The sequence below is a fragment of the Festucalex cinctus genome, chromosome 1, assembly GCF_051991245.1.
Source record: "Festucalex cinctus isolate MCC-2025b chromosome 1, RoL_Fcin_1.0, whole genome shotgun sequence".
Classification (NCBI taxonomy): Eukaryota; Metazoa; Chordata; class Actinopteri; order Syngnathiformes; family Syngnathidae; genus Festucalex; species Festucalex cinctus.
In genome coordinates this window covers 35,696,088-35,797,874 of record NC_135411.1, presented here as the reverse complement: position 1 = coordinate 35,797,874, position 101,787 = coordinate 35,696,088, and the positions used below count along the sequence as shown (strand labels likewise).

Below are 101,787 nucleotides of genomic sequence, written 5' to 3'. Positions count from 1 at the left end.
ATCAATACTTTCTATCCAAAGATTTTTCAAATTGGGGGTAATGTTTGAGTAATACATATCTTGTTGCTTCATAGCTAGTAAAGATGATGGTATAGCTTTCACAATTTGCTTGTATTTTTTCTTAGTACATTGAATTTGTCACAAAAAAACATCATATTGTAGAATACTTCCTTCCATTTAAAAGATGGGCAGTCGCCCATATACCTCTAGAAAAAGTTTTTGCAACAACAACAAAAAGATCTTCTGTTTATGGTTATATAATGATTGTTCCATATTGGACTGTTGTGTGGTGTGAAATTATATTTAAAGACTAGTTTCCAGTATAATAGTACTTGCTGGTGGAAGTTAGAAACCTTCACCGGTAATTTATCCAACTCAAAATCACACTTTAAGAGAAAGTGAATTCCTCCCAATTTTTCAAAAATCAAGTTAGGTATGTTATGCCAAATAGAGCAAATATTGTTGAGCAACTAGTTCAACCATTTAAGTTTTAATACACCATTCATAGTATCAAAATCTATGGCGTTTCCTCCTCCCTCTTCGGAATTTTTTTTATCATATCATTTTTGCTTATATAATGACATTTATTTTTCCAAATGAAATTGAAGTTCATGGTATCAATTACTCGAATCAATTTGGGTGGAATAGACAGGGTATACGCTGGGTATATTAATCTTGAAAGACTATCCATCTTGGTCAACAATATTCTCCCAAAAATTGAGATATCTCTTTACAACCATCGATTCAAAACTAGTTTGCATTTGTTAATATTATCACAAATATTCTACTTTTCAGATATTTTTTTGTCCTTTGTTATAGTAATCCCCAAGTATTTCACTTCTGTCTTAACCGTAATGTTATATAATAGTTGCAGAGGTTGTTCTTTCAGGGCAAAAAGTTCACATTTATTTAAATTTAGTTGTAGACCAGAGGCTCTTGAAAAATAATCAATCGTACGCAGAGCAATAGGAATTTGGCCTTCATCTTTCAAAAACAGGGTGGTGTCATCCGCTAGTTGACTTATTGTTATTTGTCTGCCCATTATGTTGATTCCCATAATAGCACTACTTTTAATTAGAACAGATAACATCTCTGCAACCATTATAAACAAGAGGGGAGAACTACCACATCCCTAATACCTCTTTTTATATTGAATCTATTACATGTACCATGACTTAAGGAAACAGAACTATTTATGTCATTATACAACATACCAATGGCACTTATAAATTTTTCACCAAAACCAAAATGAGAAAGTGTTTGTAAAATAAAAGGATGTTCAACAGAATCAAATGCTTTATAAAAATCTAAGAAAAAAAATCCATCTGTTTCCATCAATTAGATCACTATAATCTATTAAGTCTAAAACCAGTCTAATGTTATTATGAATAAGTCTATCTTTAAGGAAACCTGATTGCGTTTCACTAATTAAATCATAATTGCGATTATTGAAACTGGACTACAACGGGGGTATAGGCTATGCCACGGAAGAGGCGGGACGTGGTTTTGCACATCAGTTTATTTCCGGTCCGCGTTGCGAACGCGCAACCCAGGGGCACAAAGTCAGAAGCACAAGTATTTTTGACGCAGCCCACACGTCGCAAACCGAACCGGAAACAAACTGTTGTGCAAAAAACAGTCCCGCCTCTTCCGTGGCATATACCCCAATGAGTCAAAATTTCAAAATGGTGAATAAAATTAACACTAGTTCCTGTGCGCAACGTGTATTCCCTTCTGGTACGAGAATGGATGTAAAATGCATGGATGGATAGTATTTGAAAGCTCACATTGTTCAATAACCAATAGTAATGGTCCGTGTTTGTGCATTGGTTAAGTTTATATTTCAAAGACAAAATATGTTTGCAACATGATCCCCTGTCTTGACACAGAAAACAGCCATACCAACCGGGTGAGAGTGGGAGAAGAAGTGGTGATGTTGCTTATGGAGCCATTTCTGGACGAAGGGAGAACTGTGACGACGAATAATTTCTTCACATCTCTGGCACTCACCGAACGACTCCTCCGACGGAAGACTACCCTCCTTGGAACAATAAATAAGGTTTGCCGGGAGCTGCCCCCATCAGCCAACCAGACTTCGGGCCGGCAGCAGTACAGCACTCAGGTGTTTTCTACATCTGATGCAACACTGACACTGTATGCCCCAAATTGTATGAAGACCGTGCGCATCCTTAGCAGCATGCATGGCATTGTGAAGACTGACGACGTTGGCAAGAAGAAGCCAAATACAGTGACAGACTACAATATGATGATGTCATGGACCATATGGTACGGGAATACACGGTGCGCGCAGGAACACGGCGCTGGTCTGTCGCTGTGTTTTACAACATGCTGGACATTGCAGCGCTGAATGCTCACATGCTGTATCAGGCATGCAATGGCGTGACGGAGAGACGGGTCTAATTTCTGGTGGACCTTGCATCTGAGTTGGCACACTCACATATGGGAGCCAAGAAGGCCAGCGTGGAGAACCGTCTTCAACAACAACCTGCAACGCCAGAACCTGGGAAGCGTGCCAAATGCCAGGTCAAAAGGGAGTGTGGCAGTAATCATGCCACTTTGCGCTGCGATGAATGCTACAGGTACACTTGTGGCAAGTGCAGAGAGAAGGCTTGGAAGTGTCAGGGCTGTGCAGTATAGACGGCATAGCATAATGTGGTACTATATGGTATTTGCAGTATAGAGCGCATTTGTGTTTGTGATTTCAAAGCTGATAATTCTTGTTTGAATTCTGTGCATCATCAATAAATCACAGGAAGAAATGACAAACTGTGTTGGCCTCTCACTTCAGTTTTACATTTGATATGGGTTCAATGTTATACTTGTTATATACAATGTTATACTAGGACCCACAAATAAATTGTGAGAAATATCTTATTTTTCCAAAAGTAAAATTGTAAAACAGCACACACTAGTGTGCAAATGCGCCATCCCCAATTATCAGGCAAGATTATACTTTACATTCACAATAAAGTCTACTCTTCTGAAAATAGTAAAATAAATATAGCACATGACTAGACTTTTATAAGTATCAGTTGAACACTAGTGTGTGCGACACTCGGGCACATTCCAGCATAATGGCTCAGTAGTGGTGGGATTTACATATGATAGGTGGCTGACTGATAGGACAACGACTTGTTAAAAAGTGCAGGGCCAAAAGGGCCTGATCTGGTATTTGAAGAGTGAAAGGCCAATCGGACCCTGCTTGGTACATTCCAGCATAATGTGCATGTAGCGGCTGCATTTACATATGATAGGTGGATGCTAATACATTAACGATTGAATTAATTCAAATGGACAGGTCCAAAAGACCCTGATCTGGGATTTGGACGGAAAAGCGATTTCGGACCTTGCTTGGAAGGGCGAGTGCTCTCGTGGTAGAGTGTGCACCCTGAGATTGGGAGGTTGTGGGTTCAATCATTGGCCTGATCATATTAAAAAAAAAAAAACTAAAATAAAATAAAATAAAAATGGGACCCATTTGCCTCCTCCTTTGGCCTGCTATGTGGATGTTGTCAGAAAGGGTGCACCGTCAGGAGAAAAAAAAAAAAAAAAGTGTTAAAATTGTATATTTAAAGGTCAATTTACCTGTGGCATTATTCTCCTTAAACAGGGCTGTATAGGGCACATATTGGGACCATTATGTGTATCCTTTGTAGGCAAATATGTTCATGTTTACATTATCTCACAAAAGTGAGTACACCGCTCACATTTCTGCAGATATTTAACTATATTTATATATATATGCAAAGGACAACGCTGAAGAAATGAATTTTGACACAATAGAAAGTAGTCAGTGTACAGATTCAACAGTGTAAATTTATTGTTCCCTCAAAATAACTCAAAATACAGAATCCCTGGCAAAAAAAAAAAAAAGCGAGTGAAAATGTCCAAATTGAGCAGTTAGTCATTTTTCCTCCCTTTTGTCACGTGACTCAGTGTTACAAGGTCTCAGGTGCGACTAGGGAGCAGATGTAAATTTGGAATTACAGTTTTTACAGATAGATGCTCTCATACAGGTCACTGAAAGCTTGACATGGAACCTCATGGCAAGGAACTCTCTGGGGAAAAAAAAGAAAAAAAGAACTGTCGCTATAGATAACATAGGATATGAGAAGATTTCCAACACCCATAAACTGAGCTGTAGCAAGACCTTCCAGTGGTTTAAAGAATATGATATACTGAACTCCTATAATAGAGGTGGCCTTAACTTTTTGGACTTTCAAACTCTAAGTGATACTTTCAAAATCAACTTAATTCTTAAAGAACCCATTTTCAATTTGGAATTTTATCCCAAATTGTATTTTTTCTAAACTTAAAAACTTTCTAGGCTTCAATTTTCTTTTGCTTTGCAACTGCAGCATCCCAAAAACTTCCCATTAGACTGTCTAATTTTCACAAATGGATGCTTCTTTCATGGTCATTGATTTATAAACAAAACTTCTCACCTCATAGATATTATTTATGCAACAATGCAGATATTGTCTAACGGAAATCCTTATTTTATCCCTCTTGGTTCTCTCATATTATTCTTTTGGTTGGTCAATTGTTTCATTTGAATGGCTTGTTTTTGACATAGCAGAAATTTATTTTGAAGTATGATATTGTGAATTCTGTTTCTGAATTTAATACCATTGTAAATGCAATTCCTGCTGGTGTTATTATGTTGTTTAGAGGTTTAGTTGGTTACAACTTCAGCCTAACTTTACCATCTACTGTTCCAACAAAAACTGAAATTGGTGCTATTTGTTTCTCCCATAAACTGAACAATAACTGCAATGTATGAAAATTGTTTTAGAAAGATGTTGCCTCTCCAATTACATCAATAACCTTGACTGGACCAAAATCTGGAATTTACCTTCCAAATACTTAATCAATAACAAAGTGAAAGAAGTGTCTTTTAAAATAATTCATAGATGTTATCTATGTAAAGTTTTTCTACAGCGGATGAAGAAAAAAATATGAACACTGGCTTCTCGTTTTGTGAAGATTCTCCAGAAGATATGTTTCGTTTGTTTTGGGATTGCCTGTTTTCTGGGAAATTTTGGAAAGATATTTAAAATTCTCTTTTCATTATTATAGAGCTGCAGCTTTCTCTTTGTTTTACAGTTTGGTTCAATAATTATCTATCTGGAAGTAAAGAAAAAAAAAGGCATTTTATCTCATCAATCTTGTTCTAAAATTGGCAAAATGGCATTTACACAATGTCGATATGTTAACCAGTCTTCTCCGGATACTCCGGTCTCTTCCCGCATTCCAAAGACATGCATGGCAGGTTAATTGGGCGCTCCAAATTGTCCCTAGGTGTGCGTGTGAGTGTGGATGGTTGTTCGTCTCTGTGTGCCCTGCGATTGGCTGGCAACCAGTCCAGGGTGTACCCCGCCAAAGCCAGCTGAGATAGGCTCCAGCACCCCCATGACCCTTGTGAGGAATAAGCGGTCAAGAAAATGGATGGATGGATGGATGGATGGATGGATGGATGGATGGATGGATGGATGGATGGATATGTTAAACAGAGACCTATATTTTTTTCGTGTTTGAAAATGAAGTCAAACAATATATTAAATCTATTGGACACACCACAAACAAGAAAGCAAGTAAAACTTTATATTTATACTGAACGGAAGTACTTTTTCCTTTTTTTTTAAATTGAACAAACAATAATAAAAAGTAAAGTATAACAGCCAGGGGGAGACAAATACATCGGAAAAAAACATATATATATATATAGTGTAGTAGTTTATTTTCCTGTGTATTTGTCTCCCCCTGGCTGTTATACTTTACTTTTTATTATTGTTTGTTCAATTTAAAAAAAAAAAAAGGAAAAAGTACTTCCGTTCAGTCCGACAAAACAAAACATTCCCACCCAAAACTCCTCATCGTCCCAAAGTTCCGTGGATGAATTATCTACCCTTCAATACATATAAAAATAATATACGCAACGTCTACTGTTTTAAAAAGCCTAAATTACACTAACATTAGGCAATACGTGTCCATAAAACAATTTTTGACTGACCTCCAGTTCGCCGCCCATTACGTTTTCCCTGATGCGCATGCGCTACCTCGAGAGGAGACCCGTCGAGGTCGAATTGTCGGATTTCTCCTGCATCTATTCAAGGCAGGCAAAATGCCGTCCGATTTTAATAAGGATGCATATCCAGAGCCTCCTCAGAAGACTCCTGTTGTGAATAAACAGACGGCTCTGCCAAACCCGGCTGTGATTTTGCAGAAAGTCTTCTATTACTCTGTGGACCTGCCTGTCACCACATTTAGAGGTAAACGAAGCTAACACACCTAGCTGGCTGCTAGCACAACACTCGGCTACTGCTGCCCGAAATTGACGCGAACTATGAACGTATTGTTTAAGAGAATCTACATTGTAAAATCTGTCATGAATTACAGTTTTGTTGCCGTTTAACTGCGGTGAGTGCCTTTTAATGTTTAGGTTGTGTTCTTAATCACCACGCCATTTTGTCGTACAGTATCCCACAATGTATATTGAAAAGCATTTTATATAGACATATTATATTACATATAAGAACAGTTTTTAAAACACTATGATTGTGGCTTTTATCAAAGTCACACACAAAACGGATCAGGTTTATTCCAAATAACAGAAAATTAGCGTGGGATTTTCACATAAAAGCATTTCTATTTTTCGTAATCCTGAGGGAATTCGAGAAAGAAACAAATGGGTTTCACCTTCAAAAATTTAAATTAATGTAGTAGGGGGGGGATCACCAACGACACGTATAGTATGCACGCCAAATACAGTAGTAATTAATTAATTTGTATTGCACCTAACCAGACCAAACAAGAAAAATATATATTTTTTTAAACTAACATTGAACAAAACAAAAAACAACAGATGGGCAGTAGTTTCCACCTTGCAATTATTTGTTTCGGTACCAAATTGCTACCACACAAAGTCATTGGATGGGATACACATGACACCCCTTGTTTTTAAACATTCTTTCAGGTGTTGTTAGCAGCATTCAGGCAAAAAACAAGCTGGTCTACTACCACCAGAAGTTCCGCCGCGTTCCCGACATGACCCAGTGCCAAGAGGGGGATTACCTGTGCTACTATGAGGCTGATATGCAGTTTAGGAGAGACATGTGAGATGATTTCTTGCGTTCAATCAAAATGGACATGAACTGCAAACTTCATTTGGTACACTCACACAAGCTGATTTAGATCCCATTACAACAGCGGTATTAAAAATTCTGCTTTTAATGCTTAATTCTGATTGGTACCGTTCAAGAAATGAACTGTTATTATTGTTGTAATACCTCAGCAAAGTGGATAAGGAGATTGTGAAGATAATGCAGGAGCGTATGGGGGCCTGCCATCAGAGAGAAGGCAACAGCTTCGAGCAGAACTGTGCTAAGGAGATAGAGCAGTTCAACGAGGTTTCTAAGAACTTCCAGTCACGCTGTAAGTTTCTCGTTTTAGGACTTCACTTTCACTAACATTTTTCCTCAACTCCATTCGATGTAGACTTTTTACCTTGAGAATCATTTCATGTGCATGTCTTGGCCCAGACGGGGACCTCGGAGCATATGCCAGTGCCAGGAAATGTCTGATGAAGCAAAAGGAGAGGATGATGGAAGCAGCCCAGACTCAGAATGCTTAACAGTCCTTTTGTCGATCATGTGTAATAGTTGTAAAATAAAGAGTTTAAATCAATGTTGTAGGGTTTCTTTTTACCATTAAGTACAGTATACAAAAACCATGCTAGTCTTTCTAGTTCAATAAATCATTTGGTACGGTAGTTAAATTTAAAAGGACACCATTACATGTACAGATACAGTATGTGAAGATGTTCCACCAGCCATTCTGGAAAGGCAATGATGAAAGTATTGTACAGATCTATCAAATGATAGAAGTTTGAATGTAAAATTTGGTGTTTAAAAATGTTGAATGGATGGAAGATATTTCAAGTGGTTTATTTGAGTGACTTAAGTACTTTAAGGTGATTTAGAATCACATTTTTGCAATTCAAAACACATTTATATTAGGTATAGTCCTTGCTGTCATAGCTTATGTTTCCAAACTACAGCCTAGGGGCCATTTATGGTCATCCCTATTTTAGCAGCCCTCGGCATACAAAAAAATATTTGAACCCAGCATACAAAACATATTCGACCTGGCCCACTTCTGTTGGGTTGAAAATGGGGAGTTGCTACACCCACATCCCCTAACAGTATGACACACCTGACAACTGCCACTAAGAAACTGGTTTTATATACTGTAGTGTAGAGCTTTTCTAGATCTGCAAAGTATCGTGTATTTACAACCAAAATAGTAACACAATTTGTCTATAGAGAAATAAAAGGTAATTCATTTTCAACGTTTTTTTTTCCATCCACTTCTGTGTCAAGGTCTACACTCATGATTATGACAATGAAATCACTGTTTATTAAAATATTGTCATCTTTGCTCCTTTTGGTTCTCAATTATGAAGAGGACCGGAACTATTCTTGTGGGATACAGGACTGTGAACCACGCCAAAATTATGACAAATATCAAACTATTTGCTTTATTACCTTTAACAGAAAGCTGTCATTTTTATTTCTCAAATTAACCCATTGTTTGACAGAATGTTCTTAAGTTTGGATGCTTGTATTTTATACTGTAGTACACTGATCACCCAATGATCAACATGGGACCCACAGATATCATGTAGACATCAAGGGCCATAAAAGTAAATCATAGGCTTACCACTCATCATACATTGCGATTTCATTGCAATATTTTGGATGTGATCATTTCAAAATGTGAAGACTTGCAGAGGTACATGAGCACAGCCTTCACATACTTGTATCATTAGAATATTAAAGTGAGTAAATTTGGCATTTTAGAAAACTCAAACAGATGCAAACACTGTATGTGAAAGAAATAACTTTTTTTTTTTTATTATTATACCCGAAGGCATGTGTTTTTGAATTGGGTGGCATTTTATCATATACTCTATTTATCTTTGACCTTGTTTAAAGTTGCCTAAAAACATCTTTACAATAGCCATCTCCTGCAAGCCTCTGGCCAATAACTTGCAGATTGGATTCGGGTGTGAATTTCTCACCCTATGTGGATGTGAAGAAAGTAGTGTGCAGTTTCATTTTTAGGCCACATGTGGCAGTAGTGATTCAAAAATCAATTTCCTGCACTTAAAAGCTCTCAATCTGAGTGACAGACTAAGCACAAAGATATGTTTTCCCAGAACTTTTATTTCAACAGCTCTGCTACACAAAAGCTTAGGTGGAGGCAGCCGCTGCCTGAACGGCCTGTCCTCTCTGCACCGACACTCTGGTGTGGGTCTTGGCCAGATGGTCAGTGAACTCCTGGGGGGAAAATATTAAATCAGTCAGAATGAAAATGTATTTATAACTTAAGAGTCAGCATTGAAAAGAGTGATCTTTTCGGACCTGGTAGGGAGACTTGGTGAAGACTGTCTCTTTCCAAAGGTCAGGAGTCAGGTAGCTGTAAGTCTTGGAGATGGCATCAAAGGTGGCCTTGGCTGTATGGGAGGGACAAGAATTCATTTCAAACGTGATTTTTAAAAGACGTTGCCCTGCAGCAGCTTAATAAGGAGAGTGTTGAGCGCCAGTAAGAGGACCAGAAGAGACCACAGTGAGTCATTCTGCCATGAAATAAATACACGCCCCTTTCTGTATCTCCAGTTAACGACAACCACACCATGGGCAGAGGTGAAGCTGAGCAGAGCAAGAAGAAAGCTGAGCTCCAAGAGAAGACACCTAACCCAAATACAAGTGTTAAGTTACAGTGGTATCTCAACTTATAAGTAAATCAACGTGTTTGAATTGATTTCAAATGGAAAATACCACTTTAAGATGTGTGGGTCACTGAACAAAATGAACTTTCAAGTCAAGGCACCACTGTACATGGAGTCTCACCGTTAACCCCAGCAACAAACGAGAATTCACTATAGTTAAAATTACCGAAGTTGCCGAGTGTGGCAGTGCAGCCCCTGGCAGATGTGTAACAGTCATCGATTCCGGCCATCATGAGCAGCTTCTTGGGCACGGGAGCCGACACGATTCCGGTACCACGGGGCGCTGGGATGAGACGCACCAGCACGGAGCCGCAACGGCCCGTCACCTTGCAGGGCACTGTGTGGGGTTTGCCGATTTTGTTACCCCAGTAGCCCCTCCTGACGGGCACGATGGACAGCTTGGCCAGGATGATGGCGCCTCGGATGGCGGTCGCCACCTCTTTAGAGCACTTGACTCCTAGGCCCACGTGGCCGTTGTAGTCGCCGATGGCAACAAAGGCCTGTTAAGACAACAAATGCTCACATTCACTCCACGGTGGAGATAAAAAATTTTTTTTAAAAACATCTCAAATGGGTGTGACGGGGTTCACCTTGAACCTGGTGCGCTGACCAGCCCTGGTCTGCTTCTGGACAGGCATGATCTTCAGCACCTCATCTTTGAGACCAGACCCCAAGAAGAAGTCGATGATTTCAGACTCCTGGAAAGTTACAAGAAAAGACGTAGTTTGCGATTGAAGCCTCCAAATAACAGCACAAGTCAATTGTCAAAACAGCTAATGCTGTCATTCTTATTGAAGAACAACACTTTGAGGTACTAAATGCACTGTATTCTACTGTAGGGATAGGCCAATAATCGGCCAGGCCGATAGTCAGCATTTTGACAAATATCGGTATTGGACATTATTAAATCCAAAATGACATGACAGCAAGAAACCAGCGAAATTAAAAGGAGCATGTAGATATTTAAGTTATCATTCACGACAACTCATTTTTCATCAGTGGGTCTCGAATGCAATACCCACAATGGACAATCAAATAACTATACAAAAGAAATAAATCATCTGAAGAGCTCAGGGGTCTCTAACGACTTCAAATCACCATTAAGAGAAGTTTTAAAACTAGTTAAAAATAAAATATAATGGTTGTAGTTTGCGGCGGCACGGTGGGCGAGTGGTTAGCACGTCCGCCTCCCAGTTCTGAGGACTCCGGTTCGAGTCCAGGCTCCGTCCTTCCTGGGTGGAGTTTGCATGTTCTCCCTGTGCCCGCGTGGGTCTTCTCCGGGTACTCCGGTCTCCTCCCACATTCCAAAGACATGCATGGCAGGTTAATTGGGCGCTCCAAATTGTCCCTAGGTGTGCGTGTGAGTGTGGATGGTTGTTCGTCTCTGTGTGCCCTGTGATTGGCTGGCAACCAGTCCAGGGTGTCCCCTGCCTACTGCCCAGAGTCAGCTGAGATAGGCGCCAGCAACCCCCGCGAACCTTGTGAGGAATAAGCGGTCAAGAAAATGGATGGATGGATGGTTGTAGTTTGCGGTGGTGTACAAGTAGACTACATCATATTTTGTCTTGTTTAATTCTGAGACGTCCAAAAGGCCTCGTAATGATTGAGTTCTACAAAAGGAGATTTCAAAATACAACCCTACCAAACAAAAAATTTGGCCACCATAAATACTTTACATATTTGTGCCATCACTGTTCGAATTGGCTAGTGTACCCCCCAATTAAATGATTGTATCCATGCCTGACTCTATGTTATGAAGCTACTAATTTCAATTTTAATTCATTTTCTGAAAGCTAATTAGCAAAGACAAAAAAATTTGCTCTTTATTTCATCAACTAAGATTACATAGAACCTACCTTGATAGGCAGAGAGTACAGATAGATCTCTTCCAGGGACTTGATCTTCATGTCCTTAACCAGGCGGCCCAGCTTGGTGACTGGCACCCACTACAAGGTAAATATTACATTAAAAACAACTTCTTCGTGTGTATCCATGTAAATAGACATATTTAAACATGTAGAATATGTTCCACTCACTTCCTTGTCCTCGGCCTTGCCTCCCCGGGCACCGCGTCCTCTTCCACGGCCTCTGCCGCGTCCACGGCCCCGACCGCGGCCACCAGGGCCAAAACCTCCGCGAAAACCTCCCCTACCACCGGCGTCGTCCGCCATTTGCTGTGGAATAAAACGCCATACATTACTCGATGCATAAAAATAAACGAGTACGGGGCTACTTTGAACTATTCGGCATTTTATTGAATAAAGGACACGAGTTCCGCCGCCATATTCAGGAATAACGATGACGTCTCAAAATGTATAAAACGCTCAAGAATATCTTCAGTTTTCCTAAGTAATATACGTTTCAGTTATATTCTAGTAGCCAGTAATAAGATTGAGAGTAGGATGTGTAAGATTTAGGGGGATTATGCGTTCAAATGTGTGCACTTCAGTGTACTTACGTGATCGTTAATACAGGAAGAAGGCCGGGCTGAGGGCCCACCAGCTTTTATTCAAATGAAACATCGCGATATTTGGAAAGAAGATCTCGTAACATACTGCCCCGTAGTGGCAACTTTTCGCTACAACAACCTTAAGAAGCACACAAAAGAACGAATTTTGTTTGTGTGTGTGTGTGTGTGTGTGTGTGTGTGTGTATATATATATATATATATATATATATATATATATATATATATATATATATATACACATATATATATATATATATATATTGGTTTGTTTTGTTTTAATTTTGCATATTTGATCCTCACTTGATTAGGATTTATATAACCAGCCATTTAAAATACACACTAAACAAACATAAAGGCAACAGTTATTCTTGCACCCATTTTTCATAGCTTAACTCAAAAATGTAAGGCTTTTTGTATATACAAAAGGCTCATTTGTCTTAAATAGCTTACAAATCAGCATGAGCGCTTCTCCTTTTCTGAGATAACCTATAATCACAGGTGTAATCTATCAAGATTTTGATGATAAAAGGCCACTCCAAGATGTGTGCAATTGGCATTCTGATTTCCATCCATCCAATTTCTTAACCGCTTGCTCCTCACAGGGGTACTGGAGGCATTCTGATTTACTTATCCAAAAATAACTAACTGAAAATAATATTTTGAATGTAAAAAGTGAAAAGAAAAAAAAAACAGTTCATATTGCCATCAGGGTGGCATGGTGGGCGAGTGGTTAGCACGTCTGCCTCCCAGTTCTGAGGACTCCGGTTCAAGTCCAGGCTCCGGCCTTCCTGGGTGGAGTTTGTATGTTCTACCCGTGCCCGCGTGGGTCTTCTCCGGGTACTCGGGTCTCCTCCCACATTCCAAAGACATGCATGGCAGGTTAATTGGCCGCTCCGAATTGTCCCTATGTGTGCTTGTGAGCGTGGATGGTTGTTTGTCTCTGTGTGCCTGCGATTGGCTGGCAACCAGTCCAGGGTGTCCCCTGCCTACTGCCCAGAGCCAGCTGGGATAGGCGCCAGCAGCCCCCGCGACCCTTGTGAGGAATAAGCGGTCAAGAAAATGGATGGATGGATGGATGGATGGAATATTGCTATCCCTAACTTTGAAAGCGATTAAACATGTTTTCATTTCTTGATTAAAAATAAACATTTCAGTGTCCAAACAAGACATATTATTGGAAACACACATTGTTTTTGTTTTGTTTTTTTGCATGTACCCGCCCCCCCAAAAAAACAAAAAACAAATCCAACTTCCATTAGTCCATAACCAATAAACAACAGTTGCATTAGTAATCCTTGTTTTATTTACAATATAAATATCTAAAAACAGCACAAAATGTTACAAATTCTCTCAATATAATGTGATGATAAACCTACCTGTATATTCCAACACACAACATCAATGAAATGAACACATTCTTCCCTCAGCTATGTGGATCTGGAGCTGCCCTCTCCCAAGTCCTCCTCCACCTTGTGCAGCTCATCCATCACCTGTAGACCTTCGCATATCAGCCCGATTTGCCTCTTCATGTGCGCCATGGTGTTCTGCATCCTCCTCATCTTCCTCTGCAGGGCGGCAGCGATGGCCCCGTGGTTTCTGCTCTTAGCCTGGTACTGCAACTTGAGCTGCATGTAGCAGTTGTGTTGAGCCCGCGTGCGGTGGGAGAGCACGGTACCACAGCCCATGTGGCACGGCTGGCGCCAATGCTCGCAGTGGCGCGCGTGGGTCTCCAGGTCGCGGCGGAGGAGCTGTGCCCGGCACCCAGGGTATGGGCAAGGGATGAGCTCAAACAAACAGTTCAAGCTGTGACAGTACTGCTCAGAGAGGGCGAATGTCGCTGTGCAGCCACGGATCTCGTTCTTACACTGTAAAAGACATCACATGATTAAATAATTTGATTTTTTTCCCCCAATAAATCCTTTCGTAGCATAATTACTAATTATAATATTTATAGTTGGTTGTCACCAATTTACATTGTTTTCTGATAATAAAACAATAATAAAAAAAAACCTAAATAAAATGCATTAAGGAAAATATTCGATATATTGGATTTTCTAAACTCATAATAACGATGCAGTTTGAGGATACGTGGTTTGGAGAATGAATGATAGAATGTAAAGACGTTTGTGAATTATGACCAATTCATTGCGGTTTGTGTGCGTGGGCCACCAGGGGGCAGTATAATACAGTCTCATTAAAGACAAACGAAGAAGGCTTTCACAACTACACGAAAAGCCTTTGACAACCCTGACAATAAGTCATTTTTTTACAGAGGATAAAGATACAGTTACGTAACACAGAACTATCACCAATAACAATAACTATACACGACACAAATAAGGATTACCTTCACAATTTTTCTTTGGCATTGTTTTAATTTTGTGATGTCCAAAGAGTTGAAGCATGGACTTCTTCACCATATGGTACTGAAAGTGCTTGTGTTAAGTTCAGTCAACCAACCTACACAATTGTTGTTTATATGTATTGAATGGTATAAAGGATTTCTTAAACTGCTTTATGTTATGGTATATAAACTTAATTTATCAAGCAAAATGGTAAGTTATTTTGTAACATCCATTGTAACACAATGGAGAAAATAAATATACTGTACATGAATCTAAATCTCATTTGAACAACTTTCTCCAATTCATTTATGAGTGAATAACAAAATCTGTGATATGCAGCATACTGTGTCTTCATAATGCCTACCTTTATCTTCATGCGTCCTATAGATTTGCCGAGTTTAAACATGACAAAGATCATGCATGCGTTAATCGGCTTTCGGCAGCATGGGCAAGTCTCCTGTCTAACAAGGACAAAGCAACAGTGACTCAACAGCTGCTTTCAAACATTTGCAAGTACTCCACATTAAGGTTGTACCTCTTGAGCCACTGTAAAATGCATTTCTTGCAGAAGATGTGGTGGCACGTAGCTCGAACCGGGCACCGCAGCACCCCCTGGCATATGGTGCAGATGACGTCGTAGTCTGGAGTGTCCACAAACTGCTCCACGTCATAGCCGCCGCTCTGCGATGACACGTCTGCATCCGTCTGGTGAGTGACAACACAACAGATTTTATATGGGGTGACATTTGTCTCCAAATTATTCACAATAATACATTCAGATTTTCACGTGTTTTTGTATTGTTTATTTGGAATTATTGCATTGAGAAACTGAATTTGAATAGAACAATTTGACATTGAAAAAAAAATACTGAAATTTGAAACCAAATTTAAGATTATTTAATTAGACCTTATGGTTTCCCATCCCTTATCGACATTAGAAATGTCAGCATAAAAGCTAGATGGCAACATTTATTTTTTTACAAAAAGTCACTTGACTGTGAAGTATCACTCACTGTTCTCCATTTTATTTTAAGACATGTACATTACACATGTAGAATATGACTCACATTGTTTGCTGGACGAATTATGCTCATCCTCACTTGATTACAAGTGCCTCTTAAACAAACAAAAGTAGAACACACAAACATGAGTGGCTATACGTATTCAGATAGAGAATTAAAGCTAAAATAAATCGAATTTATAAGAGAATGTTCATGATGCACTTTTTTTTCTCGGTGTACTCACCATATTGTTAGTTTCCACTGCGTTATGTTTCCATCACAGGAGAGCAACTTCACTCCACATCGACCCATGTCACGGCGTTGCGTTCACACCCGCGTTATCATGACAAAACACGCATACGTGAACATTCCTGACACAACATGAGGGAGAGGGACCGTGTGAGCCGATGCATACAAATGACAACAGTGCACAGTCAATGGGAGGAGCGTGGCATTCATTTTGCAGCGCGTCGTTTCCTTTCCCTGCTGTTCTAGCAATCAAGAAAATTGTATAAGAAAGGCGACCGTCATTTTGTAAGTTGAGGAAGGACCAAATTCCTCACCCGACTTTTAGTTATGTATTCACGACTCCGAGCAATTATCTCATAGGCTATAGTGGCAGCCATTTTCAGATGCTCTTTACCCATCCACGTGAAAATAAATAAATAAATAAGATGGACAACCTGAGATTGGTCTGGATTCTTAAAAGACATAGAAAAACAACATTATAATACACTATACAGGTGAGGATAATTATCACGCTTCTCTAGAGCTTGCTCATCATTGGAATCAGTTGTGTTGAAATAGGGATACATGGAAAACAGGCTAGATCAGGAGTGCCCAAGTCCAGTTCTCGATAGGGCTGTCCAGCCTGTTGTCCATGTTTCTCTCCACCAACACACCTGATTCATGATCAGGATCGTTATCAGGCTTCTGCATAGCTTGCTGATGAGTTGATCATTGGATTCTGCACAAATATTTTGCACCTGAATATTTTGAGATGTTTAATTTTATTACGTTGGATTTCGATGCTGAAAGAAGTCAGTCCTAGAAATTCAAATTAAAACTCAGATGTTAGATTTACTTCCATAACCTGCAACCACATAACAGTTAACGAAGTTCAGAAGCAAAGCAGAGAAAACCAAAGTAGCTTGCAAAAATGATGTAAAAAAACAAAACAAAACAAAACCCCAAAAAAATAAAAAATACATACATTGTCAACGTTACACATTAACAAAAAACTTAAAAAACATAACAGGAAAGTTCCATGGCAAAAATGAGAATCCAAAGAGGTCCATAAACTACTAATAAATCCTGATTCCTTCCTGGCAAACATTGCCTATCACCCAGGCATGAATCATTCCAAATTTAACTTTACAGAGCTATGGCTTCGTAAATTAATTTATGAATTTGAAATTTGACACGTTCCTTCTGCTGGGATGGCAAACGTTGCAGGGAAGGAACCAGGCTAATAAGGAACAGCTCATCCTTTGAGGGTATCGGGGCTGGAGCAGAGGAATCATGCCGCTTCAGATGATGAAATAGTTGCTGCTGTATCTTCATATCCTTCTCACACACTGCAGCGCTGCTACTATATCTCCACTTTCCTGTATGAAATGCAAACAGCATTTGTGATACAAGTTTGTAAAGCTGGTATATTTGTTAAAATCAAAGCACAACAAAGTATGGAATAGTTTTGTAGTCATGGAGAAAAATTTACCATTCTCTGAATTCTCTTTTTCTTGTGGTACTCCTGCCACTTCATCCTCCGCGGTCACATTTCCGTCACCCCACTGCTCCATATTACCACTCGCCTCTCTCTTGACCACGAAGGGATCAAGAAACGATAGGGCCTGGCTGTACATCCATTTGGTCTTCCCTTGCTCCTTCTTTCTTTGCTTTAGGTAAGTGTCTCTGAGGCCTTTCCATTTTCTGCGGCTTGTCTCCACTGACAGAAAAAAAAAGAAGTATGAACATCACAGGTAATCAAGTCAGACAATCAGTGTGTTGACATACATACCAGATAGGCCAACTTCCTTGCTCACCGTTATCCAGGCCAAATTTCTTTTCGCAATGTCCCTATACTCGCAGCAGGAGGTATCATAAAGTTCCGGGTGCTCGGAAACAGCGGCGATAATTTTACTCTCCATCGTAATCTCTCACAACTCCACCACGATTTTGGTTTTGGGCCAGGGACTGTTGTGTAGTGTCGCGCAACGCTTGAATATGACGTAGTTACCAACCGTCTGATGACGTATATTCCTTGCGACTCACCTATCAACATGCGGGTAGGATGTGTTTGCTGGAGCCAACGTGCGGGCTAACAAATCTTCAACTTCAGTAAGCGTAGTCGATAAAGTGTACCGGTTAAAGCTTGTGTCGCAAACATCATGGCGAATATTGACTTTCACTTCAAAACAAAGTAAGTTTGAGTCCCATTGTACGATTCGTTGACTCCAGTCGATGAGCCAAGCTAAGCTAATCGTTGCAACAACTCACTGTCTTCTACAAATTGTTATCATTTTACAGTTATGCTGTTTCTAGTAAGATCGAGCCTTTCTATAAAGGAGGAAAAGTACAGGTAAAGTGTCAAGTTGTTTATTCGAATATCAACATTTACTTAGGAGAATGATAAACATACACATTTCCATTCAAATTCAGTCAAAGCAGCAAATCATCCATCTCACGTTTTTATTTCTTTGACAGATCAGCAAAGATGAACAATACATCTTTTGCACGTGTGGTTCTCGTGTCAATGTTTTGGAGATCAGCACTGGGAAGATCGTCCACAGCATTGAGCATGTAAGGCAGCACATCCTAATAGTACCAGTGCAAGTGATCTTACATTTACCTTTATGATTTCTATCACATTTGTGCAGGATGATCAAGAGGACATCACATCGTTTGCGCTAAGCTGTGATGATGAGGTATGCTTGCGTGTTTTTTTTTTCTCTTCTTCGTAAATAGTAAACAAAAATGTGTTTTCCTGTGTAGAAGTGTTCACTATTAGTGTTTGTGTCCTTCCGCAGATGCTGGTAACAGCCAGCCGGGCGCTTCTGCTGAAGCAGTGGGACTGGAGGCTAGCGCAGTGTACGCGCTCCTGGAAGGCCATACACACTGTTCCGATAGCCAGCATGACTTTTGACTGCACCTCCACACTTTTGGCCACAGGTCAGCGTTAAGAATAAACATGTGGGCCCGGTTGTTCAGAACTCTATCTTTTCCGGCTGGTAACTTGCTGTTAAAGTTAACACACCTAAAGACTGTTGCTAACTTTTTACCAGTTTGGTTAACGCGTTCGTGGCTAATGCTGCTTTCATGATGCCAGAAAAAGTGAGTCTATTGAGGGCTTGACTTTGACATTGGTGATTATTCTGAAGAAGAGTTGTGCACACACTACCACTTAGCAGTTATACCCTGCCAAGTCTCATGCTGAATCAAAAGAGAAAGAATAAAAATATCTCTTTTTTTTTTTTAAAAAAAACAACTTGTAAAATGAACAGAGGGGCTTGCCCTACTTTCAGTGGGAGGTAATTCCAAAGAGAGGTTACCTGTGATTTTTGTTGTTGCTTTCACATCAATAATCAAACAGACAGCAACACTGTGAATGGTGTTTAATTATTGAAATAAATTCAAATGTAATATAATTATTAGTTTTTAATTAATTTTAATTTAAAACAGTTATTACAAATATTAATAATTACAATTAGACAAAAATACAAATCAGTCAAAACTACAAATATGTTAGACACAAAAAACATTTGACAAAAATATGAGAAACAAAATCATACAAAAGTATGCAATATTATATGCTATAAAAACATTGGCAAAAATACAAAAATATTCCGCAAAATATTCACTGAAAATACACAGTAGAAAAAAATATATAATGAACAAAAAATAAAAAATTATTTCACAAAAACTCATAAATTGCTTCATTGAATTACATTTTCTTCTTCAGCAGAAAAGTTCCAGCTGCTTCTTTTCTTTTTTTTTCCCCCTCTGACGAGTGCCAGGGGTTGTTTGGATAGTATTCATTTCTTTCGCAGACCTCGAAGTAAACAAAGAGGAATTGTGGGATATATTGGTGCTAACCGGTGTCATAAACGGCACGGTTAACTCTGACGGTGCCGTTAACAGCATGACTAACCATATTTTCAACAACGCATATTTAACGGTCTGTTAGTTCACAGCGGTTTAGGAATTCATCTGGCAGTTAGGGGTAAAAAAGTGGTTAAAATAACCGAGAATTGAACAACCGGGCCCTGTTATTTTTCTTGTTGCACTCATTTTACTCCTGTTTGAAAGGGACTGCGCGGTTTACAAATTGTCCTAATTTTGCATTTAGGTGGCTGTGACGGCACTATCAAGCTCTGGGATGTGGTGAAGCAATACTGCACACATAACCTTAAAGGCTCTTCTGGTGTTGTACAGTAAGTGTGAAGTACTGTTTTAGTAACTGGTTTACTGACCTTTCCATAAATGTATGCGATGCCTTCGTTTCATTAATGCTTTAACTCATCAACATCAATCATATGTGTGCAGCCTGGTCCAGTTCCACCCAGACATTGACCGTCTGCAGCTCTTCTCGTCCTCTCTGGATTGCGGCATCCGGCTTTGGGATCTGCACACCAGCCAGTGTGTGTGCGTGCTTCAGAGCCACTACAGTGCCGTCACTTCCCTCAGCTTCAGTCCTGATGGTGACACCATGATCAGGTACGAATCCTGAATGCGTAGAAATACACACTCAACTCACATGCATTGTCAGTCCTCTCACTCCATGACTTGGCTCATTAAATTGTTTTTTCAAAGCAGCTTCAGTGAACAGTTTTGTACAGTAGGAAAATTGTGACGAAAGTTAGATTAAAGCTGTGTCGAGATTAGTATTTGTTCATTTTTTTTTTTTAAGTATTTTTGAAAATTAATTTTATCCGGTAAGAAATACAGCACCCCACAAATGTTTGTGTTTACTAGATTTTCCAGTTAATTGTGAAAGTTACTTCTTTTCGAACTGTGTTTAAAATAATTATTTAGGTCAGCGTTTTCATGCTTGACCTATAAGGATGCTCCCGACCTGGGCTTGAAGACATTTTCCTGAACTGGACCTCTTTCACTTTTGATTGAAATGCCATCTTCTATATTTGTGCATTGTTTTGTAATGTCACTTGTGTGTGTGTGTGTGTGTGTGTGTGTGTGTGTGTGTGTGTGTGTGTGTGTGTGTATGTGTGTTGTCCACATTTTATTGTATGTAGTTCAGGGAGAGATAAAATCTGCACCGTGTGGGATCTGAAGAGCCGGACAGCTAAGAGAACTGTACCCGTCTATGAGGTAAGACTGTGGAAGCTATTGTATGTTATAAAATAAATAAATAAATAGATAAAACAAGACATATCAACATAATTAAATTTTCTCCATAGATTGCCCAGCCAGCCCTACAGTATATCTTGGTTTATCTTAAAATTACATATTATGCTGCAGCTTGATGACTTTAATGTGTGTTACCTTGGTGTGCAGGCTGTGGAGGGCATTGTGATTCTGCCTGTGAAAAAAGACCTCTCTCAAATAGGAGTCCAGAACAGAGACTTGCATTTCATCACAGCTGGCAGCAAAGGTTCATCTTTGACCCGGCCCTAAATGTCTTTACAGTATTTTCCTACCATTACATCAAAACTATTTGCAACTCGCCCATGCAGGGCTGCTGAGAGTATGGGAGGCAAGCACGGCCCGCTGTGTCTACAACCAGGTCCTCCCGTCCACACTCGGCCCTTCCTCAGAGGAGGACAAGGAGCCGGATGACAACCCCCGCGGCCTAACGTACTTGTTTCACCTGGCCACCTCCGCCAGGCTGGCCACGGTCACTGCGGAGCACAACATCGTGTTATACCAGCTGCCTGCTCTCAGCACACAGCAACAGGTGAGCCATGTATTACATGAATCTGGTTACTCAAGTTAATCAATTAGAGCAAAAAAAAAAAAAAAAAACACAAGAGGTGCACAAATTTTCCCTTTAAGACTATCATGTTGAGGGTATTAATCTAACGGGTTCAGTTTGTGTTTGCTTTCGAAAAGTTTGTTTTTCGTGGTCTACTAGTCGAGTCACAATAAGATCCCCAGTGATTTTAAATGATAACATGCAGAGGATATAAAAAGTTTTTTGTCAACAAATTTCCCCATGTTTGGGAGATTTCTTTTGTAGATCAATAGTACCAACGGGGAAATTTTTGTTTGTCTCAAAAGAAACACAGCACTGCTGATCACCAAATGACCTGCATTGTAGTATGGTGGCAGCATCATGTGTTTGGCCTGTCTGTCTGTCATCAAAACTTGGCCTTAGACAAGGTGGAGGGAATTCTGAACAGTTCAAAATACCAGTTAGTCTCTCTATTGAACATCTGAACTATATTTTGAGTTAATGATTTTAATTGGTGGCAGGTGTCTGCTGACTGCCATTTTACGTAAGTTTGAATGTTAATTCTGAACACTGTCACATCTCAGTAGTGAGAGTGTGTGCACACTTCTGCAATCACGTTGTTTCAGTTATCACTCTCTCTTAAGAAAAGAAAAAAAATCAGTTGAGTTGTACAGGTCATATTAATGGTCGAATTTTTTAAAAAATCATTTACCAGTATCATGGTTTCATTTTTTTTAATATCATAAAAACCTGGCTATTTATCAAGGCTGGCTGTGTAGACTTTTAACTCATTCACTCCCAGATATTTTCACAGAAGCAATCCCATTCGCTCCCGGCTGTTTTACTGAATTTTGACTGATTTTGGAAGGCCCACAGAATATTGTGTTCAATTGCTATAAAAGCATGGAACCTATGAAAAGAAAGATTAAAGTCTCTTCTTTCATCAGGAAAATAAAGTAAGCATTAGAAGAGAGCTAAGTTTCATCGGTTTTCACAAATCTTTTTAAAATTCTAAGTAATTAGCTTTTTTTCTAGCTGGCCCTGGTTGATCTCCTTTGCTCTGCTGGCACCTGCTGGCCGTTTGTGTAATAACTACCATTTCTGCAACCATTCTTTGCAGTTGAGAGGCTGCATCAAAGCCTTCTGTATGCTCTAGCATAAAAAAAACAAAAAACAAAAAACAAAAAAACATATAAATACGTCTTTGGGACACTTACAACATTAAAAAACAAACCGTATTTACACGTTATTGGGAGCAAATGAGTTAATATCCACTGCACACAAAATTGGAATGGTAGCTGGGGTACCATTCTGTTCCAAGTTATTCTTGGTGAATTTATTCTGTGCTTGTTTAGAGATTGTTGGGACTTAATCTTAAAAGCAAAAGTCATTGCCACTATCACCGACTGAAATGCTTGCTTGACTCTCGAAGCGACTACCTTTTGCATAACTGTATTGGTAACACAAATCATAACACAAGTGTGATACCTAGCAGGAAGACTTCCACTTCTCTTATATGGGTTTTTTCCTACAGTTTGTGGGTTACAGTGACGAGGTGCTGGACGTGAAATTTCTGGGCCAAAACGATAGCCACATTGTGGTGGCGACCAACAGCTGCCAGCTCAAAGTGTTTGAACTGCTCACCAACACCTGCCAGATCCTCTATGGGCACTCAGGTGAGCCGCCAACAGATGGCAGCATGTGTATGTACGGTACATTGAGATGCAGTAACCATGAGACACTGTACTGAACAGTACATTTTAGGTACATACATTCTATTCTAATTATATGCTGCAGAATTAAAAATAAATAAATAAAACTATACTAGGATTTTTTTTTAATAACAGTGATGCCAAGCTTAAAGGCAATGTAATAGTATGCCCTTTAAAGGGGAAGTCAACCTAAATTGTTTCTTTCCAATAATATTTTTTATACATCCCACAAGTTTAAACACAGCGTTCTGATTAATATTAGGTTTGCGGGATATTAATAATTGAGTAATAAAAGCCACCCGTTTTTATCCATCTCAGGAGGTGACCATTTTGCTACTTGTTGGCGACTGAATATGACATCAGTGTTGCTCAGGGCTCAGGTAACAACCGACCACAGCTCACCTATGTTATGAGTTTGGTCATGTGATGTCCACAAGCTGAGCTGTCATCGGTCGTTACTGTGATGTAATTTTTAGTCAACAGCAAGTTGAAAAATGGCTGCCCCCTGAGATGGATAAAAAAAAAAAAAGGGGGGTGGATATTTACAGTAGCTTAATTCATATTCCACAAACACACTATTAATCAAAATACAGTGTTTAGACCGGTGGGGCTGCATAGAACATATTATTGTAAATAATTTTTTTGGGCTTAACTTGCACTATTGTTCTGACTTAGTAAGACTATTCCGCCCAAAGGATATTGTAGTTAACGAGAACAAACGTAGTAACTCAAACTATAATAATAATAATATTAATAAAACTCTTAAATGTAATAAAATAAAGATGTAAGCTAAGTAACTGAAACTTTAAGGGGATATTTGACTCATTGAGCCATTTTCAGCAGGCACAAGTTCACATTTTGTCGATAATTAATGTGGTAACATTTTTTTTCATGTACAATTAATTCATTTAAAATGTTTTTTTCTACTTGCTGTCGACTGATGATGACATCATCTCTGCTGAGGAAGTAGGTAACGGCCAATCATGGCTCACCTGGATTCTGGGTTTGGTCAGTAAACTGAGCCATGGTTGGTCGTTAGCCACTTCCTCAGCACAGGTGATGTCATCATCAGTGGACACTACATCAAGTTTAAAAAAAATAATAATAATTAAGGTAATAATTGTACATAAAAAATAATGACGTTATCAAAATCATTCTGGACAATATATTAACTTTTCATTGCTGAAAATGGCTCAATGAGTCAAGTATCCCTTTAATTTTACATTACTAACAAAAACTGAAGTTAATGTTCTTTGTTTTCGTCTTTGTCAGTGAATTTCATACATGTGGGCAAAATTGTTGATAATTCCTCTGTATTTCCGTTGTCACAGAAATAAATAGCTTGAATATACTAAAACTAATAATACACAAATAATGAAAATTAACCAATACAAATCAGACATTTCTTTTGAATTGTGGTTCAACAGATATTATTTAAAAATGAATAAATAAAACATGAAACATGCCTGGACAAAAATGCTATCCCTAGAAGACTGAAAATAATCAGACAGTCTGCTTTTTTGAAAAGGATGACAGTTAGTTACAGTGCTGTTTGATGACATGGTGTGTACCATACATGGACTAGATGAAGTGAAGCAGAGAGTTGTCGCAGAGTTGATTTTAATTATTTTCAACTTGGGCAACTGTACCATATGGCTGTACGGAACAAGGGAGGTTGAACAGTCATTTGGAAATTGTAGTTTACTGGCTTTGTGTCTCTTAGAAGTGACATCATCGAGCAGTAGCTTTGTACCGGCTGCTGCCCAGCACTCACCCATCAATTGATGAGTTTGAAACCGTTTCTCTTCTCAACCTCTTCTTATTTTGAGTTGCGATTATGGTCATAAATGAATTCTTCTCAAGGCACCACTGTATTACATTGTTCAATCACCCTTTTTCTTTTTAAAGACAATAACGTGAACATTGAAGTGCAAGTGGAGTATCAATTTCCTGTTCCTGGCATTTAATAGTAAGGATAGTGTTGTAAGAGTGGAAACATGACGCAGCAAGGAAAATCTAACGAGGGCGAGAATATGTAACAAAGGCTTCACATGGTTTTCTTAGGTATGTCTGAAGATGTCACCTACGTGGGCTGGAACCAGGGTGTTTTCCCAGAAAGGGGACACGTTTACTAATTTATGCCATCTCGCTCGTAAGAATGAATGAAGACAATGCTGTGATGATTGATGTAGTGAATGAACAATTTGAAGGAATGTTATCCTTCTCTGTCACCTTTCCTCCCTTACAGATACTGTCCTGTCATTGGACGTGTTTAAAAAAGGCTTTGTCTTTGCAAGTTGTGCAAAGGTGAGCACGCGCCTGTGCCTGACACAATGGCACTTTTCCAGAAAGTCATGTCTTCAGTAGTAACAAGTCACTGTTATTATATGCGGTGTCTCCAATCCACAGGACAGATCGGTACGTGTGTGGCTTATGGACTCTGACAGCGGCCATGTCCGCTGCATGGCCTATGGCTCCAGCCACACCAACTCTGTGGGTTCCATTTCCTGTTCCAGGTAACAGCCCCATTACATATTGTGCTCCAAAATATTAGGCATGATGGCTAAATTAAAAGTTTGCGTTTCAAATGTGATCGGTATAAAGCAGATAGCTGAATGACTATTGTGTGGCCCCCAAACTTTTTTTTCTTTCTTTTTTTAAACACTTATGGCAGTTGTTCCTAACCTGGGTTAGATCGAACCCCAGGGGTTCGGTAAGTCAGTATCAGGGGTTGGGCAGAGGTCAAGACACACACCTGACTCAAATATTCGTGATGATACACCCCACTTGGCCATCATTGGCTGCAGGTCATGTGATGTCTTTATTATTACTCTCCCTCCATACTATGTTGAGGGGAAAAAATAAAGTGGTTGAATGAATATTACATGTATAATAAAATGTATGACTTTCCACAGGGCTCAATTCTGGGGTCTCTGCTGTTTTCGTTGTATTTGTTGCCCCTGGGTGCCATCTTAAGAGAAAAACGATTGTTTTTAAAGTGCTCAAATAGAGAGTTTAGTTGAGTGCTGGGAGTCAGCATGATTTGAAGTTGAGCAATTCTAGTCCAGCACAGCTAACTATCTAGCAAAACTAAAGTAACACTTTGTAAAGTTCAGATGGGAACTTCCACCGGTTCCTGTATCTTTAATGCCCGCTATAATAATAATAATAATAATAATAATAATAATAACTAGACTAAGCAATTTCTGAAGAAATTGCGTGGGATGCTGAAAGCCGAATGCTAATAGCTGAATGCTAAGCTGACTGCTAATAGCAGAATGCTATTGTTATCATTGAAATGCGAAATGTAATTGAGAGATGTCTTGCTGAACCAGAATGCATTAAATAAACGTATGTTAAATGAATAAAGAAAGATACATTGGCTGTAAATTACATATGAGAAATTATGAATGAATTATAAATGAAAAGACTGAAGTTTAAATTCAACCAGTCTGAGACTGGTATCGAACCCTCGCCCCCTGTTTAGTAATCAATGATCTACTGCACTGCCACTCTATCCACTCACCCACAGGAGATTTGTTGTCATCATTGAAGTGTGAAATGGAAGCAGCGAATGTGTCATAGAACGCATTCAAAAAAATGTATGTTAAATGAATAAAGAAAGATAAATTGGTTGTAAATTACAAATGAGAAATTATGGATGAATTATAAATGAAATGACGAAAGTTTTAGCTTTAACTAAACAAAAAAAGAAGTATGTCTTACAGTGTATCTATATTGAAAAATGACATATGATGCTGAATAATGGGGGCGACGTGTTCAATCACTTCAATGAAATTATAGAATGCATTATGCAATATGGATTAATTTTGAAGAAATAGTTTGTCAAATGGGGCGGCACGGTAGTCGAGTGGTTAGCACGTCCGCTTCCCAGTTCTGAGGTCTCCGGTTCGAGTCCAGGCTCGGACCTTCCTGGGTGGAGTTTGCATGTTCTCCCCGTGCCCGCGTGTGTCTTCTCCGGGTACTCCGGTCTCCTCCCACATTCCAAAGACATGCATGGCAGGTTAATTGGGCGCACGGAATTGTCCCTAGGTGTGCGTGTGAGTGTGGATGGTTGTTCGTCTCTGTGTGCCCTGCGATTGGTTGGCAACCAGTCCAGGGTGTCCCCCGCCTCCTGCCCAGAGCCAGCTGAGATAGGCCCCGGCAGCCCCCGCGACCCTTGTGAGGAATAAGCGGTCAAGAAAATGGATGGATGGATAGTTTGTCAAATGACATTTAACGAAATAGATGTTAACTTGTTGTATTATGACGAAACTGAGAAAAAAAAAAAAAGTTGCTCCATCCGAGGTTTGAACCAGCGAACCATTCGTAGGGCTGTCTTTGCTATTCACCTGGCTCCAGCGCTTAGCTCCGTGAGCCACCGGACCTGTGAGCAGCAGAGCGAATTGGCGTATTTGTAATTTAAAGTGTCACCTGACGCTGAAAGTCATCAGCGCTGATTTGGGACACGTGTTTGATCATGCCAGTATAACGCATTTCCTGGTATGATAGTCAGTTGGTATACTTAATATCCGTTTATGTAATTGCCACGAACATATGTGCAATGTACAGTCGGCAGTGGGCTTTGAACCTGCGACCTCCTGCTTACTGTACATGCACTCTCCCAACTGCGCCACTGAGCAACTTAGAATTTTTTTTTTGTCTTTCTTACTTTTGTGCGTGTCCCGCCTGCGGTGCGCACCTGGCTTCAGCTGTGCAGGTGGCGTTCGCGCCCCTTCTCTCAGTTTGTCGCCGCTTTCGCGACTGCTGTCTGCCCCTCCCGCGCGTCGGATGCTCTGTGTGCGTCTGCTGCGCAGGTGGCGTTTGCGCGCCTTCCCTCAGCTTATCGGCTATCGCTACTATTAACAACTGACTGTCTGTCTGTCCCGGCCCTCCGTCGGCTGCTCGGTGTGCGTCTGCTGCGCAGGTGGCGTTCGCGCGCCTTCCCTCAGCTTATCGCTACTATTAACAACTGACTGTCTGTCTGCCCCGGCCCTCCGTCGGCTGCTCGGTGTGCGTCTGCTGCGCAGGTGGCGTTCGCGTGCCTTCCCTCAGCTTATCACTACTATTGACAACTGGCTGTCTGCCCCCGCCCTCCGTCGGCTGCTCGGTGTGCGTCTGCTGTGCAGGTGGCGTTCGCGCCCCCTTCCCTCGGCTCATCGCTGCTTTACCGGCTTACTGTTTGCCCCGACCCACGCGTCGGCTGCTCGGTGTGGGTCTGCTGTGCAGGTGGCGCTCGCGCCCCCTTCAGCTTCCCGCTCATCGCTGTTTGGGCCTCTTTGTGTTCACAATGGAGGTCTCCCGTTGCTGCGTGGACTGTGGTATCCTCTTTGAGGCCTCCGATGTCCTGGACGATCGCTGCCCGAGGTGTCTTGTTTCTGACCGTAACGGGGATGGCCGGGCCTGCAGTCCTGGTGTCAGTGACCCCAGTCCACTGGGTCATCTGTCGTCCTCCCAACCGAGGCGCCGGAAACGTCTCGGTGTGTCCTCTGCTGTACATGCCCCCCCCAGGAAAAGGGCGGCGCAGCGACGACTCGCTTCGGAGGTTGGGCACCTTCAGGCTGAGCTGGCAGAGGTGAGATCTCTTCTGCAGGACCGTCACCCTCCCACACTTAAGCCGGGACCACCTGCCCTGCCCTTGCCGCGACCATCCACCCCCGCCCATGCCCGTGCTTCCTCCTGAGGAGGACGCCATTTCCTTGGCAGCTTCGGCTTCCTTTTTTCATGACGACGACCGTGACCCGGGGTCTGTGGTTTTGGGACCAAACTCTCCAGCGTCCGCTCAGAGTTCGTCCAGTGAGGCGGGGGATGGTTCTATACGGGCTGTCCTGCGCAATGCCTTGGACCTCCTGCATTTGGAGGTGCCTCCACAGGCTCAATCGGCGTCTGAGAGCGCTTTCTTCCGGCGCAGGCGCCCTTCCTCGGCCTTTTCTGTCCCCGCATCTGACGACTATCTGCGGGAACTACATGCTTGCTGGAAGGATCCTGGGGCTCTCTCCCGTCCTTCAGCTGATGGCTGTGATTTAGCATCTATGCACGGTGCTGCTAGTGTTGGCTTGGACCGGATGCCTGCTGTGGAGCCAGCTGTCGCATCCCTCATTGTGTCCCCGGAGGAGACCCTTCGGCCATCTGTGCGATGTCCTCGACCCCAATGTCGTGTGACTGACGACCTTCTCACACGGGCCTATGGCGCTGGTGCACGTGCTGGTCGCATTGGGAACTCTTTGGCTCACCTCATGCTTGCTCTCTCTACATCCCTGCAAGCGGACAGCGTGGAGGCTGCTCTGTCCTTCAGTGATGCAGCCCTCCAGGCTTTTGCCCTCATGACTAGGGAACACGGCCGACTCATGTCCTTCCTAGTGCAGGCGCGCCGCCAGGTGTGGCTAGCGCAGTCCCCCTTGTCGGAGGCCTCTAGGAGGGCCCTCCGTGGTGTTCCTGTGGAGCCGGGGGAGCTTTTTGGTTCTGCCGCTGTGGGTGCACTGGAAAGGACGGTTAAGGCTCATGAGACCAGGAAGCAGCTTTCCAGCCTCAATAGGGCCCTGCCTCCCCAACAGGGTAGGCCTGGGGCACGCTCTGCTTTTCATCGCTTTCCTCAGCCCCGGCCTGCCGAGGCTTATGGCACCTGGTGACCCCCGCAGAGGCCCGCCGGGGACTTTCGCTCCTCCGCCCGCTTGCCTTCAGGGCAACCACGGGCTGCAGGCCCCACCCACCGTCCCTCTCGGGCCCCTAGGGGCCGGAGGGCCAGGGACTGAGGTCTTGGGGCCGGCCGTCGGACGTTTTTCCCACCAGCAGCTCAGTTACTAGGCTGCTCGTGCCTCGGACCCATGGGTGGTCTCCATCTTGACCCACGGGTACGAGCTGCAGTTCCGACGCCGGCCTCCTGCTTCCTGTCGGGTCAGGGTGACTCTCATCGCCGACCCGGCAAAAGCCTCAGCTCTGGACCAGGAGCTGTCCGCCCTCCTGGCCAAGGACGCGATCGAGGCCGTGGACCCCCTGGCACAGCCTGAGGGCTTCTACTCGACGTACTTCCTTGTCCCAAAGAAGACCGGTGGATACCGACCGATACTGGACCTGAGGGGACTCAACAGACATCTCCAGTCCACATGCTAACCACGAACGACGTCTTGCAGTCGCTCGCCCAGGGGGAGTGGTTCACGTCTATAGACCTGAAGGACGCCTACTTCCACGTCCCCATCGCATCTCGACACCGTCGATTTCTCCGTTTTGCCTACAAAAGCCGTCACTGGCAATTCCGTGTGCTCCCTTTCGGGCTCTCCCTCGCTCCGCGGGTCTTCACTCGGTTTGTGAAGGCTGCTCTCGCGCCCCTGCAGTCTGTGGGCATGAAGGTGCTGCCGTACATCGACGACTGGCTCCTCTGCGCGCCGTAGCGGGCTCAGGTGATCCGGGACACCTCCGATCTCCTGACTCATGTGGCCCGGTTGGGTATCAGGGTCAACTTGCCCAAGTCCTCTCTGGTCCCCTCTCAGCGGACGGACTTCATTGGTGTGACGTTGGACACCACGGTTATGAGAGCCCATCCATCTCCTCACCGAGTCGACGATGTTCTTCGCCTCCTCGCGCTCTTTCGAGGGGGCAGGCTGTTGCCTTACGTCGCCTACTTGCGGCTTTTGGGCAAGCTGACGTCCATGACGGCTGTGGTCCCGTTGGGTCTGCTGACACTGCGCCCACTACAGAGGTGGCTGAACGGCTTCCACTTGGACGCCAAGTGGCACCGCCACCGGAGGCTCAGGGTGTCCCGTCGGCCTCCTCGCCCTGGCACCTTAGAGGGAGAGGGCTTTTCTATTGAGCGGCGTCCCGCTGGGTGTGGCCCCGGCCCGCCGCGAAACAGTCACCACGGATGCCAGCCTCACGGGCTGGGGTGCTGTCTGGCAGCACAGGACGGCTCAGGGAAGTTGGTCTGTGTGCGACAGGCTCGATCACATCAATGTGCTGGAGCTTCGGGCGGTGCACTTGGCACTCTTGCACTTGCACTTCTTGCCATACCTGAGCGGACGGCATGTTCTCATACGGTCGGACAACACCACAACCGTGTTTCACATAAACCATCAGGGCGGCGTCAGGTCCGCCCGTCTGTTGGAGACCTCCCAGCACCTTCTCAGGTGGGCTGCTCCCCGTCTGGCCAGTCTACCGGCCACCTATCTGCCGGGGGTTCTGAACCAGCTTGCGGACTCTCTCTCCCGTCGGGGTCCTCCTCCGGGAGAGTGGCGCCTCCACCCAGAGGTGGTGCGCATGATTTGGAGCAGCTTCGGCACGGCGGAGGTCGATCTCTTTGCCTCCGAGGACTCAACCCACTGCCCACTTTGGTTTTCCCTGAGCGAGGCCACCAGCCCTCTGAGTCTGGATGCACTGGCGCAGCCGTGGCCGGAGTGCCTTCTCTACGCCTTTCCGCCGCTCCCTCTGATATGGCTGACGCTTCAGAGAGTTCTTCAGGAGGGGCACACGCTGTTGCTGGTGGCCCCCTTCTGGCCGGCCCGGACGTGGTTCCCCCTGCTCCGTCAACTGTGGCGTCTCCCCGACAGGGAGGACCTGTTGTCTCAACAGGGAGGTCGGATTTGGCATCCCGACCCTCGGCGCCTTCGCTTGTGTGTTTGGCCACTGAGGGGCCCCAACCGCTGCTGACCGGCTGTCCAGAGTCTGTCACGCGGACCATTCTTAATGCGAGGGCACCGTCCACTCGGCTACAGTATGCCAACAGGTGGATGTTGTTTGTGGCGTGGTGCGGAGAACGCGGGGTGGACCCTGTTTCGTGTTCCATCCCCACCATCCTGGATTTCTTGCAGTCCCTCTTGGATAAGGGCAGGTCTCAGTCGACTCTGAAGGTGTATGTGGCAGCTATTTCTGCCCCGCATGTTGGTGCTGATGGCGGCTCCGTGGGGCGCCATGAGCTGGTGTCCTTGTTCCTCAGAGGGGCTCTGCGTCTTCGTCCCCGCCCGGCTCCTCGGGTTCCGGCGTGGGATCTGCAGTTGGTGCTGGACGGCCTGTGCAGGCCTCCCTTCGAGCCCCTGGCGGGGGCGGACCTTCTGTGGGTGTCGCGCAAGACTGCACTCTTGCTCGCCGTTGCCTCCGCCAAGCGCGTCGGCGACCTACACGCTTTATCGGTTACCCCTGAGTGCCTGCGATGGCACCCGGATGGCGCCGGCGTCACTCTGTGGCCGAACACTGCCTTCATTCCCAAGGTGTTGTCTGGCTCTCGTTCTAACCAGCCTCTACGGCTTAAACGTTATGTACCCACTCCTGCTGATGGCGGGGACAGGCCGGAGCTCTTGTGTCCGGTGAAAGCCTTGCAGTGTTACATTGACGCTACGGCGGGCATTCGTACGTCTGCCCAGCTTTTTGTTTGTTATGGTGGTCCTACCAAGGGCTCCGCTCTCTCCAAGCAGCGCTTGTCTCACTGGGTCGTGGATGCCATTCGCCATTCCTACCTGCTGTCGGGCCGCCCCCTGCCGTCAGGGGTGCGCTGTCACTCCACCAGGAGCGTTGCCACGTCTTGGGCTGCCCTGAGGGGTGTTTCCCTGGAGGATATCTGTGCTGCTGCCTCATGGGCGACGCCTTGCACCTTCTCCAGGTTTTATAGCGTGGATGTCGCCTCTCCCCATCCGCTTGGCGTGATCTTGGGTCCTGCTGGGGCTTCTCAGTGAGGTTCGTGTCTGAGATCCCTCGCGACTACGCCGGTATTAGTCATTCAGTGCTTAAAGCAGCGCCTTCTGGCGGTCGGGAGGGACGAAATAGAACGAAAGTTACAACTGTAACTACGGTTCTATGAGTCCCGGACGACCGCCAGGGCGTCATGTCGCTCGGAATCCTCGTGTTCACGCGAGAAGATTCCGTAGGAAACGAACCTTGGGTGACACCGGAACTTATACCCTTCTAGGGTCACCCAGGGGTCACAGGTGACTAATTTGGTATGCATTACTCGAACTGCGCATGCGCAAAAGGAACATTCAGTGCTTAAAGCACCGCCTTCTGGCGGTCGTCCAGGACTCATAGAACCGTAGATACAGTTGTAACTTTCGATTCAATGAAAAGGCCACGGCCCCTGTTCATTTTGTCCAAAAACAAGTATACCACAATTGTAATTTTGAGTTAAAAAAAATAAATAATCTGACGAGTTTCCAAAATTGTTCAGCCCTAGTGTAGACCCAAAAGGACATTTTTTTAAAAAAAATCTGTCATAAATTAATGTGTACCATGTGTGTGCAGGTTGAAAACATCCTTCTTCGTGTCTGGCAGTCAGGACTATACAGTAAAGGTGTGGGATCTCCCTGCAGACTTATCTACCACTGGCACAGACTTGCATCAGCTGGCTGCACGTGCCACAGAGAAGGCACACGATAAGGTATGCTGGCAACGATGAACAAGAAGAAAAAGGGAACGCGTGACAACAACCAGATCTTCAATTATGTTCAAATTATTTATTTAATTGTTGGGCATGTGTAATAGTAATACGTTGATGCACAACCACATTAAGTTAGAATTAGCATAATTTTTTAGCCTTGCAAATTATTTAGGATAATTGGCGTTCATGTAAACAACTATTATTTGGAGCAAGGAAGTTGGCATTAAAATTAATAAAGAAATCACACGGCGTACCATCACAGCAGTCACGTCGACTACTGAGCGCGCCAAATTCCCTGCAGGCCAATGCAATGTAGCGCGATCACCTGCAGCCAATGATGGCCAAGCGGCGCATATTGTCACGAATCATTTGAGTCCGTTGTGTGTCTTCACCTCCGATGAACCCCTGAGACGGACTCACTGAGACACTGGGGTTGTATTGAGCCCAGGTTAAGAACCACTGCTCTAAATTGTCCATAGGTTTGAATGCAATTGTGAAAGGTTGTTGGTTTATATATACGCCCTGTGATTGGCCACTGGTACAGGAGAAACAATAGACGTGAATTTAGAATGGTCTTAAGGTGGACTTTATATAAATTGAATTGATTGAAAAAGGATGGATGGATGGATTGAATAAGGAAGCCATGTCACTTTTCTTTAATTACTTGTCTTTTACTTCATTATTTATGTAAAACAGTACATTGGAAAAATCATCCATCCATACATTTTCTTGACCGCTTATTCCTCACAAGGGTCGCAGGGGGTGCTGGCGCCTATCTCAGCTGGTTCTGGGCTGTAGGCGGGGGACATCCTGGACTGGTTGCCAGCCAATCGCTGGGCACACAGAGACGAACAACCATCCACACTCATAAGCACACCTGGGGACAATTCGGAGCACCCAATTAACCTGCCATGCATGTCTTTGGCATGTGGGAGGAGACCGGAGTGCCCGGAGAAGACCCACGCGGGCACGGGGAGAACATGCAAACTCCACCCAAGAAGGCCGGAGCCCGGACTCGAACCGGAGTCCTCAGAACTGGGAGGCAGACGTGCTAACCACTCAACTACCGTGCCGCCCTGGAAAAATCATAAATAACAATAATTATATTAGTGTATTGCAAATATTTCATTTGGGTGTATTAATCATTACAGAAACAAAACAGCTGTTCTGTAAAATTTCTCTATAATTATTCGTGTTGTTCCGATACCGATACTGGTATCGGCAGAGGTGCCGATACTGCATAAAAACAGTGGTATCGGTATCGGTGACTACTCACAAGTAACATGCCGATAACATTAATTCCAACTCTAATATAGGATTTTGGATGCAGCATCTTGTGTCTTGCTCATGCACAACATTCACTCTTATATGACACGTTCACTGCATGCCGATCTAAGATATCCTATTGGCCCTTGAATGCTCTGAACCAATGGCAGGATAGCTTTTTCATGTTGAGGAAAAAAAAAACCTTAAGTATCGGTATGGTATCGGCCGATAGGGCAAAGCTGGGTTTCGGTATCGGGAGCCAAAAAACGGTATCGGAACAACAGTAATAATTATAGTGTATTTTTTTTTTTCCTTATGGTGCAGTAATTATACTTCTAAAAATCTGCCATTTGAACAGGGGTGTTTAGACAGAAGAAGAATATATATAGTACAGTAATAGGATTTAGGAGTAGTTTTGGGGGTTTGTTTGAAGCTGAGATAGCAATTTCAAGTCAAGTGCAGTCCTCAAACCTCTTCAGAACAGTGGATTTCTTTTTAAAGTGAAAGCATAATAGCTAATATGAAATATACAGTCACTGTAAAATCATTCGGAGGTTGAAAATAGATTGATTGCACCATTACAAGTCTTATATGTCAAATCGGAAAACTATTTGCTCCACCTAGCTTTGATCAGACATTGCATTGAGATGCCACCCGCCGACATTTCAGTTTTGTGAATGTGTGGAAAAATGGGCGTTGCATTCTCACCAGATTGATATTTGAAACGCCACAAGAATGAGTCAAAAGTGTTAATTCGGCTCTTGACACTCAACAAAGCGGCGTTATATGTCTCCTGTGGCTTAGCTTTTACCCTCCCCCCCCCACACATTTAGGAGGTTGAATTTAGGAATTAAATTTCTGTAAAATTCTTTTGTACGCTTCTCCTGCTACTGGTGGGTGTTAAAACACCTTCATAACATGGAATCTTGTTCGGTGACTTTGCAACGTTCATTCCTTCTCAGAAGTCTACAGTCAGTATTGAAAAGAAGAGGGACATTCTATACTGTAATTTGAATGTAACTGTCGGAACAATTGCATGAACAAAATTTTGACTTGAATTCTGCATCATATAGACCAGTGGCTCTTAAACTTGTTGGAGATTCGGAACCCCACCAGTTTCCTATGCACATTCACCAAACCATTCTTTATAGAAAAATAAAATGTTATTTTTTTTTATTTTTTTTTTATTTTTGTAACTCAAGACAAAGGTCTAGGGTTAACTAATGAATGAAATGAACAGGGAGCATAGCCTTTTGATTGAATCTGGCTCTCTTTTCCTTGAATACAGAACGTGTTGTGGTCTTGTATTCTCTCTCTCTCTCCATGCAGCATGTTTCTTGTCACGTGTCATCGTGACCTCCGCCGAACCGCTCGGACTAACTCTCCGCACACATTGGGCTCGATCGAACCCAGGTTAAGAACCACTGGACAAATCGATTATTATGCACCTTTTAGTCAGATCCTCATTTAGATTAAATGGTTTGTCTTTTGCGTCTATTCAATGTCTTGTGGCCATCTTCATGCTAACTACCAAAAAAAAAAGGGCAAGCCAAAAGTAGCTTTTCCTTATTTGCTGTAATTACACATCAGATGTGAAAAAAATACTCACGCCCTGTACTTCAGTTGTAGTTCAGGTACTTCTGTAAAAAGAAATAAATAAGACTGTGGTGAAAGCGTTTCAATTTGTTTACCATAGTTGAGTTAAAAAAAAAAAAGAAGAAGAAGAAAAGAAAACAAGTACAGACTCTGACATGTATTAAATAGCTATACTAAAAAGGGAAAATTATAATTTGCTTTTACACAGTGGACTTAAAGACCAAATGTGAAGTAATTTCATGAAATACCATATAGGGTCACAATAGAAGCATTGAAACACTGTCCAACAAATAAAGTATGAAAAAATAATTTATATGTTATATATTTGACGAAATAATCGCTTTTCCGAAGTTTGAGCTTGTCGGGCGACAAACCCGGAAGTGATACGTCACACCGGGAACAGCGATGGCAGCGCTCCATGCAGACGCTATAGAAAGCCACTCAAACGTCGATTCAGACAGCGATATCAGCGATAGGTTGAGCGAAAATGAGGAGAACCAAGTTTTTGAAGAGTTGGAGGAAGAGGAGGAGGTTGGCATTTTATACGTTGGACTTTACATGTACGAGCCAGATGCTAATCAGGATGCTGATAGTGCGCCCAGACGACCTGACATGGAATGGAGACAAGACTCGTCGAGATTACAAGATTGGTAAGATATATGTAGGCAGTGGTATTTTTTTTTATTTTTTTTTATTTGAAGATGCCAGCATTTGGACATAATTTTATATTTTTGTCTGACGTTTTTTTTTTTTAAATAAATAAATCGGACTTTATGTTCAAGCAGTTACTCAGTACTTGAGTATTCTTTTCAGCAATGTTTTTTTTTACTTGTACTTGAGAGATTTATCAATGACTATTTCTTACTTTTGTACATGATTCAGTCCACGTACTTGTATATTTTGAAACAAATGTTTTCATAAACAGAATTATTGACTGATTGGTATAGCAATACACTTGTTCAATAACATTTCTGTTCATGGTGTCATCGCTCAGTATTTTACTATTTATTTATTTATTTTAAATTTCAGGTGTACTTGTGGTAATTGCCAGCAAATGCCTACAGCTGTAGAATGTGTTTGCTGCCATGAAATTCAAAAAGTAGTGACTGTACGTCTACAAGGAGAGGAACACTTCAATCAGGTACTGGACTGCATCACTGATCATCCTGGATTCAATGCTGTGTGCCTGAACCCATATGGATTACAGGTAGCATGGATGACCTACAAGCAGCAGTACAGAGGCAAGGCATTTGATGGGCCACAGGATGCCAAGTATAGACATATTGCCGACAGACAATTTGTGCGCTGGTGCTGGAAGTTTCTTGGTCTGGACAACCGTGTTGTCCTTCCAGCATGTGCAGTGTCTTGTATCAGGGCACATTTTCCACCACCAGGAGAAGAGGAGTCAGCTTTATTCAAAGGGTTTCGTGTTTCACAGAGAAATGTTCCAGAACTGTGATTTGGACTAGTTACATCATAATAAAAATAAACAAATGAGGACAACTTAATACAAGGGATGTGATTCTTTATTTTCTGAGGAATCTCGTATGGTGCTCAGCAATAACATTTGATTTTTCCGGTCTGTTCACTGCTGCTGTAAGAAATTGTGGGTCGACGACCACATCACCGGTTCTGTACTTATTTGGAATGTCAATCAGTTTCATCACCTCTGAAAGGCAGTCATTCACATAGTCTGCAAAAAAAGAAAAAAAAAATTGGGATGATAAATATTTGGGCGACATACATACTTACACTAAGTAATGCATCTGCCTGGAATTGTTTTTGTTTCATAACTTACCATAAGTTGCATCCACCAATATCTTTCTCAGAGAATAGCCACCACTCTTATATTTGGGATAAACGATGCAGTAGGAGTGTATTCCTTCCTTCGCCACTTTCTGTGGTCTCCCAGCATTTTCATTATAATGCATAGCAGCGAGAATGATTCTGGAATTGAACAAAAATTGCCTTATTAACAAATTGTCACATTGTGATGAAATAGCTTTATATCTCAAAGTTCTACATTTCATCCTTATGTTCTACTAGTCATGGACAAATCACACTTGAAGAAGCACATTATATATATATATATATATATATATATATATATATATATATATTAGGGGTGTTAAAAAAATCGATTCGGCGATATATCGCGATACTACATCGCGCGATTCTCGAATCGATTCAATAATCGGCAGAATCGATTTTTTTTTTTTTTTTTTTTAGGATTCACACCTTGAGCATGGAAGAATGTTATATGAACGGCACATTAAGCCTTAATATTTTTATTTTAATGCTGTTCAAACATGAAACAGATTACAACCTCTATAAGACTGAAATTTCAGATAAATAATACATTTTCATATAAATCTTACACTCTACAAGCTTACTGATTAGTATTTTCTAAATATGAATGAAAAAAAATCGCAACAATCGACTTATAAATTCGTATCGGGATTAATCGGTATCGAATCGTGACCATTCGTATCGGGATTAATCGGTATCGAATCGAATCGTGACCTGTGAATCGTGATACGAATCGAATCGTCAGGTACTAGGCAATTCACACCCCTAATATATATATATATATATATATATATATATATATAGTTTTTTTTTTTTTTTTTTTTTCTCGATTCTTTGAGATGGCATTTTTGGTTGAACAGATGCAGTGGAAATTTAATAAATTCCCATTGCACTAGCTGTTATGTTTAAGCCATGAGCACCATCTAGAGGAGCCTCAAAGCAAGTGCTTCATTACGTTACTTTCCCCCCTCATCACTATAGTCTCCATTTCATACATATCAAAGTTTTCTTAAACGCACCTGCTTTTCATTCCGTTGTACGAAAAGTTGTACATCTTTGGGGCAAAGTGATTCACCACACTGTGAAAAGCTTCCACACCACCGGTCTGTCCGAGGTGAGACATCTTCATGACATCGTTGACAAACATGGTCTTTGTCAGGAGTTCCACCACTGCGACATTGACTTCGGTACCTTCAAATGAATTTCATTTCCTTAATTAGTTATAAATGTTAGTTGGCGTGTTACAGATGTTTGGTTGTTCTACAGATACAAGGTATGCCAATATTTCTATGTGTTGACCGTCCCTTTCCATGTCACTCTCCTCTTCACTATCTGTGTCAACCAGTGACATACAGGCTTTTTTCCTTTTGGGTTCTGTTTGGCCCAAGTTGCATTGTATACCAATGGACCGGTAATTTGCCCTCTTCTTGCATTTCTCACATGGAGGACAATACTTCAATGTCTGCATCACTGAACAAATTGAAAAGATAAACATGTTTTATAATCAACGTATGTATATGATTATCACTAATGGCAGTCATTGTTTCAGTGACCACCATTTCAATGTCTGTATCACGGCCATCCAACACATTTGAATCATGCAAGTACATAGTGACTAAAACAACTCCACCTAACTTACTTTTATCCACATTATGTGGTGGCATAACTTCATCATCTTCGCTGTTAGAACAGGATTCATCCTGCAATAACTGACCCTCGTAATCAGCCATTTCTTGTTCAGAGGCAGCTGCAGAGGTGATAGCCTCAGCTACGGCTCGCTTCCTTTCTCGGTTAGCTGCTGCTGCACGCTGGGCAGGTGGATTTTGAATCTGCTGCTGGTCTTGTGGAGGCAAGTGAATTGTTGGGACAGCAGTTGCATTGAGCAATAACCTGCAGAAACATAAGGAGACACTAAAAATATGCTTCGCTCATAAAACCTATAAAACCAACCAGCATTTAAATATATAATAAAAAAAAATACTATCACATTTCATCTAACCCTGCCTTACCAAATATTTAATTATTTAATGACTCATAAAATGCAGTACGATTGACATATGATTGGCAGTTTTTCAAAAGGACGTGTTATGTTCTTTCATCAACAAAGCAATGCTGCCAACCTATTGAAATTTACTTCCAGAACAATTTGTCTCACTGCCATTATTACTCATCGTTGATATGAAAAGCACCGAGACGTTAGCTTTCGGTTAACGTCGCTAGCTTCTACTGTTCATTCCACAACTGTTGGAAGCTCTGCTTTGTCAAAGTCATCAGTGATCTATCCAAAAATTCACGTGTTTTCAAAATAATTGTAATCACTTACTTTTTTGCAAATCCTTTATCATAAGCAGACTGGTTGAGGAAGCAGGCATCTTCGAAGTGTTTGTAACACAGAACACTCTTCGACGATGGCGTGAAATTCATTCGCTTCGCGCGAATGAAAGTTGACCATTTACGTGCCCTGTTATCTTTTGGCCACTCGTACAACTTTTCTTTAGCTTGAGAACAATACATCGCCACACATCGTCGAGTCATCTTACCGAGTAGCAATGCAAACAATGCAGTTCAATGGCCGACTTCTCTCGCAACTTCCTGGTGTGACGTCATTTCCGAAAATTTCCGAAGATTGTCGAAGAAAAGCATTTTCGTTGTCAAGGGCGTTGCTATGGGTTAAACTAAGAACCTGAAAGGGTTGCGTTAAAAAAAACAACGAAAATATGCTGACAATGGTTTAGCCATTGGTATTACTCAAAAACATGGTTGGCCAACCTTACTTCACATTTGGCCTTTAAGTATCGGTATGGTATCGGCCGATAGGGCAAAGCTGGGTTTCGGTATCGGGAGCCAAAAAACGGTATCGGAACAACAGTAATAATTATAGTGTATTTTTTTTTTCCTTATGGTGCAGTAATTATACTTCTAAAAATCTGCCATTTGAACAGGGGTGTTTAGACAGAAGAAGAATATATATAGTACAGTAATAGGATTTAGGAGTAGTTTTGGGGGTTTGTTTGAAGCTGAGATAGCAATTTCAAGTCAAGTGCAGTCCTCAAACCTCTTCAGAACAGTGGATTTCTTTTTAAAGTGAAAGCATAATAGCTAATATGAAATATACAGTCACTGTAAAATCATTCGGAGGTTGAAAATAGATTGATTGCACCATTACAAGTCTTATATGTCAAATCGGAAAACTATTTGCTCCACCTAGCTTTGATCAGACATTGCATTGAGATGCCACCCGCCGACATTTCAGTTTTGTGAATGTGTGGAAAAATGGGCGTTGCATTCTCACCAGATTGATATTTGAAACGCCACAAGAATGAGTCAAAAGTGTTAATTCGGCTCTTGACACTCAACAAAGCGGCGTTATATGTCTCCCCCCCCCCCCCCATCACATTTAGGAAGTTGAATTTAGGAATTAAATTTCTGTAAAATTCTTTTGTACGCTTCTCCTGCTACTGGTGGGTGTTAAAACACCTTCATAACATGGAATCTTGTTCGGTGACTTTGCAACGTTCATTCCTTCTCAGAAGTCTACAGTCAGTATTGAAAAGAAGAGGGACATTCTACACTGTAATTTGAATGTAACTGTCGGAACAATTGCATGAACAAAATTTTGACTTGAATTCTGCATCATATAGACCAGTGGCTCTTAAACTTGTTGGAGATTCGGAACCCCACCAGTTTCCTATGCACATTCACCAAACCATTCTTTATAGAAAAATAAAATGTGATTTTTTTATTTTTTATTTATTTATTTTTTTTTTTTGTAACTCAAGGCAAAGGTCTAGGGTTAACTAATGAATGAAATGAACAGGGAGCATAGCCTTTTGATTGAATCTGGCTCTCTTTTCCTTGAATACAGAACGTGTTGTGGTCTTGTATTCTCTCTCTCTCCATGCAGCATGTTTCTTGTCATGTGTCATCGTGACCTCCGCCGAACCGCCCGGACTAACTCTCCGCACACATTGGGCTCGATCGAACCCAGGTTAAGAACCACTGGACAAATCGATTATTATGCACCTTTTAGTCAGATCCTCATTTAGATTAAATGGTTTGTCTTTTGCGTCTATTCAATGTCTTGTGGCCATCTTCATGCTAACTACCAAAAAAAAAAGGGCAAGCCAAAAGTAGCTTTTCCTTATTTGCTGTAATTACACATCAGATGTGAAAAAAATACTCACGCCCTGTACTTCAGTTGTAGTTCAGGTACTTCTGTAAAAAGAAATAAATAAGACTGTGGTGAAAGCGTTTCAATTTGTTTACCATAGTTGAGTTAAAAAAAAAAAAGAAGAAGAAGAAAAGAAAACAAGTACAGACTCTGACATGTATTAAATAGCTATACTAAAAAGGGAAAATTATAATTTGCTTTTACACAGTGGACTTAAAAAGACTACACACCCCTATTCAAATGTCAGGTCAGTGGTTCTTATCCTGGGTTCCATCGAAACCCAGTGGTTCGATGAGCCAGTCTCAAGGGTTCAAGACCCACACCTGGCTCAATGATTTGTGATGATAGGCCCTGCTTGGCCATCATTGGCTGCAGGTGGGCACGCTATATTGCTTGAACTATATGTGCCGCAGGGATTTTGGTGCGCTCAGTGGTCGACTTGTGGCTGTTGTAATGGTACGTCGTGTGATTAATTTATTACCCTTAATACTATGTCGAGCAAAGAAAAAAAGTGGTCGGACCAATATGTGCAATATGAATTCACATGTATCACGGAATGCATGGTGTTCCACAGGGTTCATTTCTGGGGCCTCTGCCATTTTCATTGTATCTGCTGCCCGTGGGTTCCCTCTTTTTTTTGGGGGGGGGGGGGGGGAATCACATTTTAATCTTCATTAAGGAAGAGTTCAGTGAATGTGCATAGGAAGCCAGTGTGTTTCACTACCACCAACAAGGTTAAAAACTACTGTTATGCTTTGCAAACTATCTACGGGCTATGTCTTATGTTTGACTATAAAAATGTACAGAAAAGGCTACTAGAACAATTGAACTTCATGATTAATGCAGTTCCCGTTCCACCGTGATGCTTCAAAGTAAAATGTCAACACATAAAAGAAATACTGTACTAAAGTACAGAGAAATCTAATTAATTTGAATAAAGAAGTATTTGTACTTTGTTTCTTTCCACCATTGCTGCAAATAGATGATGATTTCCAGTTTTGACCTCCTCATAAGATGATTGTAAATCACAATCCCAAGTTGTGTTCATGGCCGTCTCGCTCCAGGATATCAACAGCGTGGCCGTTTCTCCCAACGACAAACTGCTGGCTACCGGCTCGCAGGACCGCACGGCCAAGCTGTGGTCACTAGCAGGGGACGCAGCCATAGACCTGCTGGGAGTGTTTCGCGGCCACCGGCGCGGCGTCTGGTCCGTGTGCTTCTCGCCCGTCGACCAGGTGCTGGCCACCTCCTCCGCTGACGGCACCGCAAAACTGTGGAGTCTGCAGGACTTCAACTGTCTTAAGGTGGGCCACGGGGCATCTGCACAAAAAAAAAAAAAATAAAAAGATAGAGTAGTGTGAAGTTTGAACTGATTGTTTTGGGTCGTAAAGTAAAACGTATGTTGCTTTAATTAGACGTTTGAGGGGCACGACACATCCGTGTTGAAGATCATCTTTGTGAGCCGAGGCACTCAGCTGCTCAGCAGGTAAATCCGACGACTTTGTCCAGTATGTCACAATATGTGAAAGTAACCAATTGCTGTGCCATCTTTTTACTTGCTTTAAACTTTTTTTCTTTCTTGCTTGTAATTCTTAACTAGTTAAAACAAGTTTTAACAACAATAATACTTTAAATGCAAATACATTTTGAAAAAAAAAAAATTGGGCCGTCATCCCTTAAAATGATAGTGATGTATATTCTGTATGTTTGTCCAAATTGTTCATTTCTTTTTTTCTATTATTTGGAATTTTTATTTATTTAGCTACCACCTTATTTATCTCAGTGGTAGAGTGGTCATCACCCATCCGCAAGGTTTTGGGTTCGATCCTCACCCCTGGTGTCCTTGAGCAAGACACGTAACTCCGATTTGCTCCCAGTGGACCTGGCAGCGCCTTGCATGGCAGCCGAATGCGTGAATGTGTATGCGGTTTTTAACCCTGTGAAGCGCTTTGTGACCTTCTGTCTGTGAAAGGCGTTGTATAAATGAAGGTTATTTCACGCATACGTGTTGATGATTCTCCAGAAGTAACACAACTGATCATGAAATTAAAATCCTTTTATTTCATCTGCGTAATTTTATTTTGAACTTTTAATTTTCAGGAATTGTCTTCTTTTTAACTCAAATTCAACATAAATATAGTATTGCCTTGAAAATAAATAACATACATTAAGAAAAAGAAATGAAAAATAATTAACTTGCGTTTGTTATATTCTGTAAAACTCTTGCAACATTTGCCAAAAATCTGAGCTCTTTTGAATAAGCTTCTTTTAAACAAAAAAGGCTGAAATAACTGAACACATGTTTTAGATTGTAGTTTCTTCAAAATAGCCAGCTTTTGCTCTGATGACTGCTTTACACACTCTTGGCATTTTTACCTCTGGGAACTCCTTCAGTACTGTTGGAAAACCATTTCAAGTGTCTACTCTTGAAGGTTATTGAAGGAATGCAAAGTGTGCAAAAAAAAAAATCAGAGCAAAGAGTGGGTATTAAAAAAAAATTGAATAGAAAATGTTTTCAATTATTTCACCTTCTTTAAATACCGGTACATAACTCCACGTGTTCATTTGTAGTTTTTCGATGCCTTCAGTGAGAATCTACAATGTAAATAGTCATGAAAATAAAGAAACTGAATTGCATGAGGTGTGTCCAAACTACTGAATGTAATTGTATTGAGTAATCGAGTGTAATACTGACAGCTGAAAATATAGATTAATATTGAAAAAAGTCCATGTCAAATAACATTTAATGAAATGGATGTTAATTGGTTGTATAATGACTATTTCTGAATTTTAAAAAAAAAGTGTTCCAAGCAAGGTTTGAATCCTAATGGCGTATTTGTATTGAAAAGTGTCATCTGATGCTAAAAGCTAACACGTCCATGTAGACTTAGACTTAATCATTTCAGTGAAATTATAATGCATTTCCTGATAAGATAGTCAGTTGGTATGCATGTATATCACTTAGCATTACGACCAGGGATATATTTGCAATGTACAATGTATATTTGTCGAAGGTGGGATTCGAACCTGCGACCTCCTGGTTACTGGACAATGCATTTTACCAACTGTGTCACAGAGCAGTATCAGAGAGCTGGTAATGATGATCAGTTGTATGTATGGAAGTGGGCGTGGAAAGTTCAATGTCAGGCCCATTGGAAATGAATCGGGGAAAAAGTTGGTATTTAACGTTAAATTGTGCAAATACTGCAAGTAATGTGGAATCAGACCATGTATGCCCCGGGAGGTGTGAATTTTTGAAGCAAGTTGAAATTTGAACAGTATAAATCGGGAGGGGAGTATTATGTGGGAGTTATTGCATGGCAAAAAAGTGTGGAGAATAAAAAGTGCCTGAAATAATAAGTGGGAAGGCTTTTCAGCATTCCCACAATTATATTCGGCCTTGTTATACTTATTGTGAGAACAAAAATAGCTTCAATCATTTTATTTTATTATTAATTATTATTATTATTATTATTAATTATTATTATTTATTTTATTTTATTTATTAGCATGTGGCTGTTGTTTTAATTTTGGGGTACACGTGTCTTGGGTAGGAAACACTATTAGGCCAACAAAATATAGTTCCAGGGAGAATTCAAAAGGCATGTCGATGTTGTGACAATATACTGTTTATGAGGGAAGGGGAGATTTATTTATTTATTTAAAGTTTGGACTTAAAGAAGGAATTGGAAATTCTCAATTTGTGTTCTAAGTTGAAATAGTTTCGGAAATCCTGTTCAGCTCACAGTTATAACAATTCCACTGATGCGCCCTCTGCAGCGGCTCAGACGGTTTGTTGAAGCTTTGGACCATCAAGACCAATGAGTGTGTAAAGACGCTAGATGCCCACCAGGACAAGGTGTGGGGGCTCCATGCCAACAAGAAAGATGACAAGATGGTGACCGGGTCAGCCGACTCCAACATCACCGTTTGGATGGTGAGGGCTGCATGGTGGATGAATCGATGGTTAGATAGAAATACAGTGTAAAATAAACTAATCCAAATACATATAATAATAATTATATGCCAATAATATTTGGTCAACCTACGTGACAATAGTACATAACTAACTTTAGCGTCAGTTAACAAGCTAATTTGCTAACAGGATGGATGGATGGAATTAACATAGTCGCAAACTAGCTAGCAATGTTTTATCTCACAAAACTGACAGGGCTGCAACTAATTATTTATATAACTGATTAATACGAAAGTTTTTTTATTTTATTAATTGATAAATAAGATTAAAAAAAAATATTTACATTTCCACACTTTTATTAAAAAACAGCATTGTTTCAAATTGACAATGTAGAAAATGAACAAACAAATCAATTAGGATTCAGTCACTGGTTTGGTCCATAACATGTCTGAATACTGTATAGGCAAAAATGTTACTCATTGTTTAACAACGTATAAGCAGATGTTGGAATTTGTCCACAAAAATCTGAGAATATTTACTGTTGAGGCACTAAAATTCAGAGGGTATGGATCATTTTAATTTCAACAAGATCTCTAAATGATTTATCGATTATCAAAATAATCGTCCATTAAAGGGATTCTTCACTTATTTAGCCAATTATAGCAATAAAAAGTTAATATTTTGTCTACAATTAATTTGATACTTTCATTATTTTTCACATACAAATAGTACCTTTAAAAGCACATTTTGAAACTTGCTGTCAACTGAAAATTACATCACAAGGGCTCAAGTCAATCACAGCTCACCTGTTTTCTAGGTTTGGTCATGTGACATTCACAAGCTGAGCTGTGATTGGTTACCTGAGCCCTTGTGATGTCATTTTCAGTCGACAGCAAGTTGCAAAATGTGTTTTCAAAGGTACTAATTGTACATGAAAAATAATGAAAATATCAAATTATAGGCAAAATATTAATGTTTGACTGCCAAAAATGGCTAAATAAGTAAAGTATCCCTTTAATTTAACTGATTTATTAATTTATTGTTGCACCTTGAGGCACCTAATTAGCTCAAGCTAGCTAACATGATGAATAGATTCGATAGATATGGAGGGATGGATGGTTAGATGGATAAATGTTTTTATTTTTTAAATTTCACAATAGTTCCTAACTCGCTTTACCATCAGCTAACTACCTTCCAAGGTAGCTTGTCACTCTAAGAATTTAACATCTCAAGTCAACATGTAGATTTCACAAAACTGTTTTAGCCTGAAGGACTAAACTCACAATTCCGACGAAGTGCCAACAATCAGATTTTTTTTGTTACTCTATTTTTTTTTAAAAACAATATATTTATTGGTTTTTAACAACAAAAACACATACAATTTGGTGCAGAAACAAAAGTCACAACAGGTGAAGGGCGTGGGACATATTTTCCAATGTGATGGTCTCACCTTAGGCGTGTTTGGGTAGGCGTGTATGTACATAAATCATCAATCTGCATATTTTAATGTCATGTGGTTCACACTCAGGCTACTCCACTGTCTGCTTACATTGCCTTCCTATTGGTAGATTACAATTACATGTGAGTCTGCATTCCGAACTGAAGACATCCTGTTCTAACCTATTTCCTCTGCTTACTCAATGATGTGAATTGGGGTTTGGTAATGTTTTTTTAAAGGCATTATTTGTACGTGAAAAAATAATGAAGTTATCAAATTAATTCTGGACAAAATATTAACATTTTATTGCTGAAAATTGCTCAATGAGTCAAGTATCCCTTTAAGAAGCTAATATGCCTGTTTTGCAAAGTGGGAGGAAGCTGTCTGTTGTGTCCAGAAAAAACCCACACAAGCACAGTTGAGAACATGCAAACTCCACAGTTTTGAAACCCAAACTTTAGAACTATGATGTAGATGAACAGAAGGACGTTTTATTTGACTCAAAAGTGTTTAGTTGTTAAAGCTTTAGTAAAAAAAAAAAAAAAAAAAAAAAAAAAAAAGGATTACTATTGAAATATGTATTTTATTTTTTTAGAAAGACACATGTTCCTTAATATTTTCAGGCAACAAAAATGAATTTATTATTTATAAAAATTTATAGATTGTTACATTTGCCTCACCTAACACTTCTCCACCATTAATATAAAATCAATGAGTGTGGCTTCTTGTGACAATGTGTAAAGAGGTCCACCAATATTTTACTTTTCCATGTACCCGGTAACTTCTCTTGTCATGAGACTTTCTCAACACAGAAAAATGTCGTCTTGTTTCTATTACCAGGATGTGACGGAAATGGAGCTGGCCGAGGAGCAGGTCAAGCAGGAGGATCAAATCATGAAGTAAGTCACCAGGCCTTTTGTCGAACAAAAATGCAAGCAACTTGGTTCCCTTTTTTTAGCAAACGACAGAAGCTACAAAATGTGAGTAAATTGATTGCTTCAAGCAAAGATTGACGTTTTCGGATTGACAGGTTATGCATGTCGGTTAAGCGGGACAATACCTCGGGCTGAGAACTAGACAGAATCCTGCATGCCAAGCAATGACACGCATGCATGCACTCAGTCAACATTTTGTAAGATGAAGCCTTTTTTTTTTTTTTTTAAATAACAAAGAGGACGTGAACGATCTCAACTCTGGGAGGAGACAGGATACCTGCATGCCAAGCAATCACATGCATGCATGCACTCAATCAACGTTTTGTAAGATGAAGCTTTTTTTTTTGCTTTTTTTTTTAAATAACAAAGAGGACGTGAACGATCTCAACTCTGGGAGGAGACAGGATACCTGCATGCCAAGCAATCACATGCATGCATGCACTCAATCAACGTTTTGTAAGATGAAGCTTTTTTTTTTTCTTTTTTTTTTTAAATAACAAAGAGGACGTGACCTATCTTAACCCTGAGGTAGAATTACTTCCTGGTCTTAGCGTTAACATTAATCTCTGAATCTAGTGGTTCTTAATCTCATTGGAAGTACTGAACTCCACCAGTTTCCTATGCGCACTCACCAAACCCTTCTTCATCGAAATATAAAATATTTATATTTTTTTTCCCCTCAAATTTAAGACATAGGTATAGGCTTTACTGGGTAACAAAATGAACAGGGAGAGTAGCTTTTGTCATCGAATCAAGCTCACTTCACTTTCAGCAAGTTCCCCATCGCCATCAAGTGTTCCTTTAGTTTTGCTTTTTCACTAGTTGTGCTGGACTAGAATTGCTCAACTTGGCATTGCTAATCGTGCAGTTAGGATGCTGACGCCCATCACTCAACTAAACTCTTTATTTATAGAGCACGGTAAAGCAGCCACGGCTATTTTCTTAAGATGGAACTCATGGGCAGAAGATACAAGGAAAACAGCAGACGCCCCAGAATTGAACCTTGTGGAACACCATGCCGTTATACACGTGAATTCATATTGCACATATTCGTCCGTCTGTGATGCAAAATGTAACCTTTGTATAACTCGTTTGTGTACCTTTTTAATAGTGAATCAAACCAGACACACAATAATGTATTCCAGTCTGTATGCTCAAGTACATTAGTGCAATTTGGAAGTTTGAAGCCGACTGCAGGTTTTAATGGACAAGAATGAACCCCCGCCCACCTTCAGAAGTCTTATTTGACCACTTGACTATCTATCTGTACTATGTGCAATGAGCAGATCATTTGTATCCAGAAATGTCTAAAAATCCATTTTTCCCTCGTCACCAGACCTTTGAAATGCTGTATGTATGTCACCATGTTGAATTGTCTGAACCTCTTTGCAAATATGGCAAACTTCAAGTTTACTTCAGGATAGGGCTGCTCAATTCTGAAGAAAATATTTATCACTATTATTTTGGTAATAATTGAAATCACGATTATTTTTTTGGGGACAAAACAAGCAAATGTTCCATAAAACATAAATATTAAGACAAATACAATTCTATGAAACATTGAAATTATGCAAGAAGCATTTTGTTTCATACAAAACAAAATATATTAGTTATTTTAAAGTTTTAAAAAGGTGCAAAATGCAAATGTATAAATTTAAACAATGAAAAATTAGTATTAATCATCTCTTTTGTCTGTTTGTTTTTCCGATTATGTTGATTTTGTAATTGTGGAGTGTAATAATTGAATTTTGATAAATTGCACAGCCCTACCTAAGGCATTTTCTTCCAGAACAATAACCCCCCCCCCCCCCACCCACCAAAAAACAAAAAAACAAAAATTTCTGTTTAATGGTGAGAAATCCACAGTTACAATAACAGAGGAAATAATCTGTCGTGCTCAGATTATGATCAGTTAATGTTATTTTCTGAAAAATCTAGTCGAAATGGTCTTTCTCTGTTTGTGTGAAGGCAGCAGGAGTTGTCCAACCTGCTCCATGAGAAGAAATACCTGAAAGCGCTTGGCCTCGCCATCTCGTTGGACCAGCCGCACACTGTACTGTCTGTAATTAAAGGTAGTTGACCTCTTAAAAGTTGTTTGCTTTGTATAAAAACTGGAATGCATTAGATTCACGGGCTTGAGACTGCAATCTTTTTTTCCGTATGCAGGGGTAAGAATTTCCACGTTGCGTTCAAGTTAGTGCTCGTGTGAAACAGTTACTTTTTTATACATTGAGGTTGACAATTGCGTCCTTTTCAATCTTCCACATTTTCTGCGTTGTTCTGCTTTGCACTTGCACACGGTTCCATTCAAACTACATTTAAGGGCTTTTGTCGGTTCACGTTCCCACATGCGTTGGTCACATTTGTAATTCAAATGGCAACCCTGTGAAATTGAGGAGAATAAGTCAATTAAAGGGGAAGTATAAAAAAAAAAAAAAATCTTGATCATATGTTCTATGCAGCCCCACTAGTCTAAATACGATATTGTGGTTATTGTAGCGTTAGTTGAATATGAGTTAAGCAGGAAGTCAATATCTGAAGGCGGCCATTTTGCCATTTGCTGTTGACTGAATGCTCATCTTCAGAAAACAGATGAGCTGTGATTGGTTGTTACCTGAGCCTTGAGCAACGGAGATGTCATCTTCAGTCCACAGCAAGAGGCAAAATGGCCGCCCCTTAAGATGGATAAAAAAAAAAAAAAGGCTGGATTTTGCTTCATAACTCGTATTCCACAAATGTAATATTAATCAGAATGTCAAGTTTAGACTAGTGAGGTCACATATAACACTATTGTCAAGAAATGTTTAAGGTTGACCTTAAAGACAGTTATTCATCAACATGCACAATGATGCTTTACCCCTGCAAAAAGGTGTGACCAAATCTTTTGCGTTGGTCGCTACCAGTGGTAAAAACCTGAAGTTACATCATTCTGTCCCGACACTAGAAAAACGACAAACAACCTATTTTCAATTAATCATTCACTCGCCAGCCTGTCATCTCTCATTGTCCATTTCTGGTTTCTTCACGAGGTGATACTGAAACAAGTTAAGTTGTTTGTTTTGGCCTTTGACAAAGTGAAACAAGAGCAAAGGGGAAGAGAGAGATATATTTAGGCTATATTTGTACTTCACATGTCAAAAAGCCATTTTATCTCAAATCTGAGGCGATGCTCTGGCTATATTTAATTTTTATTTGCCTTTTCTATGATCATGATGTCACAATCGCGTTAGAAAGAATCTGGTTCCACAGGTTTCCGCATAGTTCTGTGTCAGAACTTTAATGCCCTGCTTTAATGGCCTAACCTCATTTGCACGTTTCGTAACGTGGCATTGCGCAACTGCCGTGCAAATGTAAAAACATGCAAATGATCACACTAATAAGGAAGATGGCAATGGGAAATATGGAAAGATTTTTAATTGATGTAATTGACAATTTATCTCTGTTCCTTGTAGCAATCCGTCAAACGGAAGACAGTAGTGAGCTTCTGGAGAAGACAGTTTTGAAACTTCGAGTGGATCAGAAAGGTAACCGGAGATGAGTGCAAAATCACTCATGAGTTTACAGTGAAGCCGTTTAGCGCGGGGGATACCTTCCAGACACACCAGAGTTCAGTGGAAATCTGCAATTTAGAGTGATTATATTATTTGTAAATGTATATAGTTTTAACACTCCCATGGGCTTTAAACAGATTAATACTTTGAACTTTGTTTATCCAGGTAATGCAATTGAGACCAGATTCTCATATGAAATGCCAACTTGACAAACAAAGCAAAGTAAACTGAAATCAAAAAATAGACAAACTGTGTCGTGTCATGCAGTTACATAATATACTCGGGGGCATATTCACTAAGAATGCGCTGCGTCCAGTAATAGCTCGAAATATTGCAGCACAACTGCACCCGCAGTCTGCGCCCAGTTACCCACCTATTCACTAAGGATATTGCTCTAATCATATACCGGCGCAAACACGCCCACAAAACTGACAGCTTGGAGCAACGGATTTGCGTCAAGAACATGGTTGTTATAGTAACAGTTGCGAGAAAGATGACATTATCAGAAAACGAGGTTGGACCGAGACTAAGCGTTTACAGCGTCATTAAGCTGTACAGAGCAGAGAGGACGACAACGACGTCATTCATTCATAAAGTACAAATTATTGGTGCGATCGTTTAAAAAAAATATATTTTCAGAGGTTGGCGTGGGCGTACAGTATGCATCTGGCACGTAAAAATGATCGTAAAATGCCTCCCTGCCATTGCCGATCAGCCCGGGTTACGTTATGTGTCCTAAAACAAACAGAACGATTTCTCTCTCTCTCTCTCTCTCTCTCTCTCTCTCTCTCTCTCTCTCTCTCTCTCTCTCTCTCTCTCTCTCTCTCTCTCTCTCTCTCTCTCTCCCCTCCTCTCTGCGTGATCTGCCGTGGATGTGCTGCAAATGGCACGCAGTGCTGTCATGATCGAGGTTGGAGCAGTTAATACATGCTTTCCAAAAACGTTATTTGCGTCACGCAAACGCGGTGTGGCTATTTGCGCTGCCGTTAGTGAATTAGACGCTGCGTATCAATGAGTCTCATTTGCATTGGGGTTGGCATATTTTGCGTCAAATCTATGCAAATTACCTAATTTACATACTCGCAAATAACACCGGCGCACCGTGACACAATCTGTTCGGCAGAGCACGTAATGACGGATTTCCCCATCTGCGCGTTTAGTGAATTAGGCGCTCGCAGATTGTTCCATTTTTGCCGAACCTTTAGTGCCCCTCGGTTTCATCATAGCACATTGTGAATAAAAGGTTAAAAACAGGCTAAAAATATGTACTGCAAACATGAACAATAAATGTATCAACAGGCTTTCCGTGCATCCTTAAATTCTTAAAAGTTCTTGAATCATGAATATCTAAACAAGGCCTTAACTGGCATTAAAATGTCTTCAATCTTTCAAAAGTGAATGTAAATGGTTTCAACTCGCAAAATAAATTAACTTAAATTAAACAAATAAATAAAAATACAAATTATGACTGACTCTCATGGGAACGTTATACAATCACAACAGTGGAATCAGCAAAACCGACTCTTCAAAGTTGATGCGTGCCATTTGGGTCCTGTAGGAGCTTTTTACAACATGGTACATTCAAAACATTGTGAAGTTGTTCATTATATTAATTTTCAAATAGTCCTCAAAAGCTATAGTAACCCTGATCAAAGTATTTAAAGCAGGGGTCACCAACGGGCGTCCGTAGACTTCAGGTAGCCCTCACGGGCCACATGAGTTAGCCCTCAGGCCTATCTAAAAAATAGCTCACCACTGATGGGACACTGTGACTTTCAAGGAATATTGTCGAAGTGGTCATTTTGAACTGTCAACACTGGCAGGTAATTATATCAGCGCTGCCTATTGATGTGTTTCCTAATCGTGGTGTGAAATCATTAACGTGATCACATCAGTATCTTCTCATAAACGAATGCCATTAATTACTACGTAATAATAACATATACAAGTCATTTGAGCAAATTTATTTCAGACGTGTGTACTATCAAACTAGTAGCCTTTCGCTTTAATCCGTAACCAAGAAGTAGCTCTCGGTTTTGAAGAGGTCAGTGACCCCTGATCACAACTCTCTCTTGTATTTATCCAAATAAGAGGCAAAGCCTAGCACAAATGAACACATGAATGTCCTGTTGTGTACTGTACTGTATTTCCAAAATCAAATAGATCGCCCCTTTTTGCTGTTGTGGTCTTTCCCAGAGTCACTGCTGCGTTACTGTGGGGTGTGGAACACGAATGCCAGGAATTGCCTGGAAGCCCAAGCGGTCCTCAAGGTGCTGCTCACGCACCTCCCACCTGAGGAGCTTCTGCAGTACCAAGGCGCCCGCACTGTCCTAGAGGGCCTCATACCATACACAGGTGAGCACATTTCCAGATGTGGGCTGCACATTTGGTAACTGCCTGGGCCTTTAGTTGGTACTTTAGCCTTTTTTTTTTTAATACCATCAGTGTCACGTTGTAACCAGAAACCATCACAAGCCAGATGCTTTCAATCTAGATTTCAAGTGGTGAGGCAGGGCAAGAGACTAGTTGTTTACTAGCTCAAATGTAAGTGGAGAAGTTAAGTCTAGATTTAATGCAACCCGATATGAGGAAGGAGGAGTTAATGGCTCTTGGAAAGAATTTTTTATTTTTTATTTTTTTGGAGCTTGTGCAAGTAGCGAAACAAAAGGCAACATCGTTTTCAAAGCAGCTGGAGCAATTCGTGGACATATTTGTCATATCATTTCAGGGTTTCACTCACGTGCGGTAAGTATGCATTAGATCAGATGGAAGCTTGGCAGAACAGATTGAAACCACAAGGTAGCATTGGTGCAGGATGCCTTCTTAATTAGCATTCTCCGCCCTCAGAGAGACACATGCAGAGGATCGGCCGTCTGCTGCAGGCGTCCATGTTCTTGAACTACATGTGGCAGAAGATGAGAGTAGCCGGAGCACCATCCAGGTGAGGGATGCTCATCTTTGCTATAAAATCTTCAACCCAAGGCTACTGCCAAACAAGTAAAAAAAAAAAAAAGTACAGAAAAATGTCCTTCCCCTCACTATTTGAATAACATACATTTATTTTGACAATATCCTGAAACTGAGAGAACAGGCGGAGGCATCACAAAGGTTGCTAGCAGACGTGTAGCGAAACTAATGACAGAACATAAGATCAACCTGACAGAATTTGTTTTCCAGTCACTGTCACTTTTTAAATAGAGAAAAAGTTCCACTTTGTGTTGCATATTATTGCAGCATATATGTCACATTAGCGATCAATACGTTGAGTGTTATGTGGCCAGTACAACACTATTTGTGTTTTGTTGGCAGTGTTAGGGCTACGCACTACAAATCTAGCGATTTACAGGAACATTACATTTGTCAACATATTACATACTACGGTTCACTTAAAGACATCTCAGGATTTTTTTTTTTCTTCACTCACTCATTCACACACGTAAGCTTCTGTAAGTGAGTGAGTGAAAAAAATAATAATCCGTGCGTGCTTTCAAATTGCCGCAGGAGTGACGTCACGCAGCCCGGCCCCATTTGCGCCCCCCCCCCCCTTGCTCTGCGATTGGCTGGAGGGGTGTAAACACTGTCTTTCGACAGAAACGGCCCGCTGTTTACAAAACAAACACAAAATGGCAAAATACAGGCTGGGGGATTGGGGTTTAGGACAAAATCACCACCAAAGATTAACATAAACACAGATGTGTAGACTGAGAGAAAGTTAGTGCATCCTGTATTTAAAAAGTGCATTTTCCTGAGTGAATCCGGCAGACCCTTTAAAACAGGTGCGGGTGAAAAATATGGTTATTTTAGCACTCAAATTTGAGTCTAATCTTGCATCGTGCACCTTTAAAATACACTTAGACCCAAAAATATTTGTACAGTGACACAAGTTTTATTTTAGCTGTTGACAAAAACAAATCCAGGATACAATCATATAATCAATATAGAATTAAAGTGCAGACTCTCTGCTTTAAGCGCTTTAAGCGGGCTGCAGCGGGGCGCGCACGCATCCGTGCAACCCGTCAGGCAACGGCGACGTGAAGAGAGGACCAAAAAATATTGTGACTGTTGTTCTAATAATTTCAGAGATTTGGGCATATGAGTAGGGATGGGCACATATTTAGTGAGGATCGATCACATTTTCATATAGTCGGGCCATGCAGGCCTGGCCGCCTTGTCACCCGCTCTCACTTGAAAGTTTTTTTTTTGCCTATCATTTGGAGAACTGTTAGCTAAAGTGGAAATAAAAAGTCTACACACCCCTGTTCAAATGCCAGAATTTTGTGATATCAAAAAATTGAGACCAAGATAAATGATTTCTAAACCTTTTTCATCATTCATGTGACCTGTAACCTATACAACACAATTAAATACCGTATGCTTCAGATTGGCAGACAAATACCAATCACGCGATCAAAATCTAACCTGTATTGTCAAACTTGCAGTTCGACACTTGTGGATTTGCAGATTTTTTTCAACATTGTTTCATATATTGTTGTTGTTTTTTCCCTAAACCACCACCCCACCTCTTTTTTTTTTTTTTTCTTCTTCTTCTTATTTTTTATGCATGTCCCTATTCACCAAGTGTATCCCCCACGAACATTACGGTCTGGTGTCTTTTAAAGTGTGTAATTTAAAAAAAATAAATAAATAAATAAATAAAAAAGCATATGAATGTAATATGAATGTCTCATCTTCTCCACTAGCATGAGCCAAGATGAAGAAATGGACACGACACCTCTAGGACCTGAGCCCGTGTTTATGATCGACAAGGAGGGGGGCAAGGGCAGCGGCGATGATCAACGCGATGAGGGCGATAGCGGAAACGATGAGGATCCAAATTGTCCCGCTGAGGAGGAAGAGGAGGAGGACGATGAGAAGGTGAGCTCTGCTCAGAAGGTCACCACAAATGGCAACCACCATTCAGAGAGTGAGAGTTCTGCGGAGGAAGATGAGGAGCAAATGACAGTCACACCTACAAAATCTCTCACAACTTCCACTTTGCCACCGCTGTCTGCTCTCACGAGCTGATGAAGTTCCCATGCACAAGTGAAAGAGCAGGAAGAAGAATTGACTCAAACATTCAGGCTGCAAATTGTCCCCTGCAGCTCCTTTCTTTGTTGTGATGACGAAATAACCATGTGCTTGTTTTGCTTTCTAATTAAAATCAAACATGATGTATTTTAATGCAAGCGGATTCATGTCTTGAAAATGTTTTCATCCATAACATGAGGATATCTCATGAATGAGCATCACTCATCTCTTCTTAGTCTTACGCTTCAGCTGGTCTTGGATCAGGCAAAAAGGTTCACAATGCAATGTTATCGAAATGAATATAACAGGGCCAATGATAGTTTGTCGTGGTTGACAGACTTGACTTTTGTTCAGTGGATGTGGTATCTGGCAAGAAGGTTTACACAACAATGCCAGGAAAAGTACTGGTAACATAATAATGGGACTAGTGGTTGTACCGTGCTTCACCTATCTGACCTTAATGCAGTTGGCATAGTATTAGGTGAAAAGGTTTATAACCTAATGTCAGGAAAACTAATATAGAGTAGTAGTAATAATAGGACCAATGTTGGGGTAGCTGGCATAGGATTGTGTGAAAAGGTTCACAATGCAATGTCAGAAAAAGTCACAATAATAATAATGATGTGAGAACAAGAAAGGACTTTTTTTCTCTCCCGGAGCAGTGGGCTTGACCAAAATGTAGGGGAGGCTGAAAAAATATTTTAGAATATCAAATAAAATGCTGAAGGGTCAGAACTGGGGCTACATAATTGTCTGACGGAGCTATAGCGCACACACTACCCGCCCACTGTCATGAAAAGTGATATAATAATGGCGCCAGTGCAGTGGTTCACATAGTTTCCTTTGCACAGTTAAAGTGGAATTGGGTGAAAAGTAGTGTTGTTCCGATACCGATACTGGTATCGGCAGAGGTGCCGATACTGCATTAAAACAGTGGTATCGGTATCGGTGAGTACTCACAAGTAACATGCCGATACCATTAATCCCAAGTAGTGTTGTTCCGATACCGTTTTTTGGCCCCCGATAACCAATACCCAGCTTTGCCCTATCGGCCGATACCATACCGATACTTAAGGTTTTTTTTTTCCCTCAACATGAAAAAGCTGTCCTGCTATTGGTTCAGAGCATTCAAGGGCCAATAGGATATCTCTCTACCAGTATCGGTATTGGAACAACACTTAATTCCAAGACTAATATAAGACTTTGGATGCAGCATCTTGTGTCTTGCTCGAGCATGACCTTCACTGGTATGTGATCTATATTGGCCCTTGAATGAACCAATAGCAGGACAGCTTTTTCATGTTGAGGGGGGGGGAAAAAAGCCTTAAGTATCGGTATGGTATCGGCCGATACTGCAAATCTGGGTATCGGTATCAGGGGCCAAAAAACGGTATCGGAACAGCACTAGTGAAAAGGTTCACAGCGGGGGAAAAGCGCACTTGACTTAAGATGAAATATAAAAAACTTGAGATGAAAGTTTAAAAACATTATTCGAACGGGTATAAGAAAAAATCGGTGCGCAACACATTTATATGCTTGGATGTGAGCGCATATGACAATGGCTGGTAATGTTGCAAATGTATGGACAAATTAAGTTGTGTATCTCAATGATGGACTGTGATGTGAAACGGTACCGTTCAAAAAGATAACTGGAAATGCCCGAACATCTATGCACGGCCTGATAACCATCTCATGACGAATATTTAATTCCCTGCTCAGTAATGCTGCCTGCACACTTTAAGAAGAGAATTGTTGAAAAAATTTAAGATTTCAAATTGAATTGTTGACCAACTTAATAAAATTGCTTCAATTGGTAACACATAGGGGTGTTAAAAAAAAAAATCGATTCGGCGATATATCGCGATACTACATCGCGCGATTCTCGAATCGATTCAATAATCGGCAGAATCGATTTTTATTTTATTTTTTTCGATTTTTTTTTTTTTTTTTTTTTTTTTAGGATTCACACCTTGAGCATGGAAGAATGTTATATGAACGGCACATTAAGCCTTAATATTTTTATTTTAATGCTGTTCAAATGTGAAACAGATTGCAAACTGTTTGTGTACAGTGGCTCACGGTTATAAGCCTCAAGTTTTAGATAAATATATTCATACAAATCTTACAGTGTACATGTACAAATTTACTGATAGTATTTTCTAAATTTGAATGGAAAAAAATCGCAACAATCGACTTATAAATTCGTATCGGGATTAATCGGTATCGAATCGTGACCATTCGTATCGGGATTAATCGGTATCGAATCGAATCGTGACCTGTGAATCGTGATACGAATCGAATCGTCAGGTACTAGGCAATTCACACCCCTAGTAACACATGATCAAATTAAATTAATCCAAAGTGAATATATTAATTTTAGTTAATTATGAGTTCATTAAATTTAATATATTCAAGTTAATAACTTTGGATAATTTTTATTAACTTAATTCAAGTGAATATATTGAGTTTAATGAACTCATAATTAACTAAAATTAATATATTCACTTTGGATTACTTAATTCAATCGTCTGTTACCATCAATTTTATTCAGTTGGTCAACAATTCAATTTGATAATCCAAAATCAAAGTGAATGTATTCAGTTTAATGAACTCATAATTAATTAAACTTAATGTATTCACTTAAATTAAGTCAATCGTGCTACTAATTGGAGCAATTTTATTAAGTTGGTCAACAATTCCACTTCCATCTATCCACCCATCCATCCATCCATTTTCTTGACCGCTTATTCCTCACAACGGTCGCGGGGTGCTGGCGCCTATCTCAGCTGGCTCTGGGCAGTAGGCGGGGGACACCCTGGACTGGTTGCCAGCCAATCGCAGGACAATTCAACTTGTAATCTTAATTTGGTTCAACAATAATCTTTTTAGAGTACACCTTCATCAACGGGATCATTTGTCAAAATTACATGCCATGTTTGTGAAAAAAGTGGACTTTTAACATAGACCTGTCTATTGATTTACTTATTTATTTATTTATTTTTTAAATAATTGACGACAGAACTATGTTTTGCCAAAACTCGTCAGCTGACTGAATGATGAAATCAAATGTCGTGTGTGGCTGAAAGGAGGCGAAGACAGAGAAACTTGAGGTTCATTGTGATAAACCTGGTACTAACCAGGTTAGGTTCATAGACTCTGTTACTACGGTAACTGACCGAGATTTTAAGTTACCTCTTTTTATGAAACAGGCTACAGTTACCTCTTTTTCTCTGGTTTCAGTTACCTCCCATTCTGAAACAGAAAACACAGTTTCCTGCATTTCTCGGGGTTCTCACTTAATTGCTTTGTAAAATGGTCCCCTGGTGTGGAATTGGGTTTTAAAAGGTTTACAACACAATGCTTAGAAAAGTAATATAATAATGGGGCCCTTGGTGGTGTACTGGTTCATTAAAAAGATTTGTTCAGCTGACAGAACTGAATGAAAATGCTCACAACACAGTATGAGGGGAGAATAATGAGATGTTAGAGACCATTTGTGTAATGATTTGCATATCTGACCCTTATGCTGCCAGCTGGCATAGGATTTGGCGTAAATGTTGACGATGCAAAGTTAGGGAGTATGATATTGTACAATAATACAACCATCAGTAGTGTAGTGTTTCATACACCTTATATTCATGCAGCTGCTAAGGGAAAGGTTCATAACTGAATATCAAGGAAATGAAAATGTGACCATTGGTTGTGTAGTATTTCGTATACTATAGCCGACTTTAGTGCAGCTGGTGTGAGGTCTGTTCCTGCTGTGAAATGAGGAATGAGGAAATTATCTGAACCAGTTTGTCTTTCATTGTTGTCTTTGTCCAGCCATGTAACGCCACTCCACATTTGATCACCATACTTTTATTTGGTTTGAAGCAAGCAAACCACAACACACCCCCTCAGTCTATTTTTAGCATTCTTAACACAAGCAAAATTTCTTTGGGTACATGTCTAAATGCATAAATGCACAACTGGAGTTTTCCAGTATGGAAACTATACCCTGGAGAGACTGGAAAGACTTGAGTGATTCATGTTTCTGACAATAATTAGCTTCAAGGCACTAAACAAGCTTTCTAATATAACACACTAAATACATTTTCAGCAAGTTGGTTTGATGAGCCAAAGTGTTGATGTGACTTCATTCCATTTGCACACTATAATTGTCTGATCTGAATTGTCCGACATTGGCTTCTACCGAGTTTGTATGGGAGCCGGCGTCGGGCTGGGAGATCGGTTTGCATTCTTGCGGGTGATGGTTGTGCAACGTGTGAGGATCTCATTGGTCTGCGGCCTGGGTGGCACCTTGGGTGCTGAGACGCTCTTGAAGATGTTTGGGTCGGAGATAGCGGGCGTCATTTTGCCCCCTTTTGCACTTTGCGGGCTCAGTGTGTTCCTGCCCGGTGGCGGAGGGCTGCGACTGTGGCGAAGGCGGTAGTCGTTTGTGCTCATGCTCAAGCTGATGGTGGTGCTCGCCGAGGACGAGCTGAATTCGTCGCTGCTGCTGAATTCGCTGTCACTTGTGAACTCGGTATCACTGTCACCAGTCAGGCTAAGGGGAAGCTCGCTATCTGTGTCATTACCCACCATGATGATGGGCGTAGGGACGTAGCTGGCGTTGGGGGGTGGGGCATGACTTGCATTGGGGAGTGAGGTTTGTCTTGTCTTGGGATGTGAGACCTGGCTTTCATCGGGGAGTGAAGCTTGTCTTGCGTTGGAAGGTAAGGAGTGTCCTGGATTGGGCAAATGTTTCGGATTGGGAGATGGAGGACGTCTTGTATTCGGGGGCGGAGCAGGTCTCGGCTTGGGAAGCATGGCGGGAGCTGGCTTGGCGGTGGCCGGAGGTGGGGCAGGTGGGCTCAGGACCTCGACAGATTTAGACAATTCCCGGTTCAGGGGTCGGAGTTGGTTGGGTGAGGCGGGGCTGGTAGTTTTCAGTTTTAGCAGGTTTTCTTGAGAGCGACACATTGACTGCGACTGCGTTGCCAGGTTGGTGGGGGACAGAAGGTTGGGGCTGCTGGGCTTGTGGTGGCCTCCTCCCATGCGGCCATGGCTTGGGGGATTCAGGTACATGCTGGGGATATAGCCGGCCTTGCCTTGGTGTCTGTGAAAACCAATGGTTGAGTTAAGGTTGGACAAAGTCCCAACACTGTCAGAAATAGATAAGTACCCATGTTAGCTAGTTCATGGCAGTTTGGCGCAGGTATGTTCTCAAGACAGTCAGACATAAAAACCAAGGGCATAAGAGCTGTACCTTGAAGGCCACCCAATAGCAAGCCATTGCGCCTCTTATCTGTCCCTTGAAGTAACTGTAACTGTACCTTGTCCATGGTCAATGGAAAATATCTCATAAAAGTCAAGTATCTAATGTACGAGAGCAGTACCTTTTGAGGGTGCCAAGCGCAATGAAGGTACAATCAATTTTCAGCATGTATGTACCTGGTATTTGTAAGCAATTGTTGGACTCTAACAGTTTGAACATTGTCCATGATCAGTGAGGTATGGGTACAGTATGTTCCCAAGTCCTAAAATTCTTGTGCCAGGGCCCAGGAGTATAAAAGCAGTGCCTTTTGAGGGTAGCACCTCACTGACAAGTAAGGAAATGTCAGTTTGGGTCCCTTATGCGTTTGGTATTGAAAGTAAATAACTGGACTCCAAGTTGACTGTTTGTACCTTGTCAATGGCAAGTTGCACGTGCAATGATAGCCCTGAACCTAAATCCTACACGAATGTATCCTGTATTATAACCCTAACATCCCAGTCCTCTAATAGAGGACCAACAACAGATCCTAAACTTTACAAGTCAAATATCAGCGGTACAAAAACAGCTCCGTCTAAATTCTCATCAAAAAAGATTGAAGTTTGAAAATACCTGATGAGCCACCAGCCGTTTTCCGACTTCTGCAGGACCTCCACAGAGGCACCGATGCTCACTGTTATTTCATCGTCTTTGGTGGATTTGTAGCTCTTGGTCACGGTGTAAAACAATCCTGATGGAGATGGTCAAACTCAGTGATGTGTTCAACACAATTTGAGAAAAGGGCAAGGGGTCTCAAGGGTGTTGGTGGTGGGTATGGACTTGTACCTCTTTCCGGAAGTCCATCAATATTGTCCTCTTCCGGTTCATCGTCCGTCCTCTCCAGGTACGGAGCAGGAAACCAAGCCAAGCACTTATCGTCATTCTCCACAAGCCACCAGCCTGAAGTCAGACACAAAGGAAAACATCAGAATTGGATGCTGTATTACGTTCTGCGTTTTGCGTTTTGGTTCGGAGTTGCCAAAGCTGTTCAGCTCACCTGCTTTGTCCTTGATGAGCACATCAACTTTTTCATTCAATGCCACTTTGAATGGCTTGTTCTTGGTGTCTTTGGTCTCGTAGGGGGCCACACACCTGTAAGTCTCCGTGGTAAAGGGCTGGGTCACATTGCCCCCCTGGCTGAAAACTTGCTCTTGTTGCGCTTGGAATTCGGGGGGCATGATTATGACGCTGAGGGGGAAAGGAAAAAAACTGGATGTAAATATGGTGCAGAACCAGACCCAAAAGCATGACTGGTATATTCAGTGAGGGCTTTAAATTGCCCATAGGAGCGAAAGCTTGTTTTGTCAATATGTGCCTTGTGATTGATTGACTGTCATCACGTTCGATGTGCACTCCACCTTTGGCTTAAAGTCAACTGGCATTGGCTCAAAAAAATAAAGGGCACCTGGAAACAGGCCTCGGGCAAAGCTGCGCTCCCATCCTGCTTGTTCACGTGTCATTAAGGTGTGTAAGCTTGCCTGCAATTATTCAACAATGTCTCACTTGACATGCTTAGTGCTCCAGTGAGTACTTGGAATTTTGTGTTTTGAATGTTTACAATTGGGGATATAGCTGGTGAAATTTGAATTTGAGTAACTGTATTTACATTCAGGAGCATTTAAAAATACAACCTATCTTGTGATTCAATAAAAATGTACTGCAGTTTTAAACTTTAACACAACTGAACTGCTGTTTTTATTGTTGCGTAGTCTCTTGTACAAAGCTCTTCACAATCACTTTGTCTTTCTGTTTGGATGGCTCGAAACCTCAGCTGTTACTAATTAATCTTGACTTTGACTTCAGTCCACTTCATCAGTCAGCCTTGTGTGTCAATGAAACAAACATACGCACCTGTTCTTGGAGTACTCTGGCTTCAGTTCCTCATTTTTGGGGTGGAGAAACTGGATGAGGTGCACCGACTGGTTGACTTGTGGATTACAGCTCAGCAATTCGTTGCAGTACCTCTGCAAAGGCTTCAGGTAATTCAGGGACTTAGCGCTGCCATTGTTCTGCCCTGTCTTGGCTTTTTTTGTGACTAGATGCATACATGACACTCGGGTTAGGCTCTTAGTCAACGACACCAAGGCTGAGTGAATGTGATGAACGAATACCTTTGAATTTAGGCACAATTCTCTCAGATTTCTTCGTGCCTGGGAACGCTTTCTTTATCTGCTTCTGTAAAACAAGCCGAAGTGACATATTTAACAACTAGAGCAGCATGACGTGTGTTGACATATTAAAGATGTGTTTTATACGTACATGCATTTTCTTGAAGTCCTCAACTGTCCTGTAAATAACAATCTCTTCCTCGTCTGACCAAAGCACCGAAGTGATGTACATCTGGAGGACAAAAACACGTCACACGTTACAACTTTACAAACTCAGAAAATTCTCCAAGGTAAACGGATGCCTTACAGTTTTCTTGTCCTTCTCCATCACTCCGGTTAAACGGATACTGATGGGGTACCTCTGCGACGACATGACAAATCCAAAGTCCAATGACTAAGCCCGGAGCAGTAAACTAAGAAAGCGGCCGCTTCCGTTTAGCGTTTGACAATGCAACACATGGATGCTCCGCTGGCTCATTTATACACGTGCCACCTGCACAGGTGTGGCTGCTTAAACAACACCAGTATTTGTGACACTTACGGGAAAGTCCAACATTGCATCAATCCCACAGCACGTCACAAATAGGCCAGTGGAGAAACATAGGTGCCTGCATTCACCAAAAGGAGGGAAAACAAAACAGGAAGGGCTATCAGAAAAATTAATACATAAGACCTGGACTGACAAATATATGTTTAGAAAACAGAATAATCTTTGTTCCTCACATTTACGATCAAATTGTAAGTACTACAGAAAATTAAAATAGCCTATAATGGTGCACTGAGATTATTTCCAATAGACCCCGATGGACTAATTGCAGTGATTACCAGAGTGCTCTAGAGTTGTATGTGGGTACCCTCCTGTTGTATGCATACAAATGACTGAATGAAGTACATTTAAAACATGAAGTACAAGCACACATTTTGGAATGAAGCGTGTAGTTATGCCTACAACCTCTTTTCGTCATTCTAGTTCAGTATAGTTGAATTTGGAGTTTAAAAAAAATGAATAAAATCTAAACATCCTTTTAATAACTTTTATTTTCATGCATGCAATGGGGCAAAAAATGCATTTCAAATCAAAAGAAGAAGAAACAAAATTACATTTACTGAATAAAATCCTGAACTGTACAAACTGCTTCACGTCTGTGTTGCATGGGGTGGATTAACCAATCCAGTATAAATTCTGCTTCCAAATCAGTGTTTTTGAAGAATTCCCACATGTTCTCTATGGGGTAAACGATTTGATTGGCCACAGCCCAGAATGTTGCTTTTTCTGGAACGAGGATGTTGCTCACTTCCCGGTGTGATTGCTTCACTGAAATATTTCAAGGTGGATTTCCTCCTTTTGAATTCAAGCTTGAGGGTTTGTCTAGCATACTTTCCACAGCCTGGATACGACATAAAATAATAATCTTCATTTCATCAGTGCAAAAAATGCTTCATTTGTCTTGACGTTAGTCTGTTATGTTGTTGAGCAACCTTCAGCGTAGGAATCCCAGGAAGGCCGGATTCGATCTCGCAACATCAGCACTGGGAGGCAGACGTGCTAACCGGTTCTCCACCATGCTGATGACTATGAGCATGTTTTTATGATCTAACATAAATTATTAATTTATTTAAACCAGGAACTGAGAACACATTATCATTTACAATGTCAACTGCAGAGTAAAACAAGGCTAAAATTACAAATTAACAAATAAAATATATTATGCAACATATACACAGAGCATAAAACAAAACATAAAATATTACATTACATACATTAACTTTTATTTTTAGCATGTACTATATAAATTAGTTTTATTTGTAAATATTACCCTTTTTGAAACAAGAAATAACAATTTTATGAAGTTACACTAATTTGTTTTTAAGTTATCCATACCCACAAATGAGTATAGTTCATTTAATAAAAAAAATATTAGTACTAATTACTCATAAAAGTATACACCAACTTAAAAAAATAGTACTAGTTTTTATAAACTTTGAGTATTGTGTACTTAATCCATTTGATTATTTTGAACGTTCCGGTTTACAGTGTATAACCAGCATGTACGACATGCGCTGCCATTGTCATTAACAGGGTTTGACACAGGTTTGGCTTCCCCTTGAGTATGACCTTACTAATTACAGGAAAATTATTTTTTAAATTCAGGTTTACATGGAATAAATTGCATGCACGTCATAACTGATGGGCCTGTTTTTTGTTTTTGTTTTTTTTAATTGGTAAAGCCACAGCTACTCCCAAATTCTTTGCTATGTAACAAATGACCTGGTGAGTGATGTAACTGTTTTAAACAGTACAAAAATTTGATTACATAACAACCTACAATGAATACTTTGTCGAAATGTCTTTTAATTGCTCGGCATGTTGCACATGTACAATAGTTGTATGCACTGTGTCAGAAAATCTTCCGTGGCATCTTGGTGCCAAGGACCTATACTGAAGTGAGTTGAGGAGCTTCATTTCGACAAAAGTAGTCCTTTTGTGCCACCTTGTGGCAATTTGTTGCCAAGGAACTAAGTTGAAGTGAGTCGGGGAGCTTTATTTTACACGCAAGTAGATCAAAAGTAGCCTCTTTTTTTTTTTTTTTTGCACCATCTTCTGGCAAAATAGTACCAGTTGAGAAGCTTCATTTCGACAAATGTAGTACTAGCCTGTGACTGCATTTTTGTGCCACGAAATAAACTAAGACATTGGTTGCTTTCCTCAGTGTTTATTAGAGTATTTTTCATTTTATTTTGGCGGCCACAACAGAATATACAAGATAACCGGCATAACAACAGAGCATGATGCTACAAGAAGCATACTGATTGATCATCTTGACTGCCTTAAAAAAAAAAAAAAAAAAAAAACTGGAGCAGGATTAGCATTTTCAACAGGCGCAAAAACCACATCTTCTTCCTCCTCCTCAGTGCCAAACGTTTGATTGAAATGCCATGTGGTTGGAAAGGTAGCGCAGCATAATGATTAAACTATTACTAAATATTTAAAGTAACAGTATGTAAATGTTTACAACTAGATGTCGCCATATGATAAAATGCAGCCGAAGCGCGTGCATTTCGAAGCATGGACATGAACGTTAAAACAGAATTGCTTATTGCAACTGCAAGTTAATTGTCAGTTACGTTTGTTAAAGTTTTTTGGGAGAAAAAGCTTTAAAAAAAAAAAATCGAAGCATGCACACTATGGTGACTCGGAGAGACCACACTTCGCAACTTGGCAGGCATTGTGACACTGGGCGAGCGACGCCGAAAGACCGAGCTTGCCGGGTTTATTAAGAGCAGCTAACAAGTCAGCTTCATAGGCTAGCGGGAGAAGCTAGTAAAAAAAAAAAAAAAATTAAAAATTGCAAAATTTTGCAAAGCACAGTGTGTGCGGCATGCCGTCATTCTACTACAGTGACACAGTACCGGCTGGCCAAGCGGAACGCGGCTTCGGCGGTTGCTGAGGCAAAAACTCGGACATGGGAGGAGTTCAGCGAGGCCATGGAAAACGACTTCCGGACAGCTTCGAGGAAATTCTGGTCCACCATCCGGCGTCTCAGGAGAGGAAAGCAGTGCACCATTAACACTGTGTATAGTGGCGATGGAGTGCTGCTGATCTCGACTCGGGACGTCCTGAATCGGTGGGGGGAATACTTCGAAGACCTCCTCAATTCCACCGACACGTCTTCCTTTGAGGAAGCAGAGTCTGGGGACTCTGAGGTGGGCTCTCCTATCTCTGGGGTCGAAGTCACTGAGGTGGTTAGAAAGCTCCTCGGTGGCAGGGCCCCGGGGGTGGATGAGATCCGCCCGGAGTTCCTAAAGACTCTGAATGTTGTGGGGCTGTAATGGTTGACACGCTTCTACAACATCGCGTGGACATCGGGGACAGTGGCTCTGGATTGGCAGACTGGGGTGGTGGTCCCCCTTTTTAAGAAGGGGGACCGGAGGGTGAGTTCCAACTATAGAGGGATTACACTCCTCAGCCTCCCTGGTAAGGTCTATTCAGGGGTGCTGGAGAGGAGGGTCCGTCGGGAGGTCGAATCTCGGATTCAGGAGGAGCAGTGTGGTTTTCGTCCTGGCCGTGGAACAGTGGACCAGCTCTACACTCTCAGCAGGATCCTTGAGGGTGCGTGGGAGTTCGCCCAACCAGTACACATGTGTTTTGTGGATTTGGAGAAGGCGTTCGACCATGTCCCTCGGGGAGTCCTGTGGGGGGGGGGGGTGCTTCGGGAGTACGGGGTACCGGGCCCCCTGATACGGGCTGTTAGGTCACTGTACGATCAGTGCCAGCGTTTTTTTTGTTTTTGTTTTTGTTTATTGAACATATGCATATATACATATATAATTATATAAACACATAAACAAATAAAGAAAGTTAAAAGTAAAAAATAAAAGAAACATCCAATAAATATCGATGTATATGTTCAAGGGAGTAGGAAGAAGTTGAAAACTTATCCAGTCCTACCCCTTATTCTTCATATCCTATCACTTATTTATAATAAATTACATTTTAATAAAAGAAAATATAATCCTACTCGTATAAAAAAAATAAAAAAAATAGAAAAATAAAAAATACACAATAGTAACACACATATATACAAATTTCATTACACTCATATCAATACATCAAAGAAAAATAAGTAAATGAATAAATCATTTCTACAATCTTCTTAACTCATATCTGATTTAAATAATAATATTGAACTTTACTTTTAAACATTTTTTTAAATTCAACAAGTGAATTACATCTTTTCAGGTCAGTTCCCAAGTTATTCCACAAATTAACTCCTTTAACGGAGACACACCTTTGCTTAATATTTGTTCTTGTTTTGGGTTTTTTGTATACACTTGTACCCCTTATCTCATAAGGACAGTTTCTAATTTCAAACAACTTTTGAGTACTGTGGCAGAGTAGATTATTGTATACTTTATACATTATTTGTGCTATTTTAAACTCAACCAAGTCATAAAATTTCATTGTATTTAATTTAATAAATAGTGGATGTGTTGATTCTGTATATTTTGATCTATTAATAATCCTTATGGCTCTTTTTTGCAATTTAAAAACAGTGTCGGTATTTGTTTTATATGTATTTCCACACAATAGGTCAAATATGGTAATAATAATGTATTATATAATGTATATAGTGAATTCATATTCAGGGCCTCCTTAGTTTTATAGAGTATCCCTATGATTTTTGACATTTTCCTTTTAACATTTTCTATGTGTGGTTTCCAACATAATTTATCATCAATAACTACTCCAAGGAATTTATTTTCATACACCCTTTCTATTTCAATTAAATTCACCATAATTTTAACTTGATGAGTGATTGGTCTAGTACCGAAAACTATGAACTTGGTTTTATTTAAATTTAATGATAATTTATTCATATCAAACCCATTTTTTATTGTACTTAATTCATACTCCACAGTAGTCAGAAGCTGCTTCAAGTTGTCTCCAGAACAGTAGAAAGTTGTATCATCCGCAAACAAGACACTCTTGAGTATTGTCGAGACACAACAGATATCATTCATATACAATATAAATAATTTTGGGCCCAGCACAGACCCCTGAGGAACTCCATGAGTAATCTTCAATTGTTTTGAATTTGTATTTTTAAACTGCACATACTGATATCCATCATCCAAATAACTTTTTATCCATTTATATGCTAAGCCTCTTATACCATATTTCACTAATTTATTCATTAATATAGAATGGTCTATGGTGTCAAATGCTTTCTTTAGATCCATAAATATCCCAACAGTAAATTTTTTATTGTCTATGTTGGTAGCTATTTCCTCTACAAGTTCCATGACTGCCATTGAGGTGGTCCGTTTTTCTCTAAAACCGTACTGATATTCACTCAAAATCTTATGTTTCTCAATAAAATTATCCAGTCTATATAAAAATATTTTTTCTAGAATTTTTGAGAACTGTGGCAACAATGATATTGGTCTATAGTTACTATAGTTTGGTCCGCATTGCCGGCAGTAAGCCAGATTCGTTTCCAGTGAGGGTTGGACTACTCCAAGGTTGCCCTTTGTCACCGATTCTGTTCATAACTTTCATGGACAGAATTTCTAGGCGCAGCCGAGGCGTCGAGGGGTTCCGGTTTGGTGGCCTCAGCTTTGCATCTTTGCTCTTTGCAGATTATGTGGTGCTGTTGGCTTCATCAAGCCTGGATCTCCAACTCTCACTGGAGCGGTTCGCAGCCGAGTGCGAAGCGGTTGGGATGGGGATCAGCACCTCCAAAAAAGGGTGACGTGTCCTCTCCGGGTCGGGGATGAGATCCTGCCCCAAGTGGAGGAGTTCAAGTATCTTGGTGTCTTGTTCATGAGTGAGGGCAGGATGGAGCGGGAGATCGACAGGCGGATCGGTGCAGCGTCTGCAGTGATGCGGACTCTGTATCGGCCCGTCGTGGTGAAGAAAGAGCTGAGCCAAAAGGCGAAGCTCTCGATTTACCGGTCGATCGACGTTCCGACCCTCACCTATGGTCACGAGCTGTGGGTCGTGACCGAAAGAACAAATTCCCGGATACAAGCGGCCGAAATGAGTTTCCTACGCAGGGTGTCCGGGCTCTCCCTTAGAGATAGGGTGAGAAGCTCGCTCATCCGGGAGGGACTCAGTCGAGCCGCTGCTCCTCCGCGTTGAGAGGAGGTGGCTCGGGCATCTGGTTCGGATGCCTCCTGGACGTCTCCCTGGGGAGGTGTTCCGGGCATGTCCCACCGGCGGGAGGCCCCGGGGACGACATGCTGAAGAGACTATGTCTCTCGGCTGGCCTGGGAACGCCTTGGAATCGCCGGTGGAGATGGTTGAAGTGGCTGGGGAGAGGGAGGTCTGGGTTTCCCTCCTAAAGCTGCTGCCCCCGCGACCCAACCTCGGATAAGCGGAAGAAGATGGATGGATGAAATTAAATTTACCACATAATATCTCATATTACAGCTCTTGGGAGTGGATTTCCAGACCTCAACAGTTGTTATAGATGTCTCAGCTCCTCTTAGAGGATAAAGAATATGACTGAATACTATCCTATTGAATGCCTTTAACGTGTTGCTGCACTGTTTCTATTCACACACCAGTTGTTAATGTATGTGTTTTTGGTGTATATGTTAGTGTTAGCATTAACCCTCCTTACTGTATATCCTTGGGGTCAATTTGACCCCATTCACCATTCATAGGGTTAAATGTGTTCGAATTTTTGAGTACAACAGGAAGATTAACCTAAAAGAGTAAAGAGAAAAATAGCATTTTAGGGGCTACTGCAGGCCTATTTGATATTTTAAAAACTATTTTTAATGATTCTTTTCTCTTAGTTTTTTTGTTTAAGATTTGGTCTCAGGACAAGTAAATACTAATAAACTGCGTGTTTGCGACTTGGCAGCCAAAAGACCGAGCGAGTCAGACTTTGCCGGAGCAGCTAACACTGTAGCTTCAAAATTTAATCGAAGAGACATAAAATGTCCTCCAACTCTGGAACGACTCATGTACTAATTATATGTCAGCTGCCGGTCTTTGTAAGTCATTTTGATTTCTTTTTTATATAATGTTCTTTCTTGATGTACTATCATCAAATTGGCATTTTTTGGTCCACTGTAATTTGCAAATTACAGTTTGGGTGTATTTCCCTTTTAAGTACAGTACAGTGTGTTTACATTTAAGCTTTTAAAAATGTAATTTCCTCAAGCATTTGTGGGACAACGTTTATGTGCAAATACATACAAATTAAAAACTAACTCGTTTGTCTTCCCATCTTCACTCGCTGTACATTGAAATGCTCAAAACATGCATTCGTTGCTGACATCTAGTGGACACTGGCTACAGTGATGTAAGTCGATTCAAATGAGAGACGGGCACAAAAAACCTTCTTTCTCCTCAAACTAAGTTATACATAGGAGTCCATCATTTTTCAATGTGGTGTGTTCCATGAAAATGTCATCCAAGGTGCATTTTATCATCAGTTAATTTCCCACTCCCAAATTTGGACAATTTCAAGTTTTATTGCGAGGCAATGAGAAGTTTGGAATACTACTTTCAAATTTGTCACTTTTCCAAAAACGCGACTCCTTACTGATTGTTTCGTAATATTTCCAAATAGAATACAACGTAAATCTTAAGCTTTCCAAACATTGACCATTTATCAGTCCCCCCAACACTCTCCTCTTTCTTCACAAAGTGACTGTTACTTCTACTTTTGTAATACGGATACATGAATTGGATTAAATCTGCTTTGCACACATCATTGATGTGCCAACAAATCGCCGCAAAAATGGTGGCGCAACTGGAATTGACATATGTTTGAGTTTCAAAAAGATACTCTAAATAAATCATATATTTAAATTTTCCACAGCTGACATTTTTTTAAGAGGATAAAGAAAGCTTGCATAGTTTAATTAAAAAACAGATTATTTGCCATGTCACAATATGGAAACAAGTGACTGATTGTCAATGGGGCATGATGGTGGTTGATTTTCATAAAAAAAAACAAAAAAAAACAAAAAACAAATCAGGGTTATTACGGTATATGTATATTATTAAAGAAATCAGATTTGACTTAAAATCAACCTGTCATGGCTTGGCTACTTCAACATAGGGGCAAAGTTGTGTTTCTGTGAGTAAAAGTAAGTTGTGTAAAACAATTAAAAATGAAATCTCGCCATATTGGCAAACGAGAGGTGGATGTCATCAGGTCTTCCGGCCACTGTGAGACCTGTTCATCGTGCCCTTTGGCCTTCGCGTCTTTCTTTCAGTCTTCCACGGGAGCCAGGGGGCGCCTTGCAGTGTGGGGGATACCGAGTGGGATCCAGGCTCCATTCTGGGCAGCTAGTGGCGGTCTCGCCATCCTTATTGATTTGTTTTTGCATCCCATTGAAGACCAGGGTGGCGTGAGAGCTGAGCCCTCCATGACAAACATTTGTTCATCATCTATTTCAGCGGAATTCATAAATGGGCATACCGTGCTCTCGGACATGGTTCAGGTTGAGTGACTGGTACCTGTAAGTGAATAAAGAGAGACGGACGGTTTTAAACATCGTCCCTGTCGGGCAAAATCACTACTTTTCAGATAATATACCGTACATAAAAAATAAAGAAACAGACTCAATCAAATATACTGTATCTGTCTAAAAAGAATATATACAAATTTAAAATCTTGAGGCAACATAATGTAGCACAGCTTCCACAGAGTGAGGAAATAGGTGTCGTTTTTACACCACTTCACATGTTCTAAACTTACTACAATTCTTATCAAGCGATTTTCAATACTTGAAATGGGTTTATAATGTGAGAGAAATATAAACGGACAAACAAATAGTATCCATTTGGGAAAATAATGTGAAATTGACCATGTTTGGACATACAAGGTGTGATAAGAAAGCAATAGGTAGCTTACTAATAAAGATGGCTAAGTTGGGTTTTTTTTGTGAATCAGGTCAATTTCAATGCAACAATTTTATCAGCACAGTTACGGTACAGTTGTTTTGTCTTGAGAAAATGAAAATTGACTGTAAGCAAGAAGCCAAATAATAAGGCTAGTTTGCTGCAGTAAAAATCAAAACATAATTGAAATAGGAATGGGTTTGTCGCGAGAAATTTGGGTAAATAATGAAATATTGTACAACCCATTTTTGCTTGTTTTTAGGGGGAGTACTAATGGTTAGCATGTCTGCTTCTGTTCTGAGGTTCGACTCATCTTGGCGACCTGTGCTTGCCTTACAGTAGTATATACTGCTCTAAGTATAGTGTCCATCAATCCTATTTGTGGCTTATTTTCAGAAATATTGAAAATAAAATAATGTGGTGACTGACCATTCCGAGCTCCTGTGGTAATAATACCCCTCAATAGTGGCTGTGGACTTCTGGAAGCAGATGTAGTAAAAGCCCGCAAAGGAAGCACCACTGATGTCCTTGATGGTGTGATCGGGAACCAGGAACTGCTCCTTTATATGCGTGAAACATAAAATACATGCTCAGACTTACAAGTTTGCATCTAGGAAAATAAAGGTGCTGTAAAGGATAAATAAATAAAAATCATGACTGACTTTCCATCTCATGAAGACATAATCGCTACGTTCCAGCGCGTCGTAATCAAAGTCATCCGAGTTGAAGCTTTTGGCAACTTTATAAAAAGGTTGAAACTTGCCCTGCAGGAAGTCAATTCAGTCAGTCAGACAAACAGCGCTAAAATCATGAACTCTATATGGGAGGCAAGAGGAGAATGGAGGACATACCCAATGCTTCCTGTCCACGTCCTCGTCAGCATCCCACTTCCTCGTTAAAAAAGGCCTCTTTCGACTTATAATTTCACCGGCAAAGAATGTCGTGAGCGTTGGATACTCCTGGTAGCACAAAATTGAAGTAATTGTCCAGGAAAGGACTAGTGGGTGTGAAATCTGTCATGCATGTGTTGGTAACACATTGTGTCAAATTACCTGCAACCTGACATGTTTACATGCCACTTCACCCTTTAAAACTCTTTGACTGCCAAAGACGTTTAATAATTATTAGGAAAATTCCTTTGAATGGAATGCGATCTTTCATTTAGTAGCCACATTGTATATGTAGTAAAGGCAAACAATATTTTTTTGCCTTGAAAGATGAGTTAAAATGCTCAAAAGCGGCTGGCACTGTGGATTTTTTTGTTTTGTTTTGTTTTTATAACGTGTGGCAGTCAAAGAGTTAACATTTTGCTCCCCTTCCCACCCACCCTCAAAGTATTACATAATGAAATGGATACACACTTGTCTCCCACATTCAGGTCAGGAGTGAGTGTGAACCTTAAAATAGGGAGTGACCCTCATTTGTTTCAAATGGCCTACGAAGAGGCAACAACAAAACTCCTGATGTCAGCCAAATGTTCCCATTCACTCACCTCAGTCAGCCCGCTGATCTTCAGATATCCACACAAATAAGAGTCCTCTGGAGTCGCATGCTAGAAGAAATAAACAATTTCAGTGAAATCTGACCTGAATAATCTATAAATATGCTAGTAAGCAAAGGCAAGAGAAGCATGTTATGCTCCTCAAACGTATTTTCCACAATCAGATGTTTGCAAATGTCGTATTTTGATCAAACATAATCTGTCATTATCATCATTAAACAAATATTATAACACAGGTTTCAAATAATTACTCGTTCATTGTTGCACCTATTTTACAGAGTTATAGTTAAACACAAAGCTGCAACAAAATAAACGGAACATTTAATTCCTCTTATATAATCGACCTTTCAATAAGTTGTCAGCAAACCAGGTCAGTGTGTTAGTATTGAATGTCAACCAAGCCAACGTCGTTCCAAGTAAGCTACCCACATAGCAACTGAAGCTAAAAATAATGTCATGTTCAGGAGAGAAAGAGAAAAAAATAAAATAAAAGTAAATATTGCATTGACCTGCAAAACAACATCCACATCGTAGGCGTTCCCTTTGCTCTTCTGATAGCCCCGAAACTGGGAGCCGCTGTACAGGAGCGACGTGGCCACGCCGGGCTGCTGCCCATTGATGGGGGCAGGCGGTATAAGCGAGCCCGGGGATGGACAGGCCGCGTCGGAGGTAAGGCAGCACTCGGCTGGGACGGGCATGACGAGCGGTAACGACTCACCGTCGGCTACCGTCATGAACTTTGAAGTAGGAGACCGCCACCCAACAGGGGAGAAGAAGGCTTGCCTGCTGTACCAAGTCCCCGAGACCCAAAAGTTTGTACAATTTCTTCTGACTGGCGACCTCCGTGGGACTGCGTGGAGGGTTCCGTTTCCCTAAACCTGATTGGTTGATTGCTGAGGGCTGGGCGTGCCTTTTATTGGGCACTTTAATACCGAACGGCTTCCTGGGACATGTAGTAATATGACGATATACACTTCAAAACAGGACTGACGACTTCAACCTGAAATACGTTTTTTTGCGCGTGTGTTTTTTTACGTTCGCTCCCCTCCTCACAATTTAAACTTTGGACTAAATATCTTTGTTGACTGTAACAGTTTTAACTATGCTCTTCATAAACGTTGAAGAAAGACAAACGTGAACACTGTTTGCAAAGAAAAGAGTTCAAAATTATTCTGAGGCAGAAATATGTGTGAAAAGCGCCAATAATAATAATAATAATAATAATAATAATAATAATAATAATAATAATAATAATAATAATGATAATAATAGTGTCTCCGGTTCGAGTCCAGGCTCGGACCTTCCTGGGTGGAGTTTGCATGTTCTCCCCGTGCCCGCGTGGGTCTTCTCCGGGTACTCCGGTCTCCTCCCACATTCCAAAGACATGCATGGCAGGTTAATTGGGTGCTCCGAATTGTCCCTGGGTGTGCGTGTGAGTGTGGATGGTTGTTTGTCTCTGTGTGCCCTGCGATTGGCTGGCAACCAGTCCAGGGTGTCCCCTGCCTACTGCCCAGAGCCAGCTGAGATAGGCGCCAGCAGCCCCCGTGACCCTTGTGAGGAATAAGCGGTTAAGAAAATGGATGGATGGAGGGATGGATGGATAATAATACTACGTATATAACTTTAGAATTAATGAAACACATGCAGTTCACTAATTTATAATAATGCAAATAAAGTACCGGTAAATAATTTTGAGTATATACGATTAAACAATTATTACTGAATTATCAGAAAATGATTATTTATTTAGTACAAATAATGTATAGTATAGTGCTGATTAGCAACGAAAAAGGTGAAAGTAAATGTATGCCATGATGATTTTCTTATCTAAAATGAGTACCTTGACTAAATACTAATTCAGAAGCATCACTAAGAAAATTGATTGATTGATGTTTCATGGGGATGATAATAATACTGGGTGGACAACTGGACATACTGTACACATGATAAGACAAAGACTTTTGCATCTTTTCAAGACTGAGAATTATAATTAGACAAAATTGCAAGGAGAAACAAATACATATTTGGGCAAATAAAATGTGTTGCAGTTGTCCTCACATATCTATTCAAAATGCTTCTGCCCAAGAATTCCCTTCAGGGCCACTGTGGTTGTACTACGTTAGCTCTTTCAGCTGCACCCTCAAATAGTCCGCATATCGGTGGATATCTGCGATGCGCATTCGGTTCCTCTTCAGTTCTGAGTCTTCAATCTGAAACATAACATAAGCATGACATGACCAACATGCACATGTGAGAAACAATCTTATGTCATTTCAGTTTCTTACCCCTTTAATGAGGGCCACTTTCCAGGCCTCAGCGCGTGTAACCAACTGAGTTTCTCTGTCATTAATAGTCTGTAGATGGTTATCATGACTGGCAGCCAGAGTGTCCATTACCGTGTTTTTGTCCAAGAACAGCTATATTGAGAACCACAGGTGTCAAATGTTAATAAGGTGAATGGAAATGTAACAAGTTTCTTGTATTCTAATTTCGTACTACCTACCATTCTAACATCATCTGGCAAATCATCTTCGGCTTCTCCCTTAGCCACCACCTCCAGTGTGGTGACAGCGATTTGTGTTATTTTCTGATGATGGCTGTCCTCCAGCTCTCGACAGTGGACAAATGTGTGATTGAGTCAAGGTGGTTAACGTACACAAGCATATCTAGGGAGACGTCAGTCAACTCAGTGTCTAAAGAAGTCATTCAGTGCTACTTTGGTATGCAGGCTCTTTCCGGTGGTGCATGAAACTTTTACTGAATTCAATGCAAATACAATTTACATTAAAACATGCAATACAATCAAATCTATGAGAATGAAGCCTGCAGTTTTGCCAAAATCTGGTTGAAACCTTTTTGTTTTAATTCAGTACAGTTTCCTTTTCCTATATTTAAGTACAATGTTTAATGTAAATATAATTGAATAAAAATACAAATAATTATAATGTTACAGTGGCTTACAATAGGAAGTTTTGGGAATGATTAAACCATTTGTCGTCAACTGTAATATTTCCCCGCAACAACATTATTGAGATGAAATGTAAATCCCATAAGCCTTAACAGGAAATGTATGGACGTGTAAGGATATATGCCTTGAGCCGTTTCGCTGAAGCTGCCGGTCATCTCTGAGATGTTGTTGTCAAACTTTTTGATTGTTTCCTAGAAGGAGAATCATTTCACTTGGGCAAAGAATCAGGTTTATGGTAGAGCATTACTGGTCATCACGACTTCAAATCAAATTTCACCTGTACAGTACCTCATAATATAGTCACTGTTGGTAGTTAGGCCCACATACCTCCAGGTAGCTGTATAGTTGAAACTCAATTGCCATCAGGTTGTAACACAAAACATCGATTTCTTTGAGGCAGATGTCCATTTTGCTCTTCTTTTCATCTTCTGGTGCCTCCTGCAAATCCACTGTTCTCTAGCAAAGCCATACATTACTGTGCTAAACTAAAGTATTTGCAAAATCCAAAAACAGGATGATGTATACAAGAAGATATCGTACATTGACATAAACAAGCTTGCTTAAAATAAACAAGCCTTTAATATTACTACTTCAATTAGGTTCCTTGATTTAATTGGATTATGTGGGCGTACCAAATGTTTCAATATTTTTGGTCCACACCTGCTTATGTTCCATCTGAAAATCAGCCAACACTTTGGATGCTCTACTTTGGTTGTCCGTCACGTCTACATTGAGTCGACTGAAGAAAGAGTCCACCTCGGCATCTCTTCGCTTAAACTCAGTTAATCCGACTTCAAATAGCTGGTTGCACAGGTCCACTAGTTGGTGCTCGAATGTAAATATGGAGGGTCAAGGTAGTCAAACAAATATTTGTCATCCATGGTTACAGCTTGACATCTATGCAGAATTGAATCCAGTACAGCAAAGGATATGCCTCCAGCAACTCATCCACTCCCGGCAGGCAGTGTAGTTTCTTCAACTCCGCATCATTTTGGATTATGTTGGTGTACAGATAATCCCCATTCAACTGCTCCACAAAAGCATCCTGAAATAGAAATAAGGATAAAGCCATGAGCAGAAGTTTTGATTGAAAAGCAAATGTTTTTTTTGTTTTTTTAATTGAACTCACCTCATGCATTTGTAGTATAGCTTCCTGTTTTCGCTTTTCTTCAGCGGCTTGTTGCGCCTGTAACTCTCCCTGGTTCATTTCCTCAATGTCAAGGTTGTACTTTGCGGAGGCCCTGTTCCTCTGTACATACATGCACATCGCAAAATGTTTCAATCATATAGAAATTTGTGTCAAAATACTGCACACGTTTCTTACTATATCCTCATTGAGAAATATGTTGTTCAGGTACTTCAGTTGTTGGAAGTAGGCTGCGAGAAAAAGGGTGTACTTTTCCTCATCGTTCTCCTCAGGGATAGGATTTCCATCTATATTGAGGGTGAAGAGTTTCTTGAACTTTCGTAGATAGACCACCTTTAAAGTGCAGTACAGTGACTTTGGGTTAGGAAAGCATTCCAGAAAATGTGCTTGCTTTTGCTTTTACAATGTGGCTATTTAGTTACATTGTTCAGTTGCTGGAGTTTGTTGTTTGCAATGCATAAAATGGTTAGTTCCATAAGGCTGTCCATGTTTTCGATGAGAGAAATTCTGTTGTTGGATAAATTCAGCACTTCCAGCTTCAGAAGACCATTCAGACCTTCAATTTTCTTGATGTTGTTAAATGACAGATCTAAGAAGCAAACACTGACATTATTATTTCAAGTCTGCTTATTGTCCCTGTGCTCACACATGTATGTGGTGTGATGGACGGTCTGCTCTTCTTCAAGGCATTGAATCAATCACAACTAGACTGCTCTGGTTGCCTTGGAAGACGTCACTCATCCACCCAGCCGAATGACCAACCAACGGGCCAGTTTGATGTCAACTCCTGACACTAAGTGCTATTAGCAAATCAACAATGGTCATTCACAGTTTCACGGTGAAAGTAGCTCAACTGCCCATTCCATCCCCTTCCTTAAACCTCCACCATGAAGAGTTGAGTCTGTCAGTTTGTGATTGAGATCTTACAAGAGCTTATGTTTTCTGTGTGAACAAACTCGCTTAGTACGCCATCAGGCATATCACTGAGAATCCAAAACATAACAACTATTTCTCTCATATCATATCTAGCCAAATTAATACAGCCAAGCGTTGACCGGAAGTCAAATGGTGACATTGTGCCATCAATCTGTTAATTTGACACTAAATAACAAGTGATTTACGCTACGGTGGGTTTTCTCCAGGTAATAAGACTTCTTCGCATCTCCCAAAGAGATGCATGTTGAAGACTTTTGTCTTAAGGAATATAAAAAAAAAGCACAATTTCTTACTGAGCCATGTAAGGTTAACAAGATGGTCCAATCCTTCGATCTTCTTGATGAAGTTGTTGTTCAGATTTAACTTTGTTAACGAAGAGAACTTCCACAAGTGGTCAATCTTCTTGATATCTTGGGAGGAAAAACATAATTCCACGCATCACTTTCAATATTAGGAACCCTGCCCCCCCCCTACTCACTTCTGTATTCCAGACTCAATCTGTGTGCCTGATTAAAGCCGATTCCCTCTTGCTTGACAATGCGTTCGGCTTCATCTTTGAGACTTTGCTCTAATACGGCCTCCTGCAGAATCTCCTCATCTATGTAAATGGCGGTTTTATCATGATAACCGCTTATGTTGGGTGTTTCCTTGGTGGCAGACATGATGTTACAGCCTGTTAAAAATAAATAAAAGTGTTCATCTGTATCCCAAATTCGTCCAGCTTAAATGATAATGCATGGATATAAAACTGCAACTATTTATTGATTTATTTTTGCTTAAATGTACTTGGCAATTGAAAAAAGCTTATACTACCATACATATGTGTCGTATACTGCGTGTAGCGATGTATTTGTTTTTTTTTGTTTTTTTTAATTCACAAAAGGTACATCAACGTCGTGAGAGTAAACGACGGTGATACATGCACATATTATTTAGCACAATTAGCGTTGCAAATACTTACGGTTCGTCTCAATGCATCAATTATATGAGTTACCAATGTTAGCACAGGATATACAAGACATGATCCACAGCAGGGAAGGCGAAGTGCGTATATGTCATAATAAATCACATCACACTTCCTCTTTTCAATGTTTGCAGGCTGTTACATAGCAACAACGTGCTGCGTTCAGGTACACTCGAGAATAACATCTGTTCAGTAGCGTATACTACAGTATTTTAACTTCAGAGTTCAGAAATGCGTTTCACGAGTGGAATTTTTATATAGAGCATTTTTATGGAAGTTACAACAATCGTGAGAAATTTTAAAAATGAATCATAACCTATATGCATGGATGAAAATGTATGTCGATACCACGAGAAGCACACTATGACTGACAGCCATATCAACCGTTAGCATTCAAGTTGTGGATGTGTGTTGTCCAATAGATAGCTCTGAAGGCGGGGCTTAAGAGTACTGTCTGGGCCTCCGCCTGTCACCACCGAGCGGATTGTTTGCTGTCAAAATGGAGTTCTTACTCGGAAATCCCTACAGCACTCCCGTGGGCCAATGCATTGGTACGTCCTCTTTTTAAAAAAATGCATTTGCTATGCAATGAAATTTACTGGCTAATAGGCAGACTAACATTTTGGTGAGTGGCGCCAAGAAAAAGCGAGCTAGCATCCTTGTGGCAAACGTCATCTAATTGGAATGAGCTTCCAGACGTTTTTTTTTTCCCTACTAAACTCCCAACTTACTCCGTTGTAACTACATTCAGTAAAATTACTTCATTTACGACAATAGCCTACTCACGTGTGTATTTTGGTCCCTTAAAGTGTGTGTGGTTTTTTAGTTTTTAATTTAAAGGTTTAGTTATGAAAAGTTTGCTGTAGGTATGTGGCAAACAGGTCCGTTTTATGAGTTTATGTCCATTGGAATGAATAATTAAGATATATAAGCCAGCTAATAGGATTCAGTACTTGACGTGCTTTAGGTTGCAGTGTTGCAGAATGCACAACGTTGTGATGAGGCGTGTCCTTTTGTGATTGCCCAGTAGAGATGTGAGAGGAGGCTCAGTTGTACTGTACATTTTATTTATACGACGTGTGTCAGAAAAGATTCAGAGCTACAGGTAAATGTCCAATCCAAACTATGAATTTCCTCTTCCATAATGGCAAGATGACTACCCTGTACGTCTGTGACGTTTGCTTCGTTCAGTGCGTGAGAAGAAGTGACTTTCCTGGCCACCTTCATGTCAAGGAGATGTTTGACATCAAAATGCCCTTCATAGCAAAGAAGAATCTCGCAGAGTGCATGAAGTTCTGACAGAGAAGGCTGGGCATGCATTAAGACTCCAGTGGGATTACTTCCAAAGAGAAAACTTGTAGTTTGGATTTGAAATGTGTCCATGTGACACCAGTCCTGGAAGCTTTCTGACAAACTCATGCAGTTATTCTCATAGGGAAGACTCACAAAGTGCCTGGAATAAAAAATATTACAGAATCCAACATTAACCAATAGAAACAGCTCTAAGAATGGTGCCATTCAATTCATATGCCACTGAAACCTACAACCACAGTAATAAAAATGAAATGAATACTGTACCTCATTGACTCAATACAAACAGAGCATTGTTATCTTTGCAAAGGCACAGTTGTGCAAGTGTACCTAGTGTTATGCCCTATAACCTACCCACATCCATTTGCTGTGGTTGCACCTGACTCAATTTCTGTAGTTTGCAAGTTTCTCTGAGACATGTTATGTTATCCCACATCAGGTTTCAGCCTCAAAACCCTGACTTGCTGTTATCGCATTTCCTTGAGGTGCGAGATTTTTTTTTTCTCAAGCGGAGGATGGATGTCGTGAATCTAATTCAGTTTCAAAAACCAACATAAACCAACAAACTCGCTTTGATGGAGCTAATAAGGAAATTGGAAATGTGTGACAGGCTGACAGCAAGGGCGAGGTCTTGATTTTTGTTTTTTGCTTATTAATACAGTACTGGGAAATCATGACAGTCTGTTATCTAGAGCATTGCCACTCAGCCTCTGCTGTCAAGTAAATGTACGTTACATCTAAAATTTTATAGTAAAGACAATTACTTTACAATAAATTTTTCTTCATTCTTTTTATCCAACTTTACATTAACTCATAATTTCCCATATCTATAGATGAAGGTCCCTAGAAATTATTTATTGTTGACTTTTAACACTCAGATAAATCTTTTTGTTTTTGTTAGCTTGCTTGCCACAAAGACAAGTTGGAAGTGTGACAACAGCAAGGAGAAAAGTGGTGATGGGACTGACAATGTGAAATGTGGAGGGTGGTAATAGAGAGAGACAGCAGCCTAGTTGGCACTGCAAGGCACTGCCTACCTCATAATCATCTGACTCCACTGATGGGGTCTCAGTTCACAGGACTGGGATGGGAGGAGTGGGGAAACGTTGTCACCACTCTGTGGGTATTTAACCCTCTGATGACGGTGGTGAATTGTTTTAAACTCGGTTCCTGACGCAGCCCAGTGCCTGGGCATGAAAGTTGGCTCAAAGTCTCTGAGTTTCAAGCAACGCAGATCCTCTGTCCAAACCTCAAAATCATCTAATCCTCCATTTAAGTCCACTTTTCGTCTTGCACTTATCCGCATTAAGTTTGCCGTTGCGTGTTGATTTGCTGACACAACAGTTTTGCTGAGAGTGTGCCAAATGACGCTTTAAGTCTGTCTGTTTTAAGTCAACCTCTAAGTTTCACTGGATGAAAAGCGACATCATTACACAATATTTTTGGTTATTTTATTTAGAGGTGTCAAAATGAATCGGCAAGTGATCGATAATGTCGCCTTATTGCACTGTAGTATTATTGCACTACTCTGATAACTGATGTACATAGTCAACCAAGGAATCCATGATCATTCCCTTGTAAAGAAAATTCCCAGTGTAAATATTCTGCTTTCAAATGCAAATATTCTCTTGGGTAAATCTTTGTGTCCATACATATTCTAATTATTATTTTTTTTTTTTTAAATTTTTTAATTATTTTTAATTATTTTTATATGTGTATACTGGAGTGCCATATCCAATTTCATTGTTACACAATGTTTATGTTTACCATTGTAAACAATGATAATAAAGGTCATTCTATTCTATTCTATTCTATTCTTTTCTAATAAAATCAGCAACTATTTCAGTAATTGTTTGGAAGAGCCACATTGAAATTGTCCAAATCGTTTGATTTCAGCCTCTCAACATTTATTATTCTCTGATTTCTGTAGATCTTCATTTTTTCACTGCAAAGTTCTCAGTCTTTCCCCGTTTTCAGCAATTACCTTCAAACATGTCAATTCAATCTCTGAGCTCACGTCACAGGTGTTTAAAGCATTTTTTGTTTCTTTGTATATTCAATTCAAACGAGTTTAAAAAAAACAAAACAAAACATTTCTGTTTCTTCTTCCAGAGAGGGCCACTGATGGAGGGCTCCAGAATGAAGACTGGGCCCTCAACATGGAGATCTGTGACATCATAAACGAGACTGATGAGGGGTGAGTTCGCGAAATGAGCCAGCACAGGGTTTGCTATTCACAGTGTAGGATTGGTGGAAAGAATTCTGCTTCTCACATTGGTGGTGCCCACGTCAGTTTGTCACGGAGCTCTCTTTGTTTTACTGGCCTACTGCAGCAATAGTTCACGGCCGCCACAAAAAGCCTTTTGTTAGCTTTGGAGGTGTCACTGAATGCACTCACTTCTCTATTTTACTTCTCGTATGAACGCCCGTATGTGGGAATTAATTAACTGAGATCATCACTTCCTCAGTTAGATAATCAGGATGATGAATCTCAGCAAGAATGTTTAAAATGCTTCCTTGTCATCACCCCCACCCCCACCCCCAATCTTTTCACATTCCTAATGCCTACACGCCAGGGTAATACTTTGGGATTTGTCTTTATAGTTTCTTTTTTTATTTATTTTGTTTTGTGTTTTTATTTTTAAAATTCAATTGGTTTAAATATTTTATTTTTTTTTTTTTTTGGGGGGGGGGGGGGTTGTTTCTTTGTTACTTTTATTAGGTTTTTTTTTTAATGCTTCATTTTGGTTTAGTTTTATTAGTTTAGTATTAGTTTTAGTTTGTTTTTTTTTGTTTTTGTTTTTTTAATATATCGTGGGTATTTGTTGAGTGCAAGATTAAACAATGACCAAAAGGTCGCTAAATATTATGCAATAACGCAAACTACAATTGCCAAATGACTGTTCAGCCGTCTTCTTTTGTACAGCCGTACGTAATACTGAAAGTTCATGTATGAAATTACTTGACAAAGATGAAAACAAAGGACATTTTTGCTATAGTTTTATAAACATAAACTGTATTTCCATTTTTTTAAGCACTCATTTTTAGTTTATTTCGGGGGGGGTTTAAATCAAAGTTAGTTTTAGTTGTTTTTGTTTTTGTTTTTTTTAACAATCCTTACCTTATCTAAATATTATATATTAATATAATATATATGAATATATTGTATATTTCCAAATATACCACCACTTAAACACTGATGTTCAGATGATTCTGTAGAGCAAATGATCATGCATAATAATGAAACGTGTAGCTTCATGAGATTGATAGCGCATGAAGTCTCATCTGCAGTGGACAAAGGCTAAGCGAGCGCCAAGTTGGACCCTTCATGCATTGACAGCGGTGACATCGCCGTAGGAGAAAAGCAAGAGAAGCAGATGGTGTGCTGGCTTCACTCCGTCACACTGGCACACATCCCCCGACTGGCAAATGGTCATCTGTTATCGTGTCATGAAAAATAATTTGTTCCCGACACGGTCTACATAGAAAAAAATGATACTCCAATTTTCAAAAAAAATACTCCAATTTGTTACATCTTACTGTATTAATTTGTGTCTGATTATGTTGAAGAGAAAGGGGCTATAAATTATTTTTGTCAATGTGAACTGAACAGGTTTGAAACCACCATTTCCACTGAAATGACAGTCATTTCATTTTTTCCCCCAGTATGAGTGTCAATGTCTCACCTCTCTTTTCAAGTTTTTTTTTAATGTGTTTCTTTCCCCTAAGGCCGAAAGATGCCATGCGAGCGTTAAAGAAACGACTCAGTGGCAACAAGAATTACCGAGAAGTCATGCTGGCGCTAACGGTGAAGCACATCACCACAGACTTTTCGACTCCAAGGATTTTGCACGTTATTTCACTGATCTTCTATAACTCGGTAGGTAATGGAGACGTGTGTGAAGAACTGTGGCCACAGGTTTCACGTTCAGGTGGCCAACAGAGATTTCATTGATGGCGTTTTGGTGAAAATAATCTCCCCCAAAGCCAATCCGCCAACCATCGTGCAAGACAAAGTGCTGTCGCTCATACAGGTATAGTCTGCATTTGTATTATTGTCAAAAACCACACTATTTTAAAGGGTAGATGCATAGATTATGGTGTTAAATCTCAAAGACAATTCAACAAGTAAAATTGAACAATAATCATTATTTTTGTAATTCTTTAGAGCGATTTAATAAAATTTTACAGATTTGTTTAATTAATTAAATATAAAACCAACAGTAAATGAATGGCTGTCGTCAAAGCAGTGTTCCCCATATTGTTCGCCTTTTTACCGCGTTTTGAGTTAGAAAATGGCCACCAAAATAACTCAATTCCATACGAAATTACATTGTCAATGTGCCAAAAGTAATGTATAATCTTATACAGTATATACAGTATATGCCTATAGTTAATTGTGGCGGGGCTTAAAATAGCATGATATGGACCCAAAGCTTAAATGATAAAAAATTCAATTGAAAATAGTTTTTTTTTTGTACTATATTTTTTTTGTCGTGCTATGTCGAGCAAATAATTAAAGGAATAATTAATACATTTTATTGTATAAATTTAAATTACAGCTGAGCTTTAAAAAAAAATTCTAATTTAGCTTTGCTCCTAGTCATAGAAAGAAGAGAAAGAAAAAGTTTACTGTTGATTCTATAAAAGGAGAAGAAGAAGGAAACCAATTGTCCGTTCATTATATATTCATATTTCATATAGTCATATTACTATTGTTAATAAAACCCTTGCTTCACCCACAAAGTTAGAAAGTTGCGAGAAAAAAAAACTTGTAATTTTTAGCTTTATAGAATGACAAATTTGCGAGGAAAAAAAACAAACTCAGAAACTTGGGAGAAATACACGTAGCGTAGCTATGGTCTGGACGATGTGCTGGCTTTTGTCCACCAGGAGCTAACGTAAGGATTCGTTTGTGGTGAATGGAATACTCTTTATAAAATGAAAAGGCAGGATGTAGATGGATTTCTTTTTCATTTAAATTTTACTCGACATACGCAACAGCGAGAATGGCAACACTTCCTGACCCCCTATCAGCTGGCTAACACTAACCAATCAGAAGCTAGCATACTTTAGGTAACTGTAAGTGAATGACGGAGAACAGTAGAGTCGACACATCAATTTAGCTACTGGTACAAAAGAATGGCTTTTTAAAATGGTGTTCCTCATTCAGCCCATATACTGCACCATTTCCTCTCCTCTGACAATGGGGACACACTTTTTACTTAATACCACGACACAGCTTGTCCGCTCGTCTCAAATCCAAAGTGACGCAATGCTGCCATCTGCAGGGAAGTTATTGTCATTAAAGTTCCACAAACTGAGCAAGACCCTCTTCCTCATTTACCTGTTGAAAAATGTATAAAATGAACATATGTCGCAATAGTGTTTGTGAATGGTTAGATTACTGTTGATGAATATAAACATCCACGGTGGTGAATGAGTTAATGTACTGTAGATTACAGGCTATTTCCAACTGTATGATTTGTTGTACTGTATATTCTGTGATGATACTACATTTTTACTGTTGTAGAAAATGTCTTAAGGCAATCTATACTGGCACTAGCTTCATCAGATGTTGTCAAATCACCTTTTAATGAGTGAATAATCGCATGTCTCTGTGTATTAGGCCTGGGCCGATGCATTCCGGAGCAGTCCTGATCTTACGGGGGTGGTCCACATCTATGAAGAACTGAAGAGGAAGGGGCTGGAGTTCCCCATGGCAGATTTGGATGCACTGTCGCCCATCCACACACCACAGCGGGTACATTTGGAAGTACGCATACATAACATGCATACACATTGATTATTATCTCATGTTTCTCCTCTCAGGGAACACCAGAGGTGGACCCAGCCATGATCAAGTACCTCGCACCTGCAACCACTGCTGCATCTCCAAAACCTGCAACAAACTCACCTGCAACACAGGTCTCTCCACATGGCCCCATCACCGCAACTCCCCAACAGGTGATATGCAGTCAGACTCACGAGACCACTCACTGCTTCTTTTCACAGATTTATGTTTAAAACTCAATTTTGACTGTCTTTGCCTACAGGTGGCACGGTTACGTAGTGAGTTGGACATTGTGAGAGGCAACATTAAAGTCTTGTCAGAGATGCTCACAGAGATGGTCCCCGGCCAGGAAGATAAATCCGACCTAGAGCTGCTCCAGGTTTGATGGAGGATTTATATTACAATATACATAACTTTGTACATAACACTAGTTTGCATTTGTGGTCCAATTTAAAGCAACACATGCCTCAACGTTGCTTTTCCTTCATTCTATGAGGCAGTGTGTATGAACATATACACTAGATCAGGGGTGTCAAACTCACGCTAGCTTAGGGGCCGCATGGAGGAAAATTTATTATCAAGTGGGCCGCATCGGAAAAATAACGGTATATAACTTAAAAACAATTGCTGTCATTTATACGCAGATTTTCGTAGACCAGACCTAAATTACGGAGCTCAATTGTAATCATATTTTTCCGAAAAATAACACAAATGCAAATAGAACACAGCAACACTTTGCCGGTATACATTCTGGACGTGTGAAATCGACCTGTTTTGCATATATATTGTTCCCAGAATGCACTGCATGGCGCAGTTAATGATGTTATAAGGACGTTTATCCTTGTCATATCTATTTATGTTACCAGTAATTGAATTTGTGTCGTATTTAACACATTTATGTTGGTGTATGATTACCAAAAAAAATTAATAATAATTAAACAAACTGTAGTTAAAGTTGTGTGTAAAATAATGACATCCCGGACGACGATTCCCTGGACAAGTTGCATTGGTCATCTGAGGACTGCTTGTGAAATTACAAAGTTATATGTTTTGATTGTGGCTGGCTGATTAATTAGTCGGACATTACAATTTTTTTTTTTATTTATTATTATTTTTTTTTTACTTAACAAAATTATCTCGCGGGCCGGATTAAACCCATTTGCGGGCCTGATCCGGCCCGCGGGCCGTATGTTTGACACCCCTGCACTAGATCAATGTCGTCTGATTCCCTGCGCAAAGGATTAAGTTGATTAAGTATCAAAATAATGACATTCCCTGTATGCTGACACATTGGATATTTTCATCTAAACACAGCACTGTTCAGTTTGGACTTGTTTCCTGGTCTATTGTGCTTTAAAAATGTCGTATGGCATCGTCAAGTATTGCCATAATTGAGATGACGCGTCTAATCATCTCAGGTTTCATATTCTTCCTCCAAGAAAGGGGAAAAAAAATTGTACAATCGGTCGATTTCGGTGCCATATATACGAAAACCGCGAGTGATTGTCCCCCAAATTTATGAGTACATGTGCACATGTATTAGTCATAGTCTGAAAATGGTAGTGAAACTTGCAATGTTTTTTTTATTCTACTCGCATCGTAACATTGGCTCCCATCGCTCCCTTTTAGACAAAAAACATGACGTCACTTTATGTCCCAAAAACACGACTGATGTAAGCAGCACGTTAACAAATAACTCACAGGCACTTGAGTCACTTAAAGTAGTTGTAATAATCTTCTTGTTTGTGTCTTTATGATTGTATTATACTGTAACCCGGTGGACAGGTCACCCACATCCACAGGCGTTGCAATAAATGCATCATGTCCACATGCTGATTAATTATTTGCATTATATTTAAGTATGTTACTGTAACTTTCATAAACTTTGGCTGGTACAATTATTAACATTTCCATTCATTTCTATGGGGAACGACAATTTTCAGATACAAGTGCTTTAAATTCTGGACCAAATTAAACTCTTATCTCAAGGCACATCTATGATGACTAAATTCATGAACAGAATTTTCTTGGTTTCAATGTGTGTGTGTTTTTTTTTCTTATTGCTTAATTATGTCCCAACATATCCAATGCTGGGTTTAAAACGTAGTGGTAGCTTCTTTACTTATTTTGATTAATGCAAAGTATGCAAAATAAGCCTGGCATGAAGTCACATAAGCATTCATAAACAATTTAAATTCACATTTATTTAAACTTCTAGTAGACATGTTTATGAAATAACTGTAATTAGATCACAAGTATACAACATCCAAAAGCGGTAACTCTATGCTTGTATGTTGTCTATGTGTTATGGCCACCAGGGGGAGTAGTGTACTTAGGTCTTGACAAAACATTTCATTCCCAGTGACCTTATGATCATCCAGCAGTCTTCTTTTACTGATTGCAATAACTATATCCAACCTTTTATACCTCTTTGATATGCAATACATGGTACACCTTGGAACCTAAATCAGATCCACATCTTTTTATTTCATTGTTATCTATAAAACTCATTCATTTTATATCTGCTTTATCCTCTATTTGTTTTATTCAATTAAGGAGCTGCACAGGACATGCAGAGCAATGCAGCAGCGAGTCGTTGAACTGATCTCACGCATGTCAAACGAGGAAGTGACCGAGGAGCTGCTGCACGTCAACGACGACCTCAACAACATTTTCCTCCGATACGAGAGGTGCGGTCAGTCGAAAGGATCGTGTGGGGTCCAAACAATTCATTATTCATTCAATTTTTTTTTATTAATTTTTTTTTTAAATGAAAAACATGCACCCGCGACCCTTGTGAGGAATAAGCGGTCAAGAAAATGGATGGATGGATGGATGAAAAACATGCAGCGAAATCAGTTGCATACAACATTCATAGTGTGTTGTGCTGCTTCCAGGTATGAAAGGTACAGGTCGGGGAGAGGCGCTCAGAACAAAGGGGTGAGTATTGCCAGTAGCTGCTCTGAATGCGTCCATTGTTTATTTGTATGGTTAGATAAAGTCAGCTGTTTGAATGCGTAAATATTTGTAAGTTGACTGTGGGGACATAAACGCTTTCCGAGATGATCCGGCTCTAAACCAGTGTCAGAGAAAGCAACATTTGGATGTGCAATCTGCTATTGGGATGGTACATTTTACCAGTTTGTCATGTGAGAGAGGAGCGGGGCATCTCTCGCCACATCCCACGCAGTTGTTTGTGTTTGCTTTCTGTTGATCTGTGTGTGCTCTGTCTGTTTGTATTGTTGCTAGCTGACGGAGGCAAGTATGACATTGCTGCCATGTTCAGGGCCAGCCAAAGTTCCTGGGATGAACAGTGTGATAGTAAATATACAAAACCATATCTGTGCCTCGCAACATTCCCTATTTTCTGCCCACTTTACCCTCAACCCTCAGTGCGACAGTGAACCCTCCCATAGTTGTGCTTTGCTGCACTCAAAGTCACTTGTTTGTGTGTGGAATTAGTCTCGAGCTATTCACAGATAAATTCACCCACCCATTTGTGTTTTTGGAGTGCTTTCTGTAATGCTCTTAGATGCCACAAGATGGCAGCAAAGCCCTGGCTAGTGGAAAAGTGATAATTGGTGTCAGAGGTATTTTAATGTAGGGAATGAGCTAAGCTTATAGGCAGGCTTGCTCATAGCATCATTGTTGCCATCTTATAACACAAGTTGTAAATTTAGAAGATTTTGGTATACCTAACTTTTGTGCTGGCGCACCCAAGGAGAAATGTTGGTTGCACCAGTGCAAAAAGTTAGTTTAGTGTAGAGCCCTTTCTTTATTTTTATCTGAATGACTGTATTGCACTGGCCACCACTGCGTATGTGCACTTAGGTGTGTTTTTTTTCAAAATCAAATCATCTGTAAGGAATTTATTTTAATGGTTGATTTTATAAGATCAGTTTGAAATTATTTTTAAGGGGAAGTTAAAGCTGCATTCTCCTCCTCCTAGATTTTGGGTGAGGCCACAGATGACAATCTGATTGACTTGGGTCCCGGCTCTCCTGCTGTGGTCACACCCAGAGTGGCATCCAGCACGCCTCCTCACAGCACCGCAGGGGCCGCTGCCTCCCCAGCCCGTAACCCCGCTGCGGCATCCCTGTCCTCTGCGCTGGCCGGCCTTGGTAAGAAGAAAACACAGTCTGTGTGCTACAATTTGCCCATCTGTCCTGAAAGTACTTCCAGAGTGACTAATATCTACTCTGAACTGTCAATTAGGGACTAGGTTTAGCTTTTCAACCAAAATTTGAATCCACACAAGATTACGCAAATAATTACTCCCGCGTCCTAAAGGGAACCTGTCATTATCATGTTAACACTCCACATGTCAGCTGAAGATCACCATTACATATTTGACAGCTATAATGGAGATATTCAGAGTACTCCTGTGACAGGAAGGCAATATATAATTAGGTATCATGCTGTTTTGCTCTGTTGGTTTCCTTGTTTCTTTAACAAGCTCCATGGCCGCTTTTTCTCCTTCCACTGGTCCATTTCAACTGTGATCTCCCCTTGTTCCAGATGTCGGTCCTACAAGTCAACCAAGCCGCAACCAGGATGACTTTGACATGTTTGCCCAGACTCGGGGCAGCTCTCTGGCTGACCAACGTAAAAAGTATGCCTACATGCTTTTGGGCTTGGGTTTGTATTGCTAGTTGAGGAAATATTCTTTTCTTTGAATCTTTATTACGTTGTGTAAATGTAGCAGTTGTTTTGAAAAGAACCAGACAAGGAGGACATCTATGAAGATTGATTGTTAAGATGGTCAACGTATAGAAATTTCCAGAAGCAAAGGTGGTTCTTATCTGTGACATTGAAGTGTTTGTTGTGCACAGTGTCAAGTACGAAGATCCGCAGGCTCTGGGTGGTCTGGCCTCGGCTTTGGATGTTAGACAGCACAACACTGGAGGGGTGAGTCCACTCGACTGTTTTGAATGAGACAACTTTAGCGCAGATGCCGAGCGCGAGTTACACGGGTGTCACAAGCGTTGCGACCGTCTGCCACTCTGACATTCACATCTGTGTGCATTGATACAAGAGCAAAGAGTGAACTAACTCTTATTTGCACAATGAACACGTTTTTGAATGATTATATTCTGCTTGAACACATTGCAAAAGACACCATATGGACAAAAGTCTTTTCACCCCCTGTAAGTAAAGGCAGGGTGTCCTAATACTTTTGTCCATGTGTTGCATTTGCATGTTATCACTTTGCACGCAGGTCGTTCTAAAATCTCAGCCTCTATACACACTGGCACACATTAACAGTGCCAGTTATCAATCAATCATTTTTTCATTGAGAATTCCAACATCTTTTCCCCATATTTTCATCTTCCTCTCACTCCTTTATTTCAGTCTGTCATTATCCTCCTTATAGCGACACCTCTTCCATATTTGACTTGGCTGTCTGTGATACTGTGCTGCGTCCCGTAACCTGTCTTCTCTGGAGTAAGGTGTATTTCTGTTGTTGATTCAGCTGAGGGTAGAAAGGAGTGATAACCCGGCAGATCAGGAGCTGCCCATAGACAGCTGGCTTATTACCCAAGGAATGGTGAGGACTTCATCCGTAGTGTGTCCTCCTCCCGCTTGCCCCCTCGTCATCCACCATCACCACCCGCTTTCATCAGGCCTCAGTCATAATCCACCATTCTTGGTTTTTAGTCTCACACCACTCTCTCCTGGTCCACTAAAATAAAAGCCAGCAAAGTTTCCTTATCCCAACTCCATGTCTAATAGAGGTGTTATACTGCGGTGATGGGTAATATGATGATGCAAACATTAAAGATAACATTTGTCTACGGCTGCAAATTTGCCACTGCTGTTTTTAGCTGACTGAGCCATTTTCTAAATATTGCAGATGGGGTTGCAGATCTATAAACAGGATGGCTTTGTGCCATATTTTGCATGACAGAGCATCCTGTTTGGTCAGGTATTTTTATTCTGCTGTATTAATTTAAAGCCTAGATGATTATTTAAGCTTGATCATATGCCAACTTGCCAAAAACATACTTGAAAGCATTTTCTCCATATTGCCCACCACTGATTTATTTTATTGACATAGTTGCCACACTGGGAGGTTACTGACACCTTTCACCTTAATTCCCCCCCCCCCCCCCAAATGTGAAATTGTCATCATTTTAATAGATTTTTTGGGGGGTGGGCTTGGATAAAAGACGTTTAGGACATCACTTATTCAATTATTAATCATGTCTGGAACACTGAATTTGTATTCCATCGTTTTACGAAGACTATGCATCCAACTTTGTGGAAGGTTCCAGAGGTGGGAGTCACATTTGTGTAAGTCATAAGTACAGTGGTCATGAAATACAGTATATGCAATAATAATCACACAAGTGTTCCCTCGTTTTCCACTGGGGTTAGGTTCCAAAAAATGCTCACAATAAATGAAATCCGCCAAGTAGCTAGCTTTATGTTTTACATTTGCTATAAATGTTTTAAGGTTCTAAAACCCCTCACCACACAGTTTATACATTTTTCTCAACAAGGCATTTACTTTTCTCACATTTCTCTCTTGTTTAAACATTCTCAATGTTCAAACCTTCATTAATTTTCTATAATAGTTACATTACTGTAAAAAAAACCAAACAAACAAAAAAAACATGCAGAATTGCACTAAAAAAATCCGCAATACACCGAAACTGCGAAAAGTGAACCGCATTATAGCGAGTGAACACTGTATACACAATATACACAACCTGAGAAGGGGATTTACAAAAATGTAGATTCAGTAATATAGGGATGTGGCTGTGTTCAGAATTAACTAATAACATCCAAACTTAAAAAAAAAAAAAACGTCAGGAAAAGCCTACTAGAACATCTGAACTTTATTTGGGGTTAATCAGAGGCCATTTAAATTGTGGCAAGATGAATTAATTTAACTTGAGTTTTCTTTGTTAATTCTAAACACAGCCACATCCCCAGTTATGAAAGTGTGCACACTTTTACAACCACATTATTTCAGTTGTTTAGTTTCGCTTCCCATCTTAAAAACATTTTTCCCCCCCTCATCGGATTATATAGGTGTGGGTCACATTAATAGTGGATTTTTATTTATTTATTTATGTATGTATTAATTTATTTCTAAAAACATTTTCCCCAATTAGATTGTATAGGTTGTATGTCACATTAATAGTGGATTTTATCTATTAATTGACTATTATTATCATAAAAGCCTTGCATTTGAATAGGGGTGTGTTGATTTTATACATCCACTGTAAGTCTCAAGTCTGAACCTTTTTAAGTTTTGACAAGTCAAGTTGAATATGATCCTGCTCAGTCACAACTACTTTGCACATTAGCGACAATTTTCACTTCTTCTCGGTGTAATTGTCAGGTGTCTAATTACTTTTGTCCAGATAATGTAACGTTATTCCCAAATAAACCTTGTTCACCACGCAGTATATAGTATCACTTATTGCAACATGTCCACATAGCTGTGAGTATTGGGCTGTAGATAAACAAGACCTAAAGCCGCCACACGTCCCAGTCGAAGCTGACATTGACCAGTCAACTAAACACATGTAAACACTGTAGCTGCCATGTATTTCATAGTGGCAAAGAAATTGGTGTTATCTTTGTAAATGTTGGAATAAGAACCTTTTGAGCCCTCCTAGTCAGGTTTCTCTCATCACTACAGCTTGATTCTTTGTTACTTGTCAATGATGCTCACTTGCTACCTCTCTTCTCCACTCTAATCTCCCAAAAAAGAAAAAAAAAACTCTTCCTTGTGTTTAATAACAAGTAATGGCCAGCATCTTCAAACATTTTATGGAGTAGCTCGAGCCGTCCTCGGATAAAAGTCACTCTAAATATTTGTTGCCTGTCACCCACACGACATCTTCAATGTCACTTACATCACAGTCCGTCACGTGCTCCAGGTGTGTGTGATTGCCTGTCGACTGTCCTCGAGCTTTTCTCCTCCAATCCATCTCTTAATCAGGTTGAAGTGATTTGCTAATTCCCTAATGATGCGGAATAATGAACGCTGCTGCGTGACATTAGGCGGCAGCTGTTAGGCCGTGTCAGCACCACGGAGCTAATGAGAAAACACAACCTGGGAACTCCCTGTTCTTGAGGTCAGCATCTCCCTAGCAGATTGTTGCACAACAACATCACGGATTTGAGAGTTGCTTGGCCTTTGCTTTTTTCTTTTTCTTTTTGATGCCATTTAATTTATTTTCTCCCTGTCTGAGCCATTAGTGATTCCTCCTCTTTTTATTTGTGTTGTGATATTTGTTTCCGTTGTGTGATGTGGTTGTCTTTTGTGTTGTGTGGCTTTTTTTTTTTTTTTTTTTTTTTTTTTTTTTTGGTGCTGCTCCCTGGTTTGCTCCGTAGATCCCTGTATCGCAGTCCTCTGTCATGGATGACATAGAGGAGTGGCTCTGTGCTGACGTGGTGAGATTTGATTTACCTTGATTTCACATCTGTTCGTTTCTTCTTTTTTTCCCCAACCCATCCATCCCACAAAACATTAGTTTCTTCTAACGTGACATTCCTTTTTATTCTCATTTAATCTTACTTGATTTCACCAATGACTGACATCACAGATGAGCGTGAGGCTAAACTTACCCGCAAACTTCATTAGGTACGCATGCACAATGTACTGGAAGTCCATTTTGTCTAATAATGTTCAATTTTGAGACTGTCCAAGAGTTATTAATTTAATGTTTATAATTTGTGGTTGTACAAGTAGTTTCTAGTGGCTTAAACCTGCCCTGCTTTGAATAATATTTTGCCTCTCTCAAGTTACAAAATAAACTATCTCACTACAAAATGCATGTGTACCTAATAAAGTGTTATTGTAAAAGCAGTATTAAAATGACTTTGTTCATGGTGGGTTTGTTTCAGTGGACTAAAAAACACATTTTATTCAGATCTATGTCATATGAGGCCTTTTTGACATACATAAGAAGTGGGTTAATTACCTATTATTGTGATTATTTTGTGGTTATTTTTCCAAACACAAGTACCCCAGTACCTCAATAACATCAAATAGTGAAGAAGAGGCCTTTATTAATTACATAATCAATGTTGTATGATCCTTACTTGAGGTAAGGTGTAGGGATGCAATGATTAACTGAACACTCATATGAATCTTTTTTTTTTTTTTTTTTTCCATGCAGACTTACTGTAGTTTATCGTGATGCCTAGGCAAGCACTCAACAGCCAGTTAACAGCCATACAACTCTAGACTGTCATTTGCTTACTGACACCCACGTCACTCACCATTTTATAGCTGCATACACTCAGTCATAAATACAGTACTCCATTAGAATGTGAGGAAGGTGAGCCCAAGTGGACAAAAATTAGATCGAGACCGTCCTCACATGCAGATATTTGTGTTTAATTAATTGTACAAAATTTTATTTTTGTATGATTAATCGATTCTAAAAACATTCCATAGCTTTAGACCAATTGATGCATTTATTGGTTCAGGTGGAAGACATACTCATTGATTCCTTGTGGCAATTCACTGAAGGCTTTTATTTAAGAAAATAAATAACCACTTTTTTCATTTCTAGAAAGGCGATCCTCCGGATGAAGGTGTAACCAGTGAAGGTACATCAAAGCATTTGGCTTTATTCATTAGTTAAATTTCCTTCTAAAAATAAATCTATGTTTTGCATGGATGCGCTTTAAAGACTCCTTGTGTTTCCCTCAGAGTTTGATAAGTTCCTGGAGGAGCGAGCGAAGGCATCAGATACATCACCACCCGGGGATAACCCCGCTCATCCGGCCCGCGCTCCCGTCGGCTCGCACAAGAAAGCCGAACGGACGGAAGACGCCCTCTTTGCCTTGTAGACTCGCATCCGAGCATCTCAATCGCACCCTTGGGGCTGTCTGAAGGTCGGCACTTTGAATGATTCCCCCTGAAAATGGTCCTCCAGCCCCATTTCATCCTCTTGCCTCTTGCTACAGTGTTGCTCGAACTTACACAGATGGGCCGGTTGTGTAATAGACCATTTGTGGATGTATTTGATCCATCAATGTGGGATGTAGTGACGCCTTATTTCACATTTGTAATGCTCCACCAAAGGCTAACTTTCTAGAAGGGGGTTAAAACATATAAGGTTGGTTGATGTGAACAAACATCACCACTCAAGTGGTAATATCATGGGCTAATTGCTAATGTATGCATTTATTTTTTTAATGGTTTGCTCCGTACTATGCACAAGTGCTGTGCTTATGGTCATGTTTTCATCCCTCCCCATAACTATTTCCAGTAACAGTTAAGTGGAGTGTAAATCCTGCTAACAAATCTTCATTGAGCTGATACAAAAGGCAAGTGTTCATATTAAAGTATTGTAATTCTTTAAGGGGTTTGTTGGACCCGAGAGCGAAAACTAATGTAACTTGCAACTTTGGCTGTTTGTAATACAAGAATAAGCACATTGTGTAGTCATCAACCCTATAACCAAAGGGAATTAAAAACAACCCAAATACAGTAGTGCCTGAGGCTGGAGATATGAGTGACCCATCTCAGGAGTTGTTCCAGATACAATTATACATACAGTTATGAGAAGTGAACTCAACTCAACTTTGCCTTCCGCTAGCCTAATACAAACAAAATGCAAAATGACATCAACGGGCTAACAATAGTTGCTCTGTTATAACTGGATATTTGAAACCAAATGATGCATCAACACATGTACCGGTAGACAGGAAAAGAAAAAAATACTAATGATATCACAGGAACTGCTGAGTGACTTTGTGTAGTTGCGAAAGTCTTCTTCGTTTGTCTTCACGACGGTCTATTCTCAAGTTCCCCTGGTGGCCACGTCATGCACACAATGGAGATTTACAATGAATTAATCATGGTGCACAAACGGTTTAATTCATTTAATTACATGAAAGCTACTGAACACAGAAAGTACAATTTCGAATCACAACTGCCACCTGTTGATGAGAAATGAAACTGCACACACCCTTCTTCATGTACACAATGAAAGAGGGCGGGAATTTCAAACCCGAATCCAGTCTGAAAACTATTGGGTAGAAGTTTGCAGGACATTGTGAACAGCTGAAGTGTTAATCTAATAATTAGAAGATGTTTCAGTCATAAACGGTCAAATAAAAAGATACATTAAAAAAAAGATGTTTTTCACCAAATTGTTACAGAGAGCAGGTTTAAGCTTTATCAAGTAAATATTAACGAGTACTATTGTTCTTATAAAACACATTATAAAATTTGTTGGTTTTTTGGGGGGAGGTTGGAACAGGTTAATGACATTTCCGTTCATTCCAAAGGGCAAAGATGATTCGAAATACAAATGTTTTGCATTACGAACACACAAAGAATTAAACTCGTATCTCAAGGCACCATTCTTTTGAAATGTATCTGTTGCGCAAATCTAAATAGGAAGTTTACATAATTTCCCCACTAAGCAGTTTTTGTTCAGAACTATATTTAGTATCTGGAATGATTCCAAACTGACAATTTCATTAATTTCCTGTCAGTAATTAGGCTCAGTGTATGTGGATCATCAAGATTTAATTGTACTCATTCAAAAATAGTTCACCTGCAGCATGTTAACGCATCCACACTTTGAAGCAAAAAAAAACAAACCTAATCTCTTTGTTGTTCTGCGCGTTTATAAGATGGTTCATATTTTTCTAGGAAAGTGAAATATTCTTTTGAATGACTTCATTTTGCACATAACTTTTTTATAAACTTAATTTTTGACCAGAATAGAAATGTGGACGAGAAATTATGTGTTTAAACAGCCAGGACTGCGTCAAACTATTAGGACAATAAATATAAACTAATGGTATTATTAAGGATATATCATTGGCTACTTATTTTATTCATCGTGCGATGCAGAAGGGCCATGTATGTATTATTTCTTCCCCTGATAGTGTATATATGTTTTAACAGTTTTTGAGAAACTATATATTTTTACCATTCATCATTTTGATGTCAAAACAATTGCAATTGTAGTTTTTGTTATTTTGTTTCACTCCAATCATTCATCTGCTCTTCTAAAGTATGTCTTTGGTATTTCCAAGATGCCAAAACTCAATCCTGTCTTAATTTCCAGCACTTTTAACCTCCTACTTGTAATTTTGCTCTGCTCTGTTGATTTTTGTTTTTCTTTTTTTCAGCTTAAGACCAAAACCCTTGTTAATCAGATGAAGTATTATTGTCTGGATTGTCCACTGGATTTGTTAACAAACTTTAGACGCATTGAAAAATACATTTGCCTACATAATATGCATAAATACCTAGTATTAGGTTTATGTTAATTGAGTGGTAATTTAGGAGATTTAACAATCAAGCATTGCATAAACAGCACACATACTAAACAAATATGTCCTGTGATCATCTGAAAGGGCCTTAATGTTGCGTTTATGGATTTCTGGACCTTGTAACAAAGTGATTAACTGGAGTTGTGTTGATTGCAGCATGGACTCTTCCAAATTCAGGTTCTGTTATTAATCAATATGCCACTACTATACACGTTTTGCGTTTGTGGACGTTCCATGTCTGTTTGGGCCCTTCCATCGCTGACTTGTCGGGTATCTGTGTGACTTTATGCACGTATGTAACTGCCCAATAAAACACGCGAGACTGCTACCTCACACGGTTTTTGCCTATTTGTGCATGATGTCACTCGCATTGGCTGCATGCCAAAGTTTGTAAACAAAAAGTCATCTGCCTGGTTTGTATGCTAGTCAGAGCCATGAGCAATACAAATACGCTGTTTGTTTTCACCGAAATAGCAGAAATGTTTGGAATTGTCAATTTGAAAATTTTTTGATTCATTGTTAGATTCAGATTCAGAATATTTATTGCCATTGTCACAAAGGAACAATGAAACTTTGTTTGGAACGTCCATACAGCAGAGTTGGTAAAGAGGCAAAGGGGTCAGTCATGTTGGTCTCAAGATAAAGCCAATTGTAATTGAACCAGGAAATGCTTAACTTTTTGTAAGTAGTATATCTACAGTTAAATAATCCCGTACGGCACCATATATAACTCCATTGTATTGTACCATTGGCATAGTTCCAAAATAGCATGTTTCCACGTTTCTCTATGACAATAAAGGAATTCGCTGCA

General features: G+C 40.4%; 10 protein-coding genes and 1 long non-coding RNA gene across 25 annotated transcripts; 3 read left to right on the top strand and 8 right to left on the bottom strand.

Annotated features, from left to right (window-relative positions):
- Nucleotides 1–6,057: 6,057 nt before the first annotated feature.
- ndufb10 (NADH:ubiquinone oxidoreductase subunit B10) lies at nt 6,058–7,707 on the top strand. Its single transcript, XM_077531184.1, has 4 exons — nt 6,058–6,293; nt 6,998–7,136; nt 7,316–7,455; nt 7,563–7,707. The coding sequence occupies exons 1-4, from the start codon at nt 6,146–6,148 to the stop codon at nt 7,652–7,654; spliced, it is 519 nt and encodes a 172-aa protein (XP_077387310.1). The 5' UTR covers nt 6,058–6,145; the 3' UTR covers nt 7,655–7,707.
- A 1,523-nt stretch (nt 7,708–9,230) lies between these two features.
- rps2 (ribosomal protein S2) lies at nt 9,231–12,391 on the bottom strand. The gene is made up of 7 exons (XM_077532707.1): nt 12,273–12,391; nt 11,851–11,988; nt 11,671–11,760; nt 10,405–10,512; nt 9,981–10,314; nt 9,447–9,538; nt 9,231–9,362 (listed from the first exon to the last, which is right to left on the bottom strand). The coding sequence occupies exons 2-7, from the start codon at nt 11,983–11,985 to the stop codon at nt 9,276–9,278; spliced, it is 846 nt and encodes a 281-aa protein (XP_077388833.1). The 5' UTR covers nt 11,986–11,988; nt 12,273–12,391; the 3' UTR covers nt 9,231–9,275.
- Nucleotides 12,392–13,564: 1,173 nt separating this feature from the next.
- rnf151 (ring finger protein 151) lies at nt 13,565–16,530 on the bottom strand. Of its 3 annotated transcripts, XM_077532729.1 has the most exons (5): nt 15,875–16,530; nt 15,697–15,743; nt 15,165–15,334; nt 14,994–15,090; nt 13,565–14,149 (listed from the first exon to the last, which is right to left on the bottom strand). In XM_077532729.1, exons 2-5 carry the CDS (start codon nt 15,721–15,723, stop codon nt 13,712–13,714), a joined length of 732 nt encoding a protein of 243 aa, XP_077388855.1. In that variant the 5' UTR covers nt 15,724–15,743; nt 15,875–16,530; the 3' UTR covers nt 13,565–13,711. The 3 variants fall into 3 exon arrangements, with proteins under 3 accessions (XP_077388855.1, XP_077388845.1, XP_077388864.1); XM_077532719.1 differs by having other exon boundaries at nt 15,697–16,530; XM_077532738.1 differs by lacking the exon at nt 15,697–15,743.
- A 160-nt stretch (nt 16,531–16,690) lies between these two features.
- On the bottom strand, nt 16,691–17,877 carry LOC144026165 (uncharacterized). Its single transcript, XM_077532751.1, has 3 exons — nt 17,651–17,877; nt 17,351–17,578; nt 16,691–17,237 (listed from the first exon to the last, which is right to left on the bottom strand). Exons 1-3 carry the CDS (start codon nt 17,778–17,780, stop codon nt 17,005–17,007), a joined length of 591 nt encoding a protein of 196 aa, XP_077388877.1. The 5' UTR covers nt 17,781–17,877; the 3' UTR covers nt 16,691–17,004.
- On the top strand, nt 16,997–57,478 carry tbl3 (transducin beta like 3). Of its 2 annotated transcripts, XM_077532688.1 has the most exons (23): nt 17,011–18,052; nt 18,160–18,211; nt 18,337–18,432; nt 18,510–18,557; nt 18,660–18,801; nt 19,979–20,063; nt 20,176–20,346; nt 20,883–20,958; nt 21,145–21,241; nt 21,324–21,544; nt 23,076–23,217; nt 25,502–25,560; nt 25,663–25,769; nt 33,475–33,610; nt 43,517–43,756; nt 43,868–43,938; nt 46,233–46,389; nt 48,647–48,705; nt 50,710–50,813; nt 52,194–52,265; nt 54,489–54,647; nt 55,140–55,233; nt 56,993–57,478. In XM_077532688.1, the coding sequence occupies exons 1-23, from the start codon at nt 18,021–18,023 to the stop codon at nt 57,315–57,317; spliced, it is 2,745 nt and encodes a 914-aa protein (XP_077388814.1). In that variant the 5' UTR covers nt 17,011–18,020; the 3' UTR covers nt 57,318–57,478. The 2 variants fall into 2 exon arrangements, with proteins under 2 accessions (XP_077388823.1, XP_077388814.1); XM_077532697.1 differs by lacking the exons at nt 23,076–23,217; nt 25,502–25,560; nt 25,663–25,769; nt 33,475–33,610 and having other exon boundaries at nt 16,997–18,052.
- On the bottom strand, nt 37,981–38,363 carry LOC144026172 (uncharacterized). The gene is made up of 2 exons (XR_013285061.1): nt 38,271–38,363; nt 37,981–38,165 (listed from the first exon to the last, which is right to left on the bottom strand). It is a non-coding gene; the product is annotated as an uncharacterized LOC144026172 (long non-coding RNA).
- Nucleotides 39,291–40,850, bottom strand: LOC144006057 (uncharacterized). The gene is made up of 5 exons (XM_077504708.1): nt 40,822–40,850; nt 40,605–40,708; nt 39,921–40,171; nt 39,635–39,751; nt 39,291–39,472 (listed from the first exon to the last, which is right to left on the bottom strand). Exons 2-5 carry the CDS (start codon nt 40,703–40,705, stop codon nt 39,291–39,293), a joined length of 651 nt encoding a protein of 216 aa, XP_077360834.1. The 5' UTR covers nt 40,706–40,708; nt 40,822–40,850.
- Nucleotides 57,479–61,165: 3,687 nt separating the features above from the next.
- Nucleotides 61,166–68,398, bottom strand: noxo1a (NADPH oxidase organizer 1a). Its single transcript, XM_077532668.1, has 8 exons — nt 65,032–68,398; nt 64,876–64,956; nt 64,728–64,791; nt 64,468–64,651; nt 63,614–63,804; nt 63,403–63,516; nt 63,190–63,307; nt 61,166–62,421 (listed from the first exon to the last, which is right to left on the bottom strand). The coding sequence occupies exons 1-8, from the start codon at nt 65,095–65,097 to the stop codon at nt 61,512–61,514; spliced, it is 1,728 nt and encodes a 575-aa protein (XP_077388794.1). The 5' UTR covers nt 65,098–68,398; the 3' UTR covers nt 61,166–61,511.
- A 4,004-nt stretch (nt 68,399–72,402) lies between these two features.
- Nucleotides 72,403–76,492, bottom strand: gid4 (GID complex subunit 4 homolog). The gene is made up of 6 exons (XM_077532680.1): nt 76,102–76,492; nt 75,584–75,643; nt 74,943–75,050; nt 74,754–74,855; nt 74,521–74,651; nt 72,403–73,707 (listed from the first exon to the last, which is right to left on the bottom strand). The coding sequence occupies exons 1-6, from the start codon at nt 76,324–76,326 to the stop codon at nt 73,644–73,646; spliced, it is 690 nt and encodes a 229-aa protein (XP_077388806.1). The 5' UTR covers nt 76,327–76,492; the 3' UTR covers nt 72,403–73,643.
- Nucleotides 76,493–77,409: 917 nt separating this feature from the next.
- drc3 (dynein regulatory complex subunit 3) lies at nt 77,410–81,750 on the bottom strand. Of its 3 annotated transcripts, none has more exons than XM_077532646.1 (13): nt 81,605–81,750; nt 81,122–81,316; nt 80,937–81,053; nt 80,130–80,296; nt 79,885–80,040; nt 79,690–79,809; nt 79,494–79,605; nt 79,221–79,396; nt 78,888–78,998; nt 78,681–78,751; nt 78,096–78,219; nt 77,878–78,009; nt 77,410–77,802 (listed from the first exon to the last, which is right to left on the bottom strand). In XM_077532646.1, the coding sequence occupies exons 2-13, from the start codon at nt 81,303–81,305 to the stop codon at nt 77,707–77,709; spliced, it is 1,566 nt and encodes a 521-aa protein (XP_077388772.1). In that variant the 5' UTR covers nt 81,306–81,316; nt 81,605–81,750; the 3' UTR covers nt 77,410–77,706. The 3 variants fall into 3 exon arrangements, with proteins under 3 accessions (XP_077388772.1, XP_077388780.1, XP_077388765.1); XM_077532639.1 differs by having other exon boundaries at nt 77,415–77,802; nt 78,888–79,016; XM_077532654.1 differs by lacking the exon at nt 80,130–80,296 and having other exon boundaries at nt 77,411–77,802; nt 78,888–79,016; nt 79,885–79,994.
- Nucleotides 81,751–82,042: 292 nt separating this feature from the next.
- Nucleotides 82,043–101,309, top strand: tom1l2a (target of myb1 like 2 membrane trafficking protein a). Of its 10 annotated transcripts, none has more exons than XM_077532555.1 (17): nt 82,043–82,158; nt 85,031–85,115; nt 86,648–86,726; nt 86,803–86,952; nt 88,548–88,682; nt 88,751–88,885; nt 88,975–89,091; nt 91,269–91,402; nt 91,610–91,652; nt 91,962–92,033; nt 92,662–92,833; nt 93,231–93,324; nt 93,545–93,620; nt 94,186–94,260; nt 97,065–97,124; nt 98,252–98,288; nt 98,392–101,309. In XM_077532555.1, exons 1-17 carry the CDS (start codon nt 82,107–82,109, stop codon nt 98,529–98,531), a joined length of 1,656 nt encoding a protein of 551 aa, XP_077388681.1. In that variant the 5' UTR covers nt 82,043–82,106; the 3' UTR covers nt 98,532–101,309. The 10 variants fall into 10 exon arrangements, with proteins under 10 accessions (XP_077388681.1, XP_077388727.1, XP_077388692.1 ...); XM_077532601.1 differs by having other exon boundaries at nt 98,256–98,288; nt 98,392–98,539; XM_077532566.1 differs by lacking the exon at nt 91,962–92,033.
- The last annotated feature ends 478 nt before the right edge of the window (nt 101,310–101,787 follow it).

What these genes read in the sequence shown, in the direction of transcription:
- ndufb10 (XM_077531184.1), top strand. Translation starts at nt 6,146, where the DNA reads ATGCCGTCCGATTTTAATAAGGATGCATATCCAGAGCCTCCTCAGAAG. An exon ending in GCCTGTCACCACATTTAGAG is followed by an intron (nt 6,294 to 6,997) that starts GTAAACGAAGCT and finishes ACATTCTTTCAG; the next exon opens with GTGTTGTTAGCAGCATTCAG. An exon ending in TAAGAACTTCCAGTCACGCT is followed by an intron (nt 7,456 to 7,562) that starts GTAAGTTTCTCG and finishes GTCTTGGCCCAG; the next exon opens with ACGGGGACCTCGGAGCATAT.
- rps2 (XM_077532707.1), bottom strand. Translation starts at nt 11,985, where the DNA reads ATGGCGGACGACGCCGGTGGTAGGGGAGGTTTTCGCGGAGGTTTTGGC. An exon ending in GTCAGCGCACCAGGTTCAAG is followed by an intron (nt 10,315 to 10,404) that starts GTGAACCCCGTC and finishes TTGTCTTAACAG; the next exon opens with GCCTTTGTTGCCATCGGCGA. An exon ending in TGCCACACTCGGCAACTTCG is followed by an intron (nt 9,539 to 9,980) that starts GTAATTTTAACT and finishes CCTCCCATACAG; the next exon opens with CCAAGGCCACCTTTGATGCC.
- rnf151 (XM_077532719.1), bottom strand. Translation starts at nt 15,777, where the DNA reads ATGTTTGTGTGTTCTACTTTTGTTTGTTTAAGAGGCACTTGTAATCAA. An exon ending in TAATTCGTCCAGCAAACAAT is followed by an intron (nt 15,335 to 15,696) that starts GTGAGTCATATT and finishes GTCACTCACCAG; the next exon opens with ACGGATGCAGACGTGTCATC. An exon ending in TAGGACGCATGAAGATAAAG is followed by an intron (nt 14,150 to 14,993) that starts GTAGGCATTATG and finishes TGTCTTTTACAG; the next exon opens with TGTAAGAACGAGATCCGTGG.
- LOC144026165 (XM_077532751.1), bottom strand. Translation starts at nt 17,780, where the DNA reads ATGGAGAGTAAAATTATCGCCGCTGTTTCCGAGCACCCGGAACTTTAT. An exon ending in CAAGGAAGTTGGCCTATCTG is followed by an intron (nt 17,579 to 17,650) that starts GTATGTATGTCA and finishes TTTTTCTGTCAG; the next exon opens with TGGAGACAAGCCGCAGAAAA. An exon ending in AAAAGAGAATTCAGAGAATG is followed by an intron (nt 17,238 to 17,350) that starts GTAAATTTTTCT and finishes CATTTCATACAG; the next exon opens with GAAAGTGGAGATATAGTAGC.
- tbl3 (XM_077532688.1), top strand. Translation starts at nt 18,021, where the DNA reads ATGGCGAATATTGACTTTCACTTCAAAACAAA. An exon ending in GACTTTCACTTCAAAACAAA is followed by an intron (nt 18,053 to 18,159) that starts GTAAGTTTGAGT and finishes ATCATTTTACAG; the next exon opens with TTATGCTGTTTCTAGTAAGA. An exon ending in GATCCTCTATGGGCACTCAG is followed by an intron (nt 23,218 to 25,501) that starts GTGAGCCGCCAA and finishes CCTCCCTTACAG; the next exon opens with ATACTGTCCTGTCATTGGAC.
- LOC144006057 (XM_077504708.1), bottom strand. Translation starts at nt 40,705, where the DNA reads ATGAATTTCACGCCATCGTCGAAGAGTGTTCTGTGTTACAAACACTTC. An exon ending in GATAAAGGATTTGCAAAAAA is followed by an intron (nt 40,172 to 40,604) that starts GTAAGTGATTAC and finishes ATGTTTCTGCAG; the next exon opens with GTTATTGCTCAATGCAACTG. An exon ending in ACCACATAATGTGGATAAAA is followed by an intron (nt 39,752 to 39,920) that starts GTAAGTTAGGTG and finishes CAATTTGTTCAG; the next exon opens with TGATGCAGACATTGAAGTAT.
- noxo1a (XM_077532668.1), bottom strand. Translation starts at nt 65,097, where the DNA reads ATGTCGTCGCAGAGGTACCCCATCAGTATCCGTTTAACCGGAGTGATG. An exon ending in AATTGTGCCTAAATTCAAAG is followed by an intron (nt 64,652 to 64,727) that starts GTATTCGTTCAT and finishes GTATGCATCTAG; the next exon opens with TCACAAAAAAAGCCAAGACA. An exon ending in GCTCATCAAGGACAAAGCAG is followed by an intron (nt 63,517 to 63,613) that starts GTGAGCTGAACA and finishes GTCTGACTTCAG; the next exon opens with GCTGGTGGCTTGTGGAGAAT.
- gid4 (XM_077532680.1), bottom strand. Translation starts at nt 76,326, where the DNA reads ATGACGGTAGCCGACGGTGAGTCGTTACCGCTCGTCATGCCCGTCCCA. An exon ending in ACGTGGACAGGAAGCATTGG is followed by an intron (nt 74,856 to 74,942) that starts GTATGTCCTCCA and finishes GACTTCCTGCAG; the next exon opens with GGCAAGTTTCAACCTTTTTA. An exon ending in ATGTCTTCATGAGATGGAAA is followed by an intron (nt 74,652 to 74,753) that starts GTCAGTCATGAT and finishes ACGCATATAAAG; the next exon opens with GAGCAGTTCCTGGTTCCCGA.
- drc3 (XM_077532639.1), bottom strand. Translation starts at nt 81,305, where the DNA reads ATGTCTGCCACCAAGGAAACACCCAACATAAGCGGTTATCATGATAAA. An exon ending in ATTGAGTCTGGAATACAGAA is followed by an intron (nt 81,054 to 81,121) that starts GTGAGTAGGGGG and finishes TTTCCTCCCAAG; the next exon opens with ATATCAAGAAGATTGACCAC. An exon ending in AACTCCAGCAACTGAACAAT is followed by an intron (nt 80,041 to 80,129) that starts GTAACTAAATAG and finishes TGCACTTTAAAG; the next exon opens with GTGGTCTATCTACGAAAGTT.
- tom1l2a (XM_077532555.1), top strand. Translation starts at nt 82,107, where the DNA reads ATGGAGTTCTTACTCGGAAATCCCTACAGCACTCCCGTGGGCCAATGC. An exon ending in AAGTGCTGTCGCTCATACAG is followed by an intron (nt 86,953 to 88,547) that starts GTATAGTCTGCA and finishes TCTGTGTATTAG; the next exon opens with GCCTGGGCCGATGCATTCCG. An exon ending in TGAAGGTGTAACCAGTGAAG is followed by an intron (nt 98,289 to 98,391) that starts GTACATCAAAGC and finishes TGTTTCCCTCAG; the next exon opens with AGTTTGATAAGTTCCTGGAG.